Genomic DNA, 107649 nt, shown 5'->3' on the forward strand with positions numbered 1-107649 from the left:
TAGATCCCCCGAACAAGTTTATGAGTTCACTTCTAGCAAGTGAAGACACACTTCCTCCATCTTACTCTTTTAATTCAAAAAAGCTCAGAGTCCTGGTTTCTTTTCAGAGTCCTGCCCTGTAGCGAAGGCAGCCAGTCCCGACCCTTGGGCTACCAGATCAACGGGTCCTACAGTCTTGAAACAGAGCCCCAGGCTCTCAGCACCCAATCCAAGCCGAGCTCCGCCTGCAGCCCGCCCAGAGGCCTGTGTTCGCTCTACCCCTAACGCCTTCCCTCTTTGCGGCCCGCTTTCAGCCTTCGCCCAGCCTTGGACTGAGCCTAACTTCTCCCTTTGCTCCGCCCTCTAACCAATCACCATCCCCAAATTTCCTCTAGCCCCACCTCCAGACCCGCCCCGGCCCAGTCTCGGGCTTGGTTCGCCCCGGCCCCACCCCTGGCCCGCCCCGCCGTCGGTGCGCGGCGGCCGGGAAGGCGCCTCCCGCAGTCGCTCGGAACTGCGGACCTGAGAGCTTCCCGCAGAGGGCCGTCGGAGGGAGTGGAGTGGGTCGGGCGGGGCCGAGCCGGGCCGTGGGCCGTGTGGGGGCCAGGCCGGGCCGGCGGACGGCAGGATGGGCTGCACCGTGAGCGCCGAGGACAAGGCGGCTGCCGAGCGCTCTAAGATGATCGACAAGAACCTGCGGGAGGACGGCGAGAAGGCAGCGCGGGAGGTGAAGTTGCTTCTGTTAGGTGAGGCATCGCCCGGTTTGGGACCCTTGACTCACAGAACTAATCCCCAAACAAGAACCTGAAACTACCTGGCGTGGATACTGCCTCCACCTGAGCTTGAAACCCCTTGGACCACCCTTTAAGATTGGAAACTCTGGATTGGTCTAGACTTTTAATCCTCTCCAGACTCTAGTTCAGACCCTCAACTCATCCCTGATCCCAAACCCCCAAACCCTGCTTGACTATCCCCCCACCCTTACTATTCAGTCTCAGGGAACTCAGCCCCTGCCTTGTATTCCCACACTTTCTTAAACCTTTAGAACCTCCAAGCTCCACCTGTTCTGTTTCTATTGACATTCTTTGGGACCCTTGTCAAGCCCCAGCACACTCCCTCTTTACCTAGCCTTACTCTGGATCATGTATCCTCTGCCTGTGCACTCTGACCCCTTAAGACCCTCCTAAGAGGGAGACTGACTCTCGAGTCCTCTCCAGCTTGAATCCCTGTAGAGCCTCTGGGCCAGGTCACCAGATCTCTCTCCGCAGGCATCAACCCCCAAGTCATCCGCCCCTCTTTTAAGTCGCCTCTCACACTGAAGCCTTCGCTTGATTCTGCACCCTCCTGTCCCAGGTGGGCTGTGACGGGAGGAGGAGAACCAGAGGCTGGCTTGGGCAGACCCCTCCTTCCCCAAGAGGCTGGACTGAGTCACATTGAGGGGAAGAGGGACCAGGCCTCAAGCATCTGTGGGAAGTTCCATTCCCTGGGAATGTGTTTCCTAGTTTCCAAGGCTTGTCTGGGCCAGGGCCAGGGGAGTCTGGGCAAATAGGAGGGAACATGGAGGAGTTAGGGTTGTTGCCACTTCCAAGGCCGAGGAAGATGGTGGCTGCTGGGATTGGGGGGGAAGTGGAAGTTGTGAGACAACCGACATATTGCTGCCCCTGTGCTTCTGAAGAGATCTGCTGACGGGCGCTGGGGTTCTCACACCCAGGGCTGAAAGGCCTGGGAGACGGCCTAGGATACTGCAGGTTCCCAATGGAAGCAGGTTCCCAATGGAATCCTGTGATGGGGAGGAGTGGGCAAGCTGAATGAGGAGTTGGGGGGGAGTCAGCTACCGGTAGCCCCTTGTGCTCAGAAGCTAGGCTTTGGCAAAGGCAGTGGGCCTGGTGGTTGTGTCCAGTCTCCCACTGGGAGTCAGAGTGGTTCCTTGTAGAAGCCTCACTTGGAAAGATGGGGTCCCCTGGATTGTGGCGAGGAAGGCCCTAGCAGCATCAGCGTAGCAGCGCAATCGGCTGGGTAGTATGTGGGGGGGGTGTGGCCCCTCAGTCCCAGGGCCGCCTTGGGGCCTGCAGGCTATGAAAAGCCTTGCATTTTTTGCCAGGCCTGTGGCCGAGAAACAACATGTCTGTCTTTATGGATCCATCTGTTGACTGTCCCGGCGGACCCGGCCTGGGGGCACAGCCCCGGAGGTTTCAAAATGGCATCCGCTCCTCTGCTGCCGCGGGGAGGGAGAGAAGGGGCGGGAAGGGGCGGCGGCCCAGCCTCCTGGGCTGCTTTGCGTTGGGCGCTTGCCTCTTCCTGTCTCTGCTGCGAGTGCGGCAAGCCGTGAGTGGGTGTCGACGCGGCGGCGGCGGAATGTCCGTTGCTGCTGGGCCTACGGAGGGCACTTCCGGGAACGCTACCTCCCAGTGCCCAGTCTGGAGCCCCTTACCAGCCCCTCCCAGGTTTATTGCAGTTATTGTGGTAGCTAAGGAGTTGTGAGTCTGGACCAGAGAGCCGGGGGAAGGGGTTGCACAGGACTTCTGGCCTGTTCTGTACCGCACAAGGCTTCCTCTATCCTGACAGGCTTGCCTCTTAAAGCCTGTCTGAGCTTTCCGGACAGGCTAGGTGGGATCCAGGATCTCCTCCTCCGACTAGGCTGGCATCAGCCAGTGGTATAGCAGCGGTCTTAGCACTTTATCACAGAACAGTCTATTCCAGGATCCTACCCCTCTGACTGTTCCTTCCTCCAAAGTGGAATTCCAGGCTTGTGTTAGAGGGGTACCCACTGTGAGGCTACAACCCTCCAAAGGGTATGCAGCCAAAGACAGAGAGCTCTGCCTGAAATGGACAACCCGGTCTGCATGACCACTCTGTCACTGCTACCTGGGAAGGGGTCCCGGCTTGAGTTACTCATTTCCTCAGGAAGGAATAAGGTGACAATAGGGATCCTAGCTGTAGCAGGTTCAGAATTCTGGGCACCAGTTATGCGGAGCCAGAGACTCTGTCCAGGCAACGGGGACTTAGGCTGGGCAAGTGCCAATCTTCTCTCCCAGCCAGAACCACGCCTGCTGCCCCACCCGCACACTGTCTCCCTCCGTACCCTGTATCCCTGCCAGAAGGCGGGCACAGTCACTGTCACCAGGGCAGAGGCAGATGTGGTACATACTAGCAAGATAGTTTCCCTTGGCAGTTTGGTCGGGCAAGTAGAGAAGCTGATACTAGTCTCATTGCAGGGGAACCCCCTATGGACCCCCAGTTCAACCTGACTGACCAGCGAGGTCCAGGTGGACCTTGGCTGTTCTGGTGACAACCTGAGCTGGACACACTGGGAGAAGCAGTGTCCACTGTGGGCTCCATAGATGCTGTGTGTTCTGTCTCGTCACGGGACTTTGTATCTTCCCTGCTTGATTGCTCTTTAATATTCCGTAGATCTCCCAGAATCCTCCCTGAAGTCCCACCAAGGCTGTTGCAGCATCTCTGCTCCCTGAGTTTCTGCTTTCCCTACTAGAACATGGTATTGGCCCTTGAGGCAAGCAGGCAGAGTTGTGTCCTTTTCCCTTGTATGTTGAATGAAGGATGTATTTAGTGGACTTGGTTTGGGGGGTGGGTGGATGGAGGTCACTGAGTCACAATTTGGTACACTGTGAGCAGGTGACAAGTGCTCATTGGCAGATCAAGGACCAAGAGTGGCAGGATGCTGAAAGCAAAGTTCTTAGGTTCTTTGCGGCCCCATCACAGCCGGCGCAGGTGCCTCGGAGACAGGTGCACCCTGCCTGTCACAGATCTCCTGCAGCCCAACCTGCAGCCTATCTCAGGGCACACCACACAGTAGGGACTCTGTGTGAGAGAGTGGCTGACCCTGCAGTCTCACCTCACCTGTGTTGGGACCGGTGACAGCTGCCTGAGAGCGCTGTTGCCAGAGCTCCAGGCCTGTTAGCGCAGGTACTGCCCAAAGCCAGGCTTCAGTAGATTTACAGGGCAAGGAAGACAGTTTCGCTGCCTGTGTCCTGTCTGTGTGTCTAGCAGAACACAGGCATACTGCATTGGTGCATATCAAGTATGCGTGTGAACCATGATGCTCTTGAATACGTCCTGGAAGAGGCCACAGCCCTTGGGGGTGAGAGACCATGTATGGGAATGAGAGAATGAAAATAGAATCCTGGGGCTGCCGACTAGGAGATGGACGGGTGGGCTGGCCTAGGACCCTGACTAGCTAGGCACTGGGACCTATAAGGGAGGCTTTCTGGAGGAGTTCCTAGGTAGCTTACAAAATGGACATCATTAGCCCATGAGATGATTGTCAGTGGTGATTGGCCAGTGCCAGACACCAGGACAGAGAGAACCAATTCAACAAAGGCACTGAGACAGGAGATGTGGCCAAGAGTCCCAAGGATTTGGTGGATGTCTCCTGGCCTGGGGCTGGTGGCTCACCCTGGCTAGACCGTCCTGGGGGTTATGTAGATGTGAGTTAGAATCCTAGGACTAGAGAGATGGCTCAGCGGTCAAAAGTACTGGCTGATCTGCTAGAGGACCTGAGTTCAATTCCCAGCACCCACTTAGCAGCTTACAACTGTTTATAGCTCCAATTCCAGAGGATCTAATACCTTCATACAGACATACATGTAGGCAAAAATACTAATGCACATAAAATAAAATTTTAAAAACAATCCTGGTTCCACCTTCTGCACTGCTTCCGGTGGAAAAGTTCTTCCAAGAGAGCTGCCTATCTATCATGAACTCACAGTACTCCAGAGCCTGGAGGCTAAAAAACAAAACCAGATGAGGGGTCCTCTGCTCTCTCTGACAGCTGCCTGAGCACAGTATGGGGACCCCGGGGGAACTCCCTTCCCTGCCCCCAGGAGGTTCACAGCTAGTGGAAGGCCAGGGTTTGCTAGGAATTGATGTTGGATGGAGTGACTGGCTGTTCCAGGGATTTAAGGCCTAATCTCTGGGGGCCTAGCCTTGGGGGTGTGGCAGAGCTCTGCGAGCCAGGTGGGCTGGTACTCAGGCCTTCTCCCTCCCCTAACCCACTTCTCCCCTGCTGGAGCTCATTAGCACTTGAATGGGGAGCTGGTCTGCTTGGGCCTCGAAGTCTCTTCCCACCCCTCCCCCAGGCTGGGCAAGGCTTTGTCTACCCGGGCGAGCCTGGATGAGCTCCCACGCTAGGGAGGGAGTGGGGGGGGGGGTGTCCAAGCCATTTCTAACCTCCTCTGTCTGCATTTTGCCTAGCCCTGCTAAGCTCAGCCCGGCCCATCACTTCAGTACTGGTACAGCCAACTTTAAAGAGCTGCACAATGCCCTGGGCAGGATAGGAGTCCGTGGAGACTACGTATTTTAAAGGATATTCCTGAACTGGTGAATTAGGACAGCTCAGCCAGGGGCATCCCTGGTGGGGTCGGGGTGGGGGAACCTTTGAACAGAGTCAGACAGGTGGTCATTACTGGGAATGACCTGCTGTGGCTGAAGGTGGCAGGCCAGCCAGCTGAGGGGCACAGGTTTCCACACAAGAAGCTCTCAGGCGAGCATCAAGCCACCTACTGTTGTCAAGTCAGAGCCTAGGCTGCCAGATCTGGAGTGGGCATAGTCAGGGCTCATTTGGGTCTGTGGAACTTGTAGGGTTGGCCCTGGGCTGATCTGAGAAGTAAGGCAAACATTGATTTGTCCACTAAGTGGCAGCCGGGGGTGGGGGTGGGGCCACGACTGCAGTGATCAATCTCAGTGATGTCTCCAGGCCTCCTTAGCACTGGTGGCTGGGGCTGGTACCTGGGACACTGGAAAAGCGCTCTAATCTTGTGTATCCTGCCCTCAGTCTGCACCCTCCACTGCATCTCTCTCAAGTTGTTTCTAAAAGTCACTGGTTCACTTGGCAGGAAGATGGTGCAAACAACTTTGTTTACCCAGAAATCTTAGCTACTAAGGGACCAGGGGACCCCACCCCTACCACCAGCCAAGGATGAGAGGTGTCACCTGGAGCCTGAGCGCTGTAGCCTCCACTCACCTTGGTCCTGGGACAGGTAGGAGTGGGCCAGTGGAAGAGGGCATAGGCTTGGCAGCCTTCTTGGCTCCCTGGGTGCAAGCTGGGAATTCACTGAGAAGAAAGAGAGTTAGTAGGTTGTTGCCAGGCCACAGCTCATGGATCGTGATTAAGACTGTTCTGCAGGGTGCCCTGGGGTGAGCAAAGGATTGGACCCCTTTAGTGTGCCCGGGTACCTGGTGCTCTCAGGAAGCCCCAGCCTCAGCTACAGGTGCAGGGTGGGGCCTCTTCTGTCTAGCCACACCCTGTCTTTTGCCTAGAGCTCTTGTTCTTACTAAAACCAACCCCACCCTCACCCTGTTGGTGTTTCATGGGTCTGAAGCTACTCTTGGTGGTTTGGGGAGGATCATCTTCCAGGACCAAGCAATGATTGCTGGGCTACCTTTCAGGGTTGGCCTTCAGAATTTGCATGCAAGGGTGTTAGCTTGTTTGAGTAAAAGTGGGGTCTTCAAAGGGTTGGTGGGGAGAAGCTGGCTTTAAGCCGTTGGGGATGCTATTCCCACCCCAACTGCTTCAGAGTGTAGAGAGGACGTTGATGGCCGTCCCTAGTGTGCCTGGGCAGGAGCAGGGGCAAGAAGTCATGTAGCTGGGCCTCTCAGGGAAATGGTGTCCACATCAGAGAAAAAGGAAGCAGCTGGTGGGGAGGAGCCCAAAAGAGGAAGAGGCCAGAGGGCCGCCTGGATGCCAGTGCAGAAGTGTGGGTCCTGAGTCACTTAGGATTTTGCCAGCCAAAAGGCCTAGAAAGTTCGCACCTGCCCAGGCTCACCTGTGGGTTCCTGCAAGCCTCCAGCACTCAGTCACTAGGTTAAGGCCTTGTCCTTGTCCTATCCTAGCAACTGCTGGGGCCAGGATGTCAGGCAGTGCTTCTGAGAAGGATTCTAAGCCCCTCCTTTAGCCACAGGAAGTGGTGGCTGGGAGAGGGACACCAGTGGGAGGTCCAGCAGGAAGACCAGAAGCTGCTCTTAGATTCCTGAGTGGCCGTTGCCCTCAAAGCAGGAAGGCCAGCTACGGGCAGAGATGAATGCCTGGAAGTGGAGCCGCAGCCCCCTGTTATCTCACTCTGGGTTTTCCCTGCCTTGGGGCTGATGAGGGGCCTTCAGCCCAGCCTAAGGCTCTCCCATCACTACTTGCTGAAGCTGGGCACCTTCTCCATACCTTGGTTTCCTTTCTGCTCATAACAGCAGCTGCCTCTGATTGAACCCTGGCTATGTGACACCACGCTCTGAGGTCTGTTTGATCTTGGGAGGCCTAGATAGGCGTTGCACCGGTACCTTTCTCACCAGTGGAGAAACTGAGGACAAACAAACAGAGATAGATGCTAGGAGGTGACTCAAGCGGTCCTTGTGCGCTTGTCCAACCACTGTAGCCCTTGGTGTCTGTGCCCTGCCAGGATTGGTGTTAAGATGACAGGTACTGTGGCACCTGTTACAGGTGCGCATATGATTTGTGGGTATTGGGAACCCTGCCTCGAGGAGTCTTAAGTCCTCTTTTACCCTGAAAGGTGAAACACATGATTCCTTGAACCATTCTGCCATCCAAACAGAAATCTACCTATGGCTTCATTCTACATATGGCCCCTCCTGTCTCTTGGAACCTCTCCTCTCAGCCTGTGTTCCTCATAGCGCTCACGTCGTACTCATTAACTTAGCATTGGCTTGCCCTGTCCCCCTTGCTCCCCTGACCTCCAGTCTGAGACAGACTGGGCTAGAGGAATGTTGAAAGACTCTGAAGTCTCTGCTGGTTGCCCAGGGTGGGAATTAGACAGATGGGGAACGGCAGAATGTTCCTACAAGGCTTCTAGCGTGAATATTAGTTCACTGGTGGCTTCAGTGTGCGTGGTGGCGCTGTGTGATGACTGAAGGTGGCTGCTGTGTGGGCCGGTCACAATTATACACATGCCCTGCTTCTTGACCTCCAGGTCTCAGGTCTGTGACTAGGTGAGGGTTATCCTCCTCATGGAGGTTCCAAGAGACTCTGTCATGTTGCCAGAACAGGCCCTCTTGCCTCGGAGGCTGTACTAGCTAGAAAGCTTAGATAGACCACCAAGGCCTGGGGACAAAGGGACCCAATCCGGCCACATTCCTCATTGTGTGATCTCAGGTTTTGCTCAGTACTGGGACCGCTCTACATGAACCGCTGCCCAAAGGCAGTTTGGAGTGACTGAAGATCGTAGGAAAGCTGCTCAGGGCGGGCCTTGGGCTTGGCACATTCCCATAAGGGGTTACATTTCACAGACGGGAACACTGAGGCCCAGGCTGCAGTTAAAACCCTAGGGCCTGCCTCAGTTATTCAGAAGAGGTAGCTGAAGGAGTCCAGGGAAAAGCTGTTAGGAAGATGTGTCAATGGCCTGGGTCTCGTCCAGTGTCTCCAGGCTCTTACAGGTGGAGAGACTTACAGCCTCAGGAGGTATGGGAGTGACTGATTTGTTGGGGCTTCTGGTGGAGGACTGGTCCAAAGACTCCGGTGGAAGTGTTGTGGGTTCCTTCCAAAACCCCACCTTCCTCTCCCCCCAGTGTGAGACTACGCTGAACCTCCTTGGAGGGCTTAAGGGGGTCAAAGAACCGCACCTGGAGGAAGGAAGAGAGGCCTGGGGTGGGGTTTGGAGCCTTTGTCTGGCTGGGCACCCCCTCCTCTCTTCCCTCCTGTTTCCATTGTCTCTGTGTATTCAGACTCTGAAGCTGGCTGGGGGCTTCCCAGGGAGGAGGTTGTTGTAGCTGAGGGTCTTGGCACCTCCCCCAGCCACCCCTAGCTGGGGAGTCTGCTTGGCTGAAACAAAACACTCGCTGCTCTGCCCAGCCCCCACCGCCTCTGCTTTGTCTCTGGCTGCTGGGCTCCCCCTGGTGGCCGCTGAGCCCGAGACCCTGGACTCTGGGGCAGGGAGGACCGAGAATGGTCGAGGCGGCACAGCACCCAAGACTCAGCACCTTTCTGCTATCTTGGTTACCTTTAGGGTGGCCTTCCCAGCGCTCAGACCCATCTCTACTGTGACCCACTGCGATTGTGGCAGAATGGGTGTGCCTGGCGCTGTGGCTTTGAGCTGGGCTGCTGTCCAAGCCTACCCTGTGGTCCCAGCTACATATGAGAATCTCTGCCCTTGGGCTGCCACGTCAGCTGCCTGTTCTCCTTAGCCCATGAATTCCAGGGGAGCCCACCAGCTCAGGAGCTGCCTCTAGGGAGGCCCTTTTCCAGCCTCTGAGTGTGTGGAGTGGGTGAACAGAGTCAACTGGGAAGCCTCCGGGCAAGAGGAAGGCACTGTGTCAAAGTCCCTGGTGTGTGCAAGAGAAGTGAGCGAGTTCTCATTCCGTCCCAGGCTGTCCCGCAGGCCACCCTCCCCGCTCTATAGTAGCCTGTCAACTGCTGCTCTTTCTCCCCGGGTCTTCAGAAGTTCTACTTCAAATGACAAAACCGTAGTACTTCACTCTGCCTGTGTTACTGTGACCAGAGCCACCGGCCATTGTGTGAGCTATAGGAAGTGATGTTTGGGGAAACCTGTACTTTCTTCCTTCTGGTAAGGCTCTCACTGTGGAACCAAGGCTGACTTTGAACTCGACATCCCCTTGCTCAGCCTTCTAGATGCTGGGATTGCAGACATGTGCCACCGTGCCCAGACACTAGTAACTTTTTTAAAAAGTATGCTTTTATGGACTGGAGAGATGGCTCAGCAGTTAAGAGCCCTGCCAGGTTCGATCCCAGCACCTACGTGGCAGCTCACAACTAGACAGTTTCAGGGTATCTGACACCCTCACACATACACACAACACACACACACACACACACACACACACACACACACACATAATTACCGGGTATAGTGGTGCATATTGTTCCCAGTGCTTGGGAGGCAGAGGCAAGTGGATCTCTGTAAGTTCAAGGCCAGTCTGGTCTACAAAGCAAGTTCTGGGAAACAGCCAGTTCCCCAGTTCTGTTATACAGAGGAACCCTGTCTCAAAAAAACCATATCTACATATATATTTTATTTACTTACTAAATTCTCTAAGACTTTAAATTTTTTTAATTCTTAGAGAATATCATATAATGTATTTTTTGATTATTTAGCTATTAAATGATTAAATGACTGCCTACATGTGTGTCTGTGTGCTACATACTTGCCATGGTACCTGGACAATCTCTCAGAAGAGGGTGTCACATTTCCTGGAATTGTGGTTACTGAGGGTTGTGAGCTCCCATTTGGATGCTGGGAGTCAAACCAGGGTCAGAGGAAGAGCAGCCAGTGCGCTTAGCCTTCGAGCCGCCTCTCCAGCCCCAGCAGTAACTTGTGTCTCCACACCAACCTCGGGTGAGGTGCTCGGGAGCAGCTTTGCATTCATTTCTCAGTGCTCTTCTGTTGGATAATGCTCGACTGGGCGGTGGTGGCGCGCGCCTTTAGTCCCAAATCTTGGGAGGCAGAGGCGGGTGGATCTCTGAGCTCAAGGCCAGCCTGGTCTACAAAGTGAGCTCCAGAACAGCGAGAGCGACACAGAGAAACGAAGAAAATGCATTGTTCTGTTTCACAGATGAGGTACCAGAGACCTGAAAGAGTTGAACAAATGGAAACCTCAGGAAGGAGCAGTATGGGCAGCAGGTCCGAGTAGATCTCTATCCCCCCCCACCCCCACCCCGGCTCCTGGGGCGGGAGAAGATCCAAAAGTTAAAGGAACTGAGGCCAGAAAGGACAGCAGTAGGTCCCAGTGTCCCGGCAGCTCTAACCCTAACGTAGGAGGTGGAGAGTCCAAGATGGATGCATATCAGAGTCCTAGACGCTGGGGCCTAGATGAGCATCGAGTGTTTGAACTTACAGGCCTGTCTGTGGCAAGGCTTTGTGGGTCTCACCAGGTAGATGGAGTGGTACTCTCTTCCTCTGGTCTGTTCTCACCATAGGAGCTCATGTAGAAGCAGGTGCTCTCTCTGAGATCACTGCCCTCCTGCAGTGGGCCCAGCAGCTGGACTTAGGACAAAAGCTGCAGAGATGTTTTCCTTTGTGGGAAGAGGTGTAGCCTGGTGGGAATATCATGGCCACCCTAGGGGAGCTCCGTGGATCCCCTCTGACCTCATCTGGCTGGGGATGGAGCACCTGGTGGGGGCGGGAGAGGCTGGCACCTGCTGCTGTCTGTTCAGCAGGCACCTCTGCATCAGTCCAGAGCCTGCTGCTGGGGAAGCTTTTCCCAGAATAGGCACAGGGCTGGCAGGGAAGCTGAGTGAGTACAGCCACACTCCAGGCCAGATGGTAGGAGTGATGTGTCAGGCCATGATGGAGAAAAGGCCGTCGGGACAGTGACGAATGACTCTATGGCCCCACATCTCCTGGAGCACCAAGTCTGTGTAAGAACCAAGATTTTACCACACACCTTTCACTGGATGACCTGCTTCCAGCACCTTGCCTTCCCCGACTCAGTCCTGATGTCTCCCTACTTCCTTCTTGGTTGCCAGTACCGCACCCTTGTCCTGCCTCTACTACTTCCTGCCTGAGTCACAGTTGCTGCAATGACAAAAGGACCTCCCTGAGTCCCAGGGATGGAAGCTCCATGGCCTTGTTTTATCCACCTGTCAAAGGGGGCTGTGCTTGCAGTGACCCCTGCTAGATACAGAGACTGCCCTAACTCAGAATTTGAGAGTCCTAAAAAAGGGAAACTGGGGTACTAGGGCAGTGTGAAAGGAGGCCTTCAGCTGGCAGAGGTAAGAAGTATATGAACCTGGTTCCTGGCCTGGCTTGCTCAGGTGTGGCCCTTTTGGTGTCTGCCAGGTTTGCTAGGGAAATCAAATGCAAAGCAAGTACCATCATCCCTGGCACTGGGCAGGGTCACGGGTAGCCCACAATATCTCTGGAGAGAGTGGTCGGAGGATTAGATGCCCTCTTTACCTACAGTGGCCAGTAGAGAAACCGGTGCCTCACATAGCCAGACGTTCCAAAGTCATGTAAGAGGGGACAACCTTCACTTGAGGTCTCCAGAGGCCTGGACATCTGCCACCATTACTTCCCATCTGTCCTGGACTCTGCTCAGTGATCCTTCCCTGGACTCTGGACAGCATGACCCATCTGACCCACATTTTCACATCTTTAACCTCTGCTCCCTGAATGAGGCCTCAATCCTGACTGAAACTGGTTCTTCCTATGCTCCAGATGGCTCCCCTTCCCTCTCCTGTGTGGAAACAAGTGGGAAGGCTAGCTAGGTGGCCACTGTGCCCTTTCTTCTCTTGGCAGATACTGAGGCTCTGTGGGCCTAGCAGTCAGTGGTTGGATAGTGTGGGCAGGCTTTGTGGGCCTTCTGAACATCCCTCTGGGCCTGTAGAATGTGAAAGAGCCTCATTCCACTTCTGTGTGTGGGTATATGATCATAGAGAACACTATCCGAGGCCGGAAGGTCTGTACCTTAATAGTTCCCACACCATTCTCGGAATCAGGCTTTGGACAATCGGATACTCAGTGATTATAAGCACCTAGCATATTTGTAAGAACGCAAACCTTCCCCTCAGAACAGCTGCTGGATTGGGGATGTACCCGACCCGCTCTTGTGGGGGGCACAACTGTGCCTCACTTTCCCCAGTGAGATATGGGTTTGGGTAGGGAAATTGAGACTTACTGAGTCCTGATAATGTCTGTCAGCCTATCCGGCTACTGCTTGTTTGTCCCTGTTGCTTATTAAGCACCTCAGAGACTGGGCCAGAGAGAACACAGTGACAAGGACAGCTGGGCTCAGGGACATAGGATCTCCAGGAGGAACTGTACAGAGCAAGGTGGACTGCCAACATGTGCCTCGGTTTCCTTAGAGATGGAGGTGGGAATAGATGCTCCCTCAGGTTGCTGTGAAGATGAAAGTTCCTAGTAAATACAGTAGGTGAAGTGCTTACTGAGTGTGCTTGAAGCCCTGGGCTCAGCCAAATCCAGCACCACATAAAAACTGGGCATGGCTTGGCTAAAAAGATGGCTCAGGAGTTAAGGGTGCTTCTTGCTCTTGCAGAGGACCCGAGTTCAGTGCCAGCACACACATCAGGCGGTTCACAATCTGTAACTCCATCTCTAAGGGACCTCGCATCTTCTCTTGGCCTTTGTGGGTACCTGCATGCGCGTGTACCTACTCACTCCCTGACACACAAGTAGATACACGTAACTAAAAATAAAGTTAAAAACAACAACTGGGCAGTGGGGTGGTAGGATGGCTCAGCCAGTGAAGGCACTTGCCACCCAGCTGGGCACCTGGGGTTTGATCCCTGAGATCCACTTGGTGGGAGGAAAGAGCTGATTGTTGCAAGGCGAATGTCTGCATGCACACACATTATTTAAATGTTGTCGGCTGAAGAGATGGCTCGGTAGTTAAGAGTCTTTGTTCTTCTTGTAGAGGACCCAAATTTGGTTCCCAGCACCCGTGTTGGGTTGCTCATAACCACTTTTTAGCTCTAGCTTCAGAAGATTTAGATGCCTCTGTGAGCGCCCACGCTGACATCCACATACCCATACACATAATTTAAAATAAAATAAATGGAGGCTGGAGCAATGACTCAGCAGTTGAGAGCACTGGCTGCTCTTCCTGAGGACCCAGGTTCAGTCCCAGTGCCCACGTGATAGCTCATAACCATCTATAACTGTAGTTCCAAGAAGTCCAGCAGCCTTGTCTGTCTCTGTGGGCACCAGGCACACATGTGACATAGATAAACATGCAAGCAAAACAACCGTACACATAAAGAGATCTGTTTATATTTTTGTGTGTATGAGTGTTTGCCTGTTAATGTCTAAATCCACCATGTGTAGGGGTGCCCACAGAGGCCAGAAGGCATCGAAGCCCCTGGAATCATGTTACATACTGTTGTGAATCACCATATGGGTGCTGGGAACCAAACTGAGGTCCTCTGAAGGAGTACTAAGTGCTCTTATCCACTGATTCATCTCTCTGGCCCAAAATAAAATACTTTAAAAGCTATAACAAAGGGCTGGGGATGGCGGTGCATGCCTCTGAACCTAGCACTCAGGAGGTTCGCAGAGGGAGGTGTATTTGTGAGTTTGAGGCCAGCCAGAGCTACATAGTGAGACCCTGCCTTAAAATAATAATAATGGGGGGACCAAACAACAAACTGGCCATGTTGATACACAATTGTAATTCCAGGCAGGAAGATCAGAAATTTGAGGTCATCTCTGGCTTCATGGCAAATTTGAAGCCAACCTGGTCTACATGAAACCCTGTCTCTCAAAAAAACAAAACAGTCGGTATAAAACATCCCCTGGCGCACAGTGGGTGCTCACCACAGCTTTGCCATCATTATTACTGATGATGTTTTTGTTAGTGTGTTAGCCCATTATAAGTTGACTATCCCTAAGGGATCCTAATAGAAAGGATAGAGTTGCTGGGCGGTGGTGGCACACGCATTTAATCCCGGCGCTTGGGATCCATGCAGGTGGATCTCTGAGTTTTAGGCTAGCCTGGTCTACAGAGCAAGTTCCAGGACAGACTCCAAAGCTACAAAGAGAAACCCTGTCTCAGGAGTGAATGAATAAATAAATAAATGAAATAGAGTTTCCAAATTTGACCTCTCCGTAGACGCTGCTGCCAACCCTGTGAACTGCTTGGAGACATAAACCTGGGATACCGTGAACAGAACACGGGGCAGCTTTACCCAGTAAACGGAGCAGTGTGAGCAGGGACCTGAAGGAAGCAAGAGGCAGGCAGTACCTGGCAGTACAGGAGTGACAGCTGGTGAAGGGGCAGGAGCAGAAGGAACCTGGGCCAAGGCTGGGAAGGAGGAGGGGGCCGTAGCTTGGCATTGTGGTGCCATCTGGAATGTTGTTTGCATGATCCTACACCAAGAATGTAACCTTTGAACTTCAGTGTCCTCTGTAAAAGGAGGCCAGAAAAGATACTTGTTTAATGGAGTTGCTGTGGCGAACATGGGAGGGACTAGCAAACCTCAGAGCCCATCCCGGAGAAATGAGGACAGAGGCTCTGCCAGGCTGAGACGCTTGAGTCAGAACTTTGTGTGAGAGAGAGGAGAGAAATTCTATTTTCCATCTGTTTAGGACAGAGCTGGTCCAGAAAGCAGAGGGTGGGGCCTTGGGCCATATCCAGAGGGCAGGAATGTGACTTTGTGGCCCTTATAAGTTGCTTAGCAGCTAAATCTCAGGGTTTGTGGGGGGTGGTTCTGCTCATCTTGCAATATGCAGGGTACCTTCCAGCCAGCTCTGCCTGAAGTGCACAGGGTGGCAAGCCTGCATGTGTGAGAACAGAGAATGTGGACTTAAGTCTTTAGCCAAATCCCTTGCAGGGCAAATCATTCAGGGCAGGGTTGCCGAACCCTGGTAGACAGTGGAGCTTAGGGAAGCAGAGGCCTGCAGGAGCCCATCGTGGGACGGATATTATAGATTTCCTTAGCCACTGTGGCCACTACTGGTGACACCTCTATCTCCCTGTGCCACTGATTTGTGGAAGGTAAGGGATAAATACCGTCAGGGATAATGGCGACTAGGCCATTAGTCTACTCCCAGAGCCCACTGGGCCTGTCCCTGACATCTGTACCCTCTATTGCAGGTGCTGGGGAATCAGGGAAGAGCACCATCGTCAAGCAGATGAAGTAAGTGGTCTGCAGTGGTCCCCAGACTTTGGTCATCTTCTTCCTCTGACCCTGTGCTGTGTCTTTGCTTGGTCTCCACTTGTTTCACGGTGCCTCGTAGCTGTTTATATCAATTAGGATTCACAGGCCAGGGGTCCCCATCTTTGGAGCAGATCCCTGCAGTCCCCAGTAGCCCCTGGTAGCCATGTGTTTTCTCGTGGTTTGTGGACCATAACTCTTGACCTCTCTGATAGGATCATCCATGAAGATGGCTATTCAGAGGAAGAATGTCGGCAGTATCGTGCTGTTGTCTACAGCAACACCATCCAGTCTATCATGGCCATTGTCAAGGCCATGGGCAACCTGCAGATTGACTTTGCCGACCCCCAGCGTGCGGTATGTGCACTCCTCCACTCTTCCTCCTCCACCTGTCTCCCAGAAGCCTTCGGGATAAGTCTCGTCCTGGGGAACCTGAGAGTACCCCAAACCTGGGCTCCATTCTGGGGGTGGATCCTTCCCTCTACTAGTCGGATAGGGGTACGTTCCTTTACCCAGCTGACTGCCCTCCAATTCTGTGCCAGGATGATGCCAGGCAGCTGTTTGCACTGTCCTGTGCTGCTGAGGAGCAAGGTATGCTTCCTGAAGATCTGTCTGGTGTCATCCGGAGGCTCTGGGCTGACCATGGTGTGCAAGCCTGCTTTGGTCGCTCACGGGAATACCAGCTCAATGATTCAGCCGCTTAGTAAGTACTGCAAGGGACCAGACATGGTAAGGAGTCCCAGGGTGCTGAAGCTGATGACTGTCCACAGAGGCTTTGATGGCGGGTTGGGTGGGAGCACTTGGATAGCATGGTATCGAAAGGCCCGGAGGGTTGACAGCCACGGTGGCTTTCAGGCTCCTTTCGCTTATCTGTCTTTACACACAATTGTTCTGAAGAACATTTGTGCCACCTGCTCTGTGCAAAGCGTCAGGGACACAGTGATGAGTGGAAAAGACAGGTCCTTAAGCACTGACAGCTGAAGGTGTCAGTACCATTGGGGGGAAGCCCAGAGGAAGGACGGCCTCAGCAGAACTGTGAGCCAGAGGTAGGAAAGGGAGGAGTGAGAGGGGATTTGAGGCAGGGGCATAGCACATGCAAACTCCAGACTGAGGACACAGGAGTTCAGATCTGCTTCCCAAAGGCTCACAGAGGAAGAAGAGACTGTCTTTGAGGTGACAGATGTACACAAGCTAGAGCCTGGACCTTGCTTCTGACCTTTTCTGGATCCAAGCCAAGGCCAAGATTTAGCTGAAGAATCAGTGTCCCAGGAATCCCAGAGGCCTAGCGGGCTTGGATCCTTTAAGCCTGTACATAGTTCTGAGTTCCCCTGTGCGTGTGTGCTCAGCCGTGTGTCAGAACTGAGGCAGGCTGCCGAGATATCCTGGTAGGTGGTAGGAGACGTCCATAGGTACCGGACAGTGTCACCAGATAAATGCTAGCTAAGGTCTCCCTCCTCCTGCTTCAGCTAGGCAGCCAGCCCCACCCCGACCTGGTCCCTACTGCCCATCCAATCCTGAGCCCACTCAACAGAGTAGGCAGGAGAATATCTCCCTGGTTAAGAGTTCCCAAGTCCTGTTCAGTCACGTTAGCAGCCTTCCTCTGCCATCCTTTCATGACCTAGCTGCCCTAGTGTCACCCCCCACCCCCTAGTTGTTTTGGGATCATAACTAAATCTGTAGAGGCCTCCAGGCTTCTGCACTGTCCCTGAAATCATAGACTTAGCACCAGCTCAACTTGTGGACTATATAGGCAGGGAGGGGTGAACCCCATCATCTTAGTGGTTGACAAGCAAAACTACTTCAGTGTCCCCAGTACTCAAGGGGGGTAGGATGAGGAGCCAGCTCCAGGCCACTTCCCACTTCCTGTGTTTTCTTGTGTCTTTATTCCCCAGATATTACTGCATGCTACTTTAGAAGTTGGGGTTCAGTGGTCACTACAGGCCCTGCTCTGCCAGGGTACTTTTTGCCTTGTTAAAGGAGGGGTATAGGGTATGGGATGGAGCATCACGGGGAATGGGTACACCAAACTTTACCACAGTTCGGTAAGACCACGGTACAGCAGAGGGTCCCTGGGTGAACCTGCCTGTTCAGATGAGAGAGACTGGTATGAAGCCCCCGCCCCCCACCCCCGCACCCCAAGCTTCTAGGCTAGGGACTCCATCTGCAGGGGATGGAACGTTGTACGCAGGTCACAGCAAGTGCGTCATGGTCCCCCGTGGCCCTTCCTGTTATTCTGTTCTATCCCTGCTTCTCTGAGATCATTTCCCTTTGACCTGGTTTGGCTGGCTGCTGGCCCCAGCACCCCTGCCCCAAGAACAAAAGACCAGTAGAGGGCAGCCGCTTCAAGGCCTGACCCAGCCTGACGGCACAGCTTGGCTATATCTAGGCAGACAGATAGCTGGGCCCTGGACCCTGCACAAGAGGCATTGATACTAATTAAAGGAGCTTATGATGAGGAGCCCCAGGGGCCTCTGCCAAGCAGGTGTCTGTGTTCCCACCTCAGCTCAAATTTTATTGGGTGTTAGGCAAAGGACCCATTGGGCCTGGCAGGCCCTAACTTGTTTAGTCCCCTATGAAAGGACCACACCAGGTTGCTCTGCAGTGGGTACTTTAATTATACCGATTAGCATCTTGAATCTCTCCCCAGAGGACTAATTTGCCCCTTCCACCTTTTGCTTGTAGGTCCAATATTCTGAGTCCTTTTGTATGCAGGTCAAGTTGAGGACCCTGACTGCTAGGGTCACAGAGCCATAGCCCTTCTCCCAGTCCCATTCTGTAGGTGGTAAACAAAGGGGTCAAGCCCATGTTTCTCGTTTCATTAACAATTGTGAAGCAGGCAAGGGTTAAAGAAGTGGAAATGGCAGGCACAGTGGTGCACACCTGTAATCGCAGCACTCGGGGCTTGAGGCAAGGAGGATTGTGGGTTTGAGGCTAGACTGGGCTACATAAACCAGACCCTTCCTGGAGTAGAGTGCGGAGGAGAAAGGAGGAAGGGAAAAGAGAAGAAAGAAGCAGGGTTTTGTCTGTCTGAGATCCAGGTCAGGGTGCTCCCTTTTGGTCCGCCTGACCCTCTACTTCCTCCCTGCAGTTACCTGAATGACCTGGAGCGCATTGCACAGAGTGACTACATCCCTACGCAGCAGGATGTACTGCGGACCCGTGTGAAAACCACGGGCATTGTGGAAACACACTTCACCTTCAAGGACTTACACTTCAAGTGAGTTGGTGTCTGATCAGGGTTAGGGGTAATACGTGCTAGCCACTGAGGTAGCCATTGGGCATAATTCCCCAGTCCTTCTGGAGGTCCTCAGGCCTATATTGGGAAAACGCGTCCTTATGTTTCACCACCGAGTTTATCAGTAGCCACTTCCTGCTAATAGCCTCTCCTGCCCCGTGCCACGTGGCTCCAGCCTGTCTGACCAGGCTCAAAACCCTGGTTGCCGTGAGTGGATGCGGATGATTCCATGATGGCAGCTGTCCCACTTTGGCCAGGTCTATGTCCTCAGCCTGCTAGCTGGTGAAATGCAATTGCAAGGGTGTCTCCCTGGAGCTAAGTTGACCCGATGTCCGCAGGATGTTCGATGTAGGTGGCCAGCGATCTGAGCGGAAGAAGTGGATCCACTGCTTTGAGGGTGTCACGGCCATCATCTTCTGTGTCGCCTTGAGCGCCTATGACTTGGTGCTGGCTGAGGATGAGGAGATGGTAAGAACCCAAGAGAGCCCTGGTGGTGGGGGCAGAGATGGGGGGGGGGCGGGGGAAGAGGCGATACCAACTTCATTTTCCTTCCCTTAGAATCGCATGCATGAGAGCATGAAGCTGTTTGACAGCATCTGCAACAACAAGTGGTTCACAGACACCTCCATCATCCTCTTCCTCAACAAGAAGGACCTGTTTGAAGAGAAGATCACACAGAGCCCTCTGACCATCTGTTTCCCCGAGTACACAGGTGGGGCTCTGTGAAGCCTATCTCACAGATGAGGTGTTGACCATCCCAGAAGGTACCAATGGGGACATGGTGGCACATGGATGCCTCTATCTGGACAGAAGGAAAACCACTGGGATATGTGGTACCGCACTCAGGAATACGTACTGTACACACAGAAGGCTTGTTACTACATGCGGACCTCTACGCTTGAGCATTTGCATGTGTGAAATATCCTTCCTACAGCACATGCACTGACAAATGAACATGCTGTGCACACATATGCTTGTCTGTCACGTGCACAGATCCTTCCTATACATGCAGGAAGGAACCCACCGACCTTCTAATTACAAAAGTCTTCATTGTCTTCCTTAGGGGCCAACAAGTATGATGAGGCCGCCAGCTACATCCAGAGCAAGTTCGAGGACCTGAATAAGCGCAAAGACACCAAGGAGATATACACACACTTCACGTGTGCCACCGACACCAAGAACGTGCAGTTTGTGTTTGATGCCGTCACCGACGTCATCATTAAGAATAACCTGAAGGACTGTGGCCTCTTCTGAGGGGCAGCAGGCCTGGCAGGATGGTAAGTCAGGAGTCAAGGCAAGGTGTTGGAAAACAACATAGTGAGACCCTTGAGTTCAGAGAGCGGGTGGGACTGGGGGGTGTCCCTTGGGAGTAGTCAGCCTGAAGGAGCAAGAGTGAGCAGGGCAGTCGGGGACCACAGACAAGGGAGGGAAGAAGAAGGATCTGACTTTCCCCTGGACAGAGCTAGAGAACTATTTAGCGTTCCTCAGAAGAAACTGCCTCTTTACCAGCATGTAATACTAGCCTAGTTAGATGCCTGAGGAGACCAGGCCACCCCGCTGCGCAGTGACCAGCTTTATGCTGTTCTTAGCCATCTGTCTCTCAGATGACAGTCCTGGCCCAGGCCAGCCCCATTGGCCCTGGTATACATGCAATGACCGCCAGCGTTACTGATACATATACCCTGTAACCCAGCAACAGAAGCTGGCCCCTGGGCACAGCTGTGTCCCTGGTAACAAGTAGGTGGGGGGGCAAAGAAGGTCATTGTCTAGAGAGGCAAGAAGAGCCACACGTAACTCAGGCTGTGTCTGTCCTCCACCTCCAGGGCCACCGCCGACTCTGCTCCCTACTACTCCTGAGGAAGATGGGGGCAAGAAGACCATGCTCCCTGCCTGTTCCCCCACCCCACCCCCAGCTGCTTCTCCCATCTTTTCTCTCTGTTCTCAGCTCCCCTGTCCCCTCCCTTGGCTCTAGACTTGGGGGAGGGGTTGCCACAGGCCTCCCTGTTTGAAGCCCACCCTTGTCTGAGGGGCCGGGAGTAGCCATGGTACATCCTTCTTGGGCATCTGTTGTGGTTTTCCGACCGTTGTCTTGTTCTGGGGTGAGGGGAGCGCATGCAGAATTTCCTGAGGCCTTGTCTGGAGGGGTGCCCACTTCTCCAGCCTAGACCCCTGGCTTTGTCCAACACCAGCCCTGACCCAAGTCCAAATGTTTACAGGGAGCCTCCTGCCTACCCTACCCTTTGCCGCTTGGAGGCCCCAAAGGAAAAAGCACAAGAAGCAAGAGAGACCACCATTCCTGGAGACACAGTCCACCTGCTCATTCTCGTAGCTTTAAAAAAAAAAAAAAAGAAAGAAAGAAAAAAGAAAAAGGAAAGGAAAAAAAAAAAGGAAAACTGCAAACCTAGAAGACTTTTTAGAGAAACCTATTTAAAACTGTCAGGTCCTGACCAGCACCCCTCCTCCCCAGTCCCCTTTCCAGTGATTCCGTGCCTTGAGTGTGTCTGCGTGTTTACACCCATCCCTCTTCGGGTGGCCCCCTGCCCTGCCCTCCACGGAATTGGATTCCAAGGGCTGTTCCAGACAACTGCCAATGTCCCTGAGGGCCCTGCCCTGAAGCCCTGGGCCCAGGCTCCATTAACCTAAATGTAGCTCCTTAGCGCTAATCTAGGAACCGCCGCTGCCTGCTGAGGGGCCAGGCCCCTCATGCCCTCGCCCCAGGCCCGGGTCCTTCAGCGTTGAACACTTCCTTGCTTTTTTCACATGTTTTATGGAATTGTTCACATGATTTGAAATAATAAAATGTAGAAACCAAACACCAAGAACTGCTGGCTGTTCTTTTCTCCCGGGTATTGAGCTGCACAAGAAGAGGGTGGATCACGGCTCAGTGACTCACCTGGGTTGGGACCCTGGACATTCTGCTTTCTAGGCAGAACTCAGTCATAATGCTCTGAGCTTCAGTTTGCCCTCTGGACTAGTCAGCCTACATGACAGAGACTAACTTCTCGACTCTGCAGTTTGGGGTTAGGGTCATCCTTCAGTCCTGCAGAACTAAGCAGACTTGAAAGCTCTTCTAGAGAGTTCGTGCAAGTTGGGAGTAGCAGGGTGTCTAGCCAGCCTTGAATGCAAGCGATAAGACCTGCTGCCCTGGAAGCCCAGAGGCAGTATAAGGGACTGAGGTCACACAGATGAGTGGGCTGTACCTCTTGACTTGACAAACTCAGAAGAAGCCAAGAGTGGTGGCACATGCTTGTAATTCTAGCACATGGGATGCTAAAGCAGGAGATTGACCAAGAGTCCCAAGCCAGCTTGGGCTACATACTGAGTGAGACTCAAGAAACTGAATCAACTCCAAAGCTCAGGGAACATTGTAAAAGTGGGACAGAGAATATAAGAATTGCAAGAAGGGGGGCTGGAGAGATGGCTCAGAGGTTAAGAGCACTGACAGCTATTCCAAAGGTCCTGAGTTCAATTCCCAGCAACCACATGGTGGCTCACAGCCATCTATAATGAGATCTGGTGCCCTCTTCTGGCATGCAAGCATACATGGAAGGAATGTTGTATACATAATAAATAAATTTTAAAAAAAAAGAATTGCAAGAAGGAGCCGAGCCGGGTGGTGGTGGGGCAGGCCTTTAATCCCAGCACCTGGGAGGCAGAGGCAGGTGAATCCCTGTGAGTTTGAGGCCAGCCTGGTCTACAAGAGCTAGTTCCAGGACAGCTAGGACTGTTACACTGTTACACAGGGAAATCCTATCTTGAAAAACCAAAAAAAAAAAAAAAAATGAATTGCAAGAAGGTAAAATGTAGAATACATAGAATAGTTTCCAAGCTGGCTGGGCTGTGAGCATCCATCCTGGGAGGTGGCTAACCAGGCCTTGACTCGCCCCCTAGTGCTTGCAGAGGCTAACTGGTTGATGGAAGAAGGGAGAGACATTTTCTTCCGCCTTGTAGCATAACTCCTGGAAGTAATCCTGTTGAAACTCTTGTGTTACTTAAAAAAAAAAAAAATTGAGTGGCTCGGGTGTTAAGAGCACTGGCTGCTCCTCCAAAGGACCCAGGGTTCAATTCCTAGCACCCACACGGCAGCTCACAACTGTCTTTAACTCCAGCTCCAGAGGACCTGAGGACAACTTCACACAGACACACATGCAGGCAATACACCAATGTATATAAAAATAATGAATTTAAAAAAAAAATGAAAGTGGAAAAGGGACTAGTTGGTAAGAGAAGGGGATCGGATCAGTGGAAGAGCAAGAGAAAGGAGAGAGTAATGGGGGTTAGTAGGGTAAAAATGCATGTTATACATGATGAAACGTCATCATGAAACCCATTATTATGTTAATTAACATATGCTAATTAGCACTTTAAAAAAAAAGTAAGGGTTAGAATACCACCTCAACAAATCAGAGGGGTGGGGACAGACTGTCGTGGCAGGGTTCATGGAGGTCTGTCATTGGCCTCATTGAAAGGTTGAATGTGGAAAACGAAGTGCCGGGTGGAATTCCACGCCGTGGAATGGGCGTGGGCACAGTTCCGTACTAAATGCCTGGGTTTTCTTCCAGGAACAGCAAAGGCAGTCGCGCGCTGAGCTTGCTACAGGGAGCAGTAGGCGAAAGGCCGGCGCCAACTGGGCGACCCTCCGAGGCCTCTGCCACCGGCCGCCAGGGGACGCCACAGCCCGTCCTCTCTGCTGCAGAGCTGGTCACGGAGGCTGACGTCACCGGGTCCCGTGGAGGACGCTGGACACAAAAGCAGCTTTGTGTGGCATTGGAGGCTCCGCGCCCGCGGCCTGACAAAGCGGCTGGGTTCTCGGGCGAGCGAGGGTCGGCGCCGCGGAGGCGGGGGAGGGAGGGATTGGACCCGGGACCTGGGACTTCGCCTCCTTACACCTGTCAGTGGCCACAGGCCACCGGGTTTCTGATGCTGGCAGGAGATGAAAGGCTGTGGTGGCGGTCGGAAGGAACGCCCGTTTCCTAGGCCTCTCCTCCGCCCCAGTTCCTCAGGCCATTCCGGCTATCTCTGCCATGGGGTACAACAGACAAGAACAGGATCCTGCGCCATCCCCAAATCCCTGTCTTTCTTCTGAGGCTCAGGCCTGAACCCCAACATGCGCAGGCGGGCTGGAGTTATTCCAGGGTCACCATGCCCGCCCAGCAGGAAGCAAGCACCGGAGATGGTTCCTTCCTTCTGTCCTGAGGGGAACCCTGCACAGAGGGCCTTTGAGGGACTGGCATTGTCTGTCTGATGCACCCGGTGCCTCCCTGCCTGGGTGGGCCTTCTATGGCTTTGACCAGGATCCCCTGGGATCTCACTTGGCACTGGGTCTGGGTGTGGTTCTGGCAAGCAGAGCTTGCCCCGGTACCCACAGTTAAGCCCCCACCTGCCCTTGGCCCTTCCTTCTATTCCAGCTCTGATTTGGAGGGCATAAGGCTCCATTGTCCCAGGACTGGTGGGGGCGGCTTCTCAATCCAGCCTTTCTTTAGCTGGTGGGAAATTCCCAGCCATGCGTAGGGGGTAACGGAGAGGCAAGAAGGATTGCCCAGGTATCCTAAACCCTAACTGGAGGTACCTAGTGAGCTAGGCACCCCCTACCATTTAGAGCTGTTCTTGGCTGGGCCTCAGCAGTTCCTCCTTTCTTGGGAAACAGCTGAGTGAGGAAAGAGAAATTGAGTTCTTTCTCTAGAACTCTCCCAATGTCCACACCCACGGGCAGCTACAGTATGAGGTCCAAGACTCTTAGCAGGATGTCCAAAGGCAAGTAGAGGCCCGAGCTCCTGTTTTCAGTGCAGGGTGGGCAGTCCCCAGACTGTGAAGACTGCCACGAGACTGGTCCGCTTCCAAGAGAGCCTGGCTCCCTTGAAATAGTTGTTGGAGCTACTGATGTGGTTGGTGGTGGCCTCGGTATTTTTAACCTATTTGTAGGGCAGCGGAACAGCTGGGAAGAGAGGAGGAAGGAAGGAACAACCCCTAAGAGTCAGAGGCCCAGAGAAGGGAGCTTATGGGACACTGTGGGGAAGAGGCAGGTCCAGCAGGCAGGTGGAGACAGATGTCCTGTGCAGAATGGGAAAGGGGCCCTTCCTGGGATTACAGCCAGGGCTTCTGTGACTGCAGGGACTGCCTAGTCCTGATGGAATCTCTCACCATGTTTCAAAGCACGCCTAGCTAGGCAAGCATTCTACCACTGGGCTAAATCCCCAACCCCGACCCAAGACTTTTTTTATATTAACACTTTATTTATGTAAATCTCCCCACGTGTGTGCCACAGCATGCTTGTGGGATTCAGTTCTCTCCTTTCACGATGTATGTTTTGGGCACTGAACTCAGAATATCAGGTTTGGTGGCAATCGCCTTTACCTGTTGAGCCGTATCAACAGCCCCAGAGCCTTAACTTCTGATGTCCCTCAAAAATCACTACATACACATCCTTAGACCAAGATCCCCAGGCTAGCTTCAGGCAAAAGCAGAGCAGCCCTGACTTCAGTGGTGTGGTCAGCCCAGCTCGCAGTGACCTTGGGAGACAGACAGGGGCAACAATAAGACTACAGTGTCTCAGGGAACACTTCTGCATCGCTGGTGGGAATGCAAGCTGGTACAACCCCTCTGGATGTCAGCGTGGCGATTTCTCAGGAAATTAGGAAGCAACCTTCCTCAAGACCCAATAATACCACTTTTGGGTATATATCCAAAGGATGCCCAATCGTGTCACAAGGACATGTGCTCAACTATGTTCATAGCAGCTTTTTTTTTTGTCATATCCAGAACCTGGAAACAACCTAAATGCCCCTCAACTGAAGAATGGATAAGGAAAATGTGGTACATTTACACAATGGAGTACTACACAACAGAAAAAAATAACGACAGCTTGAATTTTGCAGGAAAATGGATGGAGCTAGAAAACATTGAGTGAGGTAACCCAGACACAGAAAGACAATTATCACATGTACTCACTCATAGGTGGTTTTCAAACATAAAGCAAAGAAAACCAGCCTATAAACCACAATCCCAGAAAACTTAGACAACAGTGCGGACACTAAGAGAGACATACACAGATCTAATCTACATGGGAAGTAGAAAGTAGAAAAAGACAAGATCTCCTGAGTAAATTGGGAGCATGGGGACCTTGGGGGAGGATTGAAGGGGGGAGAAGAGATGCAGGGAGGGGAGCAGAGAAAAATGTAGAGCTCAATAAATATTAATAAAAAACAAATAAATAAAAGTAAAAATAAGAAAGAAAGGGGAAAAAAAAGACTAAAAGACTGCAGTGTCTCTTGGCTGTTGGGTGTGTAAGCCCATCCCCAGACACCAACCGGATCTTAGGACTTTCATCACTGCCACTGGTCTGCATCTCCCCAGCTCCACTGCAATTGGAATAAAAGGCAACCCCCATTATGTGCTCAGGGTGATGGCCTCCAGCCAGTTGGGGCATGTGTACTGCTGTGTTACAGCAAGTGCATGCCTGCCAGACATTCAGCCTTAGCCACACAGTGGCAGGTATCAGGGTTCAAGGAAGACAGAGGTGAAGGGCATGGTTCCTTCTCTCTTCTTGTCTTGACTTCCCACATCTTTTATAATTTATTTTCATTTTGTGTGCATTGGTGTTTTGCCTGCATTTATGTCTGTATGAGGGTGTCAAATCACCTTAAGCTGGATCACAAACAGTTGTGAACTGCTGTGTGGGTGCTGGGAATTGAACCTGGGTCCTCTGGAAGAGCAGTGTTTTTAACCACTGAGCCATCTCTCCAGTCCCCCTTTGAAATGGGAATCCTTCTGTCTATGTGTTGCTTTTATTGGTTAATGAATAAAGAAGCTGCTTTTGGCCAATGGCTTAACAGAATATAGCCATCTAAGATATATATAGAAAGAGTAGGTAGAGTCAGGGAAAAGCCAGAGACAGATGCTGGATGCCAGGCAAAACTTTACCCGGTAAGCCACAGCCACATGACAATACACAAATTAATAAAAATGGGTTAACCAAAGATATAAAAGCTAGCTAACAATAAACTTGATTGGCCAAACAGTGATTTAAATAATATAGTTTCTGAGTGGTTATTTAGAGTCTGGACAGCCAAAAACAAACAAGTGGCCTTCAACAAAACCCTGCCCCCCGTTTTTTTTGGAGACAGGGTTTCTCTGTGTAGACCTGGCTGTCCTGAAACTTGCTCTGTAGACCACACTGACCTCGAACTCAGAGATCCTCCTGCCTCTGCCTTCTGAGTGCTGGGATTAAAGGCGAATGCTAATTCCTTAATCTTAATGGAGATGTAACCTTGCAGGTAATCTTGGTTGGGAGAAAAATCAGAGTGTGGCATCATTTCCCACCTCTACTTTCTGATCTCATTAGGGTTGGGGGAAAGTCAGTTTCGGGAGGCCTGGAGCAGAGTAAAAGGGGGACCTGAGATGTATCTTCTGCATTAATCCCTGAGCCTCACGATAACCCAGGAGGCCCAGGAAAGTGGAGAAGTTTCCTACAGGCATGCTCTCTCCTGCATCTCTCTCTGCTGGACATCTCCAGATTGTAGGGTTCCCAGTGATGCTGGTTCCTGCTGTTGCCCCCACAGTGGCTCTGAAGTTTGAAATAATGCCTGTTTGTGATCCAGCTTAAGGTGATTTGACACACTCGCACAGACAGAAATGCAGGCAAAACACCAATGCACACAAAATGAAAATAAATTATAAAAGATGTGGGAAGTCAAGACAAGAAGAGAGAAGGGATCTTCCACAGAAGAGGAATAATAGCTGAGGTGGCTAATGAACTGTGAAGGAGGGTGCAGCAGGTGACTCTAAAGGGCTCAGGCACAGCCCACGTAACATTTTGGCAACAAAAACTCTATGCATTCCAGCAATGGGGCCACTGGAGCCCTAGAAGAATGGCAAGGCTGACCTAGGGATGTGCTGTGGACTCCAGGCCAGGGTTGCAGAGTTGCAGTCTCTACAAGCTCCTGCAAACCAAGTTGAGATGCAGATGAAGGTTGATCCCAGGGATCCTATCAGAGGCAGGAACCACGTAGGGCGAGTCTTGCCCTATCTTCAGCAATATCTTTTTCTTTCTTTCTTTCTTTCTTTTTTTTTTTTTTCAAGACAGGGTTTTTCTGTAGCCTTGGTGCCCGTACTGGAACTAGCTCTAGTAGACCAGGCTGGCCTCGAACTCACAGAGATCTGCCTGTCTCTGCCTCCCGAGTGCTGGGATTAAAGGCATGTACCACCACCTCCCGGCCTCTTCAGTGATATCTATGATAAAATTCCTAGGAGGGGTGGTCTTGGGTACTGCTAGGGGTGGGGTGGGGACTTTTGAGAATTCTACTGAATCCCCAAGGGAAGGAGGGAGGCTCTGATGGCGCCCTGGACAGGATGGTTTGAGGGTGGAGAGAGTGGCTGCGCAGGGAGAGATGGGTGGGAGACGAGCTGAGCCTGAGGCTGGGATGGTAGCCACAGCAGAGAAGGGCAGAGAAAGGTTTCCCTCAGGGTCCTCATAAGGCGCCCAGACCTGCACTGGCAACAACACACACCAGCTGTTCCTCTAGCACGCGCCCAGCCTGCCTGGCGCAGTGGTGACATTGAAGGGAATGGGGAGATGGGGAGAGTGAGCTATAAGCTCTCTCTATAAGCTCTCTCTCTAAGCTCCACCTTGGGGACACTCATCTGATGAGCTGCAGAGTCTGAATTCAGTCCTGTCTCTTTCTGCACTACTACAGAGTTGGCAGGTGGTGGCCCACCCCTCTAATCCAGCACTTGGGAGGCATAGGCAGGCGGCGGATCTCTGAGTTTAAGGTCGGCCTGGTCTACAAATTGAGTTCCAGGACAACCAGGCCTTCACAGAGACACCCTGTCTTAGGAAAGAGAGAGAGAGAGAGAGAGAGAGAGAGAGAGAGAGAGAGAGAGAATGAGAGAGTTATTCCGTTATTCCCTAAATATAGGTTCTGGGGATCCCCAACATCTTCAACTCCACCAGCACATACAGAGCACACCCCCCAGATCAGGGCTTCCAGGGAGGCTCTCTATATCCAGTTTAGGGAATGTGTATGTATGCAAATGTAATTTATGTAAATGTCTGATGATAAGTACAGAGTGTCCTACAGTCTACTTCTGCAGCTTTCCTGGTGTAGCCCCTCCCTCAAAGGCTGTAGAGGCCCCACCCCTTCTCCCCTGGCTTCCCCACTCCACTCTGCTGGGCAATGAAGAAAACAGGAGTTAGTGTGGAACTGTGATGTGGCTGGTTGAGGGGGGGACTCCCCATCCCAGAGGGGTTGACCTCAGCTTGTGAGGAATGTGCACGAGGGAGGGAGGGAAGGCAGGGGTGGAGCCAGCAGGGGGAGGGCCACAGCTAAAGGCCCAAAGCTCTTTTTTTTTCCCTTTGGTTTTTTGAGACAGAATTTCTCTGTAGCTTTGGAGCCTGTCCTTGAACTTGTAAACCAGGCTGACCTCGAACTCACAGAGATCCACCTGTCTCTACCTCCTGACTGCTGGGATTAAAGGCGTGCACCACCACCTCCCGCTAGGTCCAAAGCTCTTGGTGGCGTCTCCTGCCGCTGCTCTTCCACCTCAGCTCTGACATGGCCCACTGAAGGGAAGGGCAACAGGCAAGGAAGGGAGGAACTGATCTTTCCAAAAGGTGGGCTGGGGGTCTCCTGGACATGGAGACCAGACTTGGGGTTTATGGGTGGGGACTGAGCTGTCAGTCCCTTGGCTTTTTCACAGGAGATTGGGGGCAAGTGTTGTTCTGTCAGGAAGCTAGGCTTCATGGCTGCGCCTTACCACCTCCTGGTACCAAGCTTCAGTCCTCACAGTCACGTGACCTGGTGCCTACGTGGCCAGTGGGGGACGGTTGTAACATGGAGACACCGGCTTTGATTGCAAAAGCAGGTGTGAGTAAGGCGCCTGAGATCCCAGGAGCCCAGGGCACTGGCATGTGCGCAGACTTCATCAGAAGGTGGGCTGTAGCAGCTATACTGCGGGCAGCCCAAGCGGGGTGCAAAGGAGTAGATTCAATGGCAGGGGAGGGGGTGGGGGGAGGGCCAACTGCTGCAACTTGGTGCGACAACCCAGTTATTTCCCAAAGGAAAAGCCACGGCCTCGGCAGGCTGTGCCGTCAGTGGGCAACCCACAGGAAGAACCCAGGCAGACCTGTGCTGTGCTCGTGGATGTCCCAGAGCAGGGGTGTAAGCAGGACCCCAACTGCCTCTCTGGGTTTCAGACCCAGGCCAAGATGGCCTCATTCCAGAGTCTTGAGAGTCTGATTGTGACACTTGAATACCAACACCTGAAGTGCTGTCTCTAAGGGACAACCCACCCCCAGCCAGGCATGATGAACCCCGGGATTGTGGGAAGAACCTGCTGCCCATCCATCCCTTCCTCTTCGAGGGAGGAGACATATCTGCAGGAACGAGCCACCTGTCTTGAGTGGGCCAGAGACAGCTCATTCCCTTGAACTGGAGGCAGTCTGGGCAGACTGGGGACACAGCAGGGGTGGGCAGGGGCCTCAAAGGCACTTGCTGATCTTGGCTGCTGGGTGGAAAATTGTAAACAGCCAAAGAATGTTGTTTGCTTGCATGAGGCCAGAGGAAGCTGGTCTGGTCCATGGGGAGAGGCAGTCAGCCCAGGAGCAGGGCACGACCTCATCCTAGAAGCCTTAAGTTCCTCTAGGCACCCTCCTGAACCCCTCTAGTTTCTCCTGCTGCCGCTACACAGGCAGGCCAGGAACACTGGGTCCTGAGGCAAGGCCTCAGAGTAGACTCCCGGGAAGATAAGTCTCCCCTTATCTCTGTCTGTGTCCCCTTATCTCTGACTGGCTGACACCCAGGCAGTTTGTAGCAAAACTGTGACAGACAGCGGAGGCTGGAGGTCTCTGACCGCTGAGATCCTGCTGTCAGCCTTGGGGAAACCGAGACGATATCCAGACCTTGAAAGTGCCCCTAAGAGTACAAACAGGGTACAGGACAAGATCCCAGGTACCTCCCTTACCTGGGCACCAAAGTCAAGAGTTAGAAGAGTCTGTCCTATCTGCCTTACCCCTGGCCCAGCACTCGAGAAGCAGAGGTAGGAGGAGCAGGAGCTGAAGGCCATCCTTGACTACCTAGCAAACTGGAAGCCAGCCCTGGCTACATGAGACCCTGCCTTCAAACAAACAAAAATAACTCTACAGAAACCTCCCTCAGGTGCCCGGCTCTGGCCTTGATGGGCAGGGCAGTCTTCCCAGCTTGGAAGAGAGGCTGGAGTCCATAGTACTCCACCTCCCAGCAGTCTTCTCCTGGCCCCAGCCTAGCTGGGCTCTCGGGATGGGCCCACACACTCACACTCAGCAGAAGTGAGATTTTTCTGTGTCTTCCCTCCCCCCCCCGCATCTTTTTTTCCTGCCTGGCTGTCATCACAGCCACTGAGGGCCAGACAGCTGAAGTTTTAAGAGGTCCAATTGGTAAGGAAGCCACTGGGGCTGGGGCCCAGGAGAGGGGAGGAGAGTGCCTTCCCTGACCTCTGACCCACCTATTACAGCCAGCTCCCAGGAACTGAGATTGCTGCTGCGGAGTGTCCAGTCATCCCTCAGCTGTGGAGGAGACAGGTGAGGACCGGACTGCCTGCTCTACCATTCCTTCCGCCGGCTGCACAAGGAGAACTGTCAGGGAGGGTCTCTGCCGTTTCTACCTGCTTTGTCTTAGCTGATTGCCAAGTTTCTGGGACTACTATTTGGGGCGCCCTTCACCTTGTGATCCAGCAGGAGAGGGCCACCTCTACCTGCTCGACCCTTGCTCCCATTCCACTCCTGAGGGGCCACCATCTCCAGCCAGTCCCAGCTGCCTGTGCCGGTCACCCGATCCACCCTGTAGCCCTGCAAACTTTATGGTATTCTGGGAGGTGGCTGGCCTAGTGGGGGCGGGGGCTTCTACTTAAAGGAGCCGTCAGAGGGTGCCCTGTGGGCCCTAGCCTGCTCCCCTTCTCCAGGAATGAGGGGTTAAGGTGGGAGACCCTTTTGCGGAGTTCTTGGAGGAGTGCGGGAAGACAGCCCATGTAAGCTTCACAGACTTCCTGACCCTGAGAAGAGGCAGAGGCAAGTGTCAGCAAATGAAAGGAGAGAGACTGGGGTCCTGACCTGGGAGGGGTCTAGAAGCTGGTGAGGGGCGGTAGAGACTAGAGGGAGGAGGGGTCTGTGACCTTGACCCCTGTGCCCAACCTGTCCTGCCTGCTCCCTTAAAGGAGGGTGGCCATAGCAGCCAGAACCTAGCTCCACCTGAGTGTGACAGGCAAAATGTCTGGTTCAGTGGAGAGGCTCAAAGACAGGAAAACTAAGACCCAGAATTGGAAGGGACTTGGAGGACAAATCATTGTTCTACCTGGAGAAGAGGGGTCGCCTTACTCCTCTCTCGGGACTCAAGCTTGACATTAGTCTCTGCATGCTTAGCTGCTTCCCCCCTTAGGCTGCAGAGAGGAAACAATTAGTGACAGAGAGGGGGAAGGGGGGCTGCTGAATTTGGCATGGGTCTGGGTGGGGGTCCTGGGAAGAACAGGTCCCATTTCTATGTTAGAGTCAAAGGGAGAGATTGATCCTGCTTTTGTATTCCCTTGCATGTCCACTATGCATGTCCACACATTAGCCCATGCACAGATGTGACCCATGTACCAAACAGGCATATTTTATGCTGGTACACACGGAATAGATTTACACACAATGCCACATAAGTGTATGCACATTTGCGCACCTGACAAATCTATACAGGTGTGGCATGTGTTTGCTCACAGACATTTATACATATGCATGTGCTCACACTGTTCATGTACGCATGTTCACGAAGGGACCCTCGGAGGAAACCTGTTCATATCCTTCGGCAGCCACAGCCTTGCTCCACTGCCCAAAGTCCCTCTGCATCTCCCTCCCCGTCAGTGGGTGCACAACCACCTCAGAGGCCTCAGCCCCTCCTGCCATTCTCCCTTCATCAGCTGTTTTGCTCATTGCACTTGGTGCCCTCTGAAATAACCACAGGATCTGACTCCTTGCTGGCCCTTTGCCCTTTACTGCCTGGGGACCTTGTCTGTGCCGTCGGTATCCTCGTCCCTGCCCCAGGCTGGCATGTAGTGGGTGCGTAGTGTTTGTGAATTAATGTTTGTGAGTATGTGTAGAGGAGGGGAGGTGACTGAGGAGGGTGACGTGGTGGGGCGGGTGCCTGCCAGTGCAGGGTGACCCTGAGGGTGTGCCCAGTGTGGGTGTGTCTCTGATTGTGGCCAGGCGGGGCACCCTTGGTGGAGAGGAAACGGTATGCGACCCCCCAGCCTCTTTCCCTAGGGGCTGTAATCTGATCCCTTGGGACTCCCCCATGCCCTCCCGCCCTTACCCTCTCTGCCTTGCTGCCGACTCTTTTCCAGATCCTGGGGCAGAGTCCAGGGCAGCTGAAGGCTCCTCCACACACGCCTGCTGAACCCTGAGCGCCCTGAGCTGCCGGCATGGGGCGGGCCGAGGCCGCCGCCATGATTCCAGGCCTGGCCCTTCTCTGGGCAGCGGGGCTGGGGGACGCTGCCCCTAACCTTCCACGCCTTCGGCTCTCCTTTCAAGGTAGGTGCACCTGGCAGATTGAGGGCGGGCTTGAGGTGAACAGGAAAAGGGCCCAGTGTGGAAAGACTTGCTGGTACCAGCATATGCATGCCCATCACTGGACACTTGCTGGGTTGGGGGCATTCTTAGGCCATCTCCAGTTAACCCTGTTCTAGCCTCAGGCCCAAACCTCTCTGCCTACATTCTCCTCATGCTTTCCCAAGGAGAACACCTACTGTCTCCATAGCAACAGTCCTTGTCTCTGTTTCATTCCCCATCCCAAGGCAAACCATGCCTCTTTGTAGGGAAGTCAAGGTTCTGGGGCCAGCAGAGCCCCTTCTTATTATACCCCTTGCACAGAAGCTGGGCCCTGAGCAGTGGCATTTGGTGGCCAACTGCTGAATCCAAGCTGGAAAGAGGGTGACAGGGAAGCCTGACTTGTTAGGGATGGAATTCTGCCTTTCCGTTCCTACCTGCTCTGCCTCTCCTAGATTCTGGTGTCCATGAGCCTGGCCTCCCAGCATGGCAATCCGCTTGTCTGTACATGTTTTCCTAAATCTTCTCTCTCCTGACTGGGCGCTGCACCACCTACCCTGTAACTCTGTCCGTGTACCTGGGTGGGCCAGTCTTCATACACATAAGCTCACATGCCTGTAAGTGTCCATGTGTGTGGTTTGGGTCACACAAATAGCCTTGGTCTGTAGACAGACAACCAGGCAGGGCCTTGAGGATGTTCCTGTCATGACAGGCAGGCAAGTACTCGGTGTATCTCTCCCTGCAGAGTTACAGGCCCAGCATGGTGTCCGAACCTTCAGACTGGAGCGCACCTGCTGTTACGAAGCCTTACTGGTGGATGAGGAGCGCGGACGCCTGTTCGTGGGTGCTGAGAACCATGTGGCTTCCCTCAGCCTCGATAACATCAGCAAACGAGCCAAGAAGGTGCCAGGGACCCCTAATCTTACCCAGTATAAGTGCTACCCCAGGGCAAAGCCTTAGGATCCTACTCCAGACTGTCTAAGCCCTAGGCTCTAGAGAAACCCAAAGGGGTGGGCAACTGGATGGAGAAATCCCCAAATAAAGAACATCCCAAGTCCCTAACCTGTGTTCCCACCCCATAGCTGGCCTGGCCGGCCCCTGTGGAATGGCGCGAAGAGTGCAACTGGGCAGGGAAGGACATTGGTGTGAGTGTCGGCTATTCAACGGGGAGGGGGGAGCACACGGAGGAGGGTGGGGGTGGGGAGGCCCTCACCCCAGGGTTGAGAGGTTGAGAGAGAGGCTAGCCTGTTCTGGCTAGGGTAAGGGCAGGGAGGTCAAGGCTGATGATGTCTGGAGGTGGTGAGTCAGGGTTGTTCTTGGGGGCATCTGAGTCACGGGGTGGGGGGGCTGTGCATATGTGTACTTCCTCATGTAGCCACCCTGTGAGGATAGGCAGGACTTGTCAGACAGTAGGGCACTCGGGTCCCTGGGGTCCCTGTGGTCCCTGGGGTCTCTGTGGTCCCTGTGGTCCCTGTGGTCTCTGTGGTCCCTGGGGTCCCTGGGGTCCCTGTTAGTGCTTCCCTGGACTGAACTGTAACTCCCGAGGGCTGTCTCCCTGGGGAAAGCCTGATTGCCTCCTCCTGCCCCACCCCTCTCCCACCTGCCTACCAGACGGAGTGCATGAACTTTGTGAAGCTGCTGCACACCTATAACCACACACACCTGCTGGCCTGTGGCACCGGGGCCTTCCACCCAACCTGTGCCTTTGTGGAAGTGGGCCACCGGCTGGAGGTAAAACCAGGACTTGAGAGCAGGGAAGCGGGGGTCACGGTGGAGGACCTGGCATTAACAGCCCCCACACACCTCCCAGGAACCCATGCTTAGACTGGACCTGAAGAAACTTGAGGATGGCAAGGGAAAGAGCCCTTATGACCCAAGGCACCGGGCTGCCTCCGTGCTGGTGGGTGAGTCCAAAGGCGGCACCCAACGTAACTCTAGACCCCCCTGGAAATCCTAGAACTTCACATGTCCCAAGGGCACCCCCTCAGATACCCTATAGCCTTGACTCCCTGAGCACCCCCAGAACTCCCTAGGCAACTTTTACTCCGATAGTTTGCAGCTGGCTGAACACCCCTTGCCCTGTCTGCAGGGGAAGAACTGTATTCGGGGGTGGCAGCAGACCTCATGGGCCGGGACTTTACCATCTTCCGCAGCCTGGGCCAGAATCCGAGTCTCCGAACAGAACCCCATGATTCTCGCTGGCTCAATGGTGAGAAGCTTAGTGGGAACACCTGGGAGGGAACTGCCATCCTCCACAGGGAAGATGCCACACAAAGAAAAAGCAAGAGAGCGATGGGTGAAGACTCTCCAAGTGTGTCCCATAATCAGGCACTGTGCCAGGGTCCCAGAACCGGGCAAGCGCCTTTGAGTCCATGAATCTCAGAACAAGCACATAATGACATAAATTCCGGGGACCATGACGCCCCTGGAAAGTAAAGGGAAAAGGAGTTTGGGTTGAGGAAAGGAAGTAGTTGCTGGGAGGAGGTACAAGTTATTAACAGCTTCCAGAACACAAGAAAACCAGCTAACGGAATTGGGAGAGCATTCCAGATAAGGGGAATGACTAACTCAAAGGCCCTGAGGCCAGCCAAGAAACAAACTCAGAGAACTAGTACCGATAGGAGTCCTTTACTATGGGACAGTAGGAGGAACGGAAGGAGGGAGAGGGAGTATTTGATCTGGTAGGGAGGAAAAGTTTATGAATGAAGGTGAAAACAGATACCCCATCTCCGTCTTTTCCTGGCACGTGTAAGAAAGTGTTGCATGATCAGAAACCCTGTAAAGGGGAGCGGGACAGCCTGCTTGTGCTTGTAGCTATGGTCTCTACTGCCGCCTCGTGGCTGCTTCTTGCTTTGCAGATGCTGATCTTGGGGATGGGTCTTGGAGTTGCAGGAGTCTACTGATGGGTAAAATGCTGGGGCCAGGATTAGGACCCGCTGATACCATGCCTCCTGTTTGGTCTAGAACCCAAGTTTGTCAAGGTCTTTTGGATCCCAGAGAGCGAGAACCCTGACGACGATAAAATCTATTTCTTCTTCCGTGAGTCTGCGGTGGAAGCAGCACCGGCAATGGGACGAATGACTGTGTCCCGCGTTGGCCAGATCTGCAGGGTAAGGAGACACTGGGCCATTCGCTCCCTGGTTACCTTTGCTCCGACCCTTTGCCTGCAATGAATGGTCTTGTGCTCATCCCCTCCGATCCTGTGAACAGAATGACCTGGGTGGCCAGCGCAGCTTGGTCAACAAATGGACCACATTTCTGAAGGCGAGGCTTGTGTGTTCAGTACCTGGAGTTGAGGGTGACACCCATTTTGACCAACTTCGTGAGTGTCTTAAATGAGAGACGGCATCAGGGGAGGAGCCGAGGGTGCAGAATCCAGGAGCCTGGGGTGGTGTGTACTGCTCTGCCAACCTTTCCTTTTCTTACAGAGGATGTGTTTCTTTTGACCTCCCGGGACCGCCAGACACCACTTCTCTATGCCGTCTTTTCCACCTCCAGGTGAGGGGCCGGAAGTGGGAGTTCCCTTGGGCAGTCAGTTTGGCTTGCGGGCGCTCACTTCGTTCTCTTCATTGCTCGCAGTGGCGTCTTCCAGGGCTCCGCTGTGTGCGTATACAGCATGAATGACGTGCGCCGAGCCTTCTTGGGACCCTTTGCTCACAAGGAGGGGCCTACACATCAGTGGGTGTCCTACCAGGGTCGTGTCCCCTACCCACGACCTGGCATGGTGCGTTGCTAGGGACTGCTTGCAACAATCAGCTTCGAAGTCTCAAGGGTAGAGAACTTGACTTTGGCCTGGGGGTTTTGTCGGGGGTCCGATTTCTTCCTTCTGGTATGGGTGAAGAAATGTCGCCCCCATATGACAGAACTGCAGAGTGAGACCATGTGCCCTTTCAGCCTAAGGTTCACCGGGAAAGGCTCTTGTCCCTTCTTACCTTTCCTGTTCCTGGAGGCTCTGAATGAAGGGGCTGACCACGAAATCCTAAGTGTGTATCTCTGCTTGACGTGCCTTGCCTTCCGTAGTGCCCCAGCAAGACCTTTGGCACCTTCAGTTCCACCAAGGACTTCCCAGATGATGTTATCCAGTTCGCTCGGAACCACCCTCTCATGTACAACCCAGTCCTGCCCGTGGGGGGGCGCCCTCTCTTCCTCCAAGTGGGAGCTGGGTACACCTTCACCCAGATCGCTGCAGACCGCGTAGCAGCTGCCGATGGACACTACGATGTTCTCTTCATTGGTACAGGTCAGGGTCTCATCACAATAGCTAGTCCATAGGACACAGAGCCCCATCTAATATCTACACCTTTGTCTGGGCTATGGCCCCACTTTCCGAAGGCTGCCCTAGCTATTCATTCTAACTTACTTACAATTTTCACTTTTTCATGCCCTAACCGCGATGAAGGTGGAGACAATGCCTGTGCATGTGCGTACAGACACACACACACACACACACATTCATGCACGTGTGCATGGATATACCAGGTTTTTTTTCTTTTAGGTCACAGGGACTTGTTAGAGTTTTGAATGCTCAGCCTGGCTTAGCTTTGTTTCTGGCTAGTTCTTAAATTAACCTGTTTCTCTCAATCTATATTTTGCCTCAGGGCTTTTTACCTTTCCCTCTGTATGCCCGACTGTGTCTGCTGGCTGACATCTCCCTGTCTTTCTCCCTCATTCTCTCGTTCATCTATTTATTCTCCCTGCCTGCCAGTCCTGCCTATTCCGCTCCTGCCTAACTATTGGCCATTCAGCTTTTTATTTTATTTTTTTAAAGATTTATTTGTTATGTATACAACATTTTGCCTCCATGCATGCCCCCACACCAGAGGAGAACACCAGATGGTTGTGAGCCACCAGGTGGTAGCTGGGAATTGAACTCAGGACCTTTAGAAGAGCAGCCAGTGCTCTTAACCACTGAGCCATCTCTCCAGCCCCCAATCAGCTTTTTGTTAGCCCAATCAGGTGCCTTAGGCTGGCAAGGTGCAACAGTAAACACATTTTTACATAATTAAACAAATGCAGCAGAAACAAATGTAACACGCCTTTGCCCAGTTACAATGACACCCCACAGCACTCAGGCGGGCACTGCACTTGCTTGCAGGGAAAAGCAAGTCGCTCCCTCTTCTCACTCCCACAGATGTGGGCACAGTGCTGAAAGTGATCTCGGTCCCCAAGGGCAGCCGACCTAACTCTGAGGGACTTCTCCTGGAAGAGCTGCAGGTGCTTGAGGTGAGGCTTCGTCCCCAGTCACTCTAGGACACATCACCCCAACTCATTGAACGCTGATTCTCATGTCCTGCCTCCCTTTCAGGACTCTGCCACCATCACCAGCATGCAAATCTCCTCTAAAAGGGTGAGTAATTGAACTCTGAGGAGCACCACCAGCCAGCACCCCAACTGTCTTGCTTTTCCTTAGTCTTCACAGCCCAGAGTTCAGGAATAGCTTGTGCTTTGCTAGACAATGTGACCTTAGTGTTCGCATCTGTCAAGTGGGTAGAAGGCTGCCTGACGGAAGGGAGCCAGGTAAGGGCTGCCCTCAATCAGACTGGAGTTCTTGTGCCCTCTAGCACCAGCTCTACGTAGCATCGCCGAGTGCGGTGGCCCAGATTGCATTGCATCGCTGCACGACCCTAGGCCGCGCCTGCGCAGAATGCTGCCTGGCCCGTGACCCTTACTGTGCTTGGGATGGATCAGCCTGCACACGCTTCCAGCCTACTGCCAAGAGGTGGGCTGGCTTGGAGTCTGGATTGGGCCACTGGGAGGGCGGGGTCACTTACTGCTCCACCACCAGCAGAGAAGGGTTTACAGGTTTTAATATCTTCCTCAGGCGGTTCCGAAGGCAAGACATAAGGAACGGTGACCCTAGCACCCTGTGCTCTGGGGGTGAGTATCCCATCAACTCCTACCCTCAGGCCTTGAAATTGCCACACCCAGCCTTACCTTGTCTGAATTTTACCTTCATGTCTCAAGACTCCTCTCACCCTGCGCTGTTGGAGCGGAAGGTCTTAGGCGTGGAGAACGGCAGTGCCTTTCTGGAGTGTGAGCCCCGCTCGCTACAGGCGCATGTGGAGTGGACCTTCCATCGTGCAGGGGAGGTGGCTCACACCCAGGTGTGCCTCCCTCCACCCTTCCTAAGCAGGCCCATCTAAGAGAAGCCATCCCCTGCCCAAGGAGGCCTTTGACTTGTACCTCACAGGAGTCCAGTTCAATGAGGCCCTGAAGTCAGATTCCTTACCCGTTCAGTCCTTAGTTGAACTCCACAGCCCAGTGATGCCCCACTGTGTCCAACTGGACTCCTGACCCACCCTCTACCTCAGCCCACCGAGGTTTCCTGTCTCCCTCATCCCTCATTCAACTAACCCCTCTCACCCAGATAGAATCTTCATCCTAAGGCTTCCTATTCCTGCGCACCTAGCCTCTAAGTGAGTATGGCCGCCATCTATGATCCTCGTCCAGCTTTGGCTCCAAATGACCCTTTGCTTCTGTGCCTGCCCTCACACGCAGGTGCTTGCCGAGGAGCGACTTGAGCGGACATCCCGGGGGCTGCTGCTGCGTAGGCTGCGGCGCCAGGACTCCGGCGTGTATCTGTGCGTTGCGGTCGAACAAGGCTTTTCACGGCCACTGTGTCGCCTGGTGCTGCACGTGCTGAGTGCGGTGCAGGCCGAAAGACTGGCACGGGCTGAGGAGGCAGCAGCCCCTGCACCCCCAGGCCCTAAACTCTGGTACCGAGACTTCCTGCAGCTGGTGGAGCCGGGCGGCGGTGGAGGGGCAAACTCCCTGCGAATGTGCCGCCCGCAGCCTGGGCCCCGTCCGCAGCCTGGACCCCACTCTGTGGCAGCAGAGTCACGTCGGAAGGGTCGCAACAGGCGGATGCATGCCTCTGAGCTGCGTGCTGAGCGTGGGCCACGTAGTGCAGCACACTGGTGACTGGGCTGTCCCCACACCGGGGACCAGGCTGGATATGACACTCAGAAGAGGGGGCAAACGTCAGAAAGACATACGCGTTGTGGCTGGGGCACACTGAGGTCCTTGGGCCAATAGAGAGACACCTAACTCATAATACATAGGCCCTGGCCAAAGGGTAGCCGAGCCAGCTAAATTGTTAACAAGATAACCCGCGAATGTAGCCTCAGAAGAGTAGTCCAGGCTTAATTCAGGTTCTAGCCTGCATGGAGCGGACAGAGAAGTGGGGCTCCATAGTAGACCAGGGCCAGAGAGCTGTCTTGAGTGTCTGCCCTGGAGGAAGCATTCTTTCTTGGGCAGCGAGCAGAAAGTTATGAACAGATTAGGCTGTTGGATTCCAGGTGAGGCAGGCCAACTGTACTAAAGTAATGCAATAAACACATTATCAGCTGACGTTGGAATGGCCCCAGCAGATAACAGGTAGTCCTTGACCTTGCTGGGAGCTACGGGTATTGTCCTAGCAGTCCAAAGTCCTAAATTTTTCTCATCTTAAATTGCTGTTCTGCTGGGTGGTGGTGGCACTTACCTTTAATCCCAGCACTCTGGAGGCAGAGGCAGGCAGTTCTCTGTGAGTTCGAGGCCAGTCTGGTCTAAAGAGCTAGTTCCAGGTCAGTCAGGGCTACACAGAGAAACCCTGTCTTGAAGGGGGAAAAAAAAAGTTTGCTGTAGTGAAGATCCAAAGTGGTATTAGATGATCCAGCTGGCTCCAGTGAGCCTCCGGGGGTGCTGACATGCGCAGTGCATTCTCCAACTATTAATGGCAGGGCTAAGCTCTCCGATGGAAAAACAAACAGTACTGGATGTTGTGGGCAAGAATGTGTGCAGAACTCACTGAAGGGCTGACACTTGAGCTGAAAGATAAGAAGGAACCAGTCACAGGATGTCTGGTGGCAGAACATTCCAGGACGGAAGAACCAGTCCAAAGCCTTGGCATGGGGAACAAACCTGCCAAGTCTGAGGAACGTCAAGGAGGCTAATACGATAGTGTGACGTGATGGATTCAGGATGTTTGGGAAGGTAGACCCCCTTCCCAGCCTTGCTTTGCACAGTCGAGAAGAAGCAGAACAGAGTTCGCTCGCACACTCACTAAGGCCTGGAAACTGGACCGGCTGCCCTCCAGAGTGAGCAGCGCTGCTGTACATCCTCCCTCACCCCGATGTGGCCTGTTAAGCCCTTGTGGAGAGGAGGGAGAGGGAGGATCAAGACTACTTTGTGCTAAATCCTTTAGTCATGTCTCTGCATTTTTTATTCTCAGTACTATTGGCTAGGACCCCTTGCTCTGTTTTACACTCTCAAGGTTCTCTCTACCTAAGGCTAGTTTAATACTAGAAATACCAACTTTATCCCAGTCTGTCCACTGGTCAGCATGGGTGCTCACTCGTGGGGCTGCCGGATCCCTATGACATTGTGCGTCATTTGTCCACCACCCCCACACTCTGGTCCTAGCTGGTCACACGGGTAGGTGCTAGAAGGAGGTGGCTGGGCTGTGGGAGTGAGCGACGGCTGAGTGTAGGGAGACGTGCAGGATTTCTTTTGTCATAGCTACACGGCACATGATACATGCCGACTTTCTGGGTGAAGGCCCCAAAGCCTACAAGCCTTCGTGTGTATAGAGTTGGTATAGTTTTCACAGTTCCCTGGGTCCATGTGCTAGCAGACGCTTGCTCTTGGCTGAGCCCCATCACTAAGCAGGTAGTCTAGGACGACCCATCTGGGTCACTCTGCCCCTTTTCATGGCTCAGAGATGCCCCCTCTAAATATAGCCCAGGGAAGTGAGCTCAGGCCTATTTTAAGACCAAATTGGGAGGCTGCGAGGCCTTTCCCAGGATCCCAAAAGAGCCACTGCTGTCTTTGTCCAGTTCTGCTACTGGGCACTCTCATCGGGGCCCGAATACATATGAACGCCATGCCTGAGGAGACCCAAGAAGGTAGGAGAGGGTAGCCACGAGGGAGGACAGGGGTCTGGTCCCAGTGCCCTATGGAGAGAGCCCTCATTGCCTTGGGTAATCTTTCCACACCCTGCTCTAGGGACCTACCCCTTTGCATTGATGAAGAATGGATCCGTCATACTTAGAGCTCCTCCGTTTCTCAGGTCCTGACTCAGTTTCCCCTGCTATGGGCCGTGGGGAGGGATTTGTAGCTCTCTATTTCAGAATGGGTACTATAGGCTGTATCCAAGTGGGTGTGGGCATCTGGGGAGCTGCCAAGCAGTTCAGCTCTTCCTTCAGCAAAGAAGCGGGAACTGGGGTGCAGAGTGGTTCCAGGAAGCATTTCAACATCTGGCCCAGGGACTAGGAAGTAGCCAGGCCTCTGGTCTGCCCTACCTTGGGCCTAAATATCCTAAACTGGAGAGTCTCAGCCTAGTCAAGACTGACACTTTGCCAGTCAAGTGCCTCTACCTGCTAAGCCATCTCAGCGGCCCTTCGTATTTCATACTGCAGAGAAAGGGCCTGCCCTCTACTAAGTGGGGGGAAATGTCTACATTTTTGGGGGGGGGCAATGATTGAACTGTAACATCTACCATGTACTTTTTTTCTGTAGCAAATACAATATATTCAAATATAAAGCCCCCCCCACCTTGGCCCTTTATAATGTGACCTAAGTTCATCAGCCAGGCCTAAGGACTGAGAGCATCTATTTTTGTTTGAATTGCTTGTGAGCATGTCAAGGGGCAGCTTCAAGCACATTAGCGGGCCCAAAGTCACCCTTACCCAGTGTCCTGCCACACTGTTACCTAGCTCCCCCCCCCCCCCCCCGCAGCATCTGGAGTTCTGGTGGAGCAGAACTAAAACAAAACAAAATCCAATAAAAGGCATTGGCGGTGCACATTTGGGAGGCAGAGGCAGGAGGACCTCTGAGTTCAAGGCCAGCCTGCTCTACATAACGAGTCCTAGGCTAGCCAGTGCTACGTAGTGACACCCTGTTTCAAAATAATGAATATCCAGTCAAATAACACCAGCAGAAAGTGCAGTTAGAGCTACTTAGAAATTATAAATATTTTGTTAGTAACTGGAAGGCTGAAGCAGAAAGAACTTGAGTTAACCAGGAACTCAAGACCAGTCTGGGAACTTTCTGAGCCCATCTCAAACAAACGGGGAAGGAGGAAGGGAAGAGACAGCTCAGTGATTAAAAACATTGGCTGCATAACCTTGAAGATTGGAGTTTGTGATGGCTCACACCTTTAATCCCAGCACTCGGGAAGCAGAGGCAGGAGGATCTCTGTGAGTTTGAGGCCAGCTTGGTTTACAAAGTGAGATGGAGAAATCTGTCTTTAAAAACCAAAACCAAAAAACAAGAGTTCATTCAGATCTCAGTTCCCACCCACATAACAAGCTAGGTGTGGTCTGTGTGCCTTATAACTCCGGTGCTGTGTAAATCGGAAGTGGAGGATCGCTGGGGCTTGCTGGTTGCCAGTCACCCTAATCAAAAAAAGCAAAACCTGATTTCCAGCCTCATGAAGAGACTCTGCCTCAGAGGAATAAGGCAGAGAATAGACAAGGACACCTAAGGTCCTCCTCTGCTCTCTACACATCTGCACAAGGATCTAAGCACATGTGGGTATCCGCTACACACACACCACTAACACATCACAAAGCTGGGTACAGTGATACACACATGAAATACCAATAATGGGTAGGCCGAGGCAAGAGAATTTGGAGGGTAAGCCCATCCTAGCTTAGGCTACTCAATGAGTTCCAAGCCAGCAAAGGTCACTCACATAGTGAGGCAGTACGCCAAAAACAAAATCTGAAATAAAGAAAACCATAAGGGAACCACAGAGTCAGTGACTAGATGGGCAGAACCTGTGGAAGGGTAATTGGCAAAGTCAAGCTGTTTCTCATCTCTCAAGTTAGCAAATATATATCAAGGCAAAAACTTGCCTCGCAAGCACGGAGGACCAGAGTTCATATCCCCAGAGCCTGTGACGTGCTGGAGCTGCCCCTTGACATGCTCACAAGCAAAAGTCAGCTGCTATCTGTAAGTCCCTATGACTGGGAGGCGGACTGCAGGTCACAGGAGTGCACACGGGTCTCCTCCCAGGTCTGGTGAGGTGGAGACAGGAGTGGGGAGGTGGGGAGCTCTGCAGTTAGTGAGCCTGGCCTCTGTTGAGTTCCTGTGCCAGGTCTGAGACCTCTGGCTTCCACGTGCACACGCATCCATTTTTTTCCCCAGTGGGATGCCTAATGGTGATGCTGTATTGCTGGGCTCTGGACAGGATTTCAGAAGACAGTTCTGATGATAGCTTTACAGTCTCTGTCCTCAGGCCCAGTGACTCCACTTCTGAGAATTGTCCTCAATGACTTTCAGGAAAGTGGGGAAAACCTTCATATTTAATCATCGACGTCCTGGGGGTTAATTTCCAAAGGGAATTGGAAACAACCTAAATGCCCAGATAACCTCAGAGGGAGGCCGGAAGGAGTCCTCAAATTTATATGAAACTGTTAAGAAGAAAAGGGGGCTCCCGCAGTGCTGTTGAGTGAAAACAGCAGGGCTCCGGGAAGAGCAGCCGAACCATTATCTGTCAGGAAGGCAGTTGCTTTGCCTAGGAGTAGGCCCCATACCATCAGGTCAGAAATGATGGCAAACTTGCTAGCTGTGGGCTTAGGTTGATGAACTAACTATTTGCTAGCAGTAAACGGGAGGAATGCCTGACTGTGAACATGGGAAGATCCCTATGCACGGACTAGGCCTTTGGAACCCTGCATCAAAACTGAGTCTTTCCTGAAATTGTAGGGAATTTGGAACCAAATGCCACTGGTGTAGTTTCCATAAGTCCCAAGTCCCTGTAGCCTGAGTTTACCTATAAGGTAAGGAGGGACTGGCTTGCTCACATCAGCCCCACTGCCCCCATAGACACTGTGTTGCCAATGCAGAACCAGAGGAGCAGGGGAACACTGGCTCCTAACAACGTGCAGGAGGTACGTCTGCACCGAGTGGAGTCCATCAGTGACCTACACAGTGGAGGTAAGGGTGCGAAGGGGGGCGGGGATGGATGCTCTGGCTACCACCTTCCTGATAAACCATCTTCCCTGCAGGTTCACTACAGCCCTATTTGGCTGAAGAGGCACAGACGTGGGAAGAGCTTCTGGGTGTCTTGCCGCCAGCACTGTGTACCCAAGCTGATTGCAGCCCCATGTGTGGCCGTGGGGGGTTCCTACTGCTATTGGCACTGCTAGTATTCACCTGCCTGGCATTAGCCATCCTGGCTGTCTACCTAAGTGGTAGGGACAAGCAGGGCTGGAAACCCAGGGCACCTGCAAATGCAGCAATAAAGGGTGGGGCATGGGTCAGTGGGCAACCCCTGATGCTGGGTTGGTTGGAGATTTGGAATGGCAAGCCTGACAAGGTCCCACAAATGTCTTCCCATCCCCAGTGCTGCAGAGCGAATCCCTGAGGGTCTTGGCACACACACTGCGCACACAAGAGGAGACGCTGCTCAAATTGCGCCTGGCTAGCCTCAGTCAGCTAAGGAGGCTCAACTCCAGCGAAGCTCGGGCACCCAGCTGAGATGCCATTTGTATGTGAGGGGGGAGATAAAGGGGCCTTTGGCAGGTCTCTGTTCTCCCATTGATGGCTAGCAACATCTACACAATTTCCTTGGTGAGATTTCTGTACAAGTGCCTGACGTGACTCAATAGCTTCCTGCCGGTCTTGACCTCTTCAGGTTAGGCCTGATCAAGCCTTCTGGTGCCAAGGCTCTCCTTTGGATAGCCAAAGGTCAGAGGATGGGGCACCAGCCGCCTCCTGGCTCCTCCTATGGCCTGTCAGCACCCTTTGGCCACCCCCAGATAGGAGATTCAGAAGTCTAGAAATAGCTGTCCCCGCTTGGCCACCCACTCTGCCAGGCATCCTAGTGGGGGGTCCAGTCTCAGTTCTCAGACAAGCTAAGCTGAGTTGGGGGTGGGGGACCATGCAGGCAGACTGCCTTGGAGGGCAAAGATGAAATAGAGATCTAGCTGGGGCCAAGCCTAGGGTGGGAGATGAGAGGGAAGGTCAGCAAAGGACTCAGGATAAAGGTCACAGGGGGAACAAGTATTGTTTAATACTCTGTCATTTTTAAAAATCAGCACACACATTCATGCTAGGTAGCTTTGCCTACCGTATGCCATTGTGGACAGGTGCCAGACCCCAAAGGAAGTGGCCCCAGGGGGCAAAGTCTAAAAAAGGAAAGGGTCAGTCCTTTCTCACCTGCCCCTCAGCTCTGCGAATGGTGCACATTTGGTTTCACCTGAGACAGGACAGGATGAGGCCATAGCCACAGGGCTGAGTGCAGATACAGAGGGCCAGAGTCTTAAGTGTCCTGATCCCTTGGCCCTCCCACATTTGTCTATTTTTGGTTTCATCATTAAAAAAATAATAATAAAGTGACAATCACTGGTGGGGACCAGTTCTTGCTCTGTCTTCTGTTAAAAATATGGTAAGGGTATGGGTAGCCTTCTCATTGGCCAGTCTGCTTCACAAGACGTCTGCCCGCTTGTCCCTGGCACGACTCCGGGCCTTGGTCCGGGCTTTGAAGGCTGCAGCATTGTACAGGTGCTGAAGGAGGTAAAGAAGGGAGCCTGGTGAACCGAGAAGGAAAATTCGGGCTCCTCCTGTAGCCCGCTCACTGCTCTAGGCCTCCAGGGAACAGGAGGCAAGATAAAGGTGCCCAAGATGCAAACCTTTTCAAAACGTGAAATCTTGCAGGCCTTCAGGGCAGCGGCATCCAGCACCAGCACAGGGCCGAGGCCAAAGATGTCCCGGAGAAGCTCGTTGTTCTGAAGACAAGGCAATTAACTAAAGGCATTCTGAAGCAGTCAAGCTAGGCAGACCTCCCTGAAAAGCCCCTCACCTGGAGGTGATAGTGCATGCCCGAGCCCAGCACATCCTTGAAGGCTGTGTAGATGCGGTGGCGAGCCCAGGAGTCTATGCAGAGTACTTCCAGTCCAAAGCGGATTGTCTCCTCCTCACAGTCACCACCCTGTAGGTAGAAGGCCCATGGCGGGACTGGCTAGCATGCCTGGGAGCATTCTCGTGTGTTTGTGTGTTACAGGGAGTGTTGAGACAGGGCCTACATAACCCTAGCTGTCCTGGAATTCACCATCATGCCTCTGCCTCCTGAGGGTGTGTGTGGGGGGGGGGTGGCGAATTATAGGCATGGACCACCACACCCAACCCTTGGGGATCCATTTTTAAGGAATACTCATGTTTTCACACACACCTCAACGAAGTGCAGTATGGCTCGGAAAATGGAGCGCTGGCGTCGGCGGTCAATCTTGGCACGGTATTTATTGCTGTCAGTGGCTAGAGTACGCAGGGAACCACAGAGCGCCTCCATGTCCTCATAAACAAAGTCCTCCTGTGTGGGAACAATGAGGTGTTGGTAGAAGCTTGAATTCTTCTGGAACTGGGCATGGTGCTGACCAAGTGTTTCTTCTGCTCACTGCTCTCCTCTGCCTGGCTCCTCTTCTCTCACGCTCCCCTTGGCCTCTCTCCAGCCATTCACCTCTGCTCAGAATCCCCACTAGAGCACCTAGCATGTTAAGTGTTGGGGTTACCTCCCCTACAAGATGATCCAAGACTGAAGATTTGTGTGTGCGTGTGCGCGCATGTGTGTGTGGTGCCAGAAGGTACTTCCCTCGCACCTCAAGGTCCCGGGCAAGCTCAAAGAGTAGAGCGATGGCTTCGCCAGCAGCAATCCGCAGGTTCACGCTCTCGCTGGACAAGAGCTGTGGCAGCCGGGGCAGCTGCCTAAGGAAACAGCGAGCTAGGTTTCTTGTAGGGGTTGAGGGTCCCTTCACAATCCCCAGACTCCCAGTAGGCAGCTGTTCCTACCTGTCGAGGATGTGGTTGATGTGGGTACTAGGACAGATGGTGAGCAGCAATGCCCAGGCCTGCAGGGCAGCACAGAGCAGGCCATGTAGGCTGGCAGGGACCAGAGCAGCAGGGGAGCCACTAGGGCCACAGGACCAGCTGAAAATACCTTCCAAGCAAGCCAAGCAAGAGACCAGGTCCTAGGAGCACAGGGAGACAGTAGAGGTTCACAGACAGAGCCACTGAGTCTAGCTACTACACCGTAACCCATGTCCAAAGTCCACTTACCTGGACATCAGTGGCAGCCACATAACAGCCCAAGCCAAGAGCAGAAGCGCACTGTCAGGAAGAGGACAAAGCTAGGCTACCATGGCTCAACATCAGGAACTTCACATGAGGCTCACCCTCTTTAGGTTAGGGATTCTGAAGATAGGTAGACCCCGACATCTTGCTCTGGGATGAGGGTCCATGGGGCATGGACATACTCACATGGAGTCGGGCAGCGGGGCTTGCAGTACAGTCACTGAGCACCGAGATTAGCAGCGGCCGCAGGCTATGGAACAGCTCCTCACCCTTGGGTCCAGGGCCCAGCTGCACACAGAGCAGGCCTAGCACCGCAGCAGCCAGGGCCTGTTCTTCACCCTTCCCTACAGGATGCTTTCCAGTTAGCGCATGCAGCAAGCGTTAACACCTGCCTAGCTAGGGTTCCCCAAGTGCCCAGGACTTGACCTTTTTTAAGGCACTTTTCCAGGGCATCCGCCAGCGTGAGGCTGCGCTCCAGTAAGAAGTCAGGAAGCAGGTGGGAGGCCAGGGCCAGGCGTAGGCTCTCCAGAGCTCCTTGCCGGGTCTTGGCACTGGGAGACAAAGAAAGGGTTCACATGGGTGATGGCTCCCTTGGTTCCATCTGGCAAAGGCTGAGCGTGCGGAAGCATGTCAAAGGCCCTGCGTGTAGAAGCTGGCCAGCAGCCAGAGGTACCTCTTGTCAGTGAGGCAGTCCACGGAGTCCTTCAGCTTCTCCTCCAGGTTGTCCTGCTGGCTCTGTTCATCCACAGCCTCCCCACCTGCAAAGATAGCCGGGTATCACTGAATTCTGTCCTTACCCAGTGGAGCCCTAATTGCGTCCCTGTCACACTTCAACCCACTCTCACCCAGGCAGTCCTCTGCAGTGGTACTGAGCAGGCTGGGACATTCACTGGTGGTACTCCGGGCCTCACTGGCTGCTTCATCCTCGCTGGAACCTGAGTCGGCTTGGGTACTGCTCCTGGCACCTGGGGAACACGAAACTGCTATCTGACCAGCTTGCACTGGTGAGGGATGATGACTCAGGGCACCTCGTGTAACTTCATGAATGCTATCCCATCACAGAGATGAGCAAACCAAGGCCAGCTTAAGCTGCACAGGGACTTGAATTCGGAAGCGAGGAAAAAGGGGAGGATGTCTTGATGCTAGGGAGCACAGGTGCTAGGCCTACCCAGGGACAACCTGCCAGACTTGGTGAGTGGGGACCCCAGGAGGGCACAGCTGCTTTAAGGAGAGTAGGAACCACACAGTGACAGAACAGACTGGATGAGTCCCACCTAGGCCTGTAGTCCAGTTTCAATTATGCTCAAAAGTGAGCAAGTAAAGGTTAGGGCTCAGGGTATAGGACTACACAGACCCGAGGGTCTTATGCTCTCCATTGGGCTATACCCTTAGCATCCCCTGTTCCACCTCCAATCTTGGCAGAGCTATAATTTGACCAGTGCCTAGCCTTTGAACAAGTGACTTGTAACGGTGCTGCTACAGGCCACCACACTCACTAAGCTACCTGCCAACTCGGGGAGCAGAAGCCCAGGTTCTAGTGGGTGTGCTGAGTGCTTTGTGCTTCAAATATATTATTTCCTGAGCTTCCTTTGGTCCAATAAGGACCATGAACTTTAGATATAGATATAATGGCTCCTCCTAGCAGTGGAAAACCGGAAGAAGTTCTTGACTGTTTGAGCATTGAGAAAAAGAACATAGCGGATTCCCAAAGTGTCAGTAGGGCAGGTACAATCCTGTGTGTGAGTTCTCTCCAGGTCCAAGGACTGGCTTTGAGACAGAGCTATTTACTGCAGCAGAGTCCTGGACAGGTTCTGATTCGGTGGCAGTCCCTACCTCTTAGGGACTATTAACATTACTTGCCTGAAGGAAGAAGTTGAGCCCACACCTTGGCTTTGGTTCACCTTTATTCTTACTGTCACTTGTCAAAACAGCCCAGACTTCCTTATTTGCTTCCCTGTACTGTGCTCCCTTTGGTTGCCAGGCCTTTGCACAACAGGCTCTCTGCCTGGGGCGCTTTTCCTTCTCAGGTCTCAGCCAGGAGCTCCTCTCACGGGGCCTCCCCATGATTCCATCGGATACCACTCAGTAACTGGTTTCAGTACTAGTCCTTGTAACCATATTAATGACGATTACCTACCCAAGCAGCATTAGGTGGCAGTCAGAACAAAACTGCTTGGCAGGCACTCTATCTTAGCAGAATTAAACGTGTTTACCGCAACAGGACATGCTTCTGGCTGAGACTGATAAGGAGTCAAGACGGACTCATGCTCTTAGCGTCCACCGAGTCTCCAGCCCAACTGCTAAGGCCTCAATTCTGTACTTTTCCAATTACATTTCACCGGTTTACGGAACAGACGAGGCCTCTCCACTAACTTCCCTGCGCAGTCTACCAAATGCACTAGTATTTGGCAAAGGGGCTGGCTTCACGCTTTTGTCTAAAGTGATTGTCCACCCCCCAGCAGCGATGGGAAAAATCTAGGTCCTTAAATGTTGGCCAAATCACCGCTGCGGGCGCGGGATTTCGAAAAACAGCTGGCAATGAGCTCAAGTTGGGCGCACACGTGGCCAATGCCTGCTGGGGCACGTGCGAGCCTTAGCAGAGTTCCGGAAGGTTGCACTGGTCTGATCCCGCAAGATTCGTCAACCCAAGACCCTCGGTGACATCCAAGGGGAACCACGAAACACCTCCCGCTCACTACTGAACCATTCTACCGGAGCCCCTGGACTCACCACCTCCACGGCGCTGACCACCCTTGCGGAGCGCATTGCCCTTACGAGCACGAGGCATTCCTGGAACCAGGAGTCAGGGACACAGTAAGGGGGCGCGGGGTCAGGGACCTGGAGGGCGGGGACTCCAAACCAGCGAAACGCTGGCCGGTGCACCGAGTTGAGACTGGGGAACACGACAGGAGCCACACGCCGCGCGCGCCACCATCTTCGTGAGGCGCCCCGCCCTGTCAAACGGGTCGCTGGGAAGGTGAGTTCCCCGCCACCCGGTTCAGATCCACATCCACGCGGCCGAAACTACTATCCCCAGGCATCTGCGAAAATAGATTGGGGCGGCCCGAGTTGAGCGCAGTGCACGACGGGAATGGTAGTCCTTTCTGGAGGCACACACGCCGACGCCGCGCCAGCTAAACTATGTACCCACAATGCCCTGCGTACCCCCTTTGCCCCTCCTCCTACCCCTGTCCCCGCGGCGCCTGGGTTGTTAACTCAGTAGTTTCCCTCCTTGCTGGAAGTTTCACTAGGCCCTTGTAACGGGGTATCTGCACTGAAGCCAGGGTTTGACACTTGGTAGAATAGTGAGGACAGACAAACCTCAAGTAACGAAAGAGTGACTTTATGGATGAGAGTACAAATAATAGCCTCACATTTAACAGACCTTAGCTTTTTTTTTTTTTTTTTTTTTGGCGAGATCACATGTGTGCATGTGTATATGCGCGTGTGTTGGGAAGAGTGTAGGGGTTGTCTCTCTGCCCCTAGCTATGACTTCTCAGTAGCTGCACTAAGGTATAGAAACAAAGCCCTAGGCTGGCTGGCAACCTTAAATGTCTTGAACTGACTCCCTGAGGCTGCTCTATTGCCTTAAGTCAGATGACCTCCGAGGGCTCTGAATCTGGTTTTATGTTTTTATTAGGCCCTATCTATTCCTTAGGAATTCTGAGGGGAGGTGTGTTGGTGGAAGTGGCCTATTTACTTGGTAAAGTTCTATTAGCTAAACAAAGCATAAAGACGAATTTCCCTAGCCTGGGAAAGTGGCATGCAGAGACAAGAACCTAGGGCAGGAACTCCTAACTTTATGTAGCTTCCTTAGGCTCAGGTTTAGGCTCCTGGCAAGTAGGGCCAGCCCAACCCAAGTAACAGCGGCATCTGAAGGACTTCCAAGCTCCAAGACTGCCATCTGGCTTCAGATGTAGAAAGGCTTCCATTTGTCCCGGGTCTCTCCGAGCACAGCGACCATGGCCATGGCATCGTTGGTGACTGCAGGCCATGGCAGCCTTTGTCACATTGATCACATAGGGGCCTAAAGAGCCCACTAGGTAGTCATGGAGACGCCAGCACTCCTCCTAAGGAGAGAAGAGATATGTATACATCATTGCTCCTTCTCTATGACTCGGCATGGCTTCTCCCTTAACTTAGGACTCCAGCGTGTGCACGAGGGGCCATGCTCACCTCAGAGCTGGAGAAGCTCAGGTCCCCCCAGAGAACCACTCCAGTTGCTCCCAGTGCTGCACTCACGCCAATAGTCCTCACCAGGTCATCCTGGGGGCAAAGAACTGTTAAGCCAAAGCTGGACTGGCCAGATTCATCAGGGCCCAACTTCATTGAAGGTACCATTTGATTTACTACTATGATTGATTCTGCCTCTAGATAGGGCCCTTTTGACAGAGCCTCTGAGTAACTTCCCAGGACCTCCAGAAAATAACTGTCCTTAGACCAGATACCCAAAGGCTGGATTCTATCTAACCCATTGAGATCTCCCAGCACACACCCACGTCTCCCTACTGCAGGCTGGGGTCTTTTTGTTTGTTTTTGAGACAGGGTCTTATTATATAGCTCCAGCCCATCATGGAACTCACTCTGTAGACCAGCCTGGCCTCGAACTCAGAGATCTGCTTCCTTCTGCCTCCTAAGTGCTAGGATTAAAGGCATGTGCCACCACCACCCAACAGAATAGGAACTTTTTAAAACCCCTAGATGATGACCACCTTCCCAAGTCCCTTAGGCAATGTCTTCTCTTCAGGTCTTTCTAGAACAGAGCTGTGTCTCTGGACTCAGACCCCCTAAACCTCATCTTTTACTTACCAGAGACAAGAATCTCCCAGAGCTCCGGTGTGTGAGGCGAGCGTAGGCCAGAACAGGTAAAGGATGTGCGTGCCCGGCAAGGGCTACACGGAAGGCCTCCTCTAGGCGGTGTCGGACGAAGGCCTGATGGTAGGCAGGTGGCATTTTGGGTGGGAGATAGATGCTAGGGAAGATGGCACTAGAGGCGGCCCAGAGCCAATGGAGTTGATTGTTTCGGGTAATGGCGGCTGCATGGCAGTGGCCTGTATAGTTGGAAGCCGTATTATGCCAGCCATTACCACAGACTGGGTATCGATAAAAACCCCAGAGTCCGCGTGGGCAAAGTGTCCGGCCGAGCTGCAGTGTGGACTCCATCAGGGTGCGGGCAGCCTGCTCAAAGCCAGCATGGGCTTTGTGGAACTGTTCCTGAGGGCCCATCTCGGGGAACATCCGCTGTGCCCAAGCCCAGGAGGCTGCCTGATAGATTTGGCGACGGGAGCCCCAGTTCCCAGCCCAGAGTGGATACCACTCTTCCCAGTCCAGCACTGCCAAGCCAGCAAAGCTAGACCCGAGGCTGTGGAGGATCTGCTGGGCAGCTTGTGCCAAGTGGCGGTCTAATGACACAGCCTGAGGGATACCCCCATTATGGACTGTGCCTCTAGGTCCAAAATAAGGATAAAGACCAAACTGGTTCTTGTAGAAGATGGTGATGTTTTGGCCATGAAAATGCTGGCCGTAGTTGGCTACGATGCTGAGGGCACTGAGTGGTAGGTGCACACCAAAGTGGGCCTTACATCTTGCTGAGGGTACATTCCACAGCACAGAAAAGGGACGCTCAGGAACCTGCGGCAAAGACTGGCCATACACCAAGCACAGGGCTACCCCCACCACCAGGGTTAGGCCTAGCTGCATGGTCGTGCCACAAAGATGGAAACCTGCAGGAGAGAGGGGGTATGAGCTTTGAGTCCACGGCCAAGGCCATGCCTTTTGCAGCAAGGAAAGCTGAAAGCTGGGAAAACTTCCCAAATTCCTCCCCTCAAGGAAAGGGGCAGGGCTGGGGGTTAAATATGGCTCCAGAGTGTTCCATGGGTCTCTCAGAGAGGTCATACCCCAAGCACCCTGGGCTGCTCCCCTCCAGTGTTGTCCATCTCTATTAAGGCACCGTCATGTTCTCTGAGGCCTCCCCAACTCGTGGCTGTCACAAGTCCCCCTCTTTCCGCTGCCCATGTTGTCTCTGCCTCAAGAACACTCAGTGCTTGCCTTCTTGCTTCCCTGACTTAATTCATATTCAGCACCCAGATCCCTTCGGCTCCCAGCCACACACACAAATTCTTCACTGCCAATGTCCAGTGCCAGGCTTGATACATAGTAGGTACTTGGTAATGAGCAAATGGGAAAGGAACCCTGGGCCTGGCAGAGGAGGAGCAACAAAGGACAGATATTACCTCATCAATGGCTCTTGGGCCAAGTTGGATAGTGGGGCTTCTGCAGGGATAGAGGATCTGGGCAGGGAGTTTAACAAATAAACTATCACAGCCATACCTAATGGAAGCCTTTATTCAGCCATACTAACAGCTTTGAGCCAAAGCTCTTAAGCCACCTTCTGGCCCATTGGTACCCAGGAAACATACACAGGCTAAGGTTGCCCCCAAGGGCTAGGGGGCTAAAGTATGGCCAAGTGGGCTGAGGCTGGGACTGTTCTGGGCAATTCAGGATCCCAGAAAGACAGTGCCTAGCCTTCAGATGTCTTTTTCCATCCAGAATATAGGGCACCCCTTCAGATCTCGATATCGTGTCTCTAGTAGGCTTTGAGCAAGGGGCCCTGGTGAAGGAGGAGGTGATGTGGTCAGAGACTGGGGTAAGGGAGGAGGTGGTGGCAATGGGGGTCCCTTGGAGCTCCTTGGGATAGCTTGGGCAGCTAGGATAGGCCCCTTGCAGGGTGGCTGAGGGCAGGGTGTCTTAGAGAAGGCACGTAGGAAGGTAGTGGGTAGCCGGCGGTTGGTGAAGACCAAACCCTGCACAGGCTCCCCCAGGTGGTAGCCCAGATGGGCATAGAAGTATAACTGATCATGGGTAGTGAGGTGAAGCCGGCGGAAGCCCCGGGCTCGGGCAAAAGCCTCCAAGCCCTCCATGAGGCGGCGGCCAAAGCCACGGCCCCTCAGAGCCCGGGCTACCACCACTGTCTCCACTAAAAGGCTGTGGGGATGGTCCAGTACCCGTGATAAGCGAGCATGGCCCACCACAATAGGGGATGCTCCAGGCGTGGGATGAGGGCTCAGCAGCATCAGGCAGAGGGGGAAGGCATCTGAGGACTGGCCCAGGGAGTGGAGACGGGAGGCACGGCTGCGGGGCCACTGGTCATTGATGAGGTCAGCACAAGCACTCAGGAGCTCAGGTCGACAGTGCACAGGCTCCAGGGTCAACTCAGCTGGGTTGAGGGCTGGGGTCTTCTCTGCCTGGTGTTCAGGATCCAGGGTAAGCTCAGCTGGGCCAGGACTGAGGGTCATCTCTGGGTGGCATGTGGAATCCAGGGTCAGCTCAGCTATCCTAGGACTCAGTGACAGCTCTGGCTGGCGTGCAGGATCCAGGGTTAGCTTGGTCAGGTTGACTCTCAGGGTCAATTCTGGCTGGCATGCAGGATCTAGAGTCAGCTTGGCTGGGCTGGTACTCAGGATCAGCTCCATCCGGTCTAAGGTAGGGGTCAGTGTGGCTGGGCCAGGGCTTAGAGTCAGCTCTTGCCTACAGGTAGGATCCAGGCTCAGCTGAGGCAGATAGGAAGCCAAGGTCACTCACTTCCCATTAGGTTTCAGGTGGCTCATTGCCAGGCTGGAGGGTAAGACCACAGTCTCCAGGCAGTGGCATCAAATCATACACGGATTCACCTCCTGTGGATAACAGCCACGCTTGGCTGTGTCAGGAAGACAGGGTGGAGGCAGGGAATGACTGAGGGAAGGGGCATGCAACTCGGAACTGGAGAATACACTGGAAAGTACAGGTGTCCAGGAAGAGACCCATCCCTATGGATGAATGAACCCAGGTGACCTTCCCCAACACTGGAGGGAGACTGAGAGGGGCTGGGGGGGGAGGTCATGGTAAGTGCTGGAGGCTGTGGTAGAACCCAGAAGTTCTGGCTACAAATTTGTTGACTTTTACAACAGCTCACTGTACCAGGCTAACCAACCTCGCCCACTTGCGGGCTATCTCTTGCTTTGGTTCGGGTCACCCCCACCTCTGTCTCTCTCCAAGGTATGTAGCTTACGCTTGTCTTGCCTCAAAGTAGTGATCCAACTGCCTCAGCCTCCTAAGTCCTAGGATGGCAGGCATCAGCCGTCACCACCCCGCACAGCCTGTCTTATCTGTAGTAGTCCATGACTGTAGCTGGCTAGCCTGGCAGAGGGTGAACCAGATATCTCTCTACTTCACTACAACCTGGGTTTTCTTTTTCAGAAGAAAGATCACTCCCAGGAGTTGCCCTGTCCCTCCTTTTCCCTACATGTCGGCTCTCCTCTAGCTCTGTGCTTTTGCAGCTGTCTGAGCCATACCTGCTATCAAGCGGATCCTGGGACCCATGCACCCACCCAAACAGGCCCAGTCCGCCCCCCATCACCACCACCTGCCTTCCTTCCTGGAGAGCAGAGCTGATGGTCCCCCTCTCCGATTCTGTCCAGTTCAGGGCACTTTGGGCATAGACCCAACTGTTGCCACATATGGTGCCCTATCAGCATCAGCATGGAGATTGGTCTATTGCACAGAATGTAGCTTTTGCAAGCTTGCTGGCCTCTGGTCTGAGTTTCATAGCTACCCTGATAAGGACCATGGCTTCCTTAAATCTACAGGTGTCCAACGGCCACCACACTGGGGACCCAGGCCACCAGGCTGGGGACCCAGGCCTAAACCCCATGTCTAAACCTCATTGCTTGCTCACCTTATTTTAGGTTCTGCTGGAAGGAGGGGCTATGTTGGGGGATTTTTTGTAGTGCTTGAACAGTTGAGTCCCACTCTACTCATCTGGACCCCCGCATAAAGTGCCTGCTGACTCCCCAACTTTCCCTGAGCCTGAGGGCAGGCAGTTCTCACCCCTCACACAAATCCCATTCCCTGGGCTTTAAGCCCCTTACCTGCCTCGGTCGGAGCAGCGTCCCCTCCCAGCTCCTAGGCTGCTAAGCAAGGACTGGAAGGAGGAACCTCAGGGTCCGCCCCTACCCAGAGCCACAGGGTTCCCCAGATCGGCTTAACCCCTTCATTGCGGGGCCCCACCACTGTAGATAGAGCAAAGCTCCCGGTATTCAGAGAGGGTATGCACCTGCCCCTCGTGGAACACTGGCCATGGATCTTTTGGGAGTGGGGGTTTTGAAAGTTTGATTATGGGTGGGTGTGGCTCAGCATGCTCTAGAGGGGGAAGGGCCAACGCTGGTAAGACTTGAGGGGCGACACCGCCACTTGGGGGACCACCGGCGCGGGGAGGATAGATGAGCAACGTGTGAGATGTGAGGGTGATACTGACATGTTAAAGCCGAGTTCCGGGATGGTCCGCGTCCAGCCTGCGCACGGTTCGGTATCTCGCGGTCTCTGGCTCCGATTCCTCGGTTTGCCTACGCTGGTCCCAGCCGTACGGAGGACTCACAGCAGTCTTCCCCGGCGACGGCGTACCTCCTCCTAAGTCCTCCGTGCCCGGAATGTCACCACCTAGACACCCCGCCCCTGGTTCTGAGCGTCACAACAGAACTAGTGCAGGCCCATTCGGTCCCCTGGTTTCTTCCCTTCCGGCGGTGGCCAGGCCTAAAACTTCCTCCCGATGGCTCCGCCTCCTCTTGGCCCGGCCACTGCAGGCCCTGCCTCTGACTTCTGGCGGCTTGCTTGTGTTTGGCTCCGCCTGCACCTCACCCCGCTCCGCCCCGGGCTCGTAGTAATGGAGTTTCGTTTTGTCTCCTCTTTGATAGTGTCTAGCAGCCCTAGTGCATCAGAGGACTTCCTGCTGATCATGGAAAGCAGTTGTCTTTAGACAACCCACTTGGGTGAAAGAAACGAGCCTTCCCAGTGCTTTCTGGGCTCTGAGACCTGCCTATTTTAGGAGCTAACAAAACAGCTAAGTAAAATATGACAGCTTCGTTGGTTGGGTTGAGCAGTGCTAGTATCTCTCTGGAGATACAGGGATCCTGTAGAGTGGTGTTATTGTATTTTCCCAGCTCATTTAGGGCACCACCAACACACAGTAGGTGTGCAAGGTTCTGTAACCTAGATTTCAATATACATCTTGGTTTTGTTTTGTTTTTCGAGACAGGGTTTCTCAGTAGCTTTGGAGACTGCCCTGGAACTCATTCTGTAGACCAGGCTGGCCTCAAACTCACAGAAATCTGCCTGCCTCTGTCTCCCTAGTGCTGGGGTTACAGGTGTGCACCATCCTGCGTGTCTCTTCTTGCTGGGCAACACTGGATAAAAAGTACTCCCCTCAGTGGCTAGGAATATAGCTTAGTGGTAGAGCACACACTAAAATGTGTGAGGTCCTAAGTTCAATTTCCAGCACAGCAAAAAAATAAGTAAAAAGTATTCACCCTTCCTGCATGTCTTGAATTGTGAAGACTTCTAGTGCTTACTTAGCACAGGTCTTGGCACAGAGCAGACATATGGCAAATGTCAGCTTTTGTGACTGCTGACTCATAGACTCTGAAGGACTTGCCTATGATTCTGCCAAGTAGGTCCTTATAGTGCCTGCCCTTAATTCTGAGTCACTATGTGACTACCCCCATGAGTGTGCCTGTGTGCATGAGACTAGGACAGTGGTTGAGTGTACTCCTGACTGTGACTGTATGCATGTGACTGTATGCATGTGACTGTATTTGAGGAAGTCATAGGTAGGCCCAGGGTATGTTAGGTGTTCAGCGTGTGCAAGCTGGTCCAGCTAATCACTACGTACCCTGCTTCTCACACCACTTTCCATGCCATCCACGGTAGCAGCGACACTTGAATTTCATAGCCATCTTTGCCCGATCGTTAAGTGTGAGGGCACCATGGAGGCTTGGGGGCCTGCCATCACGTGTTAGCTGAATGGAAAAACTGGCCGGGTTGAGGGTGAGCAGAGCCTCAGGATAACTGGGGTGGCGGGCACAGCGACCGTGGCCGGAACACAGAGCTTCACTGCAGAGAAGAGCTGCACTGGTCACGTTCATGATGAAAGGGCCAAGTGTGGAATCCATATACTCTTTAATGACCTGGCATGATTCCTGAGTGGGAAGCAGAGTGTAAGTGACCGCAGCCTGTCTGGGCCCACTTAGACTTTACCTCCTATAGGTAAGTGATGCTTACCTTCACTCAGCCAGGACTTCCTGGGTACAAAGAGTAGGCCCAGGCTCCCCTCATCCCTACCCCTCCTCCCAGGCCTCGACTTACCTTGGTAGATGTATTTTTTGAGCTCACCCAGACCACCACACCTGCTGCTCCCTGAGCTGCGCTCTCCCCAATGCTCTGTTCCAGCTCCTCCTGGAAAGGAGATTGCATAGTTCTGTGGGACTTACCGTCCGTCCTTCCGGTGGGAACTGCTGCAACATCACTGGATGGAACAAATAATATATAGCCTTCTCCTGAGGCTGCTTTAGTGCTGATAGCCGGGGGGCCGGGGGCAAGCCTGTTCTGTCTAGCCTGTAAATAGACAGGAGCTAATTTTTCTATTAAATTCTGAATCACCCATGCTCCACACAGAACTTGGTACCAAGTAGATGTTCCATGTATGTGGGAATGATTGGACAGAGTACTGGGGTATAAGTCAGTGGGAAAGAATTTGTACAAGACCTTGAGTTTGATTTACATGACCCCTCCCCCCCCAAAATAGAAGTACCCTGAAGCTATGTGGACTCAGCTGTTGGACCTATTGCTTTATTATCTACCAAGGAAGGCTGACAGTGAAGACAAGGTGACAGAGGACTCACCAGGGACAGGAGATGACCTGTCATTTCATAGAAGATCTGGACGTAGGGCAGTATGGGCACACTGGGGTCTCTGGAAGCGCTAGCTACACGGAATGCCTCTTGTACACGGTGTCGAACATACAACTGTGCCTTCCCTGTGCCCATCAGTGCCGGAGGCAAGTAGATACTGGGATAGAGGGCATAGCTCTGGTTCCATAACCACCCTAGCTGGTCATTCTGATCACGGATGTTTAGTGAGCACTGGCCTGTGTAATTGGAACTTAGGAAGTCGTAGTTGTAGCAGTCAGGGAAGCCATAGTAGCCCCAGAGGCCACGAGGACGCAGTACCTGCCCCAGCTGGAGGGTGCCTGCCATCCAGGCCTGTGCAGCTTCCTGGAACTGGTCCTGAGCTACTGCCTCCACTGAAGTTTCTGGCCAGTCAGGGTGTTCTGCCTGGACAAGTGCCATTGAGCGCTGTCGATAAATGTCCTTGCTGTCCCAGTTGAAGGCCCATCGTGGGCGCCATGCCTCCCAGTCAATGACTGCCAGTCCTGAGAAGTCAGGTTCAGGCATGACAGCCTTGATGTCCTGGAATGCGTGAGCGAGGTGGGTAACCAGGCTGGCATTCTGGGGCAGGCCACCATATACGGCTTCCCCGGTGGCTGTATAGTGGGGGTAGGTGCCCAACTGCCAGTTGTAGAAAATTGTCATGTTAAGGCCTTGAAAGCTCTGCTCCTTGTTGGCAATCACGTCAAACACACTGACATCCACATCCACTCCATAACTCTTCAGGCACCAGTAAGTGTCTGCATTCCAAACAGTGATGAACGGCTTGTCAGGTACCATGGAACCTCTGGAGCCTTGGGCCAAGTTGAGCAAGGTCAGGAAGAGGGTACAGACGTAAAGCAGGTGGGCTGCAGTGACATGGGGTGGGTCTGGAGAGACCTGACCAAGGGAGGCAGAGTTCAAAGCATATGTCAAACTTTCTGAACCCTGCTTGAAGTAACCCAGCCCCTTCCTCAGACGGTTGTCCCTGCTGTGATTTTAGTTGACCATTAATCTACAGGGCTCAGCAAGGTCAGAGAGCTGAGTAGAGGCCTGGAGAGGAGCATTGCCATGAAAGGTACAAGTGAGTCCCCTCTGTGGCCAGGACTCTGCCATCTGCTTCCCCCAGGCTTTACCTTGGCCTCATCTTACCCACCCTTTCCCCCAAGGGCCAGAGGAAGCGTCACATCTATTCTGAAAGAGGAGCTGAGAGCTGAGCCCTCAGTTCCAGGCCGACCTGATGAATAAGGGAGGCCATTCCGTTTCTCCCACCAGAAATCCTGGCAACCGTTGGGAAAAGGGATGCTCAAGTGACCAAGAAGAACCCAGCCCTGGAAACCCGCCAGCTGCCCACTTGTCCCTGCTGACCTCAGGACTGAAGGGTTTCTTTCTCCAAACTTCCTGCCCATGCTGTGTAAGCACAAGCATGGCTTGGATCAGTTCTGGCCTTAGTTGCAGCAACTTCGAGAAGCTGCTGCTTGTGGCTGCTGCAGCTGCAGCTTCGGGGAAATTCTGAGCTTTTGTAGACAGTCACACCACCCAGTTTATGGGCTGGTGCTGGCACGGGGTGGGACTGGGGCTGGTCTAGCAACAGCCCCTCCCACTCAGACAGCACTTGGGGAGGCTGTGTCTTTACTGGGGCTGGAGGCAGAGTAGCCAACCAGGTCAAGCAATGTGTGGTCCTGCAGTGTGGTCCCTGAGGACTGTATGTTTATAGAGGGAGTCCTTTCTCCAAAGCACCGTGACATTTCAGCCTCTGGGCACTTTTGCCTTTGTGGGTCCCTTCCTCATTAAAACAAGCTTCTCTCTCTCTTTGTCTCTGTCTGTCTGCCTGCCTGTCTCTGTTTCTCTCTCTGCAGTGCTGGGAATAGGACCCAGGGCTTCATGCTTGCTAGCCAAATGCTCCATCACTAAGCTACAATCCCTAGCCCTTCAAAAAGACATTTTTAAAACATAAGAAGGCCTGGTGAGATAGCTCAGCCAGTAAAAGCACCTGCGCCAAACTTGATGACCTGAGTTTAATACCTGGGACACACTTGGTAGAACTAGTGTGTCCAGGCATAACTGTTTTTAAGTGTGTGGTCCCCGAGGACTATATGCTTATAAAGTACTTTCTCTCCACCACTGTGACAAGCGGTGTTTTCTGACTGCCACCAAAGCATCATGGCATGTACATACCCACATGTAAGTACAAGGAAATGTAAAATGCTAATTAAAAAAAATCAATGGAGAGCAATAGAGAAATACACTCCAAATTGACTTTTGGCCTTTACACCACACACATATGCATACTTATAACACACACACGCATGTACACAAGTCAAACAAAATTTTTTTGTGGGTTCCTAGAAGTATGGTGGCTCTAAGCCTTGCCTGCCTGCTGTTGTGCCTAATAGGTAACCTGTCCCTGGCTCTGGGAGGTTCTGTGTTTGTTAAGTGGAGGTGTGTCATCACCCTTTGTATATTCTGGTCAGTGACTGTCTTTGTGAAGCTCTAGTGCTAACTGGGGCACTGCCCAAATCCCCAGGGGTTTATACATTCAAGTGTGGGACTCAGTGCCTGGGACCATGTGCTAGCAAGGAGACCCTGTTTTCACATGACCATGGAAATGAGCAGGGTTCTGTTGGTGAGCGCACGCATGAGCTGTGTGTTCATGCATTTGTTGTTTTACTAGCTCCGTGAATCATGGGCTGGTTACTGAGATCTGCTAGGTGCTCAGGCCCAGGCTTGCCTGCAAGGGTTGGGAAAGTAAGAAAGGAGAGGACATGGCCCTGCCCAGGTGGAATGTTGTCTGGGCCTGCAGTTGTGTTCCTGAACCACTGAAGCTCGTACTTGGTGGCCACTGAACATTGGTGCTCACAGTAGGGCTACCATATGGGCTTGGTCTCACTGCCTGTGCATGCCTAGGGTCTTTGAGCAGCCCCATCTTGCTACCTACTCTGACCCACCCTCTACCCCTTAGGGCGGTTCTGGTTATCTTTGGTGTGGCAGGACTTTTTCCTTAAGCAAGTGTAAACAACTTCTATTCATCTCAGATAAAGTACTGATGACAGACCAAATAGACAAACAATTCTGTCCAAGTCTAACTGGCGAATCAAAGAGTTGGTTTTTTTTTGTTTTTGTTTTTTGTTACATTACAGGAAGAACACGAGGGGCTACTTATAGAAGCCGCATGACTCAAAGGCAGCTGTATCACCAAAAGGCCCACCCTAGCATGGGAACAATACGCAAAAGCTGTTTTCCTTGGAACAGCTTGCCAACTTGTAGGTAGCTCCTCTCTCTAGCAACTATTTACTGCTTTTTAGTTTTGGAAAAGGGGATTCATGAACCTTGTAGCTTTTATATATAAATATATACATACATATATATATATGTGTGTATGTATATATTCAGTTCTCAGTACTCATCCCTGTGTTGTTGGAAATCACAGGTTTAGAGGAGACACAACAGTTTCCCTAGTCTTTGTCCTCCTTTGTTAACTCCATTATTTTTAGTCTTTTTTCCCCCAGATTTTAAAATTAAGTCTAGTGTGGTGGCATGTGCCTGTAATCCCAGTGCATGGGGGGCAGAAACAGATTTCTGTGAGTTCAAGACCAGCCTCATCTACATAGTGAGTGCTAAGCTAACCAGGGCTGCATAGTGAGACTCTTGTCTCACAATTTTTTTAAGTTACGTTTATTTATTTATGTATTTGTATGTGTGCCACAGGTGCATACAGAGGTCAGAGGACAATTCTAGGGAGCTGGTCAGTTTTATACTCAGGTCATCAGGCTTGATGGCAGGTACCTTTTACCCAGAGCCCTATTTTTGATTTATTTATTTGTTCATTTATTTATTTTCCCCAAGGCAGGGCTTCTCTGTGTAGCCCTGGCCGTCCTGAAACTCTCTCTGTAGTCCAGGCTAGCCTGGAGCTCACAGAGATTCACCTGTCTCTGCCTCCCAAGTGCTGGGATTAAAGGTGTGCACCACCACCAGCAGGCTCCTCTTTTGTTTGAAGACATATAACTAACTGACCTATATGAGCCATATTCTCATATGTGAGCTATACCCATAGAGCTCAGGCTGGCCTCCAAGCCAGGACTGGGCTTGAACTTCCGATCGTCCTGCCTCTATCTCCCAAGTTACAGGGATTACAATAGGCATGCACCATCACCTGGTTCCTCCACATCCCTTTCAAATCTCAACATGGTTGTTGGCTGTCCTTACTCACTTTCTGGTTCTGGTGAGCGAACTTGAGATTTGGTACAAGCTAACCGTGGGAGCACTTGTAGGGCCACTACGTTTCTTGAGGGCATCACTGACACTCTAGTGGGTCTGAGGGAAGGACAATGGAGGTAACACCGGTCAGAGTTGTCCCAGTTACCCCAGCTGCTGCTTCTCTCCTCTGAAACTCCTATTAGTTTGTCCCATGGGCGGGAGAGATTTTTTTTTTGTGTCTTTTTTTTTAAAAAAATATTTATTATGTGTACAATATTCTATGTGTATGTCTGCAGGCCAGAAGAGGGCGCCAGACCTCATTACAGATGGTTGTGAGCCACCATGTGGTTGCTGGGAATTGAACTCAGGACCTTGGGAAGAGCAGGCAGTGCTCTTAACCACTGAGCCATCTCTCCAGCCCTGGGAGAGGTTTTTTGTGTATTTATAACACACACACACACACACACACACACACACACACACACACACACACACACAGTGCTGGTGATCAATCCCAGGACCTTCACACATCTAGGCGAGTCTCTATCACTGACCATATATATATATATATATATATATAATGTCCTGGCTCCAAAGCTGACCTTTGGGGATGACCCTGCTCTGCAGACTGCAGATCAGGGTAGTTCCATCAGGTATCCACACAGTGACAGATTGACATCTCCAGATGGCCAGAAGGGCATGTGACAGGAGTCCCATGCCCTCGGGATCAGGGAGCAGAAATGCCCTTGTCTGTAGGAACATCGGAATGATCAGGCACCACTTCCCCTTTCTCCATAGGTGGCTGAGGGAAGAAAGCTTGGACTACTGGGACAGGTGGCAGATACATAGCTAGCTCTGTCAGTCACACAATGGTGGGCACAATTCATTCCAGTCAAGGTAAAGTGGAAGTGACGTTAGGGTAGAGCAGGAACCCTCCTCTAGTGGGTCCTGCCCCCCCACACTGCTGAGTAGGCATCGCCCTAGGCCCCAGTGACCACACAGCTGAGGGATTCAAAGAGCACAGCTTAACCTCAACAACCCTGAGCTCTCCTGCACATACTAGCCCAGAAACAGGAAAACCAGGCAGAGTTGTTTTATATTTAATTTACAAAAGAGACCCCAGAACTATAAACTATCCAGGAGCAAGGAAGTAGAGTCAGGCCTTCCCTGGCTTAGCTGTAGCCTCCTTCTTCACTGGCAAGATGAGGGGCTTCTCGGGGGATTTTTCTCTCCCCCTTAGAACAGGGGGATGACAGCTGCTATGGATGCCTGTTAGGCATCCCGGGGGCTCTGCCCACGCCAAATTCATTTGTCTACCCCCAACAGGCTCCTCATGCCCAGATCCTTGTGCCAGAGGCCAGCTGGAGTGATATCCTGGTGGGAGACTCCTTTATAAGGTTCAGGTAAGGGCCATGGCTACCAAAGTCAGCAGACTGATGAGGTGGGGCCCAGCCCAAGCTCTCCTGGCACTTCCAGCTTCCCGCTTATGGTCTCTTTGGCATTGCTCGCCACCCCAGCCTAAGTAGCACTGGCAGCGAAAGTGTGTCTGCAGGTAGTTGAGGTCGGCATCGCTGAGCTTCCCCTCGGGTCGAAGCTGGGGTTCATTAGGTGTACGGCCAGGCACTAGCCGGAAGCTGCTGGCACTGAGGTGCAGGAAGGTATTGGCGCTGGGATTGCGGCGCACACAGCGTCCATGGCCATGGCACTGGGTCCAACTGCAGTACTGGGTGGCCCAGGACACATTGACTACGTAGGGAACCAGCCACTGTGTTAGGTAATTCTTGAGGTACTGGCAGGTCTCCTGGAGGAAGAGGCCAAGGTTAGCAGGTGAGCACCCAATGGTAGCTGCCTCTGCCTAAAGCCCTGATGGAAACTGTCTACACCTCTTTCTTTTGGCAGCAGTGGAGTTGGACTCCTAGCCCAGGCAAGTGTTCTCTGAACATCATCCGGGGCACACTTACTTGTGTACATATGTACATATCAGTTCCCGAGCCTTTACGGTCCTGTCCCTAGTGAGAAGTGGGGTGGAGACAGACTGGAACCCAGCTGTGTAGATGAGGAAGGGTGGAACTCCAGCTGTTCAGGACAGCATTTCCTCTTCCTGGGAACAGGGTGGGGGTGCCCTTCTTCTCTGTTGGGTTCAGGGACAAAGCCTCCATGCTTAGGAGGCAGCCAAGCTAGACTCAGTTCATATACCCAGGTGAGGGTGGAAGCCAAAGTATAAGTTTCCCACCAGGTTTGGCTGGCTGGGGAGGTCTCTTACCATACTTGAAGCATACACTGAGTCGCCCCAGAAAATGACACCAGCTGAGCCCAGGGCTGCACTCTCACCGATGGTAGAGATGAGGTCCATCTGTGTGGGAACGGATGATTACTACCAGACAGGAGAGGAGGGACACACCTGTTCTAACCTGCTGACCATACCTCCCCGTATGCCTCCAGGCGGGGCCGCTCTGCTTTCTGGGTTTAATTCCATTTCCATGCCCACTTGGGACCTTCGTCTCCAAAGCCAAGGGCACACATTCTGGCTCCTAAATCAGGATGACTGGCTTTAATTCTGTGCACTTTTCATGGACTTCCTAGAGGCTCTAGGCTAATTCTCAGCTCTGGGCCTCAATCTTATTTGCAGAATGAGGAAGACGTCGGCCTTCCACAATACTAAAAGAAACGTGGACTCTGCAGTTAACTCTAGTACTTTTGGTCCGTGATAAACCCAAGCATGCAGTGGTTCCTGGAGGAAGAAGGCAAGGCCCTGGAACACATACCTGACTCAGTCCTGTGAGTCCTCGGGTGTATGTGGGGCGTGTGAAGACGTACACTGGGAGGGCATGGTTTGCGTGGTGGGTGTGAGCCACACGAAGGGCCTCCTGAACACGGAAACTCACAAAGTTGCGGCTGTGTGTGGAGGAAGCCAGTGTCTCATCCAGGTACACAGAGGGAAAGAGAGCGGTGCTCTCAGCCCAGAGCCAGGCCAGCTGGTCGTTGCGTGCCACTTCCACATCAGGACAGCGGCCTGTGTAGCTCTCCCAGTTCTGGACATAATCATGATTATAGCAGTCAGGAAAGAGGTAGAAGCCCCAGAGGTGCTGAGGTCTGACTGCCTTGACATAGCGTAGTGTATTCAACATGAACTGCCGAGCAGCAAACTCAAACTCATACTGTGCCTGCTTTACTATTCGGTCTGGCGGCCAGTCAGGGTGTCGACTGGTCACCAGCTGGCGTGAAGACTGCCGGTACACATCCTTCTCCTGCCAGTTTCGCACCCATACAGGCCTCCATTCCTCCCAGTCAATGACCGCCAGCCCCCCAGGCTCCTGGGTGTGAATGTAGCGCTCCACAGATTCCTTCAGCATGGGCAGGTGTGCGCAGAGGCTACCGTTCTGAGGCACACCACCATGCACAGACATCCCAGCTGCATCGAAATGTGGATACAGGCCTAGACGGTCGTAGTAGAAGGTGGTGATGTTCTGGTTGACAAACCCCTCATTAGGTGAGGCCTCCACATCGAAGGCCCTAAGGTCCAGGGGCACTTTGTGGCGCGGGGCACATTCTTGTGTGGGCACATTCCATGCGACCACAAAGGGTCGGCCAGTGAAGATGGGTGGCACTGTGGGCTTAAGTTCCACGGCCCATGCTACCTCCAGCACCAGGGCCAGTGTGATGATGGGACCCAGTCCTGCCCGCATGCTGGGGGCTACAGGAAGTGTCACCTGCCTGGTAGCAGCTCAGGAACTGAAGGAAGTGTGGGAAGAGAACAAATCAGTCTAGACAGTTCCAGAGGCATGCACCTCAATCCCGTCTACACTCCCAAACCCACACTGTGCTGCCCACCGTGTCTGCCAAGGCCATAAGAAGTTTGAGAGATGGATACTGAAGGGTAGGCAAGAGACCTAGGGACTCGACCAAATCACAGAATTTTCTGGAGCTGCCTGTGGCTGGGCAAGAATCTCCTTTAGGTCTGTGTCCCTTCTGAAAACGGGACGAATTAGGCTCCAGACTCACGGCCTGAGTCACTTACATGCCTATATACCATACAGTACACGGTTTTAGAACACCCTGAACACAAGCTCCACCCTAGAGGTCCCCCAACCCCCCGCTAAGAACTCTTGATTTAGAGAAGGGATAGCATTTGGACACAATGCATACAGAAGCTGTTATGAACACAGCAGAGGAACTGGTATCTATACAACATGCTCCAAAGCAGAAGAGTGAGGCTGTCAGGATTTAGTCCCGGGTACCGACACTGTCTTTGGCTTGGAGGATGCGTCCGGGGACAAAGGGGCAGCGGAGTTCGCACCGCGGTGCTCGCCGACCTGCCCTTCCCACCACAGCCACCGAAAATCTGTGCGAGTCCTCGCGGCCGGCCTACACCCTCACCTCCCAGCACAAGGGGTCCCGAGTGGAGGGTATTCCTCCCGGTCTTTGTGCGGGACCCCGCCCCCGCCCCGCACGTGGGGCCAGAGTTCACCCGGGTGGGGGTGGGGTCCCTGGGTCATTTATGAAGGCTCCTCTAGAGACTCAGAGCCCAGCTCACAGGAAGAGAATCACCAGGCTTGCAACGCCCGCCCTCACCTCGCACCAGGCGCCGCCAGGACCCACGCCAGGGCCGCCGCCATCCTGGTACCAGCCAAGCCCGCTCCGGCCCTTCTCCCAAGCACTGCCCCAGCTCGAGCCTCTGCTGGCTCCGCCCCGAGGCCAGCGGCGACCAGCGGGCCCTTTAAGAATCGAGCCTCGGAGGTGGACCCATGGCGGCCTCGCGGGGAGGGTTTGTTCGCCTTCCTTTCTTCCAGTGCTGCGTTTCGAGTTCGAGGACCCCCAGACCTTCTGTAGAGGAACATAGTCATCTATCTGAGATCTAATACTTCTTGGAATCAGAATTCCCGCTAGAGTCTCAGCCGCGAGAGCCATCCAGCCTGAGATAGTACCCCCACAGTATGTCGCCAGTGGAACAGTCCACTCTTTGCAGCCGTCCTCTTAAAGGAGTAGAATACTAGATGGGGCGGGCTGGCGCGCGCGGAGGTGGTGGTATGTGGAATAAAGGGTTACGGCCGAGGCCTTGACTGGGGGTAGCTGCGGGTTCAGTCCCGCAAGCCTGACTTTGGACTCTAGCAGTGCGGGCCCTTTGTGTAGTATAAGAGATTTTGACCCGAGTGAATCCGGAGCCGCCAGGGACATTAACGACCCGCCTTCTCGGATCCCAGATTCCCTACACTAGCTTGCGGTCAGAGGGAAGCCCCGCCCCTTGCCTGTCTAGAGGAGGGGGCCTAGGACTGCCTCTGAGCCCTCCTCTGGCAAAGTCGACGCAGCGGTTGTCGTGGTAACCAGGGGGTTGGTCGTCGCGTCGCTAGAGGGGCTGAAGTTCAGCCTGGCCCAAAAGGAAAAGTGGTCTACCCGCTTTCTCCGGATCCACACCAGGGCAGGCCAATCCACTGGATTTTCTCCGGTCCAGTCTCTGTGACGTGGTGGAGGTGGGATGGGGACTCCCAGTCAACCACGAATAAAGTGCAAGTCGCAGAAGTTTCGGGTCGGAATTATGGAAAGTAGGCTGCAGTGGCTCCCCAGTGCCTCTAGTCCATATTTTGAACCCTTCTGCCTTGCAATCCCCTTCTGGTAGGGAGTAGGTTTAGAGCTGTTCCCTCGCCTCTTAGATCTGCTCTCCACAGCACGACTCAACTTCCCGAAAGCCGCCAGCCCCTTTCCCGCCCGCATGCCTGAAAGCTAAGGAGCACCGTAGCGGCTAGCGAATCAAAGGCAGCGCCGATCAGCTTAAAGGTCTTCTCTGGGCTCACCTGTGCGGGAGTCCGTCCGCCCAGTAGGTCGGCGGCCTCCCTTCTTCCTGAGGTGAACTTCTCCAGCCAGGCTACTTGCACCAGCTGCTGCCCTGTGGGCAGCCTGCTGGGGATTTGATAAACCCCATTCCCTCCCACCCACTCCCGCCTCCCACCCCTACCCTTTCTCCTCACTTCCTGCTGCCCCTCTGGGCGGAAAGGGACAGGAACAGGGGCTGGGAGGAGAGCCCCCTGACCCTGCTTCCCTTGCTGGCTGGCTGCCCTTGGCACCCTTCCTCTGAGTAGGATTTGGGCCCAGGAGTTGTGCCAAGTGACAGGAAGGATATAGGCCTAGGGTCAGGCACTCATCTCCTTGAGGTTTCAATCATCCTCAAATCAAATCTAGTAGTGGGGGGAGGCAAATGACGGTATTCAGGGGAGTCACACTATTTTGCTTGATTGTTTATCTAATGGCCCCCTAGAGCAGGTTCCAAAGAAGGAAACTATCTCGTGTGAGGGGGAAACTTGGGTGGGGTGGGGTGGGGGCTTCCAGTAGCTGAGTCAATTCTTTTTCCACTGACAGCGGAAGTATCTGAAGTATGACAAAGGAGACAATGTGACAATGTGTTAATGCCTGTGTCTGTGTGATATGGGAGTGGGGGGTGGGCAGGGGCTAGGAGGGTGTGCAGAGCATGGGGCTTCTCACACATGAAGGTGTGAAGATGTGTGTCCCTGTGGGAGAGAGAGTTCACAAGAGGACCCCTGAAGACTAGCAGGGTCCCTTCTGACCTCTCTGGAGGTGCAGGCAAATTTGCCTGCTCTCAAATCACCCTGAACCAGCCACCCCTCAGAACCTAAGTGGCTCACCTCCCCGACGCTAGGGAGTCCCTGTGCTAATAAAAAGTTGTATGGGGGCTGAGTATCCAGCCTAGGCTGTGGTCCTACACATCAATGGAGCATCCCTGAACCCCTGTGTTGGTTTCACAAGGGACCAAAGCTTCTAGGAAGCCCCAAGGGTGGGACTCCTGGGAAAACAAAGGCCAGGCCAGACTGTCCAGGGCAGGGACACTTCCTTAGGCAGCCAGCAGGAAGGAAGTGAGCACAGCCCAGCCGGATGGAGTGGGGAAACACTGCCCTGATGTGTCTATTGTTTATGGCTTTGGGGTCAGCGAGACAGGTCCAGAACAGGGAGTTCCCCCAGGCAGGATGGTGGCAATGGGAGATAGGATACTGCCTGATATGGGGAGCCTTGGCCTCTGAACAGGAGGCCCTGCACAGGGGGATGGAAGTCATTCTACAGAACTGGAAGTCTAGGCTGCACAGGTGATCCTACTCAAGACTGGACAAGTTCCAGCCCCTGAGCAACTCGAAGACCAACTGCCCTGACCCTGGGTTGATGAATTCCTCCTTCCTAAAGTTCTTGAGCTTAATGGCCAAAGGCTAGGCCTAGCAGAGAGGCTACTCATAGCATACCCTGAGAAATGTAAGCAGAATGTCCCCTGGCAGCAGAGAGCTGAGGACGTACTAGGGATAGAGCCTAAGAGCTCATCCCTCCAACTGTTACCTGCCAAGAGTCAGGTGTGTGTGGACTCCAGAGCCTGGTAGGAGGCCAAGGGCATGGTGGGAATACCTGGCTGCCATTCAAGAATAGCGGGTACTTTGACAGTCATGGGGCTTAAGCTGTAACCTCACTTGATATAATATGTTACTGCTGGGACCAGAACTATCCCACAACTATGTATGATCACACTCACCCCTCAGGCAAGGCAGCTAGGCAAATCTCCAAAGGGTTTCAAGACCAATCCCCCACCCCCACCCCAACAAGGTGAGGCAGGTGAGCACCTCCCAGGGCTGGAGATGGTGTGTGAACACAGCCACCTGTTGGCCATGGCTGGTATTGCTACAGGCAATGTTCAGACTTACTAGCTCTTAGAGGGGGCTTGCCATCCTGGCAGAGTCCAGGGCCAGAGGCCTACCTGATCAGCTCAAGTGGTAGTCTAGAAATGGGGTCTTAAAGCCTCACTGGAAGCCACGCTCATGTGCAGGGTCTACAAATAATTTTATTGAAATTGAACAAATGACACAACAGTCTTCCTATGCTGGGGACCACCCTCCCCAAGCCATTTCCCACACTCTAGACGCCCAGAGCTTCTACAAACAATGATTTTTTTTTTTTAAAAGCCATCTCTATGTAGAAATCAAACTCTGCCCCAACATCATCACAGTCTATTTACAAACCTTCACATTTGAATTACTCCTTTTATGCGTTTTTCCCTTCTTTTGATCCTTGCCAAGGAGCTCCAGTATTTTCCCTTAACTGACCCTGAAGAAGTGAAGATACTATAGGAGAAGGGGTGATGGGCTCCTCACAGCTACTGGTACCAGCCCCGGCCTGCTGCTTCTTACCACTGGGTGGTGAACAGCCCCTCCCCGACAGTTGGGGATGGGTGGGACTGCTGGCGCAAAGACAAGGGAGATTAGACAGAATATGTGGTCTGGGACAAGTCCCCATAGGCACAGGCATCCTTAGCCTGTCCTGACCCCGGCCTGCACCCTCTCAACTTGGGGGAGGGCACCTGGGAGAAATCAAGAGAGATCAGTGCAGCCCTGGGTGAAAGGAGCCTCCCACACTAGTCCCCATTCTTACTTAACGGCCAGCTAACTGTCCATCTTAGAGCGGGGACGAGTGACAGGGAGGCAGGAAGAACGAGGCTAGCACTATCCCCAGTCTCTGTCCAACACAGGAGGAATCGAGGTAGCAAACGGCTGAATGCTCTGACTAGGGGGAAGGGAAGTGGGGGAAGGATGCTCCCATGTGGGGCCAGCCCCTACAGCCCAGGGGCCGGGAGAAGGCAGACTCTGCTTGTAAAGTGCTGGGCCCTAGGCAAGCTTGGAAGAAAGCAGGTCAGGCAAGGAACTAGGAACCAGGCATTCCTGACCAGCATGTGTCCTGCCATGCTTCTTGAAGAAGCAGCTGGGAGAGACGGGCTGGCAATTCTGCCATTAGCCCTCACCAGCCACCAACCACTTATTGTTCAGACATAAACCAATACCAGTTAACACTGAGGGACTGCCCCTTTCACAACTGAAGGTTCTGGGCCAATGGAGTTTAGTTTATTCAGGGTTGTGGCACCAGCCTGGACTCCTGAATGGAAGCTACACCTTGAGCCTGGGAGTTTCTTGCTGGGGCAGTGGGTGCTTGTGTCTGCCATGCCACAGGCTCACACTTCATAGAGGATCACAGGGAAATCCACGTGGATTCGGGGGGGATCCAGCTTCACGATGCCCTGCCGTGGAAACAGAGGCTAGTGAAGATCAGCTCAGAGCCTCTATGCTAGGAGCCTTCCTGATATCCCCAGCTCCTCCCCCAGTTCCATCTGTATCTATGTTGACATACCAATGTAGGTTACAACCACCGCCCAGCCCCTCACCTGAGGAATCAGATTCTTATGTACCCGCCTCAGCTTGGCTCGTTTCTGCCCATTCTTGGTGACGATTGTCTCCTCATAGAACTCGTGAGCCAGATCCCCGTCTTCATCATAGAACATGGAGCTGTGTAGAGAAGGGAAGAGGCTGGGTTGGAGCTGCACACCTGATCATGGCAAATGCCCCAGACCACAGGGAAGTGTGCTGGACCCCAGATGAAGAGACACAATCTTAACCATGGTGGAAGAATAGTAGGCCTGAAGAACTCTTTGCTTGGGTGCTTGGAGTCATTAGAGGGACGCAGAAAGTGCATCAATGCCACTGATACTGTCACACCAACAAGAGGTCACAGCAGAGCACACTGTTTCATCAGCGGTCTGATCCACAAGGGTAAACTAGCCAGCGGCAGACCCTTCACCTAGAGCTTATAAAGTGGGTGGGAACTGGCCTGGGCACACTAATCTCACTTCTAAAGACACTGCTAGTTCAGGACAAAGAACAAGATCGTAGATGTCTGAGCCAGGAAGGCTGTGCTCCCACTCATTCCCAAGTGGTTGGCACAGCCTAATCAACACTGCTGGTTGGGTCTTTCTGGTGTTTACGGGCAAATTCCCATTCCAGGGAGTGTCAGTCCCTAGGAGCTCTCGAGGTCCAGACCATTTTGTGTGAGTCCCTGGGGGAAAAGATGGTTAATGCTCCAGGTCTTGAGAACCCAACTGGGAGAAGGCCTCTTTTTGGGTGGCCTCACCTTCAGCACTGAGGCCTTGCCAATTTAGAGACATTACTCTCAGAGGTCCACCTTCACGGTTGGGAGGGTAAGACACCTAAACAGAAGATCACTTTCCGTTAGATTCTTCTAAGGCTTTAGAAGAATAGGAGGTACATAAATGCCTTTAATTTGCAGGTTGAATTGGATGAAAGGAAGATCTTAAGACTCTTAGATACCGTCTTTGCGGGATTATGGGGGAGCTTTTACCCAAGGGACAAGACTCAGCCAACTCTTCTCTAAAAAAATCCTTCTGAGGGGGCTGGAGAGATGGCTCAGAGGTTAAGAGCATTGCCTGCTCTTCCAAAGGTCCTGAGTTCAATTCCCAGCAACCACATGGTGGCTCACAGTCATCTGTAATGGGGTCTGTGCAGGCATACACACAGACAGAATAGTGTATACATAATGAATAAATATTTAAAAAAAATCCTTCTGAGCAGACAGGAGCTGAATGCCACTTGGTTTTCCCCACCCCTTGCTCTGATGGGGATCCAAAACATGACTGTCCTCCTGATTCAAACGTGGGGGGGGGGGGCGTTCCTAGTTCCCGGATTTCCTCCCCAAGGCAGACACCCATGCCCTTACCCGCGGCGCGTGAATACGAAGGGGGGCACCGCTCGGGCTCGAGACCGCACCAAAGATTGCTCAGCGCCTGCCGCCTCAGGACCGCCGCCCCCCGTAGCGGAGGCAAAGGGCCAGAGGCCCCGGGCTTTGGAGCCGCTGGCGCCCATGTCAGCGCCACCGGCGCATGGCGGACCCAGGCGGCCGCTCCGCTCTCACAGTACGGCGAGCGCGACCATGCCCTGCCCCAGCCTCCACTCGCAGGTGCCGCCGCTGCCGCCTTCCGCAGGCTCTGCTGTCTCCACGGAAACCTCACTTCCGCTTCCGCACGCCCCGCACGCTGCCTCCCCTGAGTGGCTCAAGATCTTGTCAGTCTGTAAAGAAGAACCAATGACCACCCTCGGAGACCGAACAACCCAGGATGCGCTGCCTTCCAGGTCCCAGAAGGCAATGGGTCCCTAGGGTCATCTCCCTCCCAAAAGCGGAGGTAATGTGTTGTTATGGACTTTGAGGTCGGGTTGGGTATGACTGTTCCAAAGTCCCTGACGCCCAACACTGGAGCCCAGTGGCAATACTCAAATTAGGTCACTTCTTCAACCCCCGAAGAGACCTTAGGCCTGCCTCAGGCTAGGATATTTAGCTTATTTTCACAATTTTTTTCAGTAGTCACTTTTGCACGTAAAGAAATTAAGGAACTTGCTAAATGTCTTTCATTTTCTTTTATTGAGACAGTGTCTCACTATGTAGCCTCAGCTGGCTCGCTTCATGTCCACCTGCTTCTGCCTAAAGGCTGGGATTAAAGGAGGGAGCAATTATGCAGGGGGGCCAAATATCTTCAAAAACTTTGTGAACAAATTTCTTTTTTTTTTGGTTTTTCGAAACTGGGTTTCTCTGTAGCTTTGGAGCCTGTCCTGGAACTAACTAGCTCTTGTAGACCAGGCTGGCCTCGAACTCAAGACATCTGCCTGTCTCTGCCTCCCAAGTGCTGGGATTAAAGGCGTGCTCCACCACAGCCCAGCGTGAACCAATTTCTTATGGCTATATTTGAGGTTAAATTAAGCGTAAATTCACTAGATAACAGGAAACCAAGAATTGTTCCCAACTGTACCCTGTGAAATGTGTCGATACCCACAAGTAGTTATTTGATGAAGGGGTTATTGCTCTCTGAGGTGGTGTGTGAGAAAATGGTTTCCCTGTGCTCTAATTGTAGCTTATTCTTGTCTCCACTGTGACCTAGGCCTCAGAGTGTTGAAAGACACCCGAATCCAGAGACTTACATCTCCTCAACATAGTGGTCTCACTGCGACCTTGGAAAGATGCACTCTATGTGCCAATCACTGTTGGCAGTCATTCTCATTAGGTGCTTCCTGACTGGGGGCCCACATCCATAGAGTCCAAAACCAGAAAAATTCTTGAATCTTTATTCAGCCAATTCTCTCAGGCATCAGGCCCTGATGATGACTGTCACACCCCCATCCCTTTCCCCACAGGAGGCATTCAGTTGAGGCCACAAAGCATTACATACATTCATACACTTCCATCAAAAGTATCTGAGGGAGACTCTGGCTTTGGCAAACAAGAAGTGGGTCTGGTCCAGCAGCATCGTCCTTAGAGGATGCACTGAGGCATAGGAGCTATACTTGCCAGCCCTCCCTGACCTCAGGGTTATGCGTCTAAGTCATAAGGCACTGGAAGAGGGAAACACAGACTCCATCTGAATGTATTATTCTGAGCAGTTACCCTTGGCTCTGACTAGGCTATCCTGAGACTTATTCACAACCCAAATAATCTTTCTCCATAGACTCGGGCCCCCACCCCTGCAAATATAACCTCGTTCTGTTTGTAGAGTCTCTAAGATTCTCACGGCTGAGACCCTGATCAAAGACTGGAGCAGCTACCCAGAGTAGGACCCAGTATATAATGGGCAGAGGGCTGCAAGCTACGCCCCGCTGTCTCCACTGGTAGAGGGGGGCTCCGTCACTGTTCTCTGGGCTCACTCCCTGTAGCAGAGGAGGGCTTCCACGCACACTCATTCCGCAGGCCCCACGGGCCCTGTCACACTCACACGGCACGATCTTCGCACTGCCTATTTTCCTCCTGCCACCCAGGGAAACGAAAGGTCACCCCAAAGGGCAAGCATGCAAGGCTTCCTGGATCTTCTGGCGGCAACGAGAATACTTTTGCAGGATCTGTCGAAGGTGTTCCTCTTCTTCCCGCTGCAGGATACGTAGGAAATTGTGCAGCTCAGGCATACTGAACGCATCCCACTGCAAAGGGGCAGAGGAGAAAGATACTGGGCTACAGCAGGAAATGCCTAAGTTGGCAAATCCTTCTCAAAAACTAATGCTTCACGGTCACACACATTAGGACTGAGCTTCTGGATAGTACCACCTTCCTTTTCATCCCCCAACCTTACCTGTTTTGGTTTTGTTGTTATTGTTTTTAATTATTTTATATGTACAAGTGTTTTATCTGTGTATGTATGTATGTCAGAAGAAGGCATCACATCTCTGGGGACTGGAGTTACAGATGGTTGTGAGCTGTTGTCATCTGGGTGCTGGGAATCAAACCCAGGTCCTCTGTAGGAGCAACACGTGCTCTTAACCACTAAGCCAAATCTCCAGCCCCCTATTTTGTTGTTTTTTGAGTCACAGTCTTGCCGCATATTAAAGAGTGGCCCTGACATGTTATGTAGCTCAGGTTAGTCTCAAAGTTGTGATCCTCCTGTCTCTGTTTCCTGAATGCCATGATTTTAAGTCTGGATCACTATGCTAGGCTAAATAGTCTGTGCTAGAATCCTCATGAGCAGTCTGCACAGAAAACAGATCCTACACAACAGTCACCTCATAGAGGGACAGCAAATCAGGATGTTCTCAAACAGCTGTTATTGCATGGGCCCCTCCAATATGAACCCAGGGTCTCATAAATGCAAACTAACTACATTTTCTTTACTCCAAAGCTACATTCCTTGGCAGCCTGCTCACCCCCTGCTTTTCTCTTCTGCTGCTTGGTTTTATGCATACTAAGCATATAATCTTAACCACTGGGCCACACACTAACCCCTACGTAAAAAGTCTTTCTTCTTTGGTATTACTAGGAATGAATTGTGCTGGCTAGTTTTAGGTCAATTTGACACAAACTAGAGTTGCCTGAAAGGAGGAAACCTTGAGAAAAAGCCTTCATAATATCCAACTGTAAGGCATTTTCTTAATTAGTGATTAATTGATAGGGCAGGGTTCAGCCCATTGTGGCTGGTGCCATCCCTGGGCTGGTGGTCATGGGTTCTATAAGAAAGCAGGCTGAGTAAGTAATGAAGAGCAAGCCAGTCAGTAGCACTCCCTCAATGGCCCTGCATCAGCTCCTGTCTTCAGGTTCTTGCCCTATTTGAGTTCCTGCCCTGACTTCCTTCAATGATAGGACTATGATGTAGAAGTGTAAGCCAAATAAATCCTTTCCTTCCCAACTTGCTTTTGGTCACAGTGTTTCATCACAGCAATAGAAACCCTAAGATATGAACCAAGGGCATCCAACATGCTAAGCATCTTACCATTGAACTATAGCCCCGAGTCTTTTTACTTTTTGAGATAGTATCCACTAAGTTAACCCAGACAGGTCTTTAAGTTACTCTGTAGCCCAGGATGGCTTTCAACTTGTGATCCTTCTGCTTCAGCATTCCAAGCAGTTGAGATTACAGACTGGTAGTACTAGGCCTTGCTAGTAGAGTGTTTTTTTTGTTGTTCATACACATAAAAAAAATTGTTTTATGTGTTTAAGTGTTTTGCCTGTAGGCACATATGTGCACTGTGTGCATGGTCTATGTGGATGCTAAGAACCTAATATGGATCCTTTGCATGATCAATAAGTGTTTTTAATTACTGATCCATCTTTCCAGCCCCATTATTTTAATTCTGTGTATGTCTGGGTCTGTGTAGGGTTATGCACATAAGTACAGGTACCCTCTGAAGCCAAAGGAGGAAGTCAAATCCTTTGGAGCTAGAGTTGTAGATGAAAGTGGACCATGGGTGCTTCAAACAGAACGGGAGTCCTCTGGAAAAGCAGCAAGCACTCTTAACTGATGAGACATCTCTCAGCCACACCTGTGTAGCTCTGAACTTGTTCTTGGCTCACCATGAGTCAATCAAATCCCACAACAGGAAACAACAAAAAACCAGGACAGTTCTTCTAGCTTGTTTTTATGGCCCAAACTGATCCCAAACTCTCAGCAATCCTCCTGTCTCAGCCTCCCAAGTGCCTTGATACAAACATGAACCACTAGATTCAGCTTCTTCCTAAGGATCTAGACCTTGGCTCCAGTGTCCCGGAAGCCTATACTTTCATTCCAGGGCCTGTATATTCTTGGAGACATTGTGCAGGGTTTGTTCTGTAGCTCCATTTTCTCCTGAAACTCTCACTGTAGCTACAACCTACTAGTTTTGTCTGGTGATAAGAAAATAAGATGATGTACTCACATTCACCTCCCCAGAATCATTCTCTTTCAGGACAAAGCTCAGGGCCTTCTCACTAGGCCCTGCAAGAAGCCGTAGCTTCAAGGGCTGCTCATCATCTGATAGTTTCCGGAAGTACACTGGAGATCAGGCAGAGAGAAAAGGATAAAGAATTAGAAACAGGCTCAGGTGCCTCAGCCTCGGAATGCACAGGCATGTGACACATACCCCTTACACAGGGAGAGGTGGCATAGGAAACCTACCTTGGCCATGACGTTCCGTTCGTTCAAAGAGTGCAAACTTGCGAGGATCATCCACTACCATGAATTTTCGCAGCAAGGCCTCAATGACCTCACGTGCCCGTGTTCGTGACAGAACATGCAAGTGCTTAATAGCATCCTTAGGCAAGTAAAAGGAGGTGCGGCGCTTCACAGCTGTGCTCCGTCCTGTTCCCCGCCGGGCGTCCTGTAAAGAAGGTGGTTTCTTGCTGGAAGGCACTGAGACAGGACGTACCAGTTTCAGCTGAACCTTGATGAAGCCTGTGTAGGAGCCGTCCTTGTTCTAAAAAAGAAAGAAAACCACAGCATGACAGAAGTTCTAGTGGAGACTGAACTGGATAGGGTTGAGTTCACCCAGGGCGGGACCAGGTATGCAGAGATCACTGCTTGAGTCAAACAAGACTACTTTGGCTATGACTCTGGCCATCTGGCACAATGCTGGGTTCTGTTCCGCCCCACACTCCTTGCCTGAGCAGCCAACTCACCAGGCTCATGAAGAGGTTGCTGTTGATCTGACCATTGTAATCCTTGATCTTCTGCTCAATCTCAGCCTGGGAAAGATCAGGTGTCTCCCGCTGTGCAGGCTCGTCCTAAAAGACAGGTCAGCATGGATACAGGGCCCTTGAAAAGTGCAAGGCTTTTTTGGAGGGAAAGAAAAAAAAACAGCCAGAACATTCCTTGGATCTTGATTTTGGTCCTGCCACCAAATCCATACACCCTGCCCCCATCACTGCTCCATTTTGCATGCTACAGATGGAGACAGCAAAGAAAGGTAGGATCATTTGGCTTCCTGCTATCTGGGATGGGGGTCACCTCAGCACTGATTGTGTGTGGCCCCTAACAACATTACAGAAACAAAGACAAAGGCGCATGGCAATGGGCCAGGAAAACACGAAGGACTATTAGGGAGAATTGTTGTTTAAAGTAAAAACACTCTTGCCTAGTATGAGAGAGACCCCTCAATCCCTAGTATTATCCCCACCCCCACCCAAATAAAACTAAAACCACATCTTGACTGCAGAGCTGGTCCCAGAACACTAGTTGGGTCAGAGTTTGTTCTGGAGAAGGCAGCCCACTCTTCCACCTTGCACCAGCACAGAACATGAGCCACCGCAGGGTCAGAAGCAGGGGAGCCGATAAACATCAGTAGTCAGGAGGGGAAAGGTGATCTCAGTTGGGTTAACCTTAGGTTTCTTGGGGCCAGCCACAGCGCATCCCATGTAGGGAAGAAATCACTGCGACTACCATTTACCCTTGATTCAGGCTGCACAAAAGGTAGCTTCAAGCCAGGCTCCAATCTGCCAGAGATGTATAGGCAACTTTCCGTTAGCGGCTGTCCTACCAGTGCCAAGCAGGTAGGCTGTTCTTCCCTTGCTGTCTGGAAACTTAGCCCGAAGACTAACTAGCTCTTTAGGGACTGGGTTTTTGCTAGAAAAGGTGGAGTGTGGGTTACTGCGGTCAGGACTTGAATTAATTTTCCTCTACCAAACTCACTTGGCCTCACTGCCTCAGTCTAACTTCCTGTTGACATCAGAGAGGTCCTGGGGGATGCCACTGGAACAAACACAGCTAGGATCACTACTGACCAACACCTTATCCCAGGAGTTCTCACAAGGTGTCCGCTAGGGATGAACCCACAGCCTCACACATGCTGGACAAGGCTCAGTCACTGAACTCTAACCCCAGCCATCATGATTTTACTTTACTTCTCAGCTTCCATCTGTCTATCCATCCATCCATCCACCTATCTATTGGTTCATTAACGATGCTACGGATGGAAGCCAGGTCACCATGCAAGGTAAGTACTCTCCAAACTGACCTTACAACAAACTTCAGCTGCTTTTAAACAATTATTTTCTTTATACACCTTTCAACTGGTTAGCACCTTGTGTTTTTTTCCACCTTTCATAATAGACAATGACTCAGGCTCAGTGATACGGAGACAACCTCAGGAGTCCACACCGAATCTACAGTCTGGACTAAGGTTTTTGGGGTGTCAAGTAGCAGCCCATCTTTAATGAATTTGTATTGCCGGGCGGTGGTGACTCACACCTTTAATCCCAACGCTCGGGAGGCAGAGACAGGCGGATCTCTGTGAGTTCGAGGCCAGCCTGGTCTACAAGAGCTAGTTCTAGCACAGGCTCCAAAGCTACAGAGAAACCCTGACTCGAAGAAAAGAAAGAAAAATTTGTATCAATTCTCTCCTACAACACCACAGACAATTTTTTTTTTTGGCTTGGATAAGGAATTCTACTTCGCTGCTGCTAAGTTTACTAACCTTTACTTTAAAGTCTCCACCTCACTCTCCTGATGCCCCAGCCTCTGCACTCTTCTGAGGTATTATGGTTCAAGAACAAGTTATCTGAGCTTGGTGGTCACAACCACGATATTCCCAGAAAAGTCTCTGATAAGTTGGTACATCTAGGAGACTCTAGAGACGTTCACCTGCCCTAGTACCACACTTTAAATCTTAAGTAGAAACCCTACTCGGGGCATTTTATAGTCTTCCTGCTCCCTATGGTCCAAAACAAGGGCCCTCTTACTAGATTCCCCACCCCCCCATCAAAGTTTCACCAGGGAAGGAAGATCGGAAAATCGTCTACATTCCAGCAGCTGGTGTCAGAGTTGGCCAGCAATGGCTGCAAACTCTTCTGGCTGATCCAAGACTGCAAGTGGAAGTGACAGATTCACCTCCGAAACAAACTTCTCACTTCCCGGCGGACTCCTCCTCCACTTCCTTATTTCCCCCAGGGAGGGAGTAGGAGCGCCCAAATGCGAAATCAAGACGCCGATTTGGGCTGAGGCTGGCTTTAATCATGGGTGAATACGCCCGCCTCTGGTCCACCCAAGCTTCAGAGCTGCTTCCCCTGGCTCAACCGGTCTGTGACCACAAGTCAGGGAAGCCTGGGGACTCAGTACCGGCGCGCTGGAATCGAGCTTCTTTCTACCGGAAGCAGAGAGAGCCCCGCGCCAATACACATTTCTCGGCCGGTTTTCGTCTGGACCCGCCGGGAGGCTGCCTATCAACTAACTCCCCAGGCCGCAACTTAGCGGGGACGGGCGGGACTGGAGCGACCGCTCCTCGCCCGCCGGCGACAGCCCCCACCCGGCTTCCCACCTGGTCCCGGCGCGGCCTGCGGACCAACGAGGTCCGCGCCGTGAAGTACTGCTCGAGCTCCGAGTCCGAGTCCTCCTGGCTGCAGTAGCCACTGCTCGTCGTGCTGCTCCAGGTCATTTCGAAGGAAGGCGTCTCGGCCTCGCTCATCGCCCTGCCCGCCCGATCCCTAGTCTACTGCGTGGGGAGCCTCCAACCACCGCCCCGGGCGCGTGCGTGCGTGTGAGCGAGTCAGTACGCGCGTGCGCTGAGGTCTGCGCCGCGCGGCGACCGTTAGGACTGCAAACGAAGACGACTAAAAGTCTAGTGCTGGTGTCTTTGGTGGGGGACGACGGGAAGGGGAACGCCGAGGGGCGGGGACACCACGCTACTACTCGAGGAGTGACCTCATCGCGGAGGCATCTCAACTCGGCTCCGCCTCTCGGGCTCCACGTCCCCGGGGGAGGCGGCAGGGCGTGTGCGCATGCGCACCGACGTTGCCCCAGGGCCGGAAGCAGGGTGTGAAAAGTGCGCGTGCAGCGTGCCAGAGCGCGCCTTCGCGGCTACTGGTTTGCGGGCCGTCGTTTTTGCGTGGGGTAGGCTCCTGACAAACCCACAAGCAGAGCTAGCCTCTCCGATGCCGGGAAATCGGTAATTGGGATGTTCGTTGTGTACGGCGCCGGGACTAAGCCCCGGGACCCCTCCCTGCCCACACTCCCCCGACCCCGAGCTCACCACGTTCGTGTCCCTTTCCAGTGCGGGGTCCCAGCCCAGGTCTCGGGGCCCGCAGCAGTCCAGGCAGACGAGCGCACGACAACGGTAATGGCAGGTGAACTTGCAGTCTGCAGAAAGGGCTGGCCGTGAGGCGGAGGAGCTCAGCGAAGTGACCCACTGACAGGGGGCCTCCGCCCGACAGGTTTGGGCTTGACTGGCTTTTTCTCAAGCTCGGTTATGGCCCCCCGCAACACAGATTTTAGAGTCGTCAGTCCGAAGTACCTCTGGAAACCGACTGGAAGGCCTCAGGAACTTAAAGATCTAACCCTGCTAACCCCGCAGAGCTATTACTTCACTTTGCCATTAACTTGAAAACAAAAGCGCTTAATTACGACTTCCTCTGTTTGCCATCTACCTCTTCATTTGTTTACACAAGCCTATTTTGCTTTTTGAGAAAGGGTCTCCTGTAGTTTAGGTTAGCCTCAAATAGTAACCTTGAACTCGGTGATCCTCCTGCCTCCACCAACTGCTCCAGTGCCAGGATTAACAGATATGTGCCAATGCCCAATGCAACATCTAATCTTTAGCCTTCTGTCCACATTATCGGGATTGCTATATCCTTAACGTTGGTTGCTTACTCCCTTTGGCTCCCAGGGACAACACTCACTAGCCAGGTTTCCTTCTCCCAGTTCCTTGCTAGCCCCTTCCTCAGCTCTGTCTCAACCTCCAGGTCTAAGAGTTGATGTCCAGGTTTCTCACCTGGGTACTGTCCCAGCTCTGTCTACAACTCACCTGTTCCAGACCCAAGGTGGCACTGATTTGCCTCTTTAGAACAAATCCTACATGTAGTACCTTCACTTTAACATCTAATAAAGATTTCAAATGCACATGGCCAAAATTTCCCTTCTCTTCCACTTCAAGCCACCCCAGGTTTCTATATCAGCAAAAGTTGTCTGAAGTAAAACCCTACACTTGTCTGATTTGGTTATCAACCTCCCAAACACCCAAGTGGTCCCGTTTCTCATCTCAGAGCGATTTTTTCTCTTTGAGAATGTTGTAATACCACAGCCCTTGCTTCCATGTGGCATTTCGTCACAAACGGTTGTGTCCACTATCTGAATTTGTGACATACTCATGCAGTGAATGAGATGAGCTCTAGGCACGCACAGGCCTACAGTTCCACCCTGAAGTTTCTACCTTTACCGCTCAAAGCACTGACAACTCCAGCTACACATCAGACTGTGGGAAGCAGAGGCAGGTGGATCTCTGTCACACCCTGATCTGAACAGAGAATTCCAGGCCAGGCAGGGCTGCATAGTGAGACCCTATTTCAAAACAACAACAACCAACAAAACAACAAAACCCCTTAATGCCTAAGGTCCACTTTCAACAATGGACCCAACAAGTCTGGAAGAAGGTCTAGACACAAGGAGATGGGAGGGTATAAAGTGTCCTGGGTGAGTCCAACTTCTGTTTGCTGGCAATCCCCAGAAGGACTACTGTGTGTGTGCTTGTATTCCATGTTTTAGCCTCTGGATCCCTGACTCGAAACAAACCTTGACTAAAGACTCAACAAAATTCTTGCTTACAAGGAGCCCAACCAAGGTTCTTTTTTTTTTCTGCCCCCTATCATATGTGGGTGGTCACCCAAGAATTTGGAGGGGAACACAGTGAGCCAATCATTGGGAAGAGGCGGACCTCGGAATGCAGGCTCAGGGCACAGTAGGCACAAAGGCTTTTCAAGAGCCCAGGCGCTTTAAAGACGATCTTGAAACCAGCACCTTCTGTGCGCCAGCCACGGACGAAGTGTGACAAGTGATATACCATTTTCTTAAACACGCTCCCTGATGGGGCAAGGTAATGGAACCTGGTCTGCAGGATCATCACTGCTGACCCCCTCCGCTGCGACTTGACCCGCAGCCATGGTGCTGCCTTTGACCTCCCGTTCGGTGATCGCAGGCTGCGTGGGGCCGCTACTCACGCGCGCATTGTAGGCCCTTGCGCACGACGCCCCAGATGAAGTCTCCACAGAGGTCGCACCACGTGTGCGTGGCGGGACCCGCAGGCTGGAAGCGGTGGCCGCGACCCGGGACGTGCTGCTGTGACGGATTGCGAGCTGTGCACGGCGCGATGCGCAGAGCGTTGGCACGCTCCAGCCGGGTACGGCCAGGGCCGATGCGTCCAGACGGTGCCAGCTCCCGTAGTTCAATGAGTTCTGGCTCCGCCGACATGGCCCGGTCAGACCGGGGATCCAGAGCACTGGGCGTTAGCGGGCGAGGCCGCAGGGCGGGCCGTCACTTCAGCACCGCCCCCAGGATCAAGGCAGGGCGGCGGGAAAGAGCGGCGGAGAACGCAATGGAAACCGAGGCGAGCTGACAGTGTGGACTTGTGGGCGGGGCACGGCACTGGGGTGGACGCTTTCAAAGAGCCCCTTCCCAGGCTTTGCTTCCAGTATTCGCCCCTTGTCCCCTCCCCCGCCCCCAACGACAAGGGCAAAGCGCCACACTGATGTGTTTCATGAGGTCTGCTTTACTGAGATAAAGGAAGAGGGTCTCCACATCCGGCCCCTGCTTACACCCCCCCAGCCCTGTCTGTCCGCTTGCTGATGCTGCGGCCCGGTTCTCTTCTCTACGTATTCGCGGGGTGGGGCAGGAAGTGAAGAGCCTTTGCTTGACTGTACGTCGACTGGTGGTGGTTTGCAGCTCTACTTGACTCAGCTGTACTCACCGCCAGGGAAATTGAGGTCTGACAGGGGGGCCAGGCAGAGTTCCTGAGGCTCAGAGTCACATTCTGGGTGAGCTCTTCCGTCGGCCCTCAGAACCTGCAGCCTTCACTTGGCTCTGTCACCTTGGGCTGCTAGAACACACGTCTTTCCGTGCTTCTCCCAGTGTTTGACTTGGCACTCCCTGCAGGGGGGGTGGGTTGCATGAGGGTGACAGTGCATGTGGGAGGACCCAGGGTTGGAGCTTAGGGGGACGGAGGTCCTGGGGTCCCCTTACCTGCAGCAATACCACACACTCTGGCATCTGGAGCAGCGCTTGGAGGCCTCGGCATTGCAGTAAGCACAGCGGGGCTTCTCTGGAGCTATGGCCTCTAGGACGTCTAGCCTGTAGGTTTCAGCCCACCTGGGGTAGGGGCCAAGAAGATGTGACTGGATCTGACAGGTAGGGGCACAGAAGCCCTCTATGTCCCATGCACCTGTCTTGAGCCACGCTCGCAGCAGGCCTTACCTCTGTGCCTGCTGGCGCAGATCCCGCTCTGAGGGGCTGAAGACATGCTGCAGCTGGTGCTTGGCAATGGCCTGCCATTTGCCTTTGTTCTCCCGCTCCAGCCGGTCCCAGATTTCCGGGATCTAAGAGAAAGTAAGGGAGAGGAGAGGAAGGAGCTGGCAAAGTGGATCATGGCCCTGAGCTACTAACGGTCTGGGTGCCTACCTGTTCCAACACTAGCTCTTTCTTAGGGGGCTGGGTTTCAGCCAGGGCCAGGTGAGCCAGGAAAGCCTTCAGGTCAGCAAGGTTGGGCAGCTGGTCCAGTAGTATATCCGTGAGGAAGGCCTGAAGCTGCAAAGGGATCCAGGGAAGGCCACTGTGAAACGGGTCCTGGCCGGAGGGAGTCCCTAAGCTGGGTTGGGGGTACTTGGAGGGTTTATGTCTCACTAGCTCCCATGTCATCTGAAGCCGATGTTGTGGAAAGAGGACAGGGTCAGGCAGGGATGCAGTGGGGGTGGGGTGGGGGTGGTGGCAGAAGGGTTGGGTAGGGTAGCTGAGCTCCCCACCTTGAGCAGCTGCCCCTTAGCGAAGCTTGTAAGGCAGTATCGGGCTTGGGCCTCTGGGCTGAGCAGCAGATTGTACAGGGCGATCCACACCTGCCCGTCCAGCTTGTTTAGTCTCTGCTGCTCTGAGGGGGCCACTGTCTGCCAGCGGCCATTCTCAAATTGCTGCAGCTTGCCTGGGGAGGAGAACTAGGTCACTGGATGCAGGCGTTGTATTCTCCGGAGTGTGTGGATGGGAGGATTGAGAACTGCCTGGCAAGGTTAGAAAACCCGGGCCCCCAGACTTGTCTGCCTCAGAGTCAAAAATCTAGCCCTATTTTGGGTGAGGCATCCTGGTGTCTTCAGTGTGCGGGCTGTCCGGCTGTCTGCTTCCATTAACCATGAGGATCTTCTGGAAGCAGCCAGTTAAGTCCTGGCAGGTGGGAGAGGCCTTACCTCCTTCCCGCCGGCTCCAGGGGCTGTGCTCCAGCAGCTCCACCAGGAGACAGGGCAAGTTGTGCGTACTGAGCATGCGGTTCAAGGTACTCAGGGAAAGGCTGGGGGGAGGGGTAAGGGGGGAGGGGTAACAGAAGTTACAAGCAGAATAGTGCAGCCCTTTGCTGCCCGCCCCAGGTGCTAGAGGGTGGCCCACCTGTCCACACAGTCTGTGATGTAGCGAAGCACCGAGAGCGCTTTCAGTGAGATCTCAAACTCCATTGTCTCGGCCTGTTTCTGCAGCTCCTGGTGGGGGGAGCGCGGGCACATAGCGTTCACCCCTGCCTCTGGAGGCCTCACTTCGAGGTCTGGCCACCTCCAGGAAACCTTAACTTACTTGCATAGGGGTATTATCCTGGGACCGTTCTTCCTCAGATGGGTCACCACAGCCAGTCCGGGCCACCAGCAGTGTCAGCTTGCGGTGGCAATAGTCCACTAAGTCCAGTATCCTGTCATCTGCTGATTCACACACCTCCTGGGGGGCAGGGAGGAGCTATTTCAGTATTCGATATTGATGATACCCTTCTCCACAGATCCATCCCACCAGGCTCGGGCCTGCAGAAATGGCTTCTTGACAAGGCTGGTGCTTCACCTTGTGGAAGAACACGGTTTCTAGAAGATTGATGATGGAGGCCTCATGGTGTACCTGCCAAAGAGAACAGGGCTGGGCTGTGAGGGAGAGACGGGGGCTGTTAGCTAGCTTTCGTCTTCAGGACCCTGTGAAGGCCCAGCTCACCACCATGTATATGGGAAAGGTATTCTGGGGCTTGAAGTCCTCTAGCCTGCACAGCACGGGGAACACCTTCTGTTTCCACACCTCCACTGCGATCAGCTCCTCCACCAGTGTGGGGACCTGCAAAGGGCAGGGGAGGAAGAGAGATGGCATGGACCCGCCTTGGCATCACAGCTCTCTGGCGCCTGCTTTAGCCCAGCTTAGTTCTCCAACTCTCCTGGGCCCTTAGACCCGCCCCTCAGGTTCCATAAGCACCCCAGGGTCCCTGATGTACTGTAAAGCCTTCATTTCTGTGTTTCCATATCTCTGACAGGATAGTAGCCTCCTTACCTGTGGATAAACTTTACTGTCCCTCTTGTACCTTACCCCAGCCTCTCCAGCTAGGCTTCTCTTTTAGGTCAGCCCTCCTTTTCATGTCCTTACTCTGGTCTTTGTCACCTGGTCTGCCAGGCTGTGTGCTGTGGCCTCACTCTTAGGCCCTTTACTGTGTTCTATTCCTAGACCATCCCTGATTCCCCTCTGTATGCTGTGAATGTGTTTTATTGCCATTGGTTAGTAAAGAAGCTGCTTTTGGCCAATGGCTTAACAGAGTAAAGCCAGGCAGATACAGAGATGTAGAGAGAGAGTAGGCGGAGTCAGAGAGATGCCATGTAGCTGCTGAAGGAGACAGATGCCCTGAATCTTGCTGGTAAACCACAAGTCTTGTGGCAATACATAAAATAATGGAAATGGGCTAATTTAAGATAAAGGAGCTAGCTAGTAATATGCTTAAGCTAATGGCCAAGCAATATTTTAATATAGTTTCTGTGTGATTATTTTGGGTCTGGGAAGCCATGAAACAAATGAGCAGTCTCTGTCTACACATCTCCCAGTGCCCAGCTCTGCCTTTTTCTCGCAGGATAACCCCTTTACACACACTAGGGTTACCCTGGCCCCTTCTCCCGCCAGGCATCTTCCTGGTCTCTACCTTCTCCTCTTATATAAGAAAGGCTGCTCTTCCCACTTTGAAAGCCCCACTTCCTCTTTAATGAGGGTCTCTTTTGGCCTCAGTCAACTCAGGGTGATATGAGCACTTGGTTGCTCTAGGAGGAGCAAGACAGCCCAGGCAAGTCTAGAACCCACGACTGTCTCCCTAATTAGCCTTTGTATCCACCTAGGTACAATAGGAAACATAGCCAAGTATAGTGATGGGCAGGCCTGCAGTCCCAGCACTTGGGAGTCAGAAACAGGAAGTTTGGGAGCTAACAGCAGCCTGGGTTGCGGATCAACACCTTATCTCAAAATAAATGGAAGAAACCTAGCCCATTTTCCCCCACTTAGGAATGACAGGCATACCAGGCCAGAAGGAAGAACAGGTACCCAGTGTCCCCAAGAGGAAGAGTAGAAAGGCAGAAATTATAATGGTACATTATTTGTGTTTTAATAAATAAAGCTTGACTGGAGATCAAAGTGCAAAGCAACTACACTGGTACACACCTTTAATCCCAGCAGCCACACTAGCTAGCCACAGAGGCCTGATGGTGTGGTGCATGCCTTTAATCCCAGCTCTAGAGAGGAATATAAAATGGGAGGAGTCAGGTCTCCTCTGTCTCAGTCTGAGGTTTCCTGGAGGTAGGATCACCCATTTTGGTCTGAGGTAGAGGTAAGAGCCAGGGCATGGCTGCTTTGCTTTTCTGATCTTCAGCTTGAACCCCAACATCTGTCTCTGGGTTTTTATTACTCGTGCTACAAGGAATCCTGTGACCTTACCGTACCTTCCCGTGGGTCACCAGCAGTTCCTGGATGGGCTCGCCCTGGCTGACAGTGGCGTCAAGGATGGCCTGCATGTTCAGCTTCTCCAGGTTCTCGTGCTGCCTGTTCCACCTGCCCCCAAGGGACGTGTGATAGTGGGTGTACAAATGTGCAACGGGAGTGCACATTGCAGGTGGGGGCTGGATCTACTGGAGCCTGTGTGATCCTGTCCTGAGGCCAGAGGTGCGGCAGAAGCCACACACTTCTCTCCCAAAGAGCTTTGCCTCCCACCTGGAGCTCCCTCCACACTGGGCCACCCCTTCTCCAATGGCAGCTCCTCTACTAGAGGACCAGGTGACCCCACCTATTGCAGCTGCCTCACCCTTCGGATCCCATCTCCCTTAGCTGGAAGCTGCGCAGGCCCCGCACCAACACATCAGCCTCCCCAGGCAGCAACAGCTCCAGGTCGCCCATGCTGGGGGGACCAGGACTAGTTTGGCTTTTGGGCGGTTGTAATGCAGCAGTCGGAATAGGGGAAACTGACAGACTTCAGTGGCGGGACCAAAGTCTGGCATAGAACAGTTGCTAAGCCGTTGAGGCGCGTCGATTTCGTCGCCATGGAAACGAGTGAGCTTGGCGCCTGCGTAGAGTCCTTCTGATGCCCCGCTTGCCACGCCCACCTCCCTGCCAATAAGCTGCCGGAGACTGGCCACACCTCTCCAGGGCCTGAGCAGTTGTGGACAACTTGGATCCTCACCGCTCCTGCAGCCGCACTGTCTGAGCTTTTCATGGGGTAACTATAGCGGTCTCTCATGAGACCGACGTAACTGCACTCTAGACTCTCCCCGGAAGCTGGCTTTTATTTTTTTTGGAGACAGGGTCCTACTTTGTGACCCAGGCTGGCCTGGAACTTCCTATGTGTATTAAATTGGCCTCCAAGCCATAGCGATCTGTGAGCCTCTGCTCAGTCTCTTTCGTGCTGAAATCAAAGGCCTGTGTTCCCAGATTCAGCCCAGCAACCAGGAGTCCTAAAGATGCGCACCTAACATTCCCTCCTCCAGGATGGCCCTGTTGGCACCCAAAATGCTAGACCACAGCACTTACCAGCTCTGAAGGACTTATCTCTCACCCCCTCTCCCACCTCCATGATTCAGTTTTTGTACCATCCCCCTACTAAGTTTATTTTTAAATTATGTGTCTGTGCACAAGCACATGTGTGTGCAGGTGCCCATGGTGTAAGCCCCTTGAGCCACAGGAGTGGCCAGGTTCCACTCACAGAATACTCTAAGTACCCTAACTGCTGGACCCTGCTCCATCCTACAGAGTAAAAAGCCCAATCTCTGGACATGAATTTTCACCAGTCTCCACCCTAAAAAGTCCCACCTACTTCCCAAGAAGCTCTATATAAGCCCCGTGTCCTTTCAGTTTGCTGCTGTTTCTCGCTCCAGCAGAGGCAGCCCCCTCCTGGTGTTGGGGAATATTATTCTAAGGTGTGTTGCTTTTGTTTATGCTGCATTTGTTTAACTCTGTAAAGCTGTGATTCTTTGCCTGTCTAAAATACTTGATGGTCTAATAAAGAGCTGAATGGCCAATAGTGAGGCAGGAGCAAGGATAAGCGGGGCTGGCAGGCAGAGTGTATAAATAGAAGGAAAACTGAGGAAGAAGAGGAGCAATGGAGAGAACAAAGGGAGGACCCCAGGGGCCACCCAGCCAGCCAGCCAGCCAGCCAGCCATGGAGTAAGAGTGAAAGTAAGAAAAGGAAAAAGTCCAGAGGCAAAAGGTAGTTGGGATAATTTAAGAAAAGCTGGCACAAAACAAGCCAAGGCCAGGCACTCACAAGGAAGGAAAAGTCTCCCTGTGTGTTTACTTGGAGCTGGGTAGCAGGTCCCCCAAAGAGCAAGAGTAAAACATCAAACATCTTGGTTTTTTTCCCCCTCCCAATAAATCTCTCGTGTGAGGTCTGTTGTGTGGTGTGATTGCGGTATTCCTTGGCTCTCAGCTGCCAGGATACCTTTCCATTTGCGCTATAATGCTTACACATGGAGGCCAGAGGCATTGAATCCCTTGGAGTTGGAGTCATAGGCAATTGTGAGCTGTCCCACGTGGGTGCTGGGAACTAAACTCCGGTCTTCTGCAGGAGCAGTAGTGATCTTAACCTCTGAGTCACCTCTCCAGCACCTCACCCTCTCTCTTTGAGACAGGGTCTCATTATACAGCTAAGACCAAGCTGGAGCTCACTGTAGAGCCAGGGCTGGTCCAAATCTCCCCTTCTTGGTCAACTTCCCAAATGTTGGGGTTTCAGGTGTGCACCCCATGCTTGTTTCTCTGCCCTAGCCTCACTGGCTTCGCTTCAGTTCCTCATACACTCCTTTGGTTTTTTGAGGTAGGTGTTACTATGTCACCCAGGCTGGCTTTAAACACATATATCCAAGCTGTCCTTGAACCTGAAGCAACTCTCCTACACCAGCCTCCTGAGTGTTGGTTATTACAAGAATGCATTACTACATTTGGCCCTTGCTTTAGGGTTTTGAACTTATTTCTTCTGGAATACTCTTCTTCCTGCAAGGTCCAGCTTCTGTCTCCCAAGTAAGGTCTTTCTTGGCATTCTAATCCGGAGTATCTCTTGGTCCCTTCTGAGTCTGGCTCTTTTGGTTTACAGGCCCAGAGCTTTGGTCATAGCTGAGTCGGTAGAGGACTTGCCTAGCATGCACAAAGACTTGGACCCAGCACGGTATACACGGGGCGTGGGAGTGTAAGTGTAACCCAGGAACCAGAGACAGGAGACTCAGAAGTTCAAGGTCATCTGTTACACAGATGTCTCAAAACACACACTTTTCCCCCCAGCCCACTGCAAAAAAAAAAAACAAAAAAAAACAAAACACCATATTAGAAACTTATGAGTGCCTAGGTGTAGTGGTGCACACCTTTAATCCCAGCAGTCAGAGCTCTATGAGTTGAGGGCCAGCCTGGGCTACACAGTGAATCCCAGGACAGCCAAAGCTACATAGTGAGATCCTGTCTCAAAAAAATCACTCCCCTCGCAATAAGACAAAAACCAAACCAGACCAAACCAAAACCATACTGTTTACTTGGCCATTGTCACTTCTGTCCACTAGATGGCACTCCAGCCAGGCCAGGCTAGCCGGCATGACTAGCACAATCTTTAGTGATTGGCTGAGCCTTGGCTGAGCCAGTATTCAAAACTCCAAAGGACGAAGGAGATGACTTGATTCATAGAACCGAGGATCATCTCCAGACCATACGTCCTAGCCTACTTTTCTGGCCCCCGTGGACCAATGAGGGCGTAGCAGGGGCAAGTAGCCATAGCCATATGCTCCAGTTAGCCTCACTTCCAGCAAATGATGATGTTGGGGTCGTTTTCAAGCCGCTCATCCAGTTCGTGGTAGCTCATGCCTGGTGGTATGAGGGAGGCAAGGTCAGCTGCCTTGCAGGGTCAGTCAGCCCTCACCTCACCCAGCCTGCCCCGCCTGCCTCCACCTGTCTTGCAGCAGATCTCATCATAGCTGTGGCAGCCTGTGTAAAGGCGGGCAGGGTGGCTCCGTTCCTCCCGAGACACTCGAACTGGATACTTCTGTAGTCTCCGGATGAGGTTCTTCATAAGCCCAAACTGGATCAGCTTCCTGAAGTGATGGTTGGGGAAGAGCGCTGGTACCCCAGCCTAGCCAACCTTTCCTTCAGTGCCTTACAGGCCAGGGTGGCCTCCAAGGTCACCATCTCCAGAAAGGCTGCCTGGACTAGTGGGCCATATACTTATACTCATTGGGAATCTCCTGCTTCCTATTAGACTCGAGGCTCCTCCCTAGGGACTCAAGACCAAGAACCAAGAACCCAGCGCACAAGCCAGAGAATGCCCTCTGACCTCTCATCGACGTGCTGCAACTGCTGGGGGTGGCGTCCGATGAGGTCTCGCACAGTGGTGCCGGGGCTCAGACTGCAGTACAGCTGGAATACGTCTCGGAGACTGGCCCTTTTGTGCCCTGTGGGTGCCACAGTCAGCTTCCTAGGTGGCCCTGTCCTCCCCAGATCGGTCTCCCACAGGGTTTGCCACTACCTTGTTTGGTGACGTAGGAGAGGCATGCCTCCTGCAGGGACTTGTCATCTACCAGGTCCTGGACTTTTGGGGTCGGGCAGTACACATTGGAGTACTAGAACACAGCGGGGCATAAGGACCTGAATGATGTACTTGGGGGTCTGGCTTGATCTGGTCCAGGCCATATGGTTCCCATTTTACTTAACTATATCCCAGTCCCACCTACCTGGAGGATGGAGACCAGTGTCACAACACCATAGTACCTGGGGGAAACAGATGCGCTTAGCTTCCAAACACCATGCCTTCCCACCGCCACACTCAGGATCCTTTGGCTCCCCTCTGACTGGTGGCCCCCTAGTGGGCATAACTGTATCTGCACTCACAGCAGGTTCTGAATGGCAATGCGCACCAGGTTGAGCTCCACATCCGCCTCAGCAGAGATCTTTTGGACATGGCGGAAGCCATCAATGTAGGGCAGGATCTGAAAAGAGGAAAGCAAGGTCGGCAAGGGTGAACGGAAGCTAAGGTTGTGGGAGGCCCAAGGTGGTAATACTTGAGAGAGGACCTGTATACCGTATACCTGCTGTGTGGTGAGGTCCCACTGAGAGTTGAAGAAATCCTCTTTGTCTTTGGTAAAGACGGGCACATCATACTCCTGAGCCACAGGAGGGTCAGGCCGCTGCTCAATCACTTTCAAGTGGATGGTGTTTGATTCATCTGTGGGGACCCCACCACATCCTCAGTGTCATCTTTCCCAAGGGGCCCTCAGCCACTACTTAACTCTTAACTCTCCGGGCATTAACTGAGGCAGGCAGGTGGGTCCTGGGAGGATCATTCTTCCTCTTTTATGGAGCAAGAAACTAAGGCCCAGAGAGGGGGAAGAATGTTGCCAAGATACTTCTTCAGTAGTGCTGAAGAATTCTGCTGCCTGCTCCTCCACCCCCATGAATACCGAACTCTCAGACATCATTGCTTCAACCCACAGCTATCTCTTCCCCACCAACTTGTCCAAGAATCCTGTCCTCCTGCAGCGGCTACACTCATTTCTGTGCTCTCCCCTCCTTCCTCTATTCATATACTGTCCCGAGAGAGGCCGCCCATACCAATGGGTAGAGTGCACCGGCCAGTGGCATTTAGTTCTTCCAGTAAGATGGCCATGATAGGTACCAACTTCTGCTTGCTCTCCTCTGTGGACACAAAGCTGCTTTCAAGCTGGACAGAACATGGACAACATAGTTGAGTAGACTCAGAGCTGGCTGCATTCTGAACTAGCTGTCGGAGGCTAGGGATTGGAGACATGGGAACCGTTTCCCCAGCTGTGCCTGCCATGCACCCAAGCCCATCATGTTGCAGACCTCCAGTGTGGTCAAGTAGCCAGCCAGCTTTTTGACAATGGGTTCAAGGGCACAAGTCTTGGCCTGAGCATCACACACGAAGCCCAAGTTGAAGAGGAGGGCATTGCGGCTGTACTTCTTATGTTCAATGCACACAGGGCAGCCAATCAGCTTCTTCTCCATGGCCGTGCTGGATGGGTAGAGGAGAGTCAGCCCGCCCACAAGCCAGTCTGGGACCCTTCTGCTCCCACCCCACCAGGACCTCACACAGTGATAAGCTTGTTCTGTAACTCAGGCTTGGTGATGATGTACACTTGGACAGTGTCAAACAGTTCTCGGGAGATGAAATCCTCAGGGACCTGCGGGGGGGCAATGATGAGATGCCCTCAGACACTGGGATTGGGTGGTTATACATCCCACCCAGGCACAAGTCCGCTACTGTTTTCTTTCCCTCATCTGCCTAGTATTTCACTCTTTTGTGTTTCCAAACACATGCTATGCTTCGGAAAGCTTCCTGGCTCTTGCGTTCATTATTCCCACTGCCTGGAATACTCTACTCTCACCTAACTTTTACACATCATTTGTGTCTCAATTCAGTGACTCTCTTGGGTCATTTAACCCTCCATGAGACCGATCACCTCCCTGAATCCTATAGCCTGATTTGCCACAAAATCCGCTTGTGTGGCAAATCTCCCTCCCCTACTAGAAACCAAAGACCTGGGTCTGTGTATCCTCTCCATTCAAGGAATGGAGTGATAAGCCTGGAGGTAGCACAGGGACCCACAATCCCTCCAGGCAGCCTGGTGAGCTCCGAAGAGCATCCCTCTCCTCGTCCGGTCCCGGGAGTGTGAAAGGCACCTGATAGGTAATTTTGGGTCCTAGCGTTGGGTGGAATTCGCTGAAGAATATGCATTCGATGCGGCAGCTGCTGCCCATGGCGCTGACTGGTCCTGAGTCTGTAGTCACTTGTCTTTCGTGTGGTGGTCGCCTCCACCCCTGGGAACACCTGTCAAAAAGAGAAAGAGGCCTGAGCTAGGTTACACAGGTTAGTGAACGCCAACCAAAAGCTCCGTCAACTCAACAGCGCCTGCGCAGCGCGCCTCGGAGGCGGGGCTGGCGCTGGATGGGCTGGGAGGGGGCTTGTCCCAGGAAGTCTTGGGTGGGTGGACAACGCACCCGGAAGTGAAGTGCCTCCGTAAAGGAGCGGTGGCGCGGCTGGCGGGCCCGGGGGTCCGGTTTATTTTGGAGGAAGTCACTGCGTCGAACCTGAGAAACAGGTGAGAAAGGAAAATTCCTACCGTGGAGGTACAGCGTGCTAGGTGCACGTGGGGAGGCAATGTGCAAAGAGACTCACGCTTAACTGGAAAGCGACTGGGAACTACAATTCCCGTAGTGCTCCGCGCCTTCCGTTCCGGCTAGTGATGATGTGCTGCATTTTGGGATTTGTAGTTTTACTTGTCCTCACGCATTCCCACCTTTACGATGCGATCAGTACCACTTCAAATACAGGTGTTTGACAGGTAGACTTTGTTAAGTTGGGACTGTTCTTGGGGCCTACTTTGTTCTTCTCCTGTCCTAACTTCTCCGGAAAAAAAGTGGCATTCCTGTCCCAAATTACTGTCCTCAGTGAGGCTTGGACAGTGGGCACACTTGCCAACGCCTACGATGCTTTCAGGCTGTACAGCTATCAGCTGGGCTGATCATGGCCCTTTCTGTGGAGACGGAGTCGCACATCTACCGAGCTCTGCGCACTGCCTCTGGGGCTGCAGCCCACCTTGTGGCCTTGGGCTTTACCATCTTTGTGACTGTACTTGCCAAACCTGGCTCCAGTAAGTAGATAGAACTCATAGTTGACTTATGGGAAGTGAAAAGCCACTTTTCTTGGGGAATAGGGGCAATAGGAAGTGAAGGGCTTAACTCGTGGGGACAGTCTTGGCTGGCTGAGGAATATTACGTCCTGGGGAGAGTAGATCGGTGCAGGGGCTCTGCCAGCCTGGCCAAGCTTCAGAGAGTACATGGTTTCTTTTTGACTTGGCATTTCTTTCCTGACTCATGGAGCTGCTGGAAGAAGGAGCTGCCAGAGGAGTGGCAGAGCATGCTCTCTGCCCCAGGAAGTGAGTAGGGGTGGGTGGCTAAGATGAGCTTGTTACAAAGGGATTCGCATTTTGGCACCTCTTTAGGTGAATGTGGGCTGTTCACGTTCAGGCTGTAGGGTTGGACATGCTGGTTTCTTTTTTCCCTCTGCTCCATGAGGCTTCCTCTTCTCATTCCAGGTTTGTTCTCCTGGCACCCTGTTCTTATGTCTCTGGCTGTAAGTAGTAGATCTGGGTAACTTTTAGGGGTAGAGTGTGGGCATAGGTGGTGACTCTCAGAATCCTTGAGGGCATCTAGTGCCAGCTTAGGAGTTGTGTGTTCCAACTACTGCCTGTGACATATATCCAAGGGTTGAAAGATGGTGTTCAAGACCAGGACAAATAGGGGACGCTCACCCAAGCACAAAATGAGGCTTCTCTCATCTCCAGCCAGGAAGCTGAAAAATTACATTTGGAGATTGCTCTGTCCCTAAAAACCTTAGTTTATGGTGATGTATCTAATTTTCCCTGAAACAGGGCACCCATGTGGACAGCTCTTGCCGAGAAATTGTATCCAGCCTCATGGGAGGCAAACAAAGCTTGTGAATCATTTATTACTGCCACGTCTCAAACCTTGTTTGCTGGGTAACTTAGCAGAGTTGACATTTCAGAAAAGTACCTAGGGAGAAGTCTGGAGAGGCAGCCGTCCCTAACTACTCAGGGCAGACATTTTGCCCCACACACAGGGCCTTCCACCGTTTCACCAAATGCAGCATCTTGTCCTTGGGGAAGGGAATGAAGGAAGATGGGGCAGAGTGCACCTGAGTGGAGGGTTATCTAAGGTGCATACAGCACTCTCATTTGAGTCTTTGTCTCCTTAGTTCTCCTTCCTGATGACCGAGGCACTCCTGATGTTTTCTCCGGAGAGTTCACTGCTGCGTTCCCTCTCACGGAAGGTTCGAGCACGCTGCCACTGGGTGCTTCAGCTGCTAGCCCTACTCTGTGCTCTGTTGGGTCTAGGGCTTGTCATCCTCCACAAAGAGCAGCTTGGAAAAGCACACCTGGCCACCCGACATGGGCAGGCAGGGCTGTTAGCTGTGCTGTGGGCAGGTCTGCAGTGTTCAGGGGGCGTGGGGCTGCTCTACCCCAAGTTGCTGCCCCGATGGCCCCTGGCAAAGCTGAAACTCTACCATGCCACTTCAGGGTTGGTGGGCTACCTGCTGGGTAGTGCCAGCCTCCTGCTGGGTATGTACTCATCCTGGTTCACTGGTACTGTCACTGGTGGTGCTTGGTACCTGGCTCTGCTGTGCCCTGTCCTTACCAGCTTGGTAATAATGAACCAAGTGAGCAATGCCTACCTGTACCGCAAGAGGATCCAACCATGACCTTCCCAGATACCAGGAAGCCTGGATTTGCACCTCAGCATAGGACCTGGGGCTATAAACCTGCTTGACCCTGTCAGGGAACATTCAGGTACTAGGGCACTCAGGTAGATTGGTTGACATTTCTGCTCCTCGTGATGGAGTGCCCTCCCTTTTCTTTTCTTGCTATCAGCTCAGGGGAGCCCAAATCATGTGTCTGATGAAGTTGGGGTTGCAACACTGACTCCCCAGCCATACAGCTTAGATTTGTATTGGTATGTCCAGAATCATGAATGAAAAAAATAAAATAAACAGAAAACTGAAAATAAAAAAACTGGAAAGACTATGGGAGGAGCAGTGCCGCTGGGACCCCTGGGTGGCGTTCTCCCAGAATCCTGCCTCTAAGCTTTCTGCTACACCCAGTGCATTAGTAGGTGGCATGTGGACAGCACAGCTGTTTCCAGCGAAGTCCTGGAGTCTGGGAACATGGTTAGCTCAGTGGCGGGAGGGAGAAGGACTGTTTCCACAGGTTTCCTGCACAGGGCACAACTTCGACCTGAACCAAGGTTAGTTATGGTCGCAGGTGGATCTCTGTGAGTTCAAGACCAGCCTGGTCAACGAAGCCAAAGCTATAATAGTAAGACCCTTTCTCGAAAAAGAAAGTTGAATCATAAACAAGAAAAACTTTCCTTTTGATTTCAGACAGTTTCACATCTCCCGTGTGGGCTTTGAACCTGCTGTGTGGCCAAGGATGATAGCTCAATCTCAGATCCTCTGCCTCCACTTCTGAGCACTGGGATAACAGTGTGACCATATATACCATGTGTATATGTACCATGCCCCTCTTACGCAGTGCTGGGACTCAAACCAGAGCTCTGTAAACACTAAACAAGTGCTCCTAGCGACTGAGCTCCACCTTCAGCCACAGGTTTTTCTTTGAGATAGGGATTATAGGCATTTGCCACTTTGCCCTGCCTAAGATAACTCCTTAAGATGGAGAGGACTTCAGCTGTCAGGTCCTCTTGCACAGGGCCTTCCTAATAGACTGAGGAGATAAAAAGGAGTAAGGGACTGAGGTAATAGCTCTGACCAGATTGCTTAGTAGCAGGCATGTAGTAGAGAAGAGGTGGGGCAATGGAATTCTTAGTGAGGTGGAGTTGCCATGGAACTGAGCCCTAGGACCCAGAAAACACATTTAATTTTGCATTTGGTAAGGACGAGAGGGCTGCACAAGGTGGCCTAACGGAGCCAGGGAGCCACACCTCAAAGAACCGCTTTATTGATACTGTGAGGCTGGGCTTGGCTGCCCGCTCAGGTGGTCCTGTAGAAAATACCTGGGAGCTGTGGTGGCTCTGGCTAGACAGTCACTGCCACAGCAGAAGGGCACAAGAAACCCTGACATGAATGCAGTCTGGGGGCGGGCAGAGATGTACAGACCCATACTGGTTGGGCCCCCAGGACATTTTTGGCAAATTCAAATCCTTGCCTTGGCTCAGGGCTGTTGGCAACCAGTTTCCAATGTGACGGCTGGCCCAGGAGCTGCAACACCGGTGCCCCTGCAGCCACTGCCTTGGTGAGGAACTGTACCTGCTGAGGTACAGTCTTACCACAAATGGGGGTCTGGACTGGCTGATGCTCAGAGGCCCCATACCTGGCACTGTGGTTGTCTGGAGTTGGAACCAGGTAGCAAGGGTCCCATGTAGTGTTGCTGAGAAACAGCAGAAGGCCAAAGAGACCCCCAGAAGGCCCTCCTCCCCCTCCTCAGAGCAGTCAGTGCCCTGGAGTAGCTGAGACACATCAGGGAGGGCGTGGGGGCAGAGGAGCTACACTCAGTGGTCTGGAGTTACAGTTTTGGAGGAGATGCCTCAAAGGTAATGAGACTGGATTCTGGGGCAGTCCCCTTCCCTGTGGGTGTGGAAGCTTTTTCTGAGGGCAGAGGACTGTCCTTTTTTGCCCCAGCCTCCTCTTCATCATCATCCATGCTGGGCCAGACAGACTGATCCTCCACTTTCTTCAGCCGCTCATTGAGAGCCTTTAGGGCCAGTTGCCTAAAGCCAGAAAAGAGAAGACAGGTCATATTGGTCTCGGGAGAGGCACACACTCTTCAATCTTCCTCAGAAGGCCAACTCCTCCCACCAGAGATTGGTTCCCAGACTGGTCCCATGGTTTCCCTTCCTCATGCAGGGTCCAGGAGACTGGCCCAGGATCTGCTTTGCCAATTAGAATGTGGAGCTTCCTAGTCCTCGACAGACCTCTAGTCGAAGGCTGCAGTCCACCTCACAGGCCTGCTTCCGGAGTTTGTTGGCTGGAGATGGATCTAGTGCCTCAGGGCAGACAGGTGGAATGTCTTAGTCCCTAGGGATGAACTCCTGCCTGTGCACAGGTGTCATATCCAGAGACAGGGTCCTTCATTTGTGTGCTATTATGGATTAAACCTAGGGCTAGCACTCTACCACAGAGCTATATTCCCAGCACTTAAAACAAACAAATCTTTTTTTTTTTTTTTTAACGAATCATTTTTTTAAGGCAAGTCTTGTTAATAAAACCCTCCATGCTGGCTTCAAGCTAGCTCTTATAGCCCAGGCAGACCTTGAACTCATGATCCTCCTGTCCCAGCCTCCTGAGCAGAGGGGATTATGGGCCTGTCTCACCAGGCTCAGCTAGGGAAGGGGTTAATGAAGCAGCATCAACTTCAATCATTTCACCCTTCCTAACTATGATAATCTTCCTAAGAAGCTTCCCAAAGCCACCCAAGTCTTAGCAGAGCCCAGGTAGAAGAGAAATAGCCCACGTGGGCATGCACAGAGCACACCCTATTGTCAGGGGGCAGACTTGGTGAGAAAATACACCTGGGAATTTTATGTAGATACCCAGAAAGACTCAAGCTGTAGGGCCCAGAACTAGCCTGCAGCATGCTTTGGGTGCTTTTCCACACCTTGGACACCAGCAGGGAACTCCTTCAAGGAAGATGTGCCCTACTCACTGAGCAACACAGCCTCAGTGAAGAACAAGGTCCCAAGTCTTCAGCAGTCTGGCCCCAGAAGGTCAAGTGGGCACTTGTAGCTGGTCACTGTGGACCCCGGTGGCTCAGCCTATTTACCACTAAAGGCTTCCAAGATCAAAGAGTCTACCATGCCAAGGAAAAAGATAGGAAAAGCAACAGGGACAAGGGCATTAAAAACCCAACACACTCCAACCTGGCCCAGTAACACACCTTCTCTGTCACTCCCCAGACTACTCTAGGAGATGTCCTTGCCGGTAGTCAATTTCCTACTTCCTGCTTGTAGTCCTCTGGGTCTGAGAGTGGCATACAGTCAGAGGACAAATTGTTTGTAAGAGTAATGCCCACTCCACGTAAGCCAAGAACTATCAGACTATGCCAGGAACCCGTCTCTTGCCCCAATCGCCACTCTCCCTTTTCTGTCCATTTTCTTGATCCTAGACAGTGGTTTTTTGAATGACCAGTCAATCACAGCAATTCAAGACCTCTTACTGGGGCAAGGGTAACCTCTGGTCCAATCCCATTCAAACAGCTGGAAAGTTCAGCCTTCCTCTATTAAATGAGGTCAAGATGGAATTGTCGTTAGGACACCCCCAAAAACCTTTGAGCTGTAGGGCCCAGAATTAGGCCTGCAGCATGCCCGGGTGTGTTTCCTCACCTACTGCTGGTAACTCCCTCAAGGAAGATGTGTTCTACACTCGTCTACACCGCAGCAGCAGCAGCAGCAGGAGTGAATAAGCCCGAGAGCATTCCTCCACTGAGGTCAGGAACCCGCCTCGCAGGTGAGCAAAGGCAGGAACCTCTGACAAAGGCTGAGCAGCAGGCTTGGGAGAGATGGCCTGAAAAGTCTCAAAAATAACACTGGACACTATAAAGAGTCCACAGGTCTGAGGAAGTAAAAGCTTTCTCCTGCCTTGACTACAGTGTCCAGTGAAATTACTGATGCTGTAGACACCCTGGGTTGTAGGTCTCAGACCTGCCTGCTGTGGTCAGTAGGTGCCCACAGTGGGTCATTCAGCCTGTCCCCTATGTGTGGTGACACATGCCTGAAAGAGGATTAAGTTTAGTAATACCCCAAGCATCCTGCATTAAGTGGAAGGAAACACTTAAGGACACAGACATTGTTCCCCTCTCCATCACAGGAGAAAGGGACCAACAGTCTCTGTCTCCTACAGGACCAGTGTCTCGAATCTGGAAATTCTGAGGCCAGACCAAAGGTGACTGGGCAGTCTGTAAACTGGTTAAGTGGCCAAGTGGTGAGAAACACACACCAGAGCCCAGAAGCCTACACACTGAGTTCCTTCCTCAAGGCCCAATCCTGAATCCGTTCGGAGGCTGCCCCCAACTCCAGGCTGTAGTTCTCCTGCCTATATAGAGCAAGCTCCTCAATAGATGGCCTGTGACCAAGTCTAGCTAGTCAAGATTCTGGAAGATTCCCAGTTACCTTCTCCGCTCGGCGTCTTGAGGGTCTGTGCCTGGGAGGCTGATAGTGATGGATGATGGGGCTCCCACATCATAGCGCTTTACGGTCTTCTGGCATATCTTGACTTTCACCAGGAGGCCATGCACCAGGTTCGCTAGCAGCCCCACCACAGGCTGCAGGATCTCCGGGAAGAAGGTGGCAAAAGCAAAATGGTCAGCCATGTCCCCTCGGCCCCGGCTATGGCGCTGATAGAAGCGAAGATACACCCAACTGGACAGCAGTCCAAAGCCGTAGGAAGCCAGGGCCGGGCTCTGGAGCAGCGTGGCCAACCGGAGCAGCAGCAGCAAAGCCAGCAACAGCATGGGAACTACGCTGACGCGGACCTGGGGCACTCGCAGGACCACACAGTCTCCCATAGTTTGCTTGAGTGCCACCAGGACACCACCCAGGAAACCCAGGGCGCCATGGATACGAATAGTGAACAGGTAGACCAAGTTGAAAGAAGCCATGTAGGTGAGGAGGTAGGCGAAGGCCCCCAGAAGCCCCACGGACACATTCACCACCGAGAAGAAGATGAGCAGCTCCAAGGCTCCCCAGAGGGGCTCTAGTAATCGCCCGGCCACCACCACTGTGGCCAGACTGATGGCCACGTCCCACACGTGCTGTTCCATCAGCCCATGGGTGGCCAGGGTCCAGATCCAGAAGTTGGGTGGAAATAGGTAGCCCGGGGTGACCGCCAGGCAGTCCGTGTCCACGGCGAAGGAAAGGAGATAGAGGAACAGTACCACGGCGCACAGCGCCTTCACCACCACGCTGGCGCTGGCCAGGATGGCCCCCAGATGCTGGCGGGCACCGGGGAGAGCACGTTGCATCTTCCCGGCGGACGTCGGCTTGAGGAAAGGTGAGGAAGGTGGCCTAGGGGCCTCCCCGGGGCCTCGACCCAGTCCGGCCCCGACGGGAGGCCCAGGCCCGGCTACTCACTGCTCTCTAGGAAGGCTCTGGTTCCGGTCTGGTCCGGCTGTAGCTCCAAGAGGAAGAGAAAGCCTTGCTGCCAGGCCAGAGCCTATGCTCCTGGCCGAGGACCTGAGGGTAGGCCCTGAGCGGCTTGGGCACGCCTGCCGGCCGGTTCCGTAGGCCCAGCGGCCAGGCTGGCCGGGCTAGCGTTGATCTCAAGGCTGGGCGTCCTCCATCCACTCTGAGGCTCTGCGGGGTACTGGATCTTGTTCCGGCCCAAGTCAAGACCGTTTAGCTCCTTCTGGGATAGGGTTTTGACTTGACGGTACCTCCTCCCTTCTCCGGGGCCGACAAACAGGGACGCCGCGCCTGCGCGCCCCCGGCGGTCGCCGCGGCCCTGTGCCCTCTGAGCGCTTGCCTTCCGGCTCCTCGGCATGCTGGGATACGGAGTCTGTGTACAAAGCCGAGCTGTTTCCGCATAGAACCACAAGTCCCAGAAGCCGTGCGCTCGACCGGTCCCGTAGAAGGCAAGGCGGGGGTGCTTGGGAGTTGTAGTTCTCAGGGTTGACGCCTCCAGTTCTGGGGGAGGGCGGAGGAGCCGGTTAGGGAAGTCGGGGCCAGGATAGGATCGCTGATCTGGAAAAGCGAGGTGTTGAGTGCGCAGCATAGCCTTGGGCCGCACACTTGTCGAGTTCTCTGGAGGGGAGTGACTATTTGTGATTTGTACAGGTGCAGCAGTGTTTTTGTGAGCGGGTACATAAGGATGTTGAACGGTTCTGGCGTGTTGTATCAATGTTCGTGAACTAATGAGAAACTCCGTGGTCTGGCTAGAACCCTTGTTCCGTTATTTGGAGTCAATGTGATATTGACCGAACATTTTTAAAGGGCAATTTCACAGACCTCCAAAATGGTGAGGATTTCAGGCTCCCCCCCTCCCCCGCGCCGCCCCCTTTGTTTTCAAGACAAATCGTCTCTGTGTAGCCCTGACTGTCCTGGAACTCACTTTGCAGTCCAGGCTGGTCTCGAACTCACAGAGATATGCCTGCCTCTGCCTCCCGAGTGCTGCGATTAAAGGTGTGCACCATCACCTCCCGGCATTTTTCTTACCTTAAGGATCAAAGAAGGCAGAAATGTGTCAGGTCATTTTGGGTGTTCACATTGTTCTTGTTCCAGTGAACTGGACCTGCCTCATGAACTGAGGTTTTTCACCTGAGGGGTAGCAAGGGGTGAGGCTTTGCTATTTCAGTGACTCTTCTCCCACCAGAGACTTGATTCCACTGGAGTTGAGAGAGCTCTCCCTACAGGTACCAGCCAACTTGAGGTCTGGGCTCAACTTCACACTATGGTGGCTGCCAGCAGGGTGTTTCTTGAGATTTATTTTAAAATATTTTTATTTACATGTATGCGTGTCTCTGCCATTATGAGTGCAGTTCACAGAGGCCACAAGAGGATGATGGGTCCCTGGAGCTGGAGTTAGGTTGTGAGTTAGCAGATGTGGGTGCTGGGGGTGGAACTCAGGTCCTCCGTAAGGACAGCAAGCACTTCTAACCACCAAGCCATCTCTCCAGTCCTGAGATTTGTGTTGTTGCTTTTAAAAAAGTGCATAGTTTTAAAGATGTGATGAATTCTATGACGAAGGACTTTATTATAAAATGCAGAACTCTTTCATCCCAGCACAACTGCTTGTGTGTCCAAAGCCGCCTTCCATCCTTTATTTCTGTCTGGGTTCCTACTGTATGCCACATACCAGTGTTTGTTAAGTTTGGTTTAGCAAATTAAAATACAGAGTTCCTGGGTGGTGGTGGCGCACACCTTTAATCCTGGCGCCTGGGAGGCAGAGGCAGGCAGATAGATCTCTGTGAGTTTGAGGCCAGTCTCGTTTAGAGTTAGTTTCAGGACAACCAAGGCTACACAGAGAAATCCCATCTTGACAAAACAAAATGAAACAAGATAAAACAAAGAAAAAACCGCAAACAAAACAACAACAATAATGAAAACCAACCAAAACAAAATTCAGAGTCAACAATTCAGCCAGATTTGAATTTTGAATAATTTTCAGGGTAGGGACGATGTCCCGTGCAATATATTACACACACACACACACACACGCACGTGCATGCACAAACATACACCTCCCCAACCAAAACAACCAACAACCCACTTTCCCTCAAAGAAAGAATAAGTTTATTCCGGGCCAAGTGTAAGCACAGATTATACGCGATGACACACCGTCAATATTGACAGTGGTCCATAAGAGTGAAGAGTCAAGGGCCAATCTCCCCTTTTTGTTTTTGTTTTTTTCAAGACAGGGTTTCTCTGTGTATCCCCGACTATCTTGGAACTCAATTCTCTAGACTAGACTGGCCTCAAACTCAGAACTCAGAGATCCATTTACCTCCGTCTTCCTAGTGCTGCGATTAAACGTGCGTACTACCACTGCCTGGTAAAAAGACCTATTTATTATTAATTTATTAATAATTTATCAGAGTCTGTGTGGTGGTGGTGCAGGCCAGTATTCTCGACAGTTGGGTGGCTGAGGCAGGATGAGCAGGAGTTCAAGACCACCTGTAGCTATGTAGTGAGTTTAAGTCACACTGGGCAACACGAGACTCTGTCTCAAAAGCTGGGCAGTGGTGACGCACACCTTTAATCCCAGCACTTGGGAGGCAGAGGCAGGTGGATCTCTGTGAGTTTGATGCCAATCTGGTCTACAGAGTGAGTTCTAGGACAGGCTCCAAAGCTACAGAGAAATCTTGTCTTGAAAAACCAACCAACCTGTTGGGTGGTGGTGGCGCATGCCTTTAATCCCAGGCAGGTGGATCTCTGTGATTTCGAGGCCAGCCTGGTCTACACTAGCTAGTTCCAGAGCTACAGAGAAACTGTGTCTCAAAAAAAAAAAAAAAAAGTGAAAAAGAAAAACCAACCAACAAACAAAACACAAAACAAAACAAAACATCAAAAAATTATCTGCAAATCTAACTGAACTTGATCTGACAACCCTGCCCCTGCCCCAAATCATGTGCGTTGTTTCAAAGCACAGGAGCTGTTTTGAGGTCTGAGGACAGCTCTTGCAACAGTGAGAGAAACCACATCTTGGCTGAGGCCTAGAATGTCCTTTATCTTGTTGAGAGATGGCTCAGCAATCAAGAGCACTGGCTGCTCTTTCTGAGTTCCTGAATTCTATTCCCGGCAACCACATGGTGGCTCACAGCCACCTATAATGAGATCTGGCGCCCTCTTCTGGCTTGCAGGCATACACGCAGACAGACACTGTATGCATAATAAATAAATCTAAAAATGTTTAGAATCCAAGTGTTTCCTCCAGCTAGTCCGTGTGTGTGTGTGTGTGTG

At 52.7% G+C, this 107649-nt stretch overlaps 14 protein-coding genes and 1 long non-coding RNA gene across 33 annotated transcripts; 5 read left to right on the forward strand and 10 right to left on the reverse strand.

Moving 5' to 3' along the window:
• The first annotated feature begins 516 nt into the window (after positions 1–516).
• Gnai2 (G protein subunit alpha i2) lies at positions 517–21616 on the forward strand. Its single transcript, XM_087905269.1, has 9 exons — positions 517–725; positions 15508–15550; positions 15784–15925; positions 16111–16271; positions 18657–18785; positions 19142–19271; positions 19362–19515; positions 19867–20080; positions 20627–21616. The coding sequence occupies exons 1-8, from the start codon at positions 608–610 to the stop codon at positions 20055–20057; spliced, it is 1068 nt and encodes a 355-aa protein (XP_087761395.1). The 5' UTR covers positions 517–607; the 3' UTR covers positions 20058–20080; positions 20627–21616.
• Positions 21617–29178: 7562 nt separating this feature from the next.
• On the forward strand, positions 29179–41538 carry Sema3b (semaphorin 3B). Of its 13 annotated transcripts, none has more exons than XM_085688816.2 (21): positions 29179–29412; positions 31290–31356; positions 31737–31842; positions 32773–32868; positions 33153–33339; positions 34100–34257; positions 34437–34499; positions 34966–35085; positions 35165–35258; positions 35444–35563; positions 36319–36464; positions 36565–36676; positions 36783–36852; positions 36934–37078; positions 37375–37594; positions 38486–38577; positions 38660–38701; positions 38916–39073; positions 39176–39231; positions 39319–39458; positions 39853–41538. In XM_085688816.2, the coding sequence occupies exons 5-21, from the start codon at positions 33231–33233 to the stop codon at positions 40273–40275; spliced, it is 2268 nt and encodes a 755-aa protein (XP_085544942.1). In that variant the 5' UTR covers positions 29179–29412; positions 31290–31356; positions 31737–31842; positions 32773–32868; positions 33153–33230; the 3' UTR covers positions 40276–41538. The 13 variants fall into 13 exon arrangements, with proteins under 13 accessions (XP_085544942.1, XP_085544945.1, XP_085544948.1 ...); XM_085688813.2 differs by lacking the exon at positions 29179–29412 and adding an exon at positions 30660–30836; XM_085688812.2 differs by lacking the exon at positions 29179–29412 and adding an exon at positions 30935–31212.
• Positions 41539–41660: 122 nt separating this feature from the next.
• Positions 41661–46683, forward strand: Lsmem2 (leucine rich single-pass membrane protein 2). The gene is made up of 4 exons (XM_048423990.3): positions 41661–42239; positions 45166–45276; positions 45348–45533; positions 45686–46683. Exons 1-4 carry the CDS (start codon positions 42056–42058, stop codon positions 45817–45819), a joined length of 615 nt encoding a protein of 204 aa, XP_048279947.1. The 5' UTR covers positions 41661–42055; the 3' UTR covers positions 45820–46683.
• Ifrd2 (interferon related developmental regulator 2) lies at positions 46330–51474 on the reverse strand. 2 transcript variants are annotated; one of them, XM_085688824.2, is made up of 12 exons: positions 51139–51474; positions 49254–49373; positions 49082–49166; positions 48835–48959; positions 48595–48752; positions 48394–48444; positions 48127–48305; positions 47937–48042; positions 47513–47650; positions 47144–47272; positions 46974–47088; positions 46330–46848 (listed from the first exon to the last, which is right to left on the reverse strand). In XM_085688824.2, exons 1-11 carry the CDS (start codon positions 51194–51196, stop codon positions 46978–46980), a joined length of 1260 nt encoding a protein of 419 aa, XP_085544950.1. In that variant the 5' UTR covers positions 51197–51474; the 3' UTR covers positions 46330–46848; positions 46974–46977. The 2 variants fall into 2 exon arrangements, with proteins under 2 accessions (XP_085544950.1, XP_048279944.1); XM_048423987.3 differs by having other exon boundaries at positions 46974–47069; positions 51139–51464.
• Positions 51475–51735: 261 nt separating this feature from the next.
• Hyal3 (hyaluronidase 3) lies at positions 51736–54108 on the reverse strand. Its single transcript, XM_048423988.3, has 3 exons — positions 53218–54108; positions 52585–52674; positions 51736–52478 (listed from the first exon to the last, which is right to left on the reverse strand). Exons 1-3 carry the CDS (start codon positions 54106–54108, stop codon positions 52209–52211), a joined length of 1251 nt encoding a protein of 416 aa, XP_048279945.3. The 3' UTR covers positions 51736–52208.
• A 627-nt stretch (positions 54109–54735) lies between these two features.
• Positions 54736–57840, reverse strand: Naa80 (N-alpha-acetyltransferase 80, NatH catalytic subunit). The gene is made up of 2 exons (XM_048423989.3): positions 57701–57840; positions 54736–55935 (listed from the first exon to the last, which is right to left on the reverse strand). Coding segments are annotated over exons 1-2 (1002 nt in total). The 5' UTR covers positions 57703–57840; the 3' UTR covers positions 54736–54935.
• Positions 57704–61678, reverse strand: Hyal1 (hyaluronidase 1). 2 transcript variants are annotated; one of them, XM_048423983.3, is made up of 5 exons: positions 61512–61678; positions 60120–61043; positions 59584–59673; positions 59111–59417; positions 57704–57882 (listed from the first exon to the last, which is right to left on the reverse strand). In XM_048423983.3, the coding sequence occupies exons 1-5, from the start codon at positions 61569–61571 to the stop codon at positions 57704–57706; spliced, it is 1560 nt and encodes a 519-aa protein (XP_048279940.3). In that variant the 5' UTR covers positions 61572–61678. The 2 variants fall into 2 exon arrangements, with proteins under 2 accessions (XP_048279940.3, XP_085544934.2); XM_085688808.2 differs by having other exon boundaries at positions 60447–61043; positions 61512–61677.
• A 3746-nt stretch (positions 61679–65424) lies between these two features.
• Hyal2 (hyaluronidase 2) lies at positions 65425–70264 on the reverse strand. The gene is made up of 5 exons (XM_048423645.3): positions 70130–70264; positions 68913–69164; positions 67106–68072; positions 66604–66693; positions 65425–66141 (listed from the first exon to the last, which is right to left on the reverse strand). The coding sequence occupies exons 3-5, from the start codon at positions 68024–68026 to the stop codon at positions 65740–65742; spliced, it is 1413 nt and encodes a 470-aa protein (XP_048279602.1). The 5' UTR covers positions 68027–68072; positions 68913–69164; positions 70130–70264; the 3' UTR covers positions 65425–65739.
• A 1884-nt stretch (positions 70265–72148) lies between these two features.
• Tusc2 (tumor suppressor 2, mitochondrial calcium regulator) lies at positions 72149–75151 on the reverse strand. Its single transcript, XM_048424425.3, has 3 exons — positions 74886–75151; positions 73540–73660; positions 72149–73395 (listed from the first exon to the last, which is right to left on the reverse strand). Exons 1-3 carry the CDS (start codon positions 75029–75031, stop codon positions 73330–73332), a joined length of 333 nt encoding a protein of 110 aa, XP_048280382.1. The 5' UTR covers positions 75032–75151; the 3' UTR covers positions 72149–73329.
• Positions 75152–76266: 1115 nt separating this feature from the next.
• Rassf1 (Ras association domain family member 1) lies at positions 76267–85638 on the reverse strand. 3 transcript variants are annotated; one of them, XM_048424423.3, is made up of 6 exons: positions 85374–85638; positions 83414–83520; positions 80070–80174; positions 79570–79867; positions 79331–79446; positions 76267–77128 (listed from the first exon to the last, which is right to left on the reverse strand). In XM_048424423.3, exons 1-6 carry the CDS (start codon positions 85621–85623, stop codon positions 76982–76984), a joined length of 1023 nt encoding a protein of 340 aa, XP_048280380.3. In that variant the 5' UTR covers positions 85624–85638; the 3' UTR covers positions 76267–76981. The 3 variants fall into 3 exon arrangements, with proteins under 3 accessions (XP_048280380.3, XP_048280381.1, XP_085544936.1); XM_048424424.3 differs by lacking the exons at positions 83414–83520; positions 85374–85638 and adding an exon at positions 82703–82849; XM_085688810.2 differs by lacking the exons at positions 83414–83520; positions 85374–85638 and adding an exon at positions 82159–82281.
• Positions 83153–83790, forward strand: LOC125393772 (uncharacterized). Its single transcript, XR_007229936.2, has 2 exons — positions 83153–83329; positions 83435–83790. It is a non-coding gene; the product is annotated as an uncharacterized LOC125393772 (long non-coding RNA).
• Positions 85639–85901: 263 nt separating the features above from the next.
• Zmynd10 (zinc finger MYND-type containing 10) lies at positions 85902–90713 on the reverse strand. The gene is made up of 12 exons (XM_048424422.3): positions 90485–90713; positions 90126–90234; positions 88375–88491; positions 88231–88284; positions 87976–88113; positions 87796–87884; positions 87600–87700; positions 87168–87340; positions 86827–86952; positions 86623–86744; positions 86392–86517; positions 85902–86298 (listed from the first exon to the last, which is right to left on the reverse strand). Exons 1-12 carry the CDS (start codon positions 90574–90576, stop codon positions 86223–86225), a joined length of 1323 nt encoding a protein of 440 aa, XP_048280379.3. The 5' UTR covers positions 90577–90713; the 3' UTR covers positions 85902–86222.
• Positions 90714–93167: 2454 nt separating this feature from the next.
• On the reverse strand, positions 93168–96582 carry Nprl2 (NPR2 like, GATOR1 complex subunit). The gene is made up of 11 exons (XM_048423234.3): positions 96346–96582; positions 95755–95846; positions 95509–95677; positions 95257–95365; positions 94734–94870; positions 94537–94634; positions 94380–94416; positions 94175–94268; positions 93983–94100; positions 93601–93743; positions 93168–93516 (listed from the first exon to the last, which is right to left on the reverse strand). Exons 1-11 carry the CDS (start codon positions 96421–96423, stop codon positions 93449–93451), a joined length of 1143 nt encoding a protein of 380 aa, XP_048279191.1. The 5' UTR covers positions 96424–96582; the 3' UTR covers positions 93168–93448.
• Positions 96583–96605: 23 nt separating this feature from the next.
• Cyb561d2 (cytochrome b561 family member D2) lies at positions 96606–99264 on the forward strand. Of its 3 annotated transcripts, none has more exons than XM_048423236.3 (4): positions 96606–96764; positions 97163–97316; positions 97761–97798; positions 98441–99264. In XM_048423236.3, the coding sequence occupies exons 2-4, from the start codon at positions 97190–97192 to the stop codon at positions 98942–98944; spliced, it is 669 nt and encodes a 222-aa protein (XP_048279193.1). In that variant the 5' UTR covers positions 96606–96764; positions 97163–97189; the 3' UTR covers positions 98945–99264. The 3 variants fall into 3 exon arrangements, with proteins under 3 accessions (XP_048279193.1, XP_048279195.1, XP_048279194.1); XM_048423237.3 differs by lacking the exon at positions 96606–96764 and adding an exon at positions 96906–97007; XM_048423238.2 differs by lacking the exon at positions 97163–97316 and having other exon boundaries at positions 96620–96764.
• A 919-nt stretch (positions 99265–100183) lies between these two features.
• On the reverse strand, positions 100184–104704 carry Tmem115 (transmembrane protein 115). Its single transcript, XM_048423235.3, has 2 exons — positions 103366–104704; positions 100184–100968 (listed from the first exon to the last, which is right to left on the reverse strand). The coding sequence occupies exons 1-2, from the start codon at positions 104214–104216 to the stop codon at positions 100764–100766; spliced, it is 1056 nt and encodes a 351-aa protein (XP_048279192.1). The 5' UTR covers positions 104217–104704; the 3' UTR covers positions 100184–100763.
• Between the last annotated feature and the right edge of the window lie 2945 nt (positions 104705–107649).

The sequence above is a fragment of the Myodes glareolus genome, chromosome 4 (genome assembly GCF_982192425.1).
Source record: "Myodes glareolus chromosome 4, mMyoGla1.1, whole genome shotgun sequence".
Classification (NCBI taxonomy): domain Eukaryota; kingdom Metazoa; phylum Chordata; class Mammalia; order Rodentia; family Cricetidae; genus Myodes; species Myodes glareolus.

Coding starts and splice junctions, on each gene's coding strand:
- Gnai2 (XM_087905269.1), top strand. CDS start 608: ATGGGCTGCACCGTGAGCGCCGAGGACAAGGCGGCTGCCGAGCGCTCT. Junction 16,272..18,656: donor CTCAATGATTCAGCCGCTTA/GTAAGTACTGCA, acceptor TCCTCCCTGCAG/TTACCTGAATGACCTGGAGC. Junction 19,516..19,866: donor CTGTTTCCCCGAGTACACAG/GTGGGGCTCTGT, acceptor TGTCTTCCTTAG/GGGCCAACAAGTATGATGAG.
- Sema3b (XM_085688816.2), top strand. CDS start 33,231: ATGGGGCGGGCCGAGGCCGCCGCCATGATTCCAGGCCTGGCCCTTCTC. Junction 37,079..37,374: donor CCTACCCACGACCTGGCATG/GTGCGTTGCTAG, acceptor TGCCTTCCGTAG/TGCCCCAGCAAGACCTTTGG. Junction 38,578..38,659: donor AAGAGCTGCAGGTGCTTGAG/GTGAGGCTTCGT, acceptor CCTCCCTTTCAG/GACTCTGCCACCATCACCAG.
- Lsmem2 (XM_048423990.3), top strand. CDS start 42,056: ATGCCCCCTCTAAATATAGCCCAGGGAAGTGAGCTCAGGCCTATTTTA. Junction 42,240..45,165: donor GCCTGAGGAGACCCAAGAAG/GTAGGAGAGGGT, acceptor CTGCCCCCATAG/ACACTGTGTTGCCAATGCAG. Junction 45,277..45,347: donor CAGTGACCTACACAGTGGAG/GTAAGGGTGCGA, acceptor TCTTCCCTGCAG/GTTCACTACAGCCCTATTTG.
- Ifrd2 (XM_048423987.3), bottom strand. CDS start 51,196: ATGCCTCGTGCTCGTAAGGGCAATGCGCTCCGCAAGGGTGGTCAGCGC. Junction 48,445..48,594: donor GCCCCGCTGCCCGACTCCAT/GTGAGTATGTCC, acceptor TCTTCCTGACAG/TGCGCTTCTGCTCTTGGCTT. Junction 46,849..46,973: donor AGATTTCACGTTTTGAAAAG/GTTTGCATCTTG, acceptor TACCTCCTTCAG/CACCTGTACAATGCTGCAGC.
- Hyal3 (XM_048423988.3), bottom strand. CDS start 54,108: ATGCAGCTAGGCCTAACCCTGGTGGTGGGGGTAGCCCTGTGCTTGGTG. Junction 52,675..53,217: donor CTGGGAGATTCTTGTCTCTG/GTAAGTAAAAGA, acceptor CTTTGCCCCCAG/GATGACCTGGTGAGGACTAT. Junction 52,479..52,584: donor TGAGCTTCTCCAGCTCTGAG/GTGAGCATGGCC, acceptor TTCTCTCCTTAG/GAGGAGTGCTGGCGTCTCCA.
- Hyal1 (XM_048423983.3), bottom strand. CDS start 61,571: ATGCTTGTGCTTACACAGCATGGGCAGGAAGTTTGGAGAAAGAAACCC. Junction 59,674..60,119: donor CAGGTCATCTCCTGTCCCTG/GTGAGTCCTCTG, acceptor TCTCCTTTCCAG/GAGGAGCTGGAACAGAGCAT. Junction 59,418..59,583: donor CAAAAAATACATCTACCAAG/GTAAGTCGAGGC, acceptor CTTCCCACTCAG/GAATCATGCCAGGTCATTAA.
- Hyal2 (XM_048423645.3), bottom strand. CDS start 68,026: ATGCGGGCAGGACTGGGTCCCATCATCACACTGGCCCTGGTGCTGGAG. Junction 66,694..67,105: donor GACTCACAGGACTGAGTCAG/GTATGTGTTCCA, acceptor GTTCCCACACAG/ATGGACCTCATCTCTACCAT. Junction 66,142..66,603: donor CAGTGTATGCTTCAAGTATG/GTAAGAGACCTC, acceptor CTCTTCCTCCAG/GAGACCTGCCAGTACCTCAA.
- Tusc2 (XM_048424425.3), bottom strand. CDS start 75,031: ATGGGCGCCAGCGGCTCCAAAGCCCGGGGCCTCTGGCCCTTTGCCTCC. Junction 73,661..74,885: donor TTCGTATTCACGCGCCGCGG/GTAAGGGCATGG, acceptor TTCTCTACACAG/CTCCATGTTCTATGATGAAG. Junction 73,396..73,539: donor ATAAGAATCTGATTCCTCAG/GTGAGGGGCTGG, acceptor TTTCCACGGCAG/GGCATCGTGAAGCTGGATCC.
- Rassf1 (XM_048424423.3), bottom strand. CDS start 85,623: ATGTCGGCGGAGCCAGAACTCATTGAACTACGGGAGCTGGCACCGTCT. Junction 83,521..85,373: donor CAAGGGCCTACAATGCGCGC/GTGAGTAGCGGC, acceptor CCCTTTCTGCAG/ACTGCAAGTTCACCTGCCAT. Junction 79,868..80,069: donor GCAACCTCTTCATGAGCCTG/GTGAGTTGGCTG, acceptor TTTCTTTTTTAG/AACAAGGACGGCTCCTACAC.
- Zmynd10 (XM_048424422.3), bottom strand. CDS start 90,576: ATGGGCGACCTGGAGCTGTTGCTGCCTGGGGAGGCTGATGTGTTGGTG. Junction 88,285..88,374: donor CCTTTCCCATATACATGGTG/GTGAGCTGGGCC, acceptor TCTCTTTGGCAG/GTACACCATGAGGCCTCCAT. Junction 86,745..86,826: donor AAGAGCTAGTGTTGGAACAG/GTAGGCACCCAG, acceptor ACTTTCTCTTAG/ATCCCGGAAATCTGGGACCG.
- Nprl2 (XM_048423234.3), bottom strand. CDS start 96,423: ATGGGCAGCAGCTGCCGCATCGAATGCATATTCTTCAGCGAATTCCAC. Junction 95,366..95,508: donor GCTACTTGACCACACTGGAG/GTCTGCAACATG, acceptor TGTTCTGTCCAG/CTTGAAAGCAGCTTTGTGTC. Junction 94,417..94,536: donor ATTGCCATTCAGAACCTGCT/GTGAGTGCAGAT, acceptor TGTTTCCCCCAG/GTACTATGGTGTTGTGACAC.
- Cyb561d2 (XM_048423236.3), top strand. CDS start 97,190: ATGGCCCTTTCTGTGGAGACGGAGTCGCACATCTACCGAGCTCTGCGC. Junction 97,317..97,760: donor ACTTGCCAAACCTGGCTCCA/GTAAGTAGATAG, acceptor TTCTCATTCCAG/GTTTGTTCTCCTGGCACCCT. Junction 97,799..98,440: donor CTGTTCTTATGTCTCTGGCT/GTAAGTAGTAGA, acceptor TTGTCTCCTTAG/TTCTCCTTCCTGATGACCGA.
- Tmem115 (XM_048423235.3), bottom strand. CDS start 104,216: ATGCAACGTGCTCTCCCCGGTGCCCGCCAGCATCTGGGGGCCATCCTG. Junction 100,969..103,365: donor CAAGACGCCGAGCGGAGAAG/GTAACTGGGAAT, acceptor TTCTGGCTTTAG/GCAACTGGCCCTAAAGGCTC.